We start from the raw sequence: 144179 nt of genomic DNA, 5'->3' as shown, positions 1-144179 counted from the left end.
TGCATCTCCTGTGGTTTATAGGGGGATGTACCTGAGGAGGGGGTGATTTGGGTGGGAGGGGATGAGTTAACCTGGGAGTGCAGAGAGAACAGTCTCTGTGGATACCAGGGAGTTGCGGAGGGAAATGGTCTGTGCAGACACCCATTCCTTCTGTCCAGAGATGCTGCCTGACACGCTGGGTTGCTCCAGCATTTTGTGTCTACCTTTGGTGTAAACCAACATCTAATGTTCCTTCCTGCACGTACAAATTCATTTTTCATTTCATTGCAAGATTGCGGATGGCAATAGCAAGGGTCGCATCAGTTTCTTGAATTAACCTTTCACATGATAAGGATAGAATCCTGATTATCAATCGACCTCGATGAGTCATTGCACTTTCCTTATCTGCTACTCCGTACCTGTAACACAATCTTCTGCACACATATTATTTACTCTTTTCTGTTGTGAGGACATCACAGAGCTGGCCGGTGGGGGGGGGGGGGGGGGGGAGAAGAACAACTCCAGGACTGTTTGGAGTCTGTAGACTGAGCAATGTTCAAGGACTCGGCAACGGACTTGAACGAATACGCCACAGTCGTTACAGACTTCATAAAGAAATGTGTGGAGGACTGCATCTCTGCAAAAACCTTCCGAGTGTTTCCCAATCAGAAATCTTGGATGAACTTTGAGATCCGCACTCTTCTAAAGTCCAGACACAGGGCATTCATGTCCGATGATACAGTGGCCTACATGAAGTCCAGATATGACCTTGGTAAGGCCATCAAAAAGGACAAAAGGGACTTTTGCTCCAAACTGGAGGATGAGAGATGTTCGGCAGTTGTGGCGGGGCCTGAATGCAATCACCTCCTACAAGGCGAAACCAGGAGGCAGCTCGAATGTTGGTGAAACATCACTCCCTGATGAGCACAATGCGTTTTACGCACGCTTTGACAGAGAGAATACTGATGTGCCTTCCCGATCCCCCATTCGCTGTAATGGCATTTCAGTCTCAGTCACAGAGGCCCATGTCAGGAAATCCTTCAGAGGGGTGAACCCCCGAAAAGCACCTGGTCCTGATGGTATACCCGGTCGTGTTCTAAAAACCTGTGCGGACCAACTGGCGGCAGTTTTTATGGACATTTTTAACCTCTCACTTCTGAGGTCTAAGGTCCCCACCTGCTTTAAAAGGGCATCAATTATACCAGTGCCCAAGAAGAGTAAGGTGACGTGCCTCAAGGACTATCGACCAGTGGCACTAACGCTGGTGGTGATGAAGTGCTTTGAGAGGCTGATCATGGAGCAAATCAACTCCTACCTCAACAAAAACCTGGACCCACTGCAGTTCGCTTACCGCCCAACAGATCAACGTTGGATGCGATCTCGCTGGCCTTCCACTCCGCACTGGACCACTTGGACAACAAAAAGTCATATGTCAGGCTGTTATTCATCGGCATTCAACACAATCATCCCCTCCAAACTGGTTACCAAACTCGCAGAACTGGGTCTCTGCGCATCCCTCTGCAACTGGATCCTCGACTTCCTCATCCACAGACCACAGTCTGTTCGTATTGGTGGAAATGTGTCAGCCTCGATAACAATCAGCACGGGAGCACCTCAAGGCTGCGTGCTCAGCCCCCTGCTGTACTCACTCTATACCCATGACTGCGTAGCCAACCACAGTGCGAACTCCATCATCAAGTTCGCTGACGACACCACTATTGTGGGGCGTATCACTGATGGGGATGAGTCAGAATATAGAAGGGAGATCGAGCAACTGTCCATATGGTGCCAGCGCAATAACCTGGACCTCAACACCAGCAAAACCAAGGAACTGATTGTGGACTTTGGAAGGAGTAGGAGGGGGACCCACAGCCCCATTTATATCAATGGGTCGATGGTTGAAAGGGTCAAGAACTTCAAATTCCTGGGCGTGCACATCTCTGAAGATCTTTCCTGGTCCGAGAACACTAACGCAATTATCAAAAAAGCTCATCAGCGCCTCTACTTCCTGAGAAGATTACGGAGAGTCGGTTTGTCAAGGAAGACTCTCTCTAACTTCTACAGGTGCACAGTCGAGAGCATGCTGACCGGTTGCATTGTGGCTTGGTTCGGCAATTTGAGCGCCGTGGAGAGGAAAAGACTACAAAAAGTAGTAAACACTGCCCAGTCCATCATCGGCTCTGACCTTCCTTCCATCGAGGGGATTTATCGCAGTCTCTGCCTCAAAAAGGCTGGCAGTATCATCAAAGACCCACACCATCCTGGCCACACACTCATCTCCCTGTTACCTTCAGGTAGATGGTACAGGAGCCTGAAGACTGCAACAACCAGGTTCAGGAATAGCTACTTCCCCACAGCCACCAGGCTATTAAACTTGGCTCGGACAAAACTCTGATTGTTAATAACCACTTTCTGCTATTTGCACTTTATCAGTTTATTTATTCATGTGTGTATATATTTATATCATGGTATATGGACACATTTATCTGTTTTGTAGTAAATGCCTACTATTTTCTGTGTGCTTAAGCAAAGCAATAATTTCATTGTCCTATACAGGGACACATGACAATAAACTCGCTTGAACTTGATGTACTCATGTATAGTATGATTTGCCTGGATAGCATGCAAAGCATGTATCTCAGTACATGACAATATAAACCAATATAATTCATTGGACTTCCCTAATTATCCTTGGGACGAGGATAATAAGTTGCTGAATTTCTGTCATTTGTATATTGAAGATGGTCCCACAGTACAAAGCATCTTCAGATGATATATGCTACAGGCACAGAGTGCCAATGGTGTAGAGAACAGATATTTAAGAAGGTAAATGAGATACTATTGAAATGGTTTGTTTTATTGAGTGGCTACAGCGTTTTTGGAGCCTCATTCTTCCAGAGAAATTAAAACCGATTCATTGTACCCATTGCGAGTAAAAAATGTTTGATCCACCTGCAATGCCAATTTACTTGCATTTATGGTCCAATTAAACTTCTAATTAATGGCAACCTCACAATAGAAACATAGATAATAGGTGCAGGAGTAGGCCATTTGGCCCTTCGAGCCAGCACCGAGATTCAATATGATCATTGCTGTTCTACCGAAATCAGTACCCCCGTTACGGCTTTTTCCCCATATCCCTTGATTCCCCTAGCCCTAAGAATTAAATCTAATTCTCTCTTCAAAACATCCAGTGAATTGGCCTCCAGTGCCTTCTGTGGCAGAGAATTCCACTGATTCACAACTCTCTGGGTGAAAAATAAATAAATTCCACATCGCAGTCCTAAATGTCCTACCCCTTATTCATAAACTGTGACGCCTGGTTCTGGACTCCCCCAACATCGGGAACATTTTTCCAGCATCTACCCTGTCCAATCCTCTAAGAATTTTATATTTTTCTATAAGATCCCCTCTCATTATTCTAAACAAGCCCCATCGACCCATTATTTTATCATATGTCAGTTCTGCCATCCCAGGAATTAACCTGCACTCCCTCAATAGTAACAATGTCATTCAAATTAGGAGACCAAAATTGGACTCAACACTCCAGGTGCAGTCTCACCAGGGCCCTGTACAACTATAGAAAGTCCTCCTTGCTCTCAAACTCAGATACTCTTGCAATGAAGGACAAAATGCCATTGGCTTTCTTCTTTTTCAGTGACTGATTCACAAGCACATCCAGGTCTCGTTGCACCTCCCCCTTTCCTAATCTGACACCATTCAGACAATAATCTGCCTTCCTGTTCTTGCCACCAAAGTGAATAACCTCACATTCATCCACATTATACTGCATCTGCCATGCGTCTGCCCACTCACCCATGTTTATGGTAATGGATACAATGATAACAAAAAACATTACAATTATAATGTAGGTTGGCTGGAGATACACACAGACTTTAATCTGCATGTAATAATGCTTCTGCCAACTTCTGAAGAGTCTTTCCTCTCTTCCTTTGACAACTTTGTTCATACGTTCTTCTCAGTACTCTGTACTCGACATGAAGGAAGCATTTAACTGAGTTAAACACTCCATCCTTGGTGCTTGGCTCAGTTAAATGCTCCCTTCACAATGAGTGCAGCCACTCTCACTTCTCTCTGGAGCTTAGTTCCATGACAGGTGTAGAGCAATGCTGAAATTATCACTGGGGCTCAGTGGTCCTGGCTAAAACTAGGCATTAGAAACCAGGTTAGGAGGAAGTGTTACATGTTACCACTTGACTGGTAAATAGACAGCAACTGGCAACTTTGCATTTCTCCTGATTTTCCACATTGTGCAATGGATTCCAGTGTTGTGACTGTATTGGAGCAACTCTGCCAGAGACAAAGCTGACTCCAGGTTACTGAACTTCAATACCATAACCAGAATATTGCAATGGCCCATTGGGTTTGTTACATCCAGTGCCTTCAGCTAGATCATTAAATGTGAAGTGAATTGAATTGACTGAAGACTGGCATAGGTATTGCGAAACTCAGATCAAGCAGAGCATCCACATGATTGCTTCAGGCTCATTTTTGCATTTGGATTTTGGCTCTCATACCTCCCAGGCAGAGGTATTCACAGGAGTTTCTCCTCCCATCAGCTCTTTATTGTTGTGATCATTGCAACCACAAAAGCTAAATATATACATGGGCCTAACGTTGGGATTTTTCATAGACTTATCATTCATAATGGCTTGCACATTGGCCTTAAAAAAAAAAAGCTTTTATACTGATATACCGAGTCCATATATGAAGTGTTAAATCTTTTGATGCTCATTTAATTTGGAACATTGGGCTATGAAAAATCCCAAATTCCTAGATCCCAAAATCCCATACTTCCCAGAATAGAGCTGATGGGAGGAAGAAATTCCATTAACAACACTTTCTTGAAAGTATGGGAGCCAAGAAAGCAAATGCAAAAAATAGTCTGAAGGAATCGTCAATGGACAGTTTGCCTCGTTCTAAGGTCACAGAAGTCAGTCTTTGACCAAATTCAATTCACTCACATTTCAGGATGTAGCTGAGGGAAGTGAATGTAACAAAGGCAATGGGCCATGAGTACAATCTGGTCCAGTGCTCAGACTTGCTGCCCACAATTTCCACCTGTTCATATTGTTTTCCAAGTTGTGTCAAGTCAGCGAAGCTGACCTCTGCACCTGAACAGTGTGGATGATGCACACAACTCATAGGCCATGGACTGGTGCAATATAAGGCTTTGCAGGTTCTCAACACTTGCAGGTTCTTCACATTTAAATGTCTATCAATATCAGAAAACTGTTCAAGAAGCATTAAATATAAAATTTTAAAACATCGTGCATGATTAACAAAAAATTCAAAATAATGCATACGATGTAAACCACATACTGACAATTATCTCGTTCCTTTGGTTTTGATGCCTCATTCAGTGAAGGTTATCAATGAGATTGGTTTTGGAGTTTACTAACATTAGCCCTCCTTTGTCTAATGCAAAGTAAACCTGGACTCTCACTTCAGCAAGTCACTAATTTGCCACGAGAGTCATTGGCGATTCCAACAAAACATGAGACAGATAGAAGAGCTGACTTCAGACATTCTGTCACTCTCCGAAATGTGCAGTGGGGTGAACCATAAGGTTGCAATGTTTAGCCCACAAGAGTTAAAACAGGAGTAAATACAAATATTCACGAAAACTCACAGACCTGAACATCATTGATCATGCCATACCTAGTCAAACAGGCATAATTATATGCAGAAATTCCGAATGGAATTAAACATTAAAATTAATTCTGCATTTTATAATTTTATAAGCACATTTTTTTAAGTGTTCATCGATATGTTAATGACCGAATTGTTAGTACAGCAATCATGAATTTATTATTATACTATGCCCGTCATTCACAACTTTGGGACCTGTCAAAGATTAAATGGATTTTGCAAGCTAGTTACTATTTACAACTAAATTGTACACCGTCCTCTTGGCTTGGTTGCTTCATGCAGGATGATGGCAAAGCATTCATTATTTATGAAGAATAAATACATTCTTTATGATTAAGCTTTATAAAGAAATCCCACAACCACAATCAATTATTCTTGCAGAGTAGATTATGTGCATCCACTCCTTACATGCTCGATTGAATGTCCTTTGAGGATATGGTGGTTGAATACAATGTGAATGACTTTCTTCTTGCTGCACTTGGAAGGATTACTTGAGCACAGCACAAAGTAAAATTAGACACATCCAACATGTAATTAAAATGGAAAATAATGTTTTGGTATTTATTGTATTTGGGTTGGACTTTAAGAATGGTGAAGTTTGAGTTGCTGATTAGATCACATTTGGAATACTGAGTAAGGTTCTCATCCCCTTACCTCAAAAAAGGATATTGTTAGCTTGGAGGCAATCCAAAGTAGTTGCACCAGGCTGTTTACAAGAGGAATAAATAGGGTGAATTCAGAGTATTTTACCCAGAGTAGGGGGAATCAGGAACCAGAGGTTTAAGGTGAGAAGGGAAAGATATGAGGAACCAGAGGGACAGCTTTTACACACAGAATGTGGTGTGCATATGGATGCCAGAGGAGATGTTAAGGCAGGTACTAAAACAACATTTAAGACATCTGGACAGGTACATGGTTAGGAAATCATGAGAGGGATATGGGCCAAACATGGACACATGGGACTCGCGTTGATGGGGCATATTGGTTGGCATGGACATCTTGAGCAAAAGTGCCCGTTTCTGTGATAGAACTCCATAATTCTATGATTCCTGGGATAAGAGAGCTGTCATAGAGTCATAGTCATAGAGTTATACAGTGTGGAAACAGGCCCTTCAGCCCAACTCACCCACACAGTCAACAATGTCCCAGCTCCACTAGTCCCACTCGCCTGCGCTTGATCCATAGCCTGTCCTATCCATGCACCTGTCTAATTGTTTCTTAAACGATGGCATAGTCCCAGCCTCAACTACCTCCTCCGGCAGCATGTTCCATACATCCACCACCCTTTGTGTTACTCCTCGGATTCCTATTAAATGTTTTCCCCTTCACATTGAACCTATGTCCTCTGGTCCTTGATTCACCTACTCTGGGTAAAAGACTGTGCATCTACTCAACCTATTCCTCTAATAATTTTGTATACCTCCATGACATCTTCCCTCATCCTCCTGCGCTCCATGGAATAGAGACCCAGCCTATTCAACCTCTCCCTATAGACTACACCCTCCAGTCCTGGCAACATCTTCGTAAATCTTTTCGGAACCCTTGACAATATCTTTCCTTTAACATGGTGCCCAGAACTGAACACAATATTGCAAATGTGGTATCACCAACATCTAGTACAACTGCAACATGACCTCCCAACTTCCATGCTCAATAATCTGACAGATGAAGGCTAAAGTGCCAAAAACCTTGTTGACCACCTTATGTACCTGCACTAGATCCTTCTGCTCTACAGCACCACATAGAGGCCTACCATTTACTTTGACGTCCCAAAATGCAACACCTCATACTTCACTGTATTAAATTCCATCAACCATTCCTCCACCCACCTGGCCAATCGATCAAGGTCCTGCTGCAATCTTTCACAACCATCTTCACTATCTGCAAAACCACTCACTTTTGTATCATCAGCAAAATGACTAATCTTGCCCTGTATGTTCTCAACCAAATCATTGACATAGATGAAAAACAGTAACAGGCCCAGCGCCAAACCCTGAGACAAACTACTAGTCGCAGGCCTAGAAGCAACCTTCCACCATCTGCTTCCTTCCATGACAATTTGCTATTCATTCAGGTAGTTCTCCTTGGATCCCATGTGATCTAACCTTCAAGGGCAGCCTACCATGCAGAACCTTGTCGAACAAATTATTGAATTCCATGTAGACAACATCTACATCTCTGCCCTCATCAACCTTTATGGTCCTGCCAAGAGTATCAAGACAGGCTTGAGGGTCCTGGTTGATCCATCCTGCTTCTGTTTTCTGGATTCAGTGAGAAAGATTACACATGCCTAAATAAGACCATTCAACCCATTTAAGCTTCACCCATTTAAAATCGAGTCATTTATTCAGGAAGCCACATAGTACTTCATTTAGAGCATAAATCAGGCATTTGGGGTCAATGGAAAACTTTGGTGATTGGCAGGATGGTAAATTATTTTGGTTCTATTCATTCCAAATTTGGCTCTATGGTCTGTGACAAGGCAATTAAAGACAAGCAAATACATAAAGTGGTGGAGTAACTCAGCGGGTCAGGCAGCATCTCTGGAGAAGATAGGTGGACAATGTTTAGAGCTGGGATCATTCTTCAGACTCTGGTGGAGGCCAGAAGAAGGGTTATGACACACAACATTGCCTATCAGGATTCTCCAGAGATGCTGCCTAACCCACTGAGTTACTCCACAACTTTGTGTCTTTTTTTTGTAGTTCCCTGTGTCTACAAATAAAGGCAAGTCTCCCTATTTCTGGGAGTGCCATTGCTACCTGGAATACTTGCACAATAACTATTTGGGCAAATGTAGTAAATCCACCAAATCGAGGATTCCTTTAAAATTAGCCAAACATATTAAGCAGATCAGGTGGCATCTGTGGAACAACAAGAACAGGCGATGTTTATGTTGAGGGACCCCGATTCGGACTGATGGACTCGAGGGGAGAAAGCTGGTAAAGAGAGATTGGGTGGGACCAAACCTGGCAAGTGAAAGGTGGATACAGATGAGGAGGCGTGATCAGCAGATGGATGGAGATATTGACAAAGTCTACAGGTGAAAAGGAGTCAAAAATGTGCCAGATAAGGAAACACAGATTGAAATATGAAGAGGGATATGGATGGAAGGTGAGCGGGAACATTTTGTTTTTTTAATACAGGGTGTTTGCCGGCAGCACAAGCATACAGTATATTTGCCGTTTTGCTTGGACAATTACAGAACTGCTTTGACAATGGCAGTGGGGTGGTGGTGGTCGTTGTGGTGGGGTGGGGAGAGTGTTCAATTGTGTTGGACAGGTTGAGAAAAATACGGCTATATAGATAATCGGGGCAAAATTGCGACATTCCCATCCGATTATCTCCTCTTTCTTGAGCAAACTCCAAGACCTCCCTCGGGCTGTGGTGCATGAGGGAAGCAATTAAAATTATAGAAAATATGCCCCAGAAACTACGTTCAAAGTGACAGTGACCTTGAGCTCTTGCAAACAAATGCAGTTTGGAGATCCATAATGCAGCGCCAAATAAATCAGTTTCTATTTCATTTGTGCTTGCATCGGATTTCATTCATTTTCACAGCATAGGCATCAATACATTAAACACATAGCAATTAATAGTTCCCGGTAATGGAAAAAAAATAACAGAAATTGATATGAATCCTTTGATTATTTCAACAATTTTCCCCAGCGTAAATTTCATATTCTGAGATGACATCATATTTGTTGGTTCATATTTTATATCATTTTGGTCTAGTTTGGTGGTTAATATTTAATGTGTTTTTTTTTAAATACATGACATTTTTACCTGATTTTATTATAAATGGTATATAATTATTTTGCTTCAGGTATTTTTTGGACATTTTGACGTAATCTTTTTACATAGATACTCTGGATTCAATTTAAGAAAATTCACCTTACTGTAGTTCAGCAAACTTTACAATGTTAAGGTATCCTAAAGTAAAATACGCCCCTTAAAACGCAATCATTTACTGAGGAAAAGCAATGGCCAACTTGCGCAGAGAGAAGTCCCAAAACCAGCAGAGTGTTACAAAAATTACCTGCTGTTCTGCCACTGGCCTTGTGCGCGACTTTGGTGCCTTTGAGGGGAGGGGGGGGGGATTAAAATACCATTTTCTCCTGCCTGTCAGAGGCGAACTTCCTCGGGCTGCCAGCTGCTGCAGAACAACCGACCAGACTACCATTCTCGGAAGTTTAAAAACAAAATCGCTGGACAATTTAATTGCAGGAGTAAAATAAAAAGCTACTTCTAACGCCCTCAACGCCTACAATGGGACGGATCTCAAGTAGGGGACAAAACATTATGCAAGTCGTCTATTTTACATATAAGCTTGCTTCTTAGGATGACTTTAATCCAAGTGTAATTGGCGAAAATGTGATTTTGGCCCCAATACGAACCGGCAGTGTTTTTCCTGCCGATATGGGGTTCAAATTCACCGCATCCGCAACGTTCCAATCGATTGTGTTCCACAAAAACCCACTCGCAAGATGATTTAAATACCCATTAATTTACGGGAATTAAACATTAAATTCCTTCCACTTGGCCTATAAATTCATGGCAATGAGATTTAAAAATCATGTTATATTGTGAATTCTTGTGTGAGTGTTATTTGGACACTTATGCTATTTAAAAATGTTAACCTTTTCTTAAGAAATGGATAGATGTTTAGATCTAGTAATTGAATTTTGTAATTAGCTACAATTAGGTAACTAACTAATTATATGCTTTAATTTCAGGTCATCCAAGTAAGATTGTTTCATATTCGTTTCAGAATGCTTCAACCTATAATAACTGAAAATTTCATTTAGTTCTCTAAATTTTTAAGAAAGTTATGGGCTTTTGACTGTCCTCGATCACAGCTTTTGAGTTAAGTCAATGGAAAAGCAATAGGGAAAAATATGCTAATTTACGAGTATGAAAATGGTCATAACTTTTTAAATACTGAAGATATGAAAGTAAATTAGGTGTGAAATTAAACTTCTTTTTATGCTTTATCTGATGGGATAAATTGCAGACTTGATTTTTAAAATCTCAAAATGTTGTAACGATGCTAATCTTTGTACTATTCACTGAAGTATAAAAATTGCCCTCAACATTTGCAGAACAAAACTGAGTCTTGAATGAAAATTACATTTGATAGACCACACCTCTGATGACATGTCATTCCTTGCATCCTATTCTGATCAGAAAATCCATTTGATATTTGCTGAGCTTTCTGGTGCGACTAATCAAGCAGTTTCAATAAAGGTTGTGAGTTGGGTTGTGGACTGGCTGGCACAAATGAAAATAATGTGCATGCCAGCCTGCAAATTTGTGGCTGTAGTATAAAACGATGATCTGATGCTCAACAGAGACCCAGTTTTGCATAATTTAAAAAGGTTTCTGCTGTACATTGGCCTATTTTTCAAATGCCTGGACAAGAAATGTTAGTTCATGCGATTGGTGGTGCAATGAGGCCGAAATGCAACACGATTTCTAAAGCTATTAGCGTCTCATTGACATCTGCTGAAGTGAGGGGAAAGTGTTCTCTCCATTTTTTTGTCGTGAAACTGCAGGGACTTTGCCAATTTTCACATAAAGCTGAAAAGTGCCATCATATCTGCTAATATTTGGGATAGTTTGTAACTTTTAAAACAAAAATCAGTTGTCACAATATGACAAGGGGTCCAGTTCATCACTGGCTAGATGTTTTATTGTGCCCGCATTTTCTACCCATTGAATAAATAACTAATGCTAGACCTGAAGCAAAAAGCATGCAGAGCCAATAAGCTGTAACTCATTCTATTTGGCTAATGTACCATTGAGGCTACTGGGAGGGTTGTGTATACATATTCTCCAGACGTGTGCCTTGATGAGACAATGCACTTGTCAGAGTATTGGACCATTCTCAGCAGTTTACCAAAAATAATGACCAGAAATCATACCTCAGGTTACACCATTTATTTGAACAAAATTACATTAGATCCTTGATTAACCATTCACAGCCCTAAGCACAATCTTACCTCAGCAGATACATTGATTAGTATAACTAATAATTTATTATATCCATGTAATGCAATGTTGCATTATTGTGACTGTGAAATTGTAGCAAGCAAAAAAGTTCATTGTTCCATTCCTGTTACATACGACAATGAAATACTCTTGACTCTTTTGAGGTTATGGAAGTGTAAAAAGCCACTTCAATTTCCCACAATTTTGCTTGACCACTGCTGACAGAGTGGATGTAGGTGTTGGGTTGTCAATTGGTGGTTTGTGCAATCATCACTGCCGGCTCAATCTTAAAATCCATGAAAAGATTCAAAATAGAAACAGGCCATTCAGCCCATTCAGTCTGTGGTGGCCATCAACCATCCATTTATCGTAATTCCTACCAGCGCCAATTAACCAGCCCACCAGCATTTCTTTAGAATGTAGGGGGAAAGTGGATGAAAGCCACACAGCCACAGGGAGAACATGCAAACACACCACAGACAGAACCTCAGTTCAGGTTTGAACCCAGGTCTGTGGTGCTTTGAGGCAGCAACTTTAACGGCTATGCCACATCCTGCTTGCTGGAGTTAGAAACTCTTTCTGCCTGTCCAAGATAGATGAAGAGTTCAGTAGTTCAGGGACACCAATCAAACAAGTTAGTGTGGCTAACATGTTCCCATCTGCAACACATCCCATTAGCAACACAGCCTTCAGTTCCGCATTGTCTCAACCGTGAGAACAAAGGAGTAATATTTGAGCCATTCTTTCCCCACCCCCCCCTCCCCCCCCACCCACCCCACCCCTCCCTATTGATGTCCCAGCCACCTTTAACTCTGCTAAGAATTCTGTCCCTCACTCACAGGGACAGATAATCCCAGACCCTGCCCCTATCTTACTCCAGTTGTTTGTGTCAGAATCTCATGTTTACACTAACAGTCCCGTTGTCTTCTGTGTAAATGCAGGCGTGTTCATCTATAACCAGTCTTTTGTAGTGGACCATGTGTGGATTTCCCTGTCTTGTTCAAATCATTTCACTGTTGCATAGCAGTTTCCCATTTTTGTGCAGCTCCACTATGGTTTATCTGCCCCCTTGCTGTTGTTCAAGCAATGGCAAGGCAGTTTTTAGTTGTATTCAGGCTGGCCTGAGAATCTGATTAAACACACTTTATTTTGAAAGTAAAAAAGGCATGTGACAAAAATACGTTTAAAAAATGTAGTATAAATTGCTCATTTTTAAGCTTCCCCCTAGTCCAGTTTCAGTAAAAACATTGAATCAAGCACATGAAACAACTACATTTTATTTTAACAAAAGCGCATTACAGTTCAACTAATGTACCTGCCCCACCGTAGGTTTGATCCTCGTATCTGCCTGTTCAAGCCCTCTAGGCCTCGCTCAGACAGAGAAGTTCACGCAGTCCCAAGAGCTCTCCCAGAAGATCGACGCTGGACCTCGTGGTAGCGAACATTTATATGTCCTGGGACCTCGAGGGGCCGAACCACTTGGGATGGTCTCTTACTAACCCAATTACAGATATAGATTAACCCCATACATAACAGACATTTCCCTAACCAAATAATACAACAGCTCAATACATTGTATTCAAACTGGACTTCATCGGGAAGCCAACTAAGAAACATTTACCCTGATCTGCCAGAAACCCAGATAAGTCTCAATACCTCATCCAATCAACACTCAGCAAAGCAGAACTCTGCAACATTATTTACAATTATTTACAAGGTGTATGTCTGGCTTGCAGCCATCCAATCCATTCTATGCATTTTGCACCTAATTAACAGGGTCTTCAGATGTTCCTATTCTTTGCTTGCAAATGGTATCTAAGCTCATGACACCACTCCGCAGCGTGTCCCAGCTCTGCAGAGAGTAATTCCAAATTGACCAAATCTCCCAGCAGCTCTGAAGCTTTTACCCCATTTTCAAGTCCTAGCCTCTACAATTTAGCCAGGATTAACTGTAGTAATGCTTGGTCATTCTTAAATTGAAAGAAAAGTATGCTAGAATTGTCTTTGACTATGTGTGAAATGCTATCAAAGATGACATTAAGAATAAAGTCACTTTACCTTTTCAAACTCTGTCCATGTTATGTCCATCACAGAAACATAAATGCAAATAGTTCAGCGAGCATTTGATCAACTTTTGTCCGCGGTGCCTCTTTAAAATTATTATTTCCACTTCATTGTATTTGGTCAAAGCCCTATTTTTAAACATATGAACCCTTTTAAAAAAAAGACACATTGCTGGAGTAACTCAGCAGGTCAGGTTGCATCTCTGGAGGACATGGATAGGTGACATTTCAGGTTGGGACCCTTCTTCAGACTGGAAATGTCACCAATCCTCCAGAGATACCACCTAACCTACTGCGTTACTCCAGCACTTTATTTCTTTTTTTGTAAACCACCATCAGCAGTTCCTGTGTCTATTCTTTTGAAAGGTATGCTTGTCACTATTGCAAACACTGCTTGCATTACCTGAGCAGTGCTCCAACTGTGCAATCCAGTTTTGTTGCAACTCATTACACAAACAAAGGTAAGTATTCTTATTCTTCTCTTGCTTCTTTAGCTCATTTTAATTTTACTTCTTGGCATGGTGGGCCTGTTTCTGCGCTGTATCTCTAAACTATAAAAGACTGTATATGTCATTAGATTTGGCCACAATTAGACTACCATGTACATTTTGACCACCGTGTGAAAGGCAGGTTATAACAGCTAGTCAGGGTGCAGTGGAGAGTTCAAAGCACCAACAATGTTAGATCTGAAGTGAAATTGGCTGTGTTGTGCTATTGACTTTGCAGTAAAGAAGATTGAAATGGAGAAATGTATCTGTTTCCTATGTATGATAAAGAAGAAGGATCTATTTCCCTCAGAGACAGGTCAATGTTCAGGATTGACAAATTTAAGGTGACAAATAAATGAGAGGAAACTAAGCAAACATCCCTTGGTCTCACAAGTGTTGAGGCATAAAAATTGCTGCCTAAAGGCTGTTGAAGGCTGAAACCTTAATCACATAAAAGACTATTTAAGTGACAACTTTAAATGCTATAATCTTGAAGGTTATCTATTTACATCACAGCATCAGGCACAGAAAAGATGGAAATTCAAAACAAACCTGGTATCTTGGCCAAGATTGACTGGCAATTAATTCTAAAAGGGTTGACGGTTGATATGCAATGGAAGACATTTAAAGACTGCATGGTTGAACTACAAAAATTGTTCATCCCAGTTTGGCAAAAGAATAAATCAGGGAAGTTAGTACATCCATGGATAACAAGAGAAATCAGGGATAGTATCAAAGCGAAGGATGATGCGTACAAATTAGCCAGAAAAAGCAGCATACCGGAGGACTGGGAGAAATTCAAAGACTAGCAGAGGAGGACAAAGGGCTTAATTAGGAAAGGAAAAATAGATTATGAAAGAAAACTGGCGGGGAACATAAAAACTGACTGCAAAAGTTTTTATAGATATGTGAAAAGAAAGAGATTAGTTAAAACAAATGTAGGTCCCTTGCAGTCAGAAACAGGTGAGTTGATCATGGGGAACAAGGATATGGCAGACCAATTGAATAACTACTTTGGTTCCGTCTTCACTAAGGAAGACATAAATAATTTGCCGGAAATAGCAGGGGACCGCGGGTCAAAGTTGGAGGAATTGAGTGAAATCCAGGTTAGCCGGGAAGTGGTGTTGGGTAAATTGAATGGATTAAAGGCCAATAAATCCCCAGGGCCAGATAGGCTGCATCCCAGAGTACTTAAGGAAGTAGCTCCAGAAATAGTGGATGCATTAGTAATAATCTTTCAAAACTCTTTAGATTCTGGAGTAGTTCCTGAAGATTGGCGTGTAGCAAACGTAACCCCACTTTTTAAGAAGGGAGGGAGAGAGAAAACGGGGTATTACAGACCAGTTAGTCTAACATCGATAGTGGGGAAACTGCTAGAGTCAGTTATTAAAGATGGGATAGCAGCACATTTGGAAAGTGGTGAAATCATTGGACAAAGTCAGCATGGATTTATGAAAGGTAAATCATGTCTGACGAATCTTATAGAATTTTTCGAGGATGTAACTAGTAGCGTGGATAGGGGAGAACCAGTGGATGTGGTGTATCTGGACTTCCCGAAGGCTTTCGACAAGGTCCCACATAAGAGATTAGTATACAAACTTAAAGCACAAGGCATTGGGGGTTCAGTATTGATGTGGATAGAGAACTGGCTGGCAAACAGAAAGCAAAGAGTAGGAGTAAACGGGTCCTTTTCACAATGGCAGGCAGTGACTAGTGGGGTACCGCAAGGCTCAGTGCTGGGACCCCAACTATTTACAATATATATTAATGATCTGGATGAGGGAATTGAAGGCAATATCTCCAAGTTTGCGGATGACACTAAGCTAGGGGGCAGTGTTAGCTGTGAGGAGGATGCTAGGAGACTGCAAGGTGACTTGGATAGGCTGGGTGAGTGGGCAAATGTTTGGCAGATGCAGTATAATGTGGATAAATGTGAGGTTATCCATTTTGGTGGCAAAAACGGGAAAGCAGACTATTATCTAAATGGTGGCCGATTGGGAAAGGGGGAGATGCAGCAAGACCTGGGTGTCATGGTACACCAGTCATTGAAGGTAGGCATGCAGGTGCAGCAGGCAGTCAAGAAAGCAAATGGTATGTTAGCTTTCATTGCAAAAGGATTTGAGTATAGGAGCAGGGAGGTTCTGCTGCAGTTGTACGGGGTCTTGGTGAGACCACACCTGGAGTATTGCGTACAGTTTTGGTCTCCAAATCTGAGGAAGGACATTATTGCCATAGAGGGAGTGCAGAGACGGTTCACCAGACTGATTCCTGGGATGTCAGGACTGTCTTATGAAGAAAGCTTGGATAGACTTGGTTTATACTCTCTAGAATTTAGAAGATTGAGGGGGGATCTTATAGAAACTTACAAAATTCTTAAGGGGTTGGACAGGCTAGATGCAGGAAGATTGTTCCCGATGTTGGGGAAGTCCAGGACAAGGGGTCACAGCTTAAGGATAAGGGGGAAATCCTTTAAAACCGAGATGAGAAGAACTTTTTTCACACAGAGAGTGGTGAATCTCTGGAACTCTCTGCCACAGAGGGTAGTTGAGGCCAGTTCATTGGCTATATTTAAGAGGGAGTTAGATGTGGCCCTTGTGGCTAAGGGGATCAGGGGGTATGGAGAGAAGGCAGGTACGGGATACTGAGTTGGATGATCAGCCATGATCATATTGAATGGCGGTGCAGGCTCGAAGGGCCGACTGGCCTACTCCTGCACCTAATTTCTATGTTCTATGTTTCTATGTCTTGCTTACATTGGAAAGATTTAAAAGGCTTCTGCAATAGCTTGGCCTACTTCACAAATGCTCAATAAAAATGGTGAGTGCATTTACCACACAAGTTCCATTTCAAATTACCTTTTAACAATCTGTGCAATGATATTTAATGCCAGTAAACGTCGCTGACATTTTCATTAACATAACCTATTTCAAAGCCCAACTGCTTTAATCGGCAATGAAGTATACTAAGTCGACATAAAGAACCCATGATAGTGACCATATCTTAATGATGTTCACAACAATAAATATTAGCCAGATCACAAGGGATAGCTCCCCTTCAAGGCAGTACCCTATCATCTTACATGCACCCAAGAGAGAGGGGTCTCAGTTTAGATGAATTGCTGTAATCTTGGTGGTTACACACTTTCACCATGATATCACGCAAGAAGAAAATGCACGTTCAATGTTCAAAATAACTTTAGCTCTATGTTTAAAGGTACCTTCCAAGAATAGAGACACAAAGAACTGCAGATGCTGGAACCTTGAGCAAAACACAAACTGCTGGTGGAATTTGGCAGGTCAGGCAACATTGGTGGTGGAATGGTCAGGTGCTGTTTCAGGCCAGGATCCTTCTTCAGTATGACCTAAAACATATTCTGTCCATTCCCTTAACAGGTGCTGCCTGGCTAACTTAGTTCCTCCAGCATTTTGTATTCTGCACAGAACCTACAAGAAAGTAGCTTGACCTTATTTCTACACCAAGGCATCAATTTTGATTTTTTGTGCTCAACTCTTGAGTGGGACTTCACAACTCTCTGACTCAATAGTGAGGGAGCTCCCTACTCAGTCTCCCAGACTTGAAGTGTGAACTCTTATTCCTTTATGTTTTTCATAGTCTATAGATAGTTTAAAATGTAAAAAAAAACCTAATGGGCCTGTCCCACGTAGGCAACTTTTTAGGAGACTGCAGGAGATTATGCAGTTGCCACATGGTCACCTTATGTTCGCGGGTGGTTGCCGAGGAGTCGCCTTCATGGTTGTGAGGAGTTCCCGCATTCTGAGAACTAGTCGAGGCCTCATTATGGTCGCTGTGAATTTTTCAACATTAAGCCGCCATGGAGAGTAGCGAGAATTCTCGAGCTGTAGGTGGGTTGCCAGGAGGTCGAAGGTTCTTGGAGGTTCTCGTAGGTTGTAGCCGGTGTTGACTGGTGAATTTAATTGGGGAATTTCATTAGTTTTCAGAACTAAGGACAACCAACCGGTAATGTTAAATGTGCGCCGAGCTTCATAGCCGTGTATCTCTGACTTCTTAAAAGTTGACTCCATTCCTTCTTCTCCCTTCTTCCCCCTTTCACCCCCAACCCCCCCTCTTTTAAAGGACTTACCGTACACTGTGCTTTAGCTGTCTTTTTACAGTGCCAACCTTCCTATTCATCGCGGTGTGTGTGTGTCTGTTTCACCTTGGCTTTGCACTGTGTGAATTTTTTAGACAGCGCTCCCGTTGCTTGCCCTGTCCCCTACATGCATAACGGGCTGGTGAAGGAAGCGATGTGTTTGTGTGTGTGTTCCACTCTGACAGTCGCCGTTCCAGTTGCCGGTTTTTCAGTGGCCGGCAGTCCGCTGAAAAATCGCCTAAGTGGGACAGGCCCATAAGTTTCCCTTCTGTACAATTTCTAAACTTAATTTCTATTATGAGTTAATGGAGTATTAATGTATAAAAGCAATAACTACATGAAAATTACAGGGACATATCAGAATAACATTTGAGGCACAGCTTAAAATGAAGTGCCATTTGTCAGCCAGTAATTTGTGTAAATTTTCCAATTCAGAACGATGTCTCCCTCGGCTTGCATCACTGGGGCTGACTCGATCATTAGTAACAGTATCCACAATAATGCCATTACTTTTCCAGCCAATTTGACTTTATTATATTTGAACAACTTGTTACTTTGAATTCTTTCTCCCCAAACCAGATATTTAAATTTTTGAACCTTTATTTGGAAGAAACTGCTTTAAAAGTTGTAGCTCAAAATATCTGCCGCAAATTGTTGCCAAGAACTCCCCAATAGAAATTAGATAAGAAATTATCCACAATTCGGCTAACCCATGCTGAGACTGACAATGTAATTTTCTACATTATTAATTAATGGATGAAACTTACCTGTAAAAAATTTCACACATAGATTTAATGGATAAATTTGACCAACTCATTGTGAAATTAATTGATCTAAAAGCTCCACCATAGAGTAATTGTCTGTGCACCAAATGTTAGAATAATTAAAAAAAACAATTATGTTATTCAGTTCAAAGGAGCTAGGCCTTCCATTTGCATACATAGAGCATTTGCAGTAACCTTAACCGAGGTAACACTTGTCTGATCTAACTTACATACTATGTTGGCCTATCACAATGAAACTGGTTTAAGTATTATTCACACCAGGCCCAAACTGGGACAATGTTAAGAAGTCACGATCCCCAAACCACCTCTAACCGATTTATTGCATGTATCCTCAAATCCCTCTAATTATAAATTCAATAACACCATCCAAGTTGGGACAGCACAGTGGCACAACTGGTAGAACTGCTGCCTCACAGCACTGGAGACCCAGATCCAGTCGTGTCCTCAGGTGCTGTCTGTATGGAGTTTGCACGTGGTCCCTGTGATCGTGTGGGTTATTTTGGGTGCACTGGTTTCCTCCCACATCCCAACGACAGATGGATTTGAAGGTTAATTGTCCTCTGTAAATTGCCCCTAGTGTGTAAAGAGTGGATGGTAAAGTGGGATAACATAGAACTAGCATGAACATGTGATTGATGGGCCAAAGGGTCTGTTTCCATGCTTTATCTCCACATTTAAAAACTAACAAAACAAATATTTTCATAAATGCCCCCACCCCTGGTATCAATTGACTTGGCCTGGATAGAGTGAACATGGAAAGGATGTTTCTACTAATGGGAGAGTCTAGTACCAGAGGGCACAGTCTCAGAATAAAAGGAAACACATTTAGAATGGAGATGAGGAGAAATTTATTTAATCAGATGGTGGTTAATCACTGGAATTCTTTGCCACAGATGGCAGTGGCCAAGACACTGGGTATTTTAAAATCAGAGATTGATAAATTCTTATTAATAAGCGTGTCAAACATTATGGGAGAAGGGAGGAGAATGGGGTTGAGAGGGAAAAAATAAATCAGCCATGATTGAACGGAGGAGTAGACTTGATGGGCCGAATAATCTAACTCTGCTCCTATGTCTTAAAGACGTATATAACTATCTACAAGTCCATCACAATTCATGATCATCACCACAGCCAGAAGCCTTGAACTCAATTGTCACTACTGTATCAAATACTTAACTAGGCCATGTAAGTAATAATCACATTGTGACATGATCATATGTGACATGATCACATTGAATAGTGGTGCTGGCGTGAAGGGCCGAATGGCCTACTCCTGCACCTATTGCCTCAAGTTTCATGATTCCACAGATATGCTGTATGAATTGAACTGGAAATCAAAAACTTTTATAATTGATATATTCCTTTAGTTAAATATTCACATTATATTTTGCATCTTTTTAAAATGCCAGCATGTTCGATAAGATGAATGACGCGATGCACCAGGCAGGTTGGTTCCAATATCAAGCAAATAAATGGCAGGAGAATGTGCTCCTGCTGGAAAGACTGCTGGATTAATTCCAACATGAATCTGGACAGTTGACTATTTTGTTTTCTTATCCCCCACTTCCTGAATTTTTTCAGCAACATTACTCTACTTTTATCACCAGAGGTTGCTGCAGCCTTTTTCATCAAGTCTGCTTACTCTGCTCTTCAAAAATACTGTTTCCTGAATTAATTGACTTTGTTTAACATACGATTAATGATTTGTTGTGAACCCAATATTCATCCTTCTCTGACCCGACTAATATGTAACAGAGTGACAGGTGTAGTGGACTGAAGGGTAGATGAGCACACATTTCAACCCCGGGACTCAAGAATCTAACTGAGAAGAATTCCTCCTGAGAAAAATAAGTTCAAAGTTTTCTGTAGAAAAAAAGAAATGCAGGTGCTCGGTTTACAAAAAAAAAACCACAAAGTACTATTGTAACTCAACAAGTTTGGCAGCATCTTTGGAGAACATGGATAGGTGTTGTTTCAGGTTGGAAGGGACCAGATCCAAAATGTCACCTATTCATGTTCTCAGGAGATGCTGCCTGACCTGCTGCGCATTGTGTCTCTTTTTTTATTTTTTTAAAGGAGTTTTCTGATTGGTTACTGGACAAAATATTCCCATTATCTTATCCTGTAAAATAAATATCTAGGGTACTTCTGAAAACATATTCAGCCCATTTGAGAAATTCATTGTATGTTTTGGATTGAGAACCTTCTTCAGACAGTAATGTATTTTGCAAAGTTAAACCATGGCAGGATATATACAGTGAATTGGAGCACAAGTACATTGTTCCATGGAAGTGGCAACACATTTAGACGGGGTGGTGAAGAAGGCATATGGCATGCTTGCTTTCATCTGGCTGGGCATTGAATAGAGTTAGAACATCATGTTACTGCTGTAAAAATATTTATATGCGAGACTGCACAAAGTATTTGTGCCATTCTGGTCACCATACTAGAGGAAGGATGTGATTAAGCTAGAAAGTGTGCAGAAAAGGCTTACAAGAAATTTGCTTGGACTAGAATGTGTGATTTGGGGAGAGTGAATAAGCTGGATCTGTTTTCCCTAGTTGAGGCATAACCTTACAAAGGTTTATAAAGTCATGAGGACATAGATGATGTGGATGGTCACAGGCCTTTTTATTAAGGGAAGAGAAGTTTTAAAAACCAGGAGGGAGTAATTTTACAGATGCTGATGGCCATTTGGAACTAGATGCCAGAATAACTAGTAGAAATGGATAAAATTACAATGTTCAAATGACATTTGAATAGGTAAAGGGATAGAAAAGGTTTAGAGAAATAAAGATCAAATACAGGCAAATGGGTTTAGTTCAGGAAGGCACCTTGGTCAGCACAGACACGCTGGATTGAAAGATCCATTTCCGTGCTGTGTAATGCTGACTCTGGTAGAGTTAAATATTTCACATATCTCATCCCTCTTCAATCATTAGTCAGCTTACCTCTATCATTGCAATTAAACTAAATACTTTGTTGAATATGTTTTCTGAAAAAACAATCAAACAATGTTCTCATGCTGATGGTATCTATCTATCTATATCTTCTATATTACTAAATCTCTGTACTTGACCGTTTTTGGCCTTCGGTGCTGCGATTTCCGAGAGAACACCGCCACCTACGGACGTCATTTTTGGCCACCTTGCTCAGAGCCCCCCTCCGCCGCATATGTGCCGAGGATTTTTCCCGTCGATGAAAATCACCCCCCTCTCAGCACTCCCCCCCTCTCTCCTCCCCCCCTCTCTCTCCCCCCCCCCTCCACCTCTCTCCTCCCCCTCCCTCTCTCTTCCTCCCCTCCCCCTCCCCACACACCCTCTCTCTCCCCTCCCCCACCCGCCCTCCCCTAAACCCCCTCCCATCTACACCCCCTACCCCCTCCCTCTCCCTGCTCCCCCCCACCTCTTCCCCCCCTCTCTCCTCCCCCCGTCCCCCTCCCCCCCCCCCCCAATGGGTCTGCACTTGGTCTAGTATAATTCTAAAATTCTCGTCTTGTTTGGACGTCTGTCTGTCGGCGTGCGTGCGATCTCAAGCAACTACGCCAAAACGGTACATAATAGCGCAAAAATGTTTGCACCACCTTACTCACCATTGACCAGTGGTTATTTGTATCAAGTTTTGTTCAGATCTATGTTATATTTCACAAGTTATCACATTTTTAAGTTTATTAAATCCACTGATAATCACTTCAACACTTCAATGCTGGCAGTTGCAGCTATAAAGTCACAATGGGATCTCACAGTCCTCCACCCGACATTTGTAACAATATTGCCATGATAGAACACTCAGTCATGGTCCTGGCAGCAAGTGATTGAACAGGAGGGGGAGGGGCCAGGTGAATTGGAGTTGGAATTGGAAGAGCTGGGGAGGCTGGGGAAGTGCAAATCCTCCCCTCCCTCCCCATCCCCTCCCCCACATCTCTCTCCCCATCCCCCTCTCTCACCCCCTACCATGCTCTCCTTTCCCTCCCAAATCTGTCCCGTTTTCCTCCTCCTCCTCCTCTTCCTCCCTCACCCCCCCCTCCCCCCCCTGTGTGTTTGGGGGTGGTTAATCTGATCTCACCCCCCCCCCCAAAACGCCCCCCACCTGTGTGTTTGCGGGGGTGGGGTTAATGCGAGTGTGATGCCGCAGGGAGAGTGGGGAGGGAGAGGGAGAGGAGTGGGAGGGCTTGAGAGAGTATGGGTAATGGGGGGGGGGGGGGGGGGGGGGGGGAGGGGATAGAGGAGGGACAGTGGGGGGGGGGGGGTGAAGTGGGAGAGTGGGAGGTAGGATGGGGGGAGGCGTGAAGTGGGGGAGCAGGGATATAGAGAGAGAGAGGAAGTAGGGAAGGGTGAGGGGTTATGGAGGGATGGAGGGATGGAGGGATGGAGGGATGGAGGGATGGAGGGATGGAGGGTAGGGGAAATGAGAGGGAGGGAGAGGTGAGGGAGGGAGAGGTGAGGGAGGGAGAGGTGAGGGAGAGGAGGAGGAGAGGGGAAAGATGAGGGTGAAGAGGAGGGGGTGGGAGTGCTGTGGATGAGGGGGAATGGAGGAGGATAGGGGTAGGAAGAGGGATGGCGAGGCACAGTTGGGTGAGGGTTGCCGTGACTCGAATCACAATGGGGACCTGGTGTCACAATGGGAACCTCTGAGCCGCCCATGCACAGTTGGGGGCTATGGGTGACTGGTGGAATATTGCATTGTGGGACGGGGCCCAACACGTCCGCACCAGGTCTAGTGATTTACTATTTGTTGTGCTGTCTGGTTTGGGTTGCAAAAGTACTAGTTTACCAACAGTTGACCACCAGGGGGAGTCAGAAGATAGTGAGGGGCTAAACAAGCACATGTGGTTTCATTGTTTTCTGTCCTTACTCCCAAGGTTATTGCAGATGCTCCACCTAGTTTTAAAATAGATTGGATAAAAATCTAATTGTTTTTATTGAGGGTTTTGTTTAGTTTAGTTTAGTTTAGTTTCGAGATACAGCATGGAAACAGGCCGTTCAGCCTACTGAGTCCACGCATACACTATTTCTATCCTACACATGAGGGACAATAAATCTATAAACCTGCACGCCTTCGGGATGTGGGAGGACGCAGGAAGACCCAGAGAAAACCCACGTGGTTGAAAAGAAAACATACAAACACTGCACTGATAGCACCCATAGTCAGAATCAAACCCAGTAGTTGGTGCTGTAAGGCAGCAACTCTACCATTGCACCACTGTGTGCCGCCCTTGTGCTAGGTTGATAGAAGTAAATACTGTTTTGCCAGAATATACCCCTGAAAAGTTTTACAAAACGACACAAAGTGCTGAAGTAACTCATTGGGTCAGGCAGCATTTCTGGAGAACATGGATAGGTGACATTTGGGGTCAGAGTCAAATGTCAGAGTCTGAAAAATGGCCCCAACCTGAAATGTCACCTATCCATGTTCTCCAGAGATGCTGCCTGACCCACTGAGTGACTCCAACACTTTGTGCTCTTTATATGAACCATCATCTACAGTTCCTTGTTTTTACACCTGAAAAAAAGATGCTATTCAACTATCACATTACAAAACTTATTACAGGTCGAACACCCAGGTCCTCATACACATTTATCTAATTTCCCCTCAGATACTGCATGAGCCGATGAGTTACCCCAGTACATTGTGTTTTATTTTTAAACTTTCTGTTCTTGGGTTTTCATCGTTTCATAATCGCATAAGGTTGATTGCAAGCCTAATAATATACTGTCTACTGATTCTGACCAAATAGCAGACACACAAAATAGACTATTTTTCTTTTATACTCAATAATTAATTGATTTGAGAGCTATCTTTTAAAGAAGACATTTTCATATCTTATTTATTTTAGAACCTATTCACCTCACCGAAGATAATAGATAAGTATTTGAACAAAAACATTGATATTCTAATGGTTGCTGGTTGGTGAACATTTTTAAAAAAAATAAATGAGGCACTTGATTGCTTCAAGTACTATTGGTTACTATTTCCTTATCACTTAATACTTTTCACCCTTATTGATTTAAACAAGTTAACAATTTAATTCAACAAGAGTGTTAAAGGCCTGTCCCACTTGGGCGACCTAATCCGCGAGTTCTGGTGAGTTTGCCCTCGACTCATACTCGCAGCATGGTCGACACGAGGTCGTAGGAGGTCTTCGTAACTCTCCTTCATGCTCGAGAGTGATCACCGCGTACTCAGCTAGGTCGCGGCGATATGTTAAAAAATGACTGCGAGTAAAAAAAGGTCGCCGTGGAAAAAATGGATACATTTTTAACTCGTAGGTTTAGTCGTAGTAGGTCGTAGTAGTTCGGCATTTTAGGCGTAGGTAATCGAGGGTAGTTGTCGGTAATCGAGGGTAGTTGTAGGTAGTCGAGGGTAGTCCTAGATAGTCTCCATCATAGTTGATGGGTGTTTGAAGGGAAGTCGAAGGAGGTCGTCTTCACTCTCCACTATTCTGTGTCCAATTTTTCCGAAGTTAGTCGTAGCTAGTCGTAGCTAGTCAAAGCTAGTTTTCAACATAGTCGAAGGATACATGTTCTGATATATTTGGAAGGTGAAAAAATGAAAAATGTCCATACTATTATTGGCAGGTATCCTTTTATCAGGGAGTGGCGCTTTAAAAGACTGATTTTGTCAAAGCCAAGATTGGGTTTTACATATCGCTACATATAGTGACATTTTCACATCAGAAAGAAGATTGTTATATAATTCCAACATCAATTAGGCCTGCTGTCTATTTCTTTCTCATACCCTTAACTCTGCAATTTTCTGGCAACATTAGCCTGCTTTTATTGCAAGTTGCTGCAGCTTCCTTCATTCGTTCTCTTTGCTGTGCTCTTTAAATAGACTGTTTCCTGAATAAATCGACTTTGTTTAATGCACAGTTAACTGCTTGCCATGAACCCAAACATTCAACCTTCTCCATTCCGACTAATAGCTGACACAGTAATGGCAACAAAGATGATCTTAAACAAATATTTGTGCAATATTGAAGAATGTACATACAATGGAATTGTACCGCTTTTGCACAAGATTCCAGAAGTTCTTTTGAGAATAATAATTTACAAAATAGCAGATTTCACTTCAAGTATATTCATTGGAAACTAAAAGGAACCAATAAATCTTGTGGCATAAACCCGTGGAGGAAGGTTAAAAACATGCAAGTTAATCAGGATATACACACTGATCATTTTTTTATGTGGAATTAAATTGCTAACATTATGGACAAGATTTTAAAGATGTGTTTAAACATCAGTGGTTAATCGAAAACCCCTGAAACCTATCACTTGGAGCATGTGACTCATGATTCTTACTCTTGCTCCACGTTTGCAGGCTCAATCTTTCTAAAAGTAAAAGCACACAGCCTGGACAAACATGGATGTAGTTGTACACATAGAACTGCTGCATTCCAGCATTTGAAGTCTGCATCTGTTATGGATACGGATATTCTTTTAACTTGCCATCATTGTATTATTCAGAAAATATATAATAAACTAGACTAAGTGGGACCCGTTGGGTCCCAGCATCACACAGGAGGGCTGGTCATCCAACGCAATATTCCACCTCTCCACCAATTCTAATATTGGTGGCCAGTTGGGGGGGTGGGGGCTTTCTGCAGCGCTAGTATGGGTGTTGTGGGCTGAAGGGAGTGGTTTCCAGAGGGCAAGCCACTAAAGACAGAGAGTCGTGACCTCTCCCTCCTCCATCTTGCAGAGACTGAGCCACACCCGCATTTCCGGGTTTTATAACCCCTCCCCCCCACCACCGGAAAAGGTGTGGCTTTCATGGAGTGATTGCCTTCTCAACATTTTTTAAAAAAACTAAAACAATTTTATTTTTTATTGATGTGAAAGATTCTCTGCACCTGCTCAGCGGAGGGGGACTGAGCAAGATGGCCAAAAATCACAGCCGTAAGTGGTAGTGTTTTATCTAAAATTAATACATAGTGCAAAAAGGAAGTAAGTGCATTTACAGTGGCGCCTTTTAACTTCAAGCCAAAGCACCCAAGACGCCATTTGCAGTAAGTAGTGCCTTTCAACTTCACGCCACCATATGCAGTAAGTAATGCCTTTTAACTTCAAGCCATTGCATCCAAGCCACCATTTGCAGTAAGTAGTGCCTTTCAACTTCGTCAAAGCTCCCAAGCCACCATTGGCAGTAAGTAGTGCCTTTCAAATTCAAGCCAAAGCAACCAAGCCGCCATTTGCAGTAATAGTGCCTTTCAACTTTAAGCCATTGCATCCAAGCCACCAGTTGCAGTAAGTAGTGCCTTTCACCTTCAAACCAAAGCTCCCAAGCCACCATTTGCAGTAAGTGGTGTCTTTCAACTTCAAGCCACACCCAAGCCACACCCAAGCCATCATTTGCAGGAAGTAGTGCCTTTCAACTTCAAAGCTCCCAAGCCACAATTTGCTCCCAACTTCATGCCACCATTTGCAATAAGTAGTGCCTTTCAACTTCAAGCCACACCCAAGCCACCATTTGCAGTAAGTAGTGCCTTTCAACTGCAAGCCAAAGCACCCAAGCCAACATTTGCAGTAAGTAGTGCCTTTCAACTTCATGCCACTATTTGCAGTAAGTAGTGCCTTTCAACTTCATGCCACTATTTGCAGTAAGTAGTGCCTTTCAACCTCAAGCCACACCCAAGCCATCATTTGTAGGAAGTAGTGCCTTTCAACTTCAAGTCAAAGCTCCCAAGCCACCATTTGCAGTAATAGTGCTTTTCAACTTCAAGTCAAAGCTTCCAAGCCACCATTTGCAGTAGGAAGTGCCTTTCAACGTCATGCCACCATTTGCAGTAAGTAGTGCCTTTCAATTTCAAGACACATCCAAGCCAAGCCGACCAGGGGAGGGGGGAGGGAGGGGGACAGGGCACTTTCTGGAACGCTAGTATGAACCATTTTAGAACCAATAGAGACATTTTTTTTGCAAGCTTTTAGAACCAATAGACACTTTTTTGCAAGCTTTAGAACCAATAGACATTTTTTTTGCAAGCTTTAGAAGCTATAGACATTTCTTTGCAAGCTTTAGAACCAATAGACACATTCTGCAAGCATTTTAGAACCACTAAGGGCACTTACATTAGAGTAGACATGTGTTCAGTGTTATTCACAGCTTAGAAAAATGTGACCCTCTGCCTTCCTCCATCTTGAAGAGACTGTGTGGCACACCACTTCCTGGTTTTATAGTTCCCTTCCCCCTGCCGCCAGCAGGGGCAGCAGAGAGAATGGGGAATTTTGTAAAAACATTAATATCTCTGTCATTTATAATCGACGGGAAAAATCCTCGGCACACATGCGGCGGAAGGGGGCTCTGCGCGAGGTGGCCAAAAATGATGGCCGTAGGTGGCGGCGTTCTCTCAGAAATCGCCGCACAGATGGCCAAAACCGGTCAAGAACAGACTTTTAGTAATATATAGATAGATGTTATTGTCTGAAAAAGAGTCTCGAACCGAAACGATCTGAAGAAGGGTCTCGACCTGAAATGTCACCCATTCCTTCTCTCCAGAGATGCTGCCTGTCCCGCTGAGTTACTCCAGCATTTTGTGTCTAACTTCGATTTAAACCATCATCTGCAGTTCTTTCCTACACATAATAAATGCTACAGTTGCTGATGGAAGCAATTTTTTTTTAAAAAGATGAAAAAGTATTTGTGCACAAATTGGTTATTGCATTTAATTTGTACATTTATCTCTCACAGGAAAAACTTTGACAACTGTTGAGAGAAGGAGACAAAACTATAGGCCAGTGACCAAACTGTAAACTAAATCTGAGGAATCATGACATATTTTGACAATCCAACTGTGCTGTCCAACTGAAGATTTCCACTGGTTGAGTTTTCAGATCAGGAAAAGGAATTGATCATGAGCACAGTTATCATATAATTACCTGTATAAACTAAACCAATTCATCTCCTAAACAAGTTTAAACAGTTGAGAATCAGGGAACTGAGTTGGAAGCTTATATTGGAAACTGGCTTCAGCAAACATAGAAACGTAGAAATTAGGTGCAGGAGTAGGCCATTCGGCCCTTCGAGCCTGCACCGCCATTCAATATGATCATGGCTGATCATCCAACTCAGTATCCCGTACCTGCCTTCTCTCCATACCCTCTGATCCCCTTGGCCACAAGGACCACATCTAACTCCCTCTTAAATATAGCCAAAGAACTGGCCTCAACTACCCTCTGTGGCAGAGAGTTCCAGAGATTCACCACTCTCTGTGTGAAAAAAGTTCTCCTTCGGTTTTAAAGGATTTCCCCCTTATCCTTAAGCTGTGACCCCTTGTCCTGGACTTCCCCAACATCGGGAACAATCTTCCTGCATCTAGCCTGTCCAACCCCTTAAGAATTTTGTAAGTTTCTATAAGATCCCCTCTCAATCTCCTAAATTCTAGAGAGTATAAACCAAGTCTATCCAGTCTACCAAAGTTTAAGTACTAGTGGAGAAAATATTTAGAAACTCCTATTTCTGGAAAGGCATCGTCTTAAAATTTCAATCATGCAGCACGTTTGATAAACATTAAGTCATTGATTTTGAAGGTAGCACGAGTTGTAAAATTCAATCAGAAACTAATAGTGCATATACTGTAGTATAAAATGAGAGATTCAATCAGTATTTTCTATGGATGTAATGCACCTACAGAATGAGAACAGGGAATAGCATGGGCAATATCCAATTACCAGTTTCCCTGTGAAATTGATTCATGGATATGTAATTAGCAAGCGTCAACAGAAAAGCAGATTTTAACAGCAGGAACGCGCCTGTTCCATGATCAGCAACACTGTATCTTCCATGTGCATACATGGTAAACTGACCATGAATAAAGAGCTGAAAGTGAATTCAAACTTTAGGTATCTGTCTGCAAGTGAGTGAAGGGGAACATTTTAAAAGTTTTTTAATGAATGTGTCACAGAAACAAAAGTGCATACGTTTAAATTGTGACGGAGAATGTATGTGTAATTTTAGAGTGTGAAGGTGCGCGAATTTTAACCGCACGTGGGGGTATGTGTGAGTTTAATTTGTGAGTTTGAGCATCTGTGCGTGTGAGAACTTAAATGTGTGCGTGAATCTGTATGTGCATTTGCGAGTTTACATTGTGAGCATGTGTGCGTGAGAGAGAGAATGTCTACCTGCAAATGGAATGACCGTGAGTGTGAGTGTGCATCAGATTGCTGGCAATATAAAGTGCATTAGCAAAAGTCAGTCTTACAGTCCTCTGTGCCTGTCCTGAGATGACTGAACTTTGCAGACCTCACTCTGATACTCATACAACTCATAGGTGCTGTTCTTGGCCTGGGGTCATTTTCATGACATATTGTGCTCACTTTGCTGATAAAGAGAGTGCTTGTTTGGTTGGGACCTTGTTCAAACATTTTACAGAGACCCTGAAGCAGTTAGCCTTTTATCCTCCGTTCCTAGAAATTATACCTTGGCTAGAGAGACGTATCCATTCTCACCTTGCCATTGAAGGGGCCAGGAGGGTCAGAATGGGATGCAGATTAGGATTTTAGGGGATCTCATTGAAACATATAAGATTGGTAAGGCTTGGCCATGCTAGAGGCAGGAAACATGTTCCCGATGTTTGGCGAGTCCAGAACCAGAGGCCACAGTTTAAGAATACGGAGTAAGCCATTTAGAACGGAGACGAGGAAACACTTTTTCTCACAGAGAGTGGTGAGTCTGTGCATCATTTGCGCGTCATTTGAGCGCCGCACCACAAGACCACCTGGGTATAAAGCGCGCATAGTTTTGAAACATGTTCACCAAAGTATCTTTGATTTTCACTGGGAAAATCCTTGCCACGGAGCTCGAAATAAGTACGAACAACATCGCAAATGGCTCCCAAAAGAAGCAGGGCCATCAAGAGCACTTGGCGCGCAACTGTCGTACTACTAGATGATTTTTGTAAGACAGTCACTACCGGCCTGTCGCGTAAATGGCGCGCAAATGACGCCCAAGTGGGACAGGCCCTTTAGATCTACCTACCTGATCCCCTGCTGGCTCAGCATTTCAACTCCCCCTCCCATTCCCAATCTGACCTTTCTGTCCTGGGCCTCCTCCTTTGGTGAGGCCCAGTGCAAATTGGAGAAACAGCACCTCATATTTCACTTGGATAGTTTACACCCAAGCGGTATGAACATTCAGTTCTCTAACTTCAGATAGCCGTTGTTTACTATCTCTGTACCCTTCCCCTTCCCAGTTCTTCCACTAGTTTTACTGTCTCCGACTACATTCGATCTTTGTCCTAAAGATCGAATGGGAGGAGGATAAGAATGATAGGGAAAAGGAAGCAGAGGTTCAGTCTTACAGTCTGATCATGGATGCTTTGCAAAGCAATCATAGAAACATAGAAACATAGAAAATAGGTGCAGGAGTAGGCCATTCGGCCCTTCGAGCCTGCACCGCCATTCAATATGATCATGGCTGATCAGCCAACTCAGTATCCTGTACCTGCCTTCTCTCCATACCCCCTGATCCCTTTAGCCACAAGGGCCACATCTAACTCCCTCTTAAATATAGCCAATGAACTGGCCTCAACTACCTTCTGTGGCAGAGAATTCCAGAGATTCACCACTCTCTGTGTGAAAAATGTTTGCCTCATCTCGGTCCTAAAAGATTTCCCCCTTATCCTTAAACTTTGACCCCTTGATCGGACTTCCCCAACATCGGGAACAATCTTCCTGCATCTAGCCTGTCCAACCCCTTAAGAATTTTGTAAGTTTCTATAAGATCTCCTCTCAATCTTCTAAATTCTAGTGAGTACAAACCGAGTCTATCCAGTCTTTCTTCATATGAAAGTCCTGACATCCCAGGAATCAGTCTGGTGAACCTTCTCTGTACTCCCTCTATGGCAAGAATGTCCTTCCTCAGATTAGGAGACCAAAACTGTACGCAATACTCCAGGTGTGATCTCACCAAGACCCTGTACAACTGCATTAGAACCTCCCTGCTCCTATACTCAAATCCTTTTGCTATGAATGCTAACATACCATTCGCCTTCTTCACTGCCTGCTGCACCTGCAAGCCTACTTTTAATGACTGGTGTGCCATGACACCCAGGTCTCGTTGTATCTCCCCCTTTCCTTATCGGCTACCATTCAGATAAAAGTCTACTTTCCTGTTTTTGCCACCAAAGTGAATAACCTCACATTTATCCACATTATACTGCATCTGCCATTGCATTTGCCCACTCACCCAGCCTATCCAAGTCACATTGCAGCCTCCTAACATCCTCCTCACAGCTAACACTGCCCCCCAGCTTTGTGTCATCCGCAAATTTGGAGATGTTGCATTCAATCTCCTCGTCCAAATCATTAATATATATCATAAATAGCTGGGGTCCCAGCACTGAGCCTTGCAGTACCCCACTAGTCACTGGCTGCCATTGTGAAAATAACCTGTTTACTCCTACTCTTTGCAATTTTACTGTTTTTTCTCCTAGATGTGAGCTCCAAAATGACATCCACTCACTGATGCACATCTGACTGGTTTTGCGTTTAACCTTTTATTTGTCCGTTTACAGTTTGTATTAGTTGCATAAACATTGCTTTATAATTATTGTTTCTTTATTTCCCTTGGTCCTTTCGCTTCTGAATGTTCTCATGCCTATTCTTTGAATGGATAGGTCTGTCCATTGTTTTTTATTCTTATTTGAACAGACAACAGTGAGTTGGTTGCTGGTAATGTGTCCTGTTCAATTGTCCTTTTCCAGTTGGTGCAGAGTGGATGATTGGTCAGCTATGGCAAGGTTCACAGTTTCAGTGTTTTAAGTTCTGTCGAGCGAAGATTGACACCAAAAGTCAGATTTGCCATATACCCAAATACTTGTGTTTCTTGCATTAGGCTTGATAGCCATGTGAGATCTCCATTAAAACCTAGAAAAGTTATAACCAAGAACAATCATGCCCCACCTGTTTTGGCATTTGTCCATTTCTAGTAAAGGTTGGGATTTCATAACCTGGAGTGTATACTTTAAAACATTTTTATTCCATTGCTACATTGAGGTTTCCTGAACTAATTCCAATGCCAACGCCACCATCACAGTGGAGATCAGCTTTCTCAAAAGTTCAAAGTTAGAGGAACTTATTCATTCTGAATTGACAGCTATTCACTGTCTCAAACAAACATGTTGTCGGGGTAACCCACAAAACCAAGCTACCAAAGAGAATTACATTTTAATTTTACATATAACCTTAAACAAGCTTCTCTCAATATTTAAAACAAATAAAGTCTTGCTCGAACCATTGCCAACTGCACGAGAATATGCTTGTTCAATATTGAAAATAGAAATGGGCATTTATTTCCAAAAGAATTACATTAAGTGTTTAGGTTTATTAAACTCATTACACTTTGTAATATCAATGCCTACTGTACTAATTTCCAACTAATGGCAGATTATCAGTGCTTTGAAACCCATATTTCTTAAAGCTGTGGCAGTAATGTGATTCATTCTAATTGGTAATGAAATCTTACAAGCTAGCTCTGGGGGAACATTAAACTGACAGATTTGCAGTAACAGCGTTTTATTATAGAAATGTCAACACCTCTTTCTGAAAACGGATGTCAACTGCACATATTCCGCTACCTACTTTTCTGTCCGTGTATAAATCATAGCTGTGATTTTATGTATTGTTTCAGCAGGTGAATAATCTGCCAATTGCAAATAATTAACATTTACTGTTGGCACTTCAGTTCTCTCTGTCATAATTAAACAGCACCTTCATTATTAACGTTTCTAAATAAAACAGTCACCAGTATTCTCCTTGTCAGGGCCTAGAGTTCAGGCCTGTAGGGTAAATACAGTTCAGTTTATCATTTCATCTGACCCGCAGTGCACAGTTTAATTATTCACAAGAGTCAAACCACTAAAACTGCCAGAAAACCATTAATGTATTAATTATTAAAATTCTCAATGCATGAATAACTCTGTTTTATCCTTTTATGCAACATTTGGACTGTTGAATTAAAAGAACAACCCATTATCGCAGAATTAAATGTGTCTTGTTCCACAAATAGATGATGGCAAGTTATTAGTTTAAATGTAATGTTATTGACATATTACTTTGTAAAACAAAAAGTGGTTTTGTCATTGTTGGCTTTCTGAGTTGAAATAGAACAAATGGATTAAAAGTTTGCAGATGATGAAGAATCTCAAACCAGGGAAACAAAGACACTTAAAAAAAAAAAGATTAAAATAATAAACTGAAGGCTGTGAAAATATTTGACCTTTCTATCTAGCCACGTGTGACTTTTCATTCATGTAATGTGATTTAAAATAGGCAGCATTTAATTATATTGCTTGCTCAATATCACACTGTATGTATTTAGGTACATGGGCAGAACTCTTAAGTTGCTACTCTTGCTATTTTGAAAACTGCCCACTAAACTGTGTGTGTATGTGTGTGTGTGCGCATGCATGTGTGTTGGTGTGTGTTGGTGTGTGTGAGTGTGTGCATGTGTGTGCGTGTTGGTGTTTTCCCCAAAATGTTTAAAAAGTTGAACCACATAAATCTGAATTGGAATGAAATCTACAAAACCTTCAAATGCCACAGCTCTGACTTACTGGAGATATACTACCTGACCCCATAAGGGTCTAACTCGCTCCAAAAATAATGTCATTCTTAATTCATTATTTTTCAATATTTTGCATTTGAATGTTAATTAAATATTAATAAGCTCACATGCTGATTTGGTAAATGTTTTCCATCAAAGCAAGCTAGTCTAGTTATTAAACCTAGACACCACAGGTGTGGTAGGCAATATCATGCAATATCCTTTAATCCTTCTCTATCAGGTCAGAAACTCATCTTTTTGAAAATCGTGATCAAACAGAAAAAAAACAGCAGTCATAAATTGAAATCTAAGTGTGAGGAGAAGTAATGATCAGTACTATTTAGGATCAGTGGTGCGTTTGGGCAGGATTCTACTCTCTGACACACAGTATGCTTTCCAGAACCACTGGTTACTTGGCATGCGGGACAGGCTCTCAACAGAAACCCATCTGTGACGATGAGAATCAATGCCAAAACAGCCACACCTTAAATAGCGGCAAGATTTGTTCATGAGATGGCAATGCCCTGAAGAAAGAAATTTACTTCAGAAAACCCCCAACAAAGATTGTACAAAAGGAAAGGTAATGGAGATCAAGTTGGCATGAGGGTAGGATACTTTTGAACTCTTTCCAATTGCAAATATATCGGAAAACACCCCTTTTGAGATGATTAAATGGAACAGTAGCAGGAGGGATTAACAGATAGAATAACATCTGGTAAGGTCTTACCCTAACCCGTGTGAAGGATTGATGCAATTATTAACATGCAAATTAGCTAGCACCTTCTGGTAAAGTGTAATGTCCCATAAACTACTGGGCCACAGGTGGTGCAGCACTCTTAATCTGGTAAATGCAATATTTAACCTCAGGAGATGTAAAAATCAACAGCATTTGCATGTTAATTTGCCATCAGGCATGCCGTAACAAGGTAAATAAATGAGTATCTGATCCTATTTAATATTGAAGTATGAGTTCATAACTGCATAACTTGCTTATACAAAAGGGAAAGCATTGTACTACACATTCCATTTGATAATAGCTCAATGCATTTTCTCTCCCCTTTTCTCAAAGGTCAATATTTGTTTCCCTCACATTTCATTTCTGATTTAATCCTGAATACACCCAATTTTTAAAAATATTTTAATTTCTCAAACCTAAACTTGAAATGTTCAAATCATGTTTAAAATGTTTTTTGGTGTTTAAATTTCCAGTAAGTTATAACGCCAATCATTTTGAAGCCAGAAAGAGCAAGAAAATGATTGCAGGCATCCATGGCCATTCATCCAATGGAATCTCACTCTTACTTAGAATTCAGAAAAGACTACCCTAATATGAGATAGGAATAAAATTCGCTCTCATCGAATTGATGGGGAAAATAGTAAAAGAATAGTCACAAAATATATTTTATTCCAACTTGCATTTCTTGATGTATGTGCAGCTTTGTGTTATATAAAATCTCAATAGGGACCATTTCCTAGGAATCTAACCCTCGTGCGTTATGCAGGGGTTGCCTGCAGTTAGTCAGAAGCAATTTCTTGATTTTCTCCAGGGGCTATTGCATTTTCCTCCCATTCGGATAAAACAATAACAGTAAGGATTTTGACGTTAGTTTAGAGATACAGCGTGGAAACGCCCTTCAGCCCACCTAGTCTGCGTTGACCAGCAATCACCCCGCACACTAGCACTATCTTACACACTAAGAACAATTTACAATATATAGAAGTCAATTAGCCTACAAACCTGTACATTTTTGGACTGCAGGAGTAAACTGGAGCACACGGAAAAAACCTACAGTCAAAGGGAGAACTCCACCGTAGTCAGGATCAAAACCAGGTCTTTGGCGCTATAAGGTAGCAACTCTACTGCCGAACCACTGTGCCACCCCAAAACAATATGTTTAAACCACTTGATCTATTGCTCAATATGCTCTGACTTGTTCAAGCAGGCAAGAAGTTAATTATGGAACTCTTGGGATGAATGGAAAGGTACCACCCAATCAAGCATTTGGCAACAATTATGTGCAATGTTTCAATAATTTGATCAGCCCCAATGGCACAGGTTTATTCTGCTAGTTCAAGTGTGAGGTAGACCAAACGTATGAGAAATGCAGTTAGTTATACTGTAAAAGCTACTGTATTTCCTTTCTTCCCTTCTCAATATCAGTGGAAGATAAAAGGCATGCAGGTTCCATTAATCCCAAATCATAAAAATATCTTTGTGTTCACATCCATTTCTTTTGGAGTGTGCAACTGACTTCAAAATCCAACATGTAATGTTGTTTAAAAAATGTACCTTCTGATCGAGTGTAAAGGCCTGATGCACAGGTTTGTTGATTGCCTACTGTTGGGTCAGATTCCAGATTATAGTGACAATTCAAAATTATACTTTCTATAGTACCAAGTTATCAGAGGCTTTGGTGACAAATTTTCAATCTTTCTTGGATATGGGAATGATACTGGATAACAGGGGAATTACCAGTGCCACAGCTTTCTTCAAAAGAAAGTGGATTAAACCTGGCATGAAAATCAGCATAACATCAGTGATGAAGAAATCATTCGAAGTCAATAGTCCATGACTAAATTAATTGTCGTGAGGGAAAAGGCAAGTTCAGAAACAGCCTGTTTGTATTGTAAATACAACTCTTGCATGATCGGAATTCCTGAAGGACGAATAATAGCTTAATTGAAAAGGGTCCCAACCCAAAACATCACCCATTCCTTCTCTCCAGAGATGCTGCCTGTCCCGCTAAGTTCCTCCAGCATTGTGTGTCTATAAAGGTTAATGGAGATGGTGTTGAAGACTATAAGATTGACATGACAAATGTAATTTGGGCAAAAGGTTAGAAACAGAGACTAGTGTTACGCTTGGGGTGAGCTATAGAGTGGTATCCTCAGAAGTTGGCATTTCATTTTGATACAATTTATTGGTCTGATCTGAGTACAAGAGACATATTTTGACTTTTTAACTTCCAGAGTAATAGTCATAAATGGCACACAGACTCTTGTCCAATTTGTCCATGTCAACCAAGTTGCCAAACCAAGCCACATATCCCAGAAACATGTCCAATCTATGTACCTCTTCAACAGTCTTTTAAAGTTCTGATCAGAGATTAAAAAAAAAGATTAAGAAGGGATTGAATAGAACACTTTAAAATCAAGGAAAAAATATTTTTTAAGCAGAAGTAACAATGAGAATTGCATGTATCTGGCGTAGCAGAGTCAAATGGAATATGGGAGATTCTGTTGGAGATGCTGGTACTCCAATGGCATCCACTACTCTTTACGAGAACAAAACAGTAGGTACATGGAAACAACCCCTTAACTACCCACAGGTTGCCCCTTAAGTTGCACACAATACTGGCTTAGAAATATATCTCCAGTGTCATTGTCACTCGATCTAATTCCCTGAAGTCTTTATCATATAGATTTGTGTAAATATCTTCACCTTAGTGGGTTTAATGGCAGGAGGCTCATAGTGGAAGGTTCTTTCTCAGACAGGAGACCTGTAACTAATGGTTGGTGCCAGGCATACTGTTGCTTTATCAACAATTTGAATGAGAAGATATGAGGCCTGGCTTAGAAACATAGAAAGAAGGTGCAGGAGTAGGCCATTCGGCCCTTCCAGCCAGCACCGCCATTCAATATGAGCATGGCTGATAATCCAGAATCAGTACCCTGTTCCTGCTTTTTCCCCATATCCCTTGATTCCGTTAGTCTTGTATGTTTGCAGAATACACAAAAAACATTTTATTATAGACAGTGAGGTGGTTATCAAGAATTACAGTGGGATGTTGATCAGCTGGACAAATGGACAAAGGAATGGCTAATGGAGTTTAATGCAAATAAGTGTGAGCTGCTCCACTGTGGGAAGTCAAACCAGGACAGTACGTTCACGATGAAAGGCAGGACCCTGGGGAATGCTGTGGAACTGAGGGGCCTTGGAGTAAAAGTATTTGTTCTGTGAAAGTGATATCATAGATATACATGATGATGAAAGAGGCTTTTGACATGCTGGCCATTTTTGCCAGAGCATTGAATGCAGAAGTTAGGATGTTAATGTTCCAGTTGCACAAGACTTTGATGAAGCAGCACCTGGGGTATTGTATTCTGTTTGGTTACGCTGCTGCAGGAAAGATGCCATTTAGCTGGAAAGAGTACAATAGGATTTAAGAGGATCTCGCCACAGCTATAGAGACTGACTTACATGGAGAGGTTGGGCAGTCTAACACTTTATTCCTTGGAGAATAGGGGCATGACTGAGGTGTGACCTAAGAGCGTGTATATAATTATGAGACACAGACAGGATGAAAGCACACAGTCTATTTCTGAGAATCAAGAACAAGAGGATACAGGTTTAAGGTAAGAGGAGAAAAATATTTATTTAGAACAGTCCATACACCACCTTAAATGTCCTTTTGGATATCTCAAGGGAAATTGGTTTGGGCAATCAATATTCAGCTTTTGGTAACTGAGGCAACGAGTGAAATGTCCTGAGTTTATTGTCAATATAATCTTGAAGCTTTCTCTGTTATTGATGTGTCAATGGTACAACAATTTCAGGTGAGGAGTAAATACACAATTAAATCCAAGCCAATTAAAGTTGCTGCCAGATTGCATTGCTATACCATTGGCTTTGTGAAAATGGGATTTTGCTGCCTGAATTGACATTCATTGCATGCAATGAAGTTGCGGTAATCATACAATAAATATACATTCATAAACAAAGTTATGAAAAGTCAAAGCTTAACTTCTGCCTCTTAACCAGTCATACAATGAGAATTAACTACTTGTAAAGCAGTCTTCTGGGCTTTCAGTTTTTGAACTTGTTTGGAAGATTTTAAAGAGGTCAATTTTTATGTTTTGTTTTAAAACCTTATTTTTTTCATTCTATAAACATTTCCTCTCTTTTTATCTCTCTTTTACTGATTTGAGATCAAATTTGCATTTTTTAAATTTTAACAGTCCACCAACTGTTTATTCCTTGGCTTTTAAACCTGATTAGTTAATGGAATAACCTAATGTTTGCTTTACTCATGAGTCCCATTAATTTGTACTGAACGATCAGCAGTAACCCCATTTAAAAGGATCCATCCTCTACATTGCGAGACCAGGAGGTTGTTTGAAGTGGTTGCCGTGTTAATGTTGAGTGCAGGTATCCATTTCTGCCTGGAATGCTCATATTTAACTGACAGGCTCTTGCTTTGACATTGGGCCTTCAGCTGCAACTTAATATTCAAATGTGTTAGAGAAACAATGAGATTACAGAGATGAATTGGTCCCTCAATCCTGCCAAGGCACGACGGTGACAGATATGTCCATTCATGTTACCTGTCAGATCTGGATTGGTGGGGAAGAGTCTGAATAATTTTACTCTGAATATGTGTGCCGTTTCAACATCACTTTACAAACATCTAAGACACTTTGTAATTGATACTACTCTTCACTCTTTCGGTATCATACATCCGTTTACAATAATGTAGCTGCAGAATTACAAACGCATGGAAAGTCCTTTGCTCAAGTCCCAGAGTTCGGTGACAAGTTTCAACTGGAGAATAATCGGCTGTTGCAGTGAAACAAAAGTTGTGATGAGATTCGATGGTGATGTAGGAGATCAGGACACATTTCAAAAGTGTAAGTGGATATAAGGGTCATGGAACAGATTCAAAATAATCTGATTCAAAATAATGAGCAGAGGGGAATGCCAGTAGAAACTTAAAATACAGAGTTGGTTATGAAATTGAACTTACCAATGGAAACAATCGGGGCTTTTAAAAAGTAATTTGATTTACACTAGTGGAAAAATAATTTGTAGGACATGGAAATAGGGCTGACGGAAAGCTCTACAAAGAATTTGACACAATGGTTACATTTCATTCCCCTGTGGCCTCAGAATCTTTGTGAGGTCTGGGATCAATGACCTGGGAAATATTTAAGTGTTTAAAGGACATATGCTGGTCATGTTTTATCACACAGAGAGGGTGGTAGGCTGGGGAAGTGGTGAGAGGAAGTGCAATAGTGGCATTTAAGAGCCTTTTAGATAGGCGCATGAATATGCAGAGAATGGAGGGATATGGATCACATGCAAGGATTAGTTTAATAGGCATCATGTTCGGCACATATGTCATGGGCTGGAAGGCCCATTCCTCAGCTGCATTGTTCAATGTTCACGTGTGTGCATGTGAGTGTTACATGCGAGTAACATGTGCCTGAGATTAGGCAGTTGGCAGGAGATTTGGTAAATGTGGGAATTTGGTTCAGTTCAAGTAGACAGTAGTGCAATAGATGGAAGAGGATTGGAAAAAAAGACTACTGGGATGTCCATCAAGTAATCAGAGAAAATGTTCTTGGTCTTCTTATTTTAAGTTGTAACGTATCAGCTGGTCTTACTCACTCTGGAGAAATATTTAGAGTCGATCATAAAATATCAAGATAATTTAAATTTTAGGAAACATAAAATTTTGACAGCTATTCAAAATCAAACAAATTAAAAATTATGGAATTGCCCAACTGTTCTTGACCCAGGGAAATGTATGTTTTATCACCGATGCAAAATGTTCTGGCTACACTTACCTCCACCCATTCGACTCCACTAACGTCACCAAAGCCAGTAATTGATTATGAATACAGCCAGCTGCTAATATTCTCACATAAGTTTAATTCTTGTGACCAAAGATAAGTTTTGCTCTACCGATTCCTTGCAGATGGTTGGTGGTAAGTTGGTGGGTGGAATGAAATTGCATTATTTGTCACTTCTTGAGTCACATTGGAAGTAAATTATGACACTAAAAGACACTTTAGCGTAAATTATGAGAGCCTATATTTAACTTGACTTGCTGTGCCTGATAATTTGACAGCATGCTATACTTCCTGTGCCAGAAAAATGCAGAATAGACAGTTGACAAAGTGAATTCTTGTGCAATGTTGATTTGATATCAACCCTGATAAATCTGACACTCTCAATGTCCTGCCCTTTCACAGACCCATGTGTAGGTATGTTACAAAACCTACCTGAATCGTCATTGGGAATCTGCCCTCAGCCATGTCCGCGTTTTGGCGCTGTTTGGAGGGGGCGGGTTTAAAACGCAATTTTTACTAGGCTGTTCTAATCGCAGATGTTCAGCCTAGTAAATCGTTAACGAAAAATCGCTGCAAGACCCGGTCGCAAAAAGTATTATTAGTTTTATAGGCCTCGATAATATAGTTATAATAGTTTTTAAATTACTCTCTGATTCCGCAACCTCTCACAGCCCCAGGGTTTTATAAAGCAAACAATTAAAGGTATGTACCATATTTTTACATTAAATGGGGCATATATATAACCCTGTAATTAAAGTTATCTATAGCGAGTAGTTCATTTTGGGCTTTTTATATCCCGCAGTATTTTTCTCGGCATTTGAGGGCACTAATCCAGCGCGATGTCAACGTTCTAAACCAGCACGTTCACAGAAGCCCACTAGAAAGTCGATTTAAATGGGCATTTATTTACAGCAATTGAACACTAAATTCCTTCCATTTGGCCTATAAATTAATGTAAATTAGATATAAAAAATCATGTTATATTGTGAATTATTTGTGAATAATCTTTGGACACTTAGGCTATTTAAAAATGTTAATCTTTCCTTAAGAAATGGGCTTTTGACTATCCAAGATCACAGCTTTTTTGTAATGTCCATTGAAAATCAATAGGGAACAAGATGCTAATTTCCGAGTATGAAAATGGCCATAACTTTTTTAATACTTGAGATACGAAAGTGAATTTGGTGTCAAATTAAACTTATTGTTATGCTTTATCTGATGGGATAAATTGCCGACTTGATTTTTAAAATCTCAAAATTTTGTAACATTGCTACCATGTGTTAAAGGAATCATCTGTTAAATTGGAATGTTGAGGGGATTGGGACGGAATTAAGTGTGCATTGGGCTAGTTGTGGAGAGTGTTAAACATTGGACAGCAGTGACTAACACAAAATTTCTGACAGGACCCTTCCGATGTCATGTGGACCACTGACAGAGAACCCTTGGCCAATGCAGTTACATCAATGAAGAATGACAATAGAGCTACAGAACAGGTCAGTGGGGTGAGGAGGAGGAGGAAGGGCAAAGAGCTCCCAAATGGGGGGCTTAGCAAAAAAACGTGGATGAAAAGCAAGTTTTAAGCTCAGTCCTTTTTCTGAGCACCTTCACAAAACCCCTACTTTCTCTACTTTCCCAAAAGTGTAAGGAAATTTGCATGTCTCAACTTACTAATTTCTATGGATTCAGATAGAAAGCCTCCTAAAGGGACCCATCACAAATTGGTTTTGCAACTGCGCTGTTCGGCAAATTGCAGAGAGTTGTGGACATGGTCCCGTCCATCATGCAAACCAGCCTCCACCCTCAGTGACGATCACATTATCTCAGTAAAGCAGCCAACATCATCAAAGACCATTTACAGCCCAGTCATTCCCTTTTCTCCCCTCTCTCTTCACGCTGAAGATATTGTACAGAAACTTGACAGCACTTACCACCAGATTTAAGAAGGGCTACTTCACTGTTTATATCAAACGCTAACAGATCTCTCATAAGCTTTTCCTATCTCCAGTTCCCTCCCCATTACTGTCCGGCTGAAGAAATATCCCAAGTCAAAACATCGCCCATCCTTTTTTCTCCAGAGATGCTGCCTGGCCTGTGATGTTACTGCAGACCTTTTTTGTGTTTATCTTCTCTCATAAGCTAAGGATGAGTTCCCGATATCTCAATCTACCTTGTACATTTTTATCTGCACTTTCTCTGTAAGTTTGTAACTGAGTGTTTGAAGGCACTAGGCCTGCACTCGCAGAGGGGGAATCATTGAAACTTACCGAATAGTGAAAGGCCTGAATGTGGAGAGGAAGTTTTCATTGCTGGGAAAGTCTAGGACTAGAGGCCCAAATAAAAACAATTACCTTTGGAAAGGAGATAAGAAAGAATTTATTTAGTTGGGTGGTGAATCTATGGAATTCATTACCACAGGCGGCTGTGGAGATATTTTTAGGGTGGAGATTGACAGATTTTGGATTAGTAAGGGTGGCAGGGGTTATGGGGCGAAGGTAGGAGAATGGGGTTGAGACTGCAGGGTAGATGATTGATTGGCAGAGTAGCCTTGATGAGCCAAATGACCTTATTCTGCTCGAACTTATGAACTAATGAACTGAAACACAATGCTTTGAACTCTGTTTCCTTTCTCTTTTTGTAATCATGTATGATTTTAATGCAATCATGTTGGAATGATTTACATGCTAAACAAAGTTTTTCACTGTACTTCAGTACATGTGACAATGATAACCGAATATCACAGCCAATCTATGACTTCCTGACACTCATACTCAATGCCCGTTGAAGGCAAGCATATCATATACCTAAGTTACCACTCTTCAATTATATTGCCACTATCAGGAAGTTATGGACTTGGACCACACGGTCCATCTGTAGATCAATGCTGCAGATCATCCTGCCATTAACTTGTATATTTCCCCTTAAATGTTCTGCCTAATTTAACTTAACCCCATTTGCCTGCACATGACCCTATCTCTCTTTCATGAATGTTGAGATATTTGTCTAAATGACTCTTAAATGTTGCTGTCATGTCTGCCTCTACCATCTCCCCTGTAACATGTTCCATCAGCCTGTAACCGTCTGTGTAAAAAGCAAATCTGTGCAAATCTCATAAACTTTCCCTCTGACATTGCATCTTGTGGAAAGAAGACTCTGACCCTATCTATGCTTCTCAATTTTATATACATCTATAAATGTTGAATACTATTTCAGGTCTCCGCTCAGCATCTGACAAAATAATCCAAATTTGTTCAATCTCTCCTCATAACCATTGAAATTGAGATTAAAATTTGAGATAAGGTTGGTTTATTATCAAACATCCCAATGAAATTCCTTGTTCGCTTGAAGCTCATAGAATAAATGGTGTACAGTAATGAGAGATTCACCAATAAATGAAACAATCATTGTAAAACAGCAGAATGGTGCAAAGATTGCAGAGTTATCTGAAGTAGTGTAACAAGCACTGAAGAACAGTAACTGAGTAACCAAAAGAGATAGCAAGACTACATGGCAGCTCAGCCAGGTAGTGGTTATTAAAGAGGTAGACAATAGACAATAGGTGCATTCTTAAACTGTGTCCCCAACATCGGGAACATGTTTCCTGACTCTAGCATGTCCAAACCCTTAATAATCTTATTTGTCTCATCTTTCTGAATTCCAGAGTATATAAGCGCAGCCGCTCCATTCTCTCAGCATAAGACAGTCCTGCCATCCCGAGAATTAACCTTGTGAACCTATGCTGAACTCCCTCAATAGCAAGAATGTCCTTCCTCAAATTCGGAGACCAAAACTGCACACAATACTCCAGGTGTGGTCTCACTAGGGCCCTGTCCAACTGCAGAAGGACCTCTTTGCTGCTATACTCAACTTCCCTTGTTACATAGAAACATTGAAATTAGGTGCAGGAGTAGGCCATTCGGCCATTCGGCCCTTCGAGCCTGCACCGCCATTCAATATGATCATGGCTGATCATTCAACTCAGTATCCCGTACCTGCCTTCTCTCCATACCCTCTGATCCCCTTAGACACAAGGGCCACATCTAACTCCCTCTTAAATATAGCCAATGAACTAGCCTCGACTACCCTCTGTGGCAGTGAGTTCCAGAGATTCACCACTCTCTGTGTGAAAAAAGTTCTTCACATCTCGGTTTTAAAGGATTTCCCCATTATCCTTAAGCTGTGACCCCTTGTCCTGGACTTCCCCAACATCGGGAGCAATCTTCCTGCATCTAGCCTGTCCAACCCCTTAAGAATTTTGTAAGTTTCTATAAGATCCCCTCTCAATCTCCTAAATTCTAGAGAGTATAAACCAAGTCTATCCAGTCTTTCTTCATAAGACAGTCCTGACATCCCAGGAATCAGCCTGGTGAACCTTCTCTGCACTCCCTCTATGGCAAGAATGTCCTTCCTCAGATTTGGAGACCAAAACTGTACGCAATACTCCAGGTGTGGTCTCACCAAGACCCTGTACAACTGCAGTAGAACCTCCCTGCTCCTATACTCAAAACCTTTTGCTATGAAAGCTAACATACCATTCGCTTTCTTCACTGCCTGCTGCACCTGCATGCCTACTTTCAATGACTGGTGTACCATGACACCCAGGTCTCGCTGCATCTCCCCTTTTCCTCGTCGGCCACCATTTAGATAATAGTCTGCTTTCCTGTTTTTGCCACAAAAATGGATAACCTCACATTTATCCACATTATACTGCATCTGCCAAACATTTGCCCACTCACCCAGCCTATCCAAGTCACCTTGCAGTCTCCTAGCATCCTCCTCACAGCTAACACTGCCCCCCAGCTTAGTGTCATCCGCAAACTTGGAGATATTGCCTTCAATTCCCTCATCCAGATCATTAATATATATTGTAAATAGCTGGGGTCCCAGCACTGAGCCTTGCGGTACCCCACTAGTCATTGCCTGCCATTGTGAAAAGGACCCGTTTACTCCTGCTCAGTTGATCGGGCGATTCGCTGCAGCCTCCAGATGTACCCGTTTACGAAGGCCAAAATGCCATTCACTTTCTTTACTGCCTGCTGTACCTGCATGTTTACTTTCATTCACAGATGAACAAGGACCCATAGATCCTGTTGTACTCCCCTTTTCCCAACTTGACACCATTTAAATTATAATCTTCCTTCCTATTTCTGCTACCAAAGTGGATAACCTCATATTTATCCACATTAAACTGCATCTGCCATGCATCAGCCCACTCATCCAATTGAGCAATGAAAATGTAGGAAAAAATAAAAATATATATGCAGGTGATCTTCCACATTTTCATCTCCGTTAAAATGGCTTAAACTGTAGGTCAAACTATACATCACATTGGAAGCCCCTCTCCATTGCTCTGAAATGCATATGTGGTTAGATCTTATCTGCCTGACCCATTGAGATACTCCAGCATTTTGTGCTTTGCTCAAGATTCCCCAATCTGCAGTTCCTTATATCCCTACTTCATATCTCTACTGTATATAGTTATTAGTGACAATCCTAAGGCAGCAGTGATCAGCCAACTCTGAGATATGTCAGGGATTAGCAATAGCTCCTTGAACAGCCCCAGGGCTTGGAAGTTGAAGAAGATTACGACTGCCCTATATGGGTCACGCTCACATGACACATGTGTGGTTACATTTACTGTCGCTGGATATGAATGGGGATGCAGAATGTAGATTAAATGTTGGTCTTTTAAATAAAATAATTACGATAAAACCTGGTGTGTTGTGAGAATATTAATGCACATTCTTAAGACAAGCACGGTTGAAGATCTTTGTTTATATGGCCTTCGTAGAGTCTGTCCTCACGTTCTCCATTATGGTCTAGTTTGGCTCAGAAACCAAGCATGACATCTGGAGGCTGCAGCGAATCGTCTGATCAACTGAGCAGGTTATTGGCTGCAACCTTCCCTCCATTGATGAAGTGTAGACTGCAAGGGCCAGTAAGCGAGCGGGTAAGATCATCTCTGACCCCTCTCACCCTGACCACAGACACATTTTGAATCACTTCCCTCTGGAAGGCAACTCCAGACAGTCAAAGCTGCCACAGCCAGACATAAAAACAGCTTTTTTCCATGAGTAATAGCTCTATTCAATAATCAAAAATTTGTAGCCTCTTTTTGCTCCAGTATTTTATTTAATTTGCATGTTTAATCAATAATGTTTTATGATTAACGTTTAATGTTTTATGTGTCATTCCTAACTGTCACTGTATGTCATGTTGTCACTTGCGGGTGGAGCACCAAGTCAAATTCCTTGTATGTGAATATACTTGGACAATAAACTTATTCAACACACATTCGACACATTAATAACATTCTGCTTGTGACGTTACTGTTGAATTCATTTTCGGAAAGTTACACAGCAGAAATTAATGTGGTCAGGAGATTGAAAATCCTTCCAATGAATTTCCCAACTTGCACTGAGGAACCCCAGAATTTGTGCAAAACTACACTGCTGCAGATTAACCCAAATTTCAACAAAAAGCCATATTTTTTTGGACAGGTGCAAATTAATTTCTCACCCAATGTGTCTAATTATCACTTTAGTGCCAAATCTCTAGATATCTGGATTAAATCCCTAGGCATGTTTCACTTCTGGTAATCAACAGTAAAGATCCTTATCCCTGTAGATCATTAATATTCACTCATACAGCAAAGCTTTCAGTCATATTCTTTAAAACATCTTTATGTTTTAAATTGTGCCTTCTAACCAAGTCTTTCTGAACTAAGTAGGTACTTAATATGTATAAAACTGGGTTAGCAAACTATATCCCCTCAAATAGCCTAAATATCTTCGGTTTCTAAAGCATTGTTTTTTTTTGCTTCTTTCCAGTAGCCTTCTGGCTCTTTCTCTGCTCATTCCCTTCATTTCCGAACTAGTCATTACATGACCCACCATGTTGCCGTTAATTGGAAAGTGATGATAATTACGCAGATTCATATAATTAAAGATTGTGATACCACATTTTTTGATCAATGGGAATCTGCTTCATGTAGAGAGAAGCAATGATGGGAACATGATTACCCCGAGAGCATGATTTTCTACTAAACAGTACATACTAAGGTCAAATGAGCCCTGGAGTCTACTGGGGTCCAGGGTTAGAATTGAGATTGCAAACAAGATAGCAGTGTGCTTGAAAGTGCACACAAGCAAGGAGTACAGGCAACTAGACAACAGTTGTTACATAATACTATTTTATGTTTATCAGTGACACCATTGGTACAGAAACTTATAGGAACTTTCAAAACCATGCTTGAAATATGAAAATATCAAGCACAAAACTTGTGATGAAGTTGAGGGATTGAGACAATCTACTGTTGGGCTGCTTAAACTTCTGTGTTGTAAGGTACAATTCCATTACGTTTGGTAGCTGCTGAAAAATGCTCAATAGTGCAACCCAATGATGTAATCAAAGTCATGATATTTGCTCGCCATTTACATATGTGCAACCAGTGTTAATTTGTGGCTGAGTACCTCCGGAAGGGGTTGATATTATGGATCACTACTGCGGTTATTGGTCGCCACAGCCCCCTGCACCTCTTCAACTTTTTAACCTTGATTCCTTCTATGCATGTTTAAGAAGGAACTGCAGATGCTGGAAAATTGAAGGTAGACTAAAGTGCTGGAGAAACTCAACGGGTACGGCAGCATCTATGGAACGAAGGAAATAGGCTACGTTTCGGGCCGAAACCCTTCTTCAGACTGATGTAGGGTGGGGGAGGCTCCTCCCCTTCGCAGCTCTCCCTCAGCTCTCTGGCTCCTCCTCTTCCTTTCTTCTTCCCACCTCCTCCACCCTCAATCAGTCTGAAGAAGGATTTTGGCCTGAAATGTTGCCTATTTTCTTCGCTCCATAGATGCTGCTACATCCGCTGAGTTTCTCCAGCACTTTTGTTTACCTTCCTTCTATCCATTCCTTGATAAAGATGTGCTCTCTGTCCACTTATAGAGGCATTCTCAAGATTTCACATCTAACTTTTGCAATTACAACTCTGGATGACCGGAGGATGGCAAATGTTATGCCACTATTTAAGGTGAGTTGTAAGAAAAAGCCTGGAAACTATAGACTAATGAGTCAAACATCTGTAGTATTTAAGTTACTTGAGAAGATTCTTAGGGATATGATGTAGACAGTGGCTAATTAGAGGTACTCAGCATTATTTTGTATCTATAAACTACCTAAAAGGTTGACGAGGGCAAGACCATAGACATTGTCTATATAGACTTCAACAAGGCCTCATGATAGATTGCTCTGGGAGGTTAGATCGCATGGGTTCCAGGGAGAGCTACCCCACTGGATACAGAATTAGCTTTATGGAAACAAGCAGACTATGGTAGTGGATGGGTATTTTTTCTAACTGGAGGCCTGTGACTAGTGGTCTACCTCAGAGATCAGTGCTGGGCCCATTGCTGTTTGTGGTTTATATCCATGATATGAATGAGAATGTACAAGGCATGATTAGTAAGTTTTGTAGCGTGATTGAAGGGTGATCTTATCGATATGTATACAATTATAAGGGGAATAGATAGGGTACCCTATTTTTCCCAGAGTAGGGGAATCACAAGCAAGGAAACATATGTTCAAGGTGAGAAAGAAAATATTTAATAGGATCTTGTGAGACAACTTTTCTACAAAGAGGGTGGAGGGTATATGAAATTAGCTGCCAGATGAGGTAGTTGAGATAGGTACAGTAACAACATTTAAAAGACATATGGACAGGTTCATGGATAGAAAAGGTTCAGAAGGATAGGGGACAAATGAGACTGACTTAAATAGGGCATTTTAGTCAGCATGGACAAGTTGGACAGAAGGATCTGTTTCCATGCTGTATGATTCCTCAACTCTATCCACCATAGCACTACCATTGCTGGTCTGCTCAAGTCAACACTTGCCTCCACCTTGAACAAACTAGTCTCCAATAAAACTACTAATCTTTCTCACTCTGGAATATGCCCCTCTTTTAGTCCTCTTCTTAAATCAGGTCCAAGGTACACAGAATTTGTGTCATAGGATTTGAGTATAGGAGCAGGGAGGCTCTACTGCAGTTGTACAGGGTCTTGGTGAGGCCACACCTGGAGTATTGCGTACAGTTTTGGTCTCCTAATCTGAGGAAAGACATTCTTGCCATAGAGGGAGTACAGAGAAGGTTCACCAGACTTATTCCTGGGATGTCAGGACTTTCATATGAAGAAAGATTGGATAGACTTGGCTTGTACTGACTAGAATTTAGAAGATTGAGGGGATCTTATAGAAACTTACAAAATTCTTAAGGGGTTGGACAGGCTAGATGCAGGAAGATTGTTCCCGATGTTGGGGAAGTCCAGAACAAGGGGTCACAGTTTAAGGATAAGGGGGAAATCTTTTAGGACCGAGATGAGAAAAACATTTTTCACACAGAGAGTGGTGAATCTCTGGAATTCACTGCCACAGAAGGTAGTTGAGGCCAGTTCATTTGCTATATTTAAAAGGGAGTTAGATGTGGCCCTTGTGGCTAAAGGGATCAGGGGGTATGGAGAGAAGGCAGGTACAGGATACTGAGTTGGATGATCAGCCATGATCTTATTGAATGGCGGTGCAGGCTCGAAGGGCCGAATGGCCTACTCCTGCACCTATTTTCTATGTTTCCATGTTTCTATACACATAGAGCTATACAATACAGTCCATGCTGCCCTTTATACCCGTCATCCATTTCCAGTAATCTCATTTATTTGCATTGAGTCTGTAGCCTTTTCTGTGTTGGTGATTCATATATGTGACAAAATGCTTCTTTAAAGTTGCAAGACTCTCCATCTCCACTACCTCCTCAAGCCGTATATTCCAGACTTCAACCGCTATGTGCGAATAAACAAATCCTCCTCACATCTTCTTTAAACTTCTTATTTCTCATCTTAAACAATGTCCCTTTCTCTTAAACACACACGGCATGAAAAAAATCTACCCTCTCAATCCCTCTCATAATTTAATATACACACAGTCTCCTCTGCTGTTGGGAAAGGAAACATTCTCCCCAAACAGGTCAATGTGGAATCAGCGGGCTGAAGGGCCTGTTTCCATGCTGTATCACTGCTTTAATCTAAACTGTGAAATTATTCGAAGAGAAAGGTTAGATTGCAACTAAGCATAAAGTTCTTAACTTTCAATAATGTTAATTTTTCATTTAAACTGGATAAAGTGACACAAAGATGTGCCACTGTAGGATTCAATTTCTTGACTAGATCACTGAACATTTCTTCTCACTCTGCAGCCTATCATACTAAATATTGCCCATTCTCTTTTCTGAACATCAATGGTTATAGCATCCACAGTTTTTGAAACGATATTTGAGAAGTATTCATTTAAACAATATCAATGCTTTCTTCCTCTATTCCTAGATTAGTTTTTTTTTGAAAACTGATAAGACTTACTCTTTTCTGGTAGGCAGTGATTTATGAAGTACACTTGGGATGGGAGCGCTTGTGTTGGTTTTATTTTTATATTAAAGCTGCTTGGTCAGCCACAGAGGAAAGGGAACATATGAAGGAACTGGGATTGCATTTTAAACACCAAAGACGTAGATGGAGATGCTTTGAATATCTCCAGGCTAGATACTTTCATGTTAGGAACATCAAAGCCATCCAATGCTTTGTGTTTGCTCTATCATTCAATATAATCATGTTGATCCTTTCTCTTAGTTCCATATTCTCGCTCTCTCACAATCCTTTGCATGCACTTTATGTCTATCAGTGTATCTCCATCTTAAATACATGTAGGGAGTGACCTCCACAGCAGCCCTCTGCAGTTGTGAATTCCACAGGCTCATCATGTTCTGAGTAATGACATTTCACATCTCAGGTCCCAAATGCTTATTTCCTCAGACAGTGACAACTCATTCTCGAAACAGCAGCCACAAGACATAACTTCCTTGCATCCAGCCTGTTGAGCCTTGTCAGGATTTTGTACATTTTTCTGATCTCTTTTGAATGCAGGTCAAATCAATTAATCTCTCTTCATCATATGACGGTTCAACTATCCCTGGAAACAGTCTAAAGATTGATCATTGGACTTCCTTTGTCATATGTACATATCTTTTTTTATGTGGAGAGACTAAAAATACACCTAAGGACCACATAGGCCCTAGAAATGTATTGATTCATCTTTGTTACTTTACTCATGCAATGGAAGTCATTTGACTGCTTAACTACTTGCTGCATCCAGCCTGTTTGATTTCAATGACTGGTGTACAAGGACACCTAAGTCTCCTTGTTCATCAATGCTTCCCAATTCAGCATTATTTAAATTATACAAAGGTCTTGTTTATCCCCCCTAACTAAAGTTGATTACTTGACATTTGTCCAAATTGTGGGAGAGTCTAGGACCAGAGGGCATGGGCTTAGAATAAAATAATATACCTTTAGAATGGAGATGAGGAGGGATTTCTTTAGCGGATGAAACTATGGAAATCATTGCCACAGCCAATTGCGGAGGCCAAGTCATTGGGTATTTTTAAAGTGGGTATTTTTAAAGTATTTTGGGGTATTTTAAAATTATATTTAAAGCTTGATGGGCTCTTGATTAGTGTGGGAGTGAAAGATTACGGGGAGAAGACAGGAGAATGGAGTTGAGAGAGAAAAATAGTTCAGGCATGATCGAATGGCGGACCAGACAATGGCTTAATTCTTTTCCTATGTCTTATGTTCCATGATCTTATGATTATATGCATCAATAGACAATAGACAATAGGTGCAGGATGTAGGCCATTCGGCCCTTCGAGCCAGCACCACCATTCAATGTGATCATGGCTCATAACCCCCAAACAATACCTCGTTCCTGCCTTCATCCCATATCCCCTGACTCCGCTATCTTTAAGAGCCCTATCTAGCTCTCTTGTGAAAGTGTTAATTCTGGCCAAATTGGAGAGGCCAGGGCACTAAAATTGAGTAAAGGCTTCTGGGCTGCTAGGCCATTTGGTCAGTTTAAATGTGCCTTCTGCAGAAATAGGATACGCTGCAGAATGGTGCCAGTTTGTCTAGAGCTTAGATAAGAGCTGCAGGAAGAGAATGAAAACATCTGCAGACCCTGACAATTCAGTGCAAATTGCATGGAATGGATGAGATGAATGCAAACCAGACTTACACATTGTATGTAATGTTGCAAAGCTTTACTTTGCTGGATGTTGATTGGATTAAGTGTTGTGCCTTTATGACTTTCTTGCATATCAAGGCACATGTTGCAATGTTTGTTTCCTTTGAGAAGCAACGTTGGAATACATTGTATTAGTCACTGTATCATTGGGTTTGGGAAATGTCTATCATTGAGTAATGAGCCTTGTCTGGGTTTCTTGTCTGGGTTTCTTGAATATCTGGGTAAATGTTGCTATGTTTGCTTCCTCTTAGAAGCACCGTTTGAATACATTGTATTAGTCACTGTATTATTGGGTTAGGGAAATGTCTATCATAAATGTCTATCATATACTGTGTTAATCTATATTTGTTATTGGACTGTAAAGAAACCATCCCTATGTGGTTCGGCCCCTCAAGATTCAGGGACTTTTATAAAAGGTCGCTCCCACGAGGTCCTGTGTCGATCTTCTGGGAGAACAGTAAGGACTGTATGACCTTCTGGGGTGTCTCTGCTTCAGCGAGGCTAAGAGGGCTTGATCAGGCAGATACGTGGATCAAACCGCCGTGGTTAGGTATAGTAGTTGAACAGTAATTGTGCTTTGTCAAAATATATTTTGGATGCGCAAGTGCATGACAGTAATTTTTGACTAAAACTAGACTGGGGGGAAGCTTATGCCAGTTTGTCTAGACCAGGTATCTCTAACCTGCTGCTGACCTTCTACCGCTCGTCCATCGAGAGCCTGCTGACATACTGCATTACAGCATGGTATGGCAGCTGCACCATGGCAGACAGGGAGAGGCTTCAGAGGGTAACCAGGACAGCGCAGAGGATCATTGGTTGCCCTCTCCCCTCCCTGATGGACATCTACACCTCCCGCTGCCTTAGCAGGGCAAAGAAGATCACCAAAGACAGCTCCCATCCTGCGTTTGGACTGTTCGACCTGCTGCCCTCTGGAAGGCGCTATAGGTGCATCAAATCCAGGACAAACAGACTCAGGAATAGCTGCTTCCCGAGAATTATATCTACCATAAATTCAAATCCACACATGCACTGACTACACCGCCCAACACGGACTTCCATCTGTATATATGTATATATGTATGTAGCGCCGTAGAATTTGTGCACCTATTCCCCCCCCCCCCCATCTCCCTTCTGTTTTGTTTTTCTGTTTCTTGTTTTTTGTGTAAAATTGTATGTATGCACTGAGTACGAGCAGCTTTCAGTTTCACTGTACATGTATAGTGACAATAAATGGCATATCTATCTAGAACAAGCTATTTACAAAAGTATCCAGAGAACCGGCTTCCACCACCCTCTGAAGCAGAGAATTCCACAGACTCACAACTCTCTGTGTGAAAAAGTGTTTCCTCATCTCTGTTCTAAATGGCTTACCGCTAATTCTTAAACTGTGGCCCCTGGTACTGGACTCCCCCAACATCGGGAACATGCCTCTAGCATGTCTAAACCCTTAATAATCTTATATGTTTCAATAAGATAACCTCTCATCCTTCTAAACTCCAGAGTATACAAGCCCAGCCACTCCATTCTCTCAGCATATGACTGTCCCGCCATCCCGGGAATTAACCTTGTAAACCTACGCTGCACTACCTCAATCAGCCACATGTTTTCCCAACTTGCTTCAATACATTTACCCATTTTGTACCCATCAAAAATATTTAGTTTGCCTCCTCCTTCCTTTAAGAAAGGAAAAAAATATTTTCAAACTAAGAAATATTTAGTTTGCCTCCACCTCCTTGGCTTCCTGCTCCTAAGCTGGTGGTGAAAACACATGACTGTGAAGTTGTATAACATGCAGCAGACCACCACAAATGTAGACAGCTACATTGTCAAACACAGGAAAGATCATCTGGTTGAGAACCAGCCTGAAGAACTGTTGATTTACCACACATAGTCTGCTCTATCTCACTTTCTGCAGTAACATCCTTTCATAAGTCCATGCTGTTCACATGTAATTTTATTACACATCATAATTATGAACCATGGCATTAAAGGATATTGTTTGGCCTGGCAACTCCTGTAATAATTTTGTTTATCATGGTGGCTTAAATCCAGTTGCCATTTGGACTGCGAGAATGTGTGAGAACTATCACTCCTGCAACTGTGTAGTGCTCAACGCTCACTGTAATATCTCAAGACGAGTAGGTCACAGAAATCAATATTAATGGGTAAGATTGTTGTTTAAAAAATGTGATTTACAGTCCGCATAACTAGAAATCATAAACATTTGAGTGTATGTGAGGGAAGGAAGGACTCCAAATGCATAACTGTGAGAGAAGAGTCAAGAATGTTTTATTGTCATTTGTCTCAAAAAATAATAATGAAATTCTTGCATGCAACAGCATAACCGATAAGTAAACATAGTACTATGTAAAAACCCTAATAACAATAAACAAGTTCATTATATACATATATATTTTAAAAAACCTGATAATAATGCAAAGACAAAATCAATGCCCCCAAGTCTATGTAGTTTGGAGCTTATTTGGAAATTATAATGTTTAATATTCTGATGGTTGTAGGGAAGAAGTGTCCTGAATCTGTACGTTACAGTTTTCAGGCTCCTGTACATTCTCATGATGGCAGGAGTGAAATGAGAGTTGGTCAGGGTGGTGTGGGTCTCTGAGGATGCTGGCCGCATTTTGAGGCAATGACTCATAGATCCCTTCGATGGTGGGGAGGTCAGCACCATTTTCGAGTCCTTGAACATTGCCCTGTCCACTGACTCCAAGCAGTCCCTCTGAGGCTATGTCCTCTAGTCCTAGACTCTCCCACTGGTGGAAACATCCTCTCCACCTGGTCCATTGCCAAACATTGAGCTTCATTCCATCAACAGATTAACCATTTAAATAGTACTGAGTACAGCTTGGAGCATCATGGGGGGGAGAGAAAGGGTAGGCTACCATATTGTCAGCTGTTGTTTTAAGATTACCCCAACCTCCCATTCTCTAATCATTTAAACACAGAATATGGAATTCTGGTCTTTTGTTATTTATTAAATCCTTTGTCAGGACTTCTCCACTGCCAGTTATTATTCAGTCACCAGTCCCTAATATACCAAGATAGCCAGAAGGTGTCACCAGTTCTTCACTCTGTCCATGAGAATACCAAATGGATGTTTCCATAGTGAAGTCATACCAGCTGTGATAAATCTCAGAATTGGCATTCAGCCCCTGCATAGTACCTACCATGTGCACAGTCTACTGAACTCTGCAAGATGAGAAAGTCTGTAATCCCCACAAAGCTGCAGTTTCTGTCAAAGTGGTGAATGTGGACATCTCTCTGATTGGATGTCAGCAACTCATGATAAAATGATAACAAATTGCAAAGTATTTCAATTTTTTCCTGAGCTGTCTTGCTACAGCATTCAGAACCATTGTCTCCTTGGTTCACATTTCATTGAGATGATCCAAACATTGTGTTGAATTGGGAAAGAAACATCATCATGTGCACGCCATGTGATGCCAAGTTCATGGTGAAGGTTAACTTAAGTCATAAGACACATCAATTTTTTTCTGCGCAATGAACAAACTTGAAAAGATTATATAGTGGCAAAAAATGTAAAGGTTCACATTGGACTTCACACCAAATGTCTTGCAATAGGTACTGTCTTACTGGATCATGAGTGTTAATAGGACTTAATTATTATCCAATCCTTCATGGCTCACCAATGATAAAAAAAGCTTTGCTGAAATAAAGGGTCTTTTACTCAAAAATAAATATTATATTTATCTCTTAATGCAGTACCAAGGGGAAGAGAGTGACTCTTCAGATTGAGCCTGTATATGAGCTGATTTCCCAAGTGACGTGTTGGGAGGGACTGCACTGTACCTGCAAACCAACTACTATCAAAGTTTAAGTAATGTACTTTATTCACCTCACTTTGCCAGTTTAGTTCGAGAAACCGTCTCTTTAAAAACAAAGATTTTGCACAAAATCGATGACGGTAGAATACATTTATTGAATCAGGCCTTCAGTTTTGTGTACACAGCAGTTAAGATCCAGCTCAGAAAAAAAATCAATTCCCATTCCTGACTTTAAATGCTGCACACGCAACTGAAGGGATGAATTAGAAAATGAACAGCTGGGTAAGTGAAAACAGAGGCTTCAGAACTGGTGTCCCCTCCCCACTACTTTTCATTTTGCCAAATGACAGCTGCACTAGTGGAAATTTAAGTCATAAATTGGGTGCAAATTTATTAATTTTAGATCAACTCTTAAGTTGTGTAAAGCCAAACTTATTTTGTTATGTTGTACAAGTTATCCACCGAGTGGCGCCATCAGTGATTGCAGCCGCGTCAACGGTCTGTCTGTCTTTTTGTCTTTTTTGTTATTTTTTAGTGTGTTTTAAAAAGTATGTGTTAATGTTCTGTGGTTTGTTTTATACATAATAAAAAGGAGGGATTGGGGGAAACTTTTATTCAATCTCTTACCTTGCCGGAGATGCGATTGTTTTCCGGATCGTATATCTCCGGTTGCTCTGCGGCCAAACATCATGGAACTGGCGGCCTTGCTTGAGACTGAATTTGAGCCCCACCATGGGGCCGTGGACTTACCATCGTAAGTCCATCACATGCTCACCAGCCTGCGATCCCTTGCCTGGGATCGACGCTCCAGCTGCGGCCTGCAGATTTCAACATCGAGGAGCTTGCAGTCTCGGGTAGAGACTGATGTCGGGAAGCTCCAAAGTCGCAAGAGGTTCGACCATCCCCGACCCGGGGTCCGATCGCCTGGTGCGGGGAAATGAGATTCCCCCCAATGTGGGAGCTTGATCGTTCCGACGCAGAGGGCTCGATGCCGGTTAAGGGAGCCAAGATCGTCCCGCCAACAGAAGGCTCGAGGCCTTCAAAAAAACAACTTCAGATGTTAGAAAACTGAAACAAAAGCAAATGCCGGAAAAACACTCAGCAGATCAGGTTGTATTTGTGGAAACAAAGGTTACAATTCTGGTTGAACATTCTTCATCAGAAATGCGAAAAAAAGAAAAAATGTCCATTGATGAAGATTCTTGGATTGGAAATGTTAATCTGTTTCCCTTTCCACAGATGCTTCCTGGCCTGCTGTCTGCTTCCAGCATTTTCTCTGTCATGCTTTACTCTTTCTATCTTCACTTGTCCTGACAAGTGGACCAAGGAATTGCAAATGGCATTCAATTAAATTAAGTGTGCGGTGCAGCATTTTGGAAAGTTAACAGAGTGTTGTAGAACAGATGGACCAAGCAGTATAAGTGACATAGGTCCCTGAAATTGCATCACCGGTAGACACAGTAATCTGCAGTGTTCATTACTTGACTTTTATCATCTGGACGTCCGCAGCAGAGACTGCGGAGGGTTGAGGTCCCGACCAGGAGGGAAAATGGAGGAGGGCTGGCCAAATTTTGTGTCTTCCACCACAGTGATGAATGCTGTGGTGAATGTTTGTGTTAAATTTTTATTGTGTTTTTGTGTGTTCTTTCTCATTGTACCACTGCTGGCAAATTCATTTCACTTGCACTTTATGTGCGTGACGAATAAAACTGATTGTATTGTATTGTATTGTATTGTATGAAGCTATCTAATTGACATGATTGTAGTGTTACATAACATAGCAGGCGGCAACCACAGAGAGAAGACTGGTCTTAACTCCACTAGCATTATGTGGTGGTCACTGCCATGTGAAATGGCAGATGATCCATCAATAAAGGCAGGTGTCTGCTCCCAACTCCACGTCACCATGTCAGTCTACATATACGGTTGCTACTTAAGAGCATCCACCATGTGGAAAAATCACAAAGCTAAATTGGGGATTTCATGCAACATCTGAAATTATGCTCACTCTACATAGCCACACTAAAAGGTTAATCAGCGCTCCAGCAGTTAGCACTGCTGTCTCACAAGTTGAAGGATCTGGGTTTTATATTTATTTCTAGTGATGCCTGGATTGGGTGTAGTAAAGAACTGCAGTTGCTGGTATATACCGAAGATAGAAATAAAGTGCTGGAGTAATTCAGCGGGTCAGACAGCATCTCTGGAGAAAAAGGATGGGTGATGTTTCAGGTCGGGACCCTTCTTCAGACTAAGGGTGTCTATCTAGGATTTTCAAGTTCTCTTCATAACACGTGGATTTTGTCTTAGTGTTCCAGTTTGTTGCCACAGCCCAAAGCCCTGTCGATAGTTTGATTAGCAACTATAAATTATCCCTTTCCATGCGCGAGCGGCAAAAAGAATCAAAGGGGAGTTGATGGGTATGTGTGAGAGAGAATAAATTACAATTTTTTAATGAAATAAGGAGCAGGGAAAATAGGATTAATGGAATCGCACACTGGACTGAAAGACTTCCTTCTGTGTTGTTGTAAGATCAGATAATCGCATGCAAGAAAATTGCATTCTTTCAGCACCAACATAATTGCACAAGTTCCCATGGGGACAATTTGACGCTATTAGTTCTCACCATCAATATCTAAATTCACACAAGAATTTTGTGTGATATCAGTTGGCATCCATGAGATTTAACTCATACCACTCATGCACATTGAGAATTTAGCAGAAAAGTAAAACAAACACAAACTCTGTTAAAAGCTGTGCAACATACTTGTCTAAATACACCTTTCTGAAAGAAAATCATCACAAAAGTGGATCAGTCCGACATGTTCTTCCCACAATATACATTTTAGTCGCATATTTGTAAGAGCAGTTTAAGAGTAATATGGACAAACTGCAGGCAGGTGGGACGAGCATAGAAGGAGCATCTGGGTTGGTACAGGCAGGTTGGGTCGAAGGGCCTGCTTCCATGCTGTCTGCCTCCAAAAGCATGCCTCCGGGAATGCTTTTGGTGTAGTTTAAGTCGGAAACCAAAATGGGAAGACAAAATTTTAAGGGTTATCATATTCTTGTGTAAATGAGACTCGTGAGGATCCTTCAATTTTCTGGTTTGCATTCACTGCCCGTGATCTGAACATCAGAGAAGTAACAAGTTTATTTTTTCCCCCAAGTTGCCAAGCCGGAGCTTCATGCAACTTGCTGTGCTCATTCTCCCGTAGTTGTGTGAATGATGATCTCCTCCTGCATTTAACTCAGCCCGGCTTACATCAGCATTGATCACCTCCTCGGGAACATGAAGGGCTTACAACAAGGCTGAAAATAGAAATTGCTCCAAGAGCAAAAGCTTGTCTGCAACTTAAAAAATGCTCAAAAAAGTTTACCAAGAGATTTATGAGATGGGGAAGAGAGGCAAAATTTGTAGCCAAAAAAATACAAATAAAGTGAAAGTAGTAATCCTTCATGGAAAGTCACATGCAGGTAGCAAGGTTCTGAAATCTGGTTATGACCATTTGAATGTAGATCTAAATGGGAGTTCAGGGTGTTCAATGGAAGTAATTAATGCAGCATCATTTTAAACGGGTGGTTGATGATCAGTATAGACTTGGTTAGCTGAAGGGCCTACCTCTGGTTCGATGACTGCAAATTGTATTTAAGATTTGCACGAGCACAGTGTTCTTTGCATGTTGCTCTATTTTCATTTTCTTTCTCCCAGAGTTCCAAAAGTTCCACAAAGAACAACCCAAACTTACAAGAGTATGATTTGATGAAAGCAGGTCCCCAAATTCCATGAACAACCATCAGATGGTTGATTTCTGCTCCTCCAGATGAACACTAAGCCTGGCAGGGAATGATAATGTCCTTAAATCTCCTGCTCAAGAACTACGGAATTTCTCACTGCATGCATGTTGAAAGAAGTATTATATTCTTCATTCTCCACACAGAAACATAGAAACATAGAAAATAGCTGCAGGAGTAGGCCATTCGGACTCTTCAAGCCTGCACCGCCATGCAATATGATCATAGCTGATCATCCAACTCGGTATCCTGTACCTGCCTTCTCTCCATACCCCCTGATCTCATAAGCCACAAGGGCCACATCAAACTCCCTCTTAAATATAGCCAATGAACTGGCCTCAACTACATTCTGTGGCAGAGAATTCCAGAGATTCACCACTCTCTGTGTGAAAAATGTTTTTCTCATCTCGGTCCTAAAAGATTTCCCCTTAAACTATGACCCCCTTGTTCTGGACTTCCCCAACATCGGAAACAATCTTCCTGCATCTAGTCTGTCCAACCCCTTAAGAATTTTGTAAGTTTCTATAAGATCACCCATCAATCTTCTAAATTCTAGCGATTACCATATAACCATATAACAATTACAGCACCGAAACAGGCCATCTCGGCCCTTCAAGTCCGTGCCGAACACTTATTTTCCCCTAGTCCCATCTACCTGCACTCAGACCATAACCCTCCATTCCTTTCCCATCCATATACCTATCCAATTTATTTTTAAATGACACAATCGAACCTGCCTCCACCACTTCCACTGGAAGCTCATTGCACACAGCTACCACTCTCTGAGTAAAGAAGTTCCCATTCATGTTACCCCTAAACTTCTGTCCCTTAATTCTCAAGTCATGTCCTCTTGTTTGAATCTTCCCTACTCTCAATGGGAAAAGCTTATCCACATCAACTCTATCTATCCCTCTCATCATTTTAATGACCTCTATCAAGTCCCCCCTTAACCGTCTGCGCTCCAGAGAATAAAGACCTAACTTGTTCAACCTTTCTCTGTATCTTAGTTGTTGAAACCCAGGCAACCTTCTCTGTACTGTACTATGGCAAGAATGTCCTTCCTCAGTTTCGGAGACCAAAACTGTCTGCCTGCCAGCCAGTTTTGCAATACTCCAGGTGTGGTCTCACCAAGACACTGTACAACTGCAGTAGAACCAGCCTGTTCCTATACCCAAATCCTTTTGCTATAAATGCTAACATACCATTCATTTTCTTCACTGCCTGCTGCACCTGCATCCCTACTTTCAATGACTGGTGTACCATGACACCCAGGTCTGGTTGCATCTCCCCTTTTCCTAATCGGCCAACATTTAGATAATAGTCTACTCTCCTGCCTTTGCCACCAAAGTGGATAACCTCACATTTATCCACATTGTACTGCATCTGCCATGCATTTTCCCACTCACCCAGCCTATCCAAGTCACCTTGCAGCCTCCTAGCATCCTCCTCACAGCAAACACTGCCCCCCAGCTTCGTGTCATCCGCAAACTTGGAAATGTTGCATTCTAATCCCTCGTCCAAATCATTAATATATATTGTAAATAGCTGAAGTCCCAGCACTGAGCCTTGTGGTATTCCACTGGTCACTGCCTGCCATTCTGAAAAGGACGCGTTTACTCCTACTCTTTGCTTCCTGTCTGCCAGCCAGTTCTCTATCCACATCAATACTGAACCCCCAATACTGTGTGCTATAAGTTTGTATACTAATCTCTTATGTGGAACCTTGTTGAAAGCCTTCTGAAAGTCCAGATATAACACATCCACTGGTTCTCCCTTATCCACTCTACTAGTTACATCCTCGAAAATGTCTATGAGATTTGGCAGACATGATTTACATTTCATAAATCCATGCTGACTTTGTCCAATGATTTCACCACTTTCCAAATGTGCTGCTATACCATCTTTAATAACTGACTCTAGCATTTTCCCCACTACCGATGTTAGACTAACTGGTCTGTAATTCCCCATTTTCTCTCTCCCTCCCTGTTTAAAAAGTGGGGTTACATTAGCTACCCACCAATCCTCAGGAACTACTCCAGAATCTAAAGAGTTTTGAAAAATTATCACTAATGCATCCACTATTTCTGGAGCTACTTCCTTAAGTACTCCGGGATGCAGCCCATCTGGGGATTTATTGGCCTTTAATCCATTCAATTTACCTAACACCACTTCCCAGCTAACCTGGATTTCACTCAGTTCCTCCGTCTCATTTGGCCCCCGGTCGGTCCCCTGCTATTTCCAGCAGGTTATTCAAGTCTTCCTTAGTGAAGACAGAACCAAAGTTGTTATTCAACTGGTCTGCCATGTCCTTGTTCCCCATGATCAATTTGCCTGTTTCTGACTGCAAGGGACCTACATTTCTTTTAACTAATCTTTTTCTCTTCACTAATCTCTAAAAGGTTTTGCAGTCAATTTTTATGTTCCCTGCCAGTTTTCTTTCATAATCTATTTTCCCGTTCCTAATTAATCCCTTTGTCCTCCTCTACTGGACTCTGAATTTCTCCCAGTCTGCTGGTAGGCTGCTTTTCTGGCTAATTTGTATGCTTCATCTTTTGTTTAGTTACTATCCCTGATTTCCCTTGTTATCTACAGATACACTACCTTACCTGATTTATTCTTTTGCCCAACTGAGATGAACAATTGTTGTAGTTCATCCATGCAGTCTTTAAATGCCGCCCATTGCATATCCACTGTCAACCCTTTAAGAATCAATTGCCATTCTATCTTGGCCAATTCACGTCTCATACCCTCAAATGTCATCATTTATTTATTTATCCACAAAGACTATTAAGTAAGGAAAATCTGGCATTTCGATGCTGCTTGGTTCCACAGAGCCAGACAGACACAACAAATACAAATGAATTAAAAGCTAGTGTGCATGAATATAATGCAAGTGAAGTCAATTTTCAATTCTGTTTTCCAGTTTAAATAAAGGTTCAATTTCACTGAATGCACATGACTCAACTTCCTGATACATTGAAGTCAATGTGACAGAATTTTTGAATTGATAATGTTTCAGAAACATTGCACAGGTAATGCATGTGATGGAGGAAGAGTATGTATTCCAGTTTCCCTAGATGTTTAGTGAAAAAGGCACAGTACATGGAACACTATAATAAGGCAGTCAAACTCATTCAGCTGTCATCATGCATGATGGATCTGCTCTTCATGAATAAACACCAACTTTCCAATAGAAACGTCTGTCTGTTTGACAACTAGACATCCACCTTTTTTTATGTATGTACATAATTGAGATGTCATTGCCTTGGAATTGGCTGTTACTCTTTTGGCACACCAACTGTTACTGCACCCTCTTGGATCTTGAACAAAAATATGTTGTCATGCAAAAATACATTGAAAGCAGGGCTCTCTCATCTTGTAGACAACAGTCAACAGTCAACAGTCAATTTAATTGTCATTTGGACCCCTTGAGGTCCAAACCAAATGCCGTTTCTGCAGCCATACATTACAAACAAATAGACCCCAGACACAACATAATTTACATTTTACATAAACATCCATCACATTGCTGTGATTGAAGGCCAAAAAAAACTTATCTCTCCACTGCACTCTCCCCCCCCCCCCCGATGTCAGAGTCAAAGTCAAAGCCCCCGGCTGGCGATGGCGATTGTCCCGCAGCCATTAAAGCCACGCCGGGTGGTGCGAGGTCGCATACCGGGTTCTTGATGTTGGAGCCCCCGGCGTGCGCTCGCAGAGTCCCGCGGCCATTCCAAGCCGCGCGGGGCGGTGATGTTAGGCCCCGCTCCAGGAGCTCTTCGACCCCGCAACTCGGGCGGGAGAAGTCGCCGTTGCAGGAGCCCTGAAAAGCGGTCTCCCTCCAGGGACCCGCGGGCTCCCGGTGCCGCCGTCCACAGACCCGCAGTAGTAGCCTCCGAATCTCCGGAGGTCGGGCCGCAGCAGCAGCAGCGCTCCACCACCGCTCCACCCGCTCCGGACTCGGCCAGCTCCGCGACGGTGACGGTGAGTCGTCGGCACCAGAGTCCCCGGTCTTCTCCTGTTGGAGGCCGCTCCTCGTTGCAGCCCCAACGACAACGGAGACCCGACAAGAAAAGGTCGGGTCTCCCGTGCAGGGAGAGATTTAAAAGTTGCCCCCTCCCTCCCACCCCCACACTTGCACAATAACAACAAAAACTAACAAAAAACTACTTTAGTTTTAGACAAAAAAATAATAAAAACGCGGACGGGCTGCAGAAAGGCGCTTTCAAGAGCCCAACGACAAATGTACACTAAAGCAAATCGTGCAATCATATCACTTGCCCGAACTTCATACTGGTCCATCTATTTTATCCCACTTTTTCAGAGATACAGCATGGTGGGCCTTTTGCCCAATGAATCCACCTGACCATCGAACCCTACATACTGGTTCTAATCCCACTTTCTCATGTTTTTGGGCAATTTGCAGAGGCCAATGAACCTACAAACCCACACGTTTTTTGCATGCAGGAAGAATCCAGAGGACCCGGAGGAACCCATGGAGTCACAAGGAGAACATGCAAACTCCACACGATGACACCCGATGTCAGCATCAAGCCTGGACCTCAAATGATTTGTGGCAGCAGCTCTACGAGCAATGCCACTGTGCCGCTAAGAGTAAACAAAAAATGTAAGGAAGGTGGAGGAAACTACAGAGGATAGGGATGAAAATGAAATAATGTGTATTGAAGAACACCCTATGGCAGTGTAGATGAAGGATCTAGACCTGAAATGTTGACTATCCATTTCTCTCCACTCTTGCTACCTGACCCATTGAGTTCTTCCAGCAGCTCTCTGGAAGATCTAATATTTTGCCCGAATAATATTTTTGTCTCAATCAACACTCATTGTATAATATCATTCAGTGCCAGACCAGTGACTATACTCCCGATACACTAATGACTCTGCAGCTAAATCTATAACTCATTTCTCCAGTGCCTGATCGTTGTTTGCAGTGGTGACTATAGTATATGCATTTTCCTGTAGATAATCAAGGTAATTTTTTCAATACTGGATTCCATAGTCTTTCTTCCTTTGGGTTGAGGATCAAAGCGTGAAAAATGTAGTGATTCAGGAAATTTCCTGAATACTGAATAGTCTTCCCTAATCTAAAGTGTAGTCCTGCTCTAATCTAGCTCATTATGAACCATGGACATTTTCTCTGCAACTGTAATACAACACTGCTGTAACACTGTATTCTGCACTCTGGTGTTTTTCTCTGCACTACCTGTGTATGAAAACAAACCAATATCAGCAATACTAAGGGGAACAGTGCATAAATCTGCAATTTTTTTACGGACACAGTTTCTCTGAGAATAACCCAGGTAAAACCTTGTGTGTGAAAATTGCAGCAAGATGGATCCAATCATTTTGAGTTTTTTTGTCATGCCCCAAGATTATGTAGCACAGCTCATTAATCAAAAGGGACTTTCGGGAAGAAATTGAACCCATTAGCATCGACCTGATGCAGGGAACAGATTCCTTGCTGGAGCAAGCATGGCTGAAGCAAACTCAATCTTGGGCCTCAAGCATAACTAAATTAGATCCCTATGGATGCTTACTGCTCATTTGTAGACTGCTTGTGAGCAATGATGGCTGCCTACTACAACCTGTTTGAGTCCCCGTGGAGCTAGATTTTGTCTTCATTACCATCAATCCAGTTGGTAATGTTTGGTGCTGCACATTTTCATAAAAGAGGCATGAAGTGTGCAGCCCCCGATTGGAGGGTTGGAAATATATATACGGGAAAACCATAGGAACACTCAAAATGAAAGAACTGGATTCTGGATGCATTTGTACATGCGACTTAACATTACTTGACACACAAAACCTTTAAGTATGGGCATCACCAGCAAGATTACAGTTATTGGACTTTTCATCAATGTTTTCTGCCAGCTTGACCAACTGCAGTCCATACAGTAAAGGTATTCTCACAACATTACGAGGTGGGAAGTTCCTGAGTCAAAAACCAATTAAGGTGAAGAAACGGCAAAAAAAATCCAAATTAGGTTGCTGTTCCTTGGAGGGAAAAACAATATGGCTGCTCTCTGTGGGGATTGGACGGTTGATATGAGATTGTGCTTTTCTATAGATAACATACAATACAGTACATACAATACATGATGGCTACCTATATTACCCAACATGCCTGAGAGGAAGGTTTCATCCTTTGAGGGTGATGACAGAGTTGCGGACAATCAAGCTGCTTTGTCTCAGATGATGCCAAGATTCTTGTTGGAACTATGCTGATCCATCTAAATGAGTATTCCATTACATCCTGACTCCCCAAAGTTATTATTGTTGCTTTAATGCACCAACAGAACATTTATTACCATCATCTTTTTCACATAAATGTTTAATAGTGGATAAAAATGAGCAAAAACAATGGGGTTAAAAGCTCTGCTTGTCTTTGAAATGTTGCCACAGGATCAGGGGAAGGGTTCGTTTAAAGACTTATCTGAATTTGATGGCCCCTCCCGCAAAATGAATGTTAACTTATCTTGAAGTCCATGGCATGAGACATGAAGCAAAAACCTTCTGACTCAATAGCAAGATGGCTACCAGCCAAGCAACAGCTTCCATTGCAGAACTGATCTGTGGAATGTTTTTGAACCACCACAATTTACTGCAGTTTGCTACCTGCAGCAATGTATTGTATTAAACATACGTGTGTCCTGCAAACTTTCCAGTGAATCAGGGAACAGTAACTAACAATTTAAAAGCAATTACGATCCGTACTTTTCCTGACATCTACCAAAGCGAGTTGAAGTTCGTGGGAACACATTTAGAAGAACGTTTTAAAAGAAGAGTGAAAAAGAATGTTGATTAGTGAAAAAAAAGCATGAAAATAACAAAGCAGAATTCTTAATAGGTTTGGTTATTCTTTATAAATGAAAATATATCCTGGAAACATGCAGTACACAATAAATCTTTTGCATGCCCAGATTAGGGCAGCCATGGTTGGCGCAACAGTAGAGTTGCTGCCTTACAGTGCTTGCAGCATCAGGGACCTGGGTTCAATCCCGATACGAGTGCTGTCTGTACGTCTAGAACTTCTAGAAAATCACCCCTCAGTCCCCTACACTTCAGTGAATAAAGTCCAAGGGACGACACAGGATTCTGGAATAGTCAGAAGGTCAGGTAGCATCTCAGGAGAACATTGAATATTGCCATTTCGACCTGAAGGGTCGCAACCTTACATGTCACCTATCTATGTTCTCCTGAGATGTTGCTGACCTACTGAGCTACTCCAGCACTCTGTGTCTTCTTTTGTAAACAAGCATCTGCAGTTCATTGTTTCTACAATAAAGTTTAAACTTTAAGTATGCACAACCTTTCCCGATGGTTAAAGGGCTATCTATCTATCACTATCTATGGTAGTGGAAATTACAGTTACGAAGAAAGGAAGATTTCTCAGTAGCCAAACATCACCCAGTGAAGAAAACAATAAATCCAATGTTCCAAGCTGTTTGCTCCAGCACAGCCTCAGATTTAAACAGATTAGGTAGTTTAAGAACAATTTCCTGGTATAACTGACCTTTAATAACCCACACAGGGCCAGCCTTGTACTTCCGGTGGCGCTGGTGCCAGCAGCCTCCACCTACAGCCCGGTATCTTTCTGTTTTTTTGTTTATTTAATTATGTTAAAGTGTATTTTTTTTGTGTTTTTGGTGTTTTTATGTGGGGGAAGAGGGCACGGTGCGGGGGATACCGTCCTTCAGCCACTTCCTGGTGAGGACGCGACTATTATTCGAGTCGCGTCCCCCCCCCCCCCCCCACAGCGGCCTACCTACCTGGATTGGCGCGGCCTTTCCTGCCGGGATCGACCGGAGCTCCAGCAGCGGCGGGACAGCGCTGAAACATCACGGGGCTGGTGATGCCTTACCGGGGGTCGCCGTTTGGAGCCCGGAGTGCTGGACCTGCTGCCGACATCATGGAGCTGCGGGTTGCAGAGCTCCCAACGCGGGCGGCGCTGACTACAACGCGGGGTCCTGCGACTCTGCCCAGCTCGACCTGCGGACTCGGGAGCTGCAGACTCCGGCAGCGGGAGGCGGCTGATCGGGAGGTCCGGGCCGCTGAGGAGGAGGATGCTCACCGTCGGGGTTCGGCGTCGGCGTTCCACCAGCCCGGCGTGAGGGCCTGAACATCGGGCCACCCGGGGCGGCGACTGCGGGTGCTCGGAAGGCCCCGACTACGGATGGACACGGAGGGGAGGCTGGCTGGACTATGGTGCCGTCCTCACCTGGGTGCCATTTATGTTATGTTGTGTTGTGGACTTTTTGTGTTTGTGCTTTTGTTAAATTTTTAATTCAACTTCAATTTTATTTTTTAATATGTTTTATTATTTATTTATTATTTATTTTTATTATTTTTCTTGTGATTTTTTTTAACGATACTGCTGTACGGGAAATTCATTTCGTTGTCTCAAAGTGAGGCAACGACAATAAAATTTGAATACAAGAATACAAACCGATTGGACTGATTGCTCCCAATTGGGCCAGGCACAGTGCCTGGCTTGGGACTGCAGATACAGGTTTATACCATAGAAAAACTGGAGTGACTCAGTGGGTCAGGCAGCATCTCTGGAGAAAAGGAACGTGACGTTTCGTGTCGGCACCGACGACGTAGTGCGGAGCACAGACATGGAACTAAGCCAGTTGATAGATCCCATCTTGCCATATCTTGTCCCTGCTCTTTTCACTTTTCTTGGAGTCAGTTCTCTGCACCATCTGAGCTGGAGTTTGCTTCTGTAGAAATGGAGTATCAGCAGGAATGAATGGGCAGTACAGTGGTGGCATAATGCCACACCTGGAGAGTTCTAGCATATCTTGTCTGCTTCTGTTCAATAGTGGCCTTCTCACAAATGGCATCTCTGTTCTCGGAGAACAGCAATCATCCGATATTCAGAGTCTCGCTGTTTACCCATGACCCCTCATTGTTCCTGGAGAAATCTGAGCTGCTCGTGGGTGGAAACCTTATGTCCACGGAGAGCAACAATCTGCTTATGAGTGGCCTCCTTCTGTTCAATGGGGACATCAAGTTGCTCCTGGTGGCCTATTGTTCACACTTCAGGCTTTCAAACTGCTTCCAGTTGTGAGAGTAGAGACATGCATGTAGAACGAGATGCGACTGCACACAGACAGAATGATTTTATGTAGCCTCTTCCTATGCTTCCATACTAGCTATAACTAGCAAAGAAGATGTTGTGTAATGGGATTGTTGCTGAGCCTTTACAGAGGAGAGGAGATCATGGTATCCTGGCACAACGCAAACTTCAGCGAGAGTTTTAAGATTGTTTTTCTTTCATATCTGCATTGGACAAGCCAGACCTTACATTGTGCTGATGAACTCCTCATGTGGCTGCATTAACCTCATCACGAATACTCCCCAACCATGACTTTCACCTGAGGTGTGTGGATGCATGGAGCCCAATTAAATAAGGCCCCACACCCAACATCATCAGACTGCTCCCCCCTGCAGCCTGGTGTATTTCCCCATGACAGGTATCACTCAAACCTAGTGCCTTTTAGGTTAAGCAAAACATTTCTGCAATGCACTCAAATTTTAAAAATGCACTTTGTGAAGCAGTTGTATATCACTAGTTCGAAATCCATTAGAGTAAAGTGTCCATTTTAAAAATCCACAGTTTATTAAACTTGTCAACATTTTGGAGAGGGTGTTGAGGACATTTGTTAGAATAGTGTCGAGGATGAGGGAGTTCACTGATCTGGAGTGCAGAGAAGCGGAGATTGTTCTCCCTTGCTCAGTCAAGGTTCAACAGAGGTGTTCAAAGTAATGAGAGGTTTCGATTGAGTGGAGAGGGACAGATTTTTACCACAAGCAGAAAGGTCAGTTGCCAGTAGACACAAATTTAAGATAATTGGGAAAAAGGTCATTCGGGTGATGATCAGATTGTTTTCTCAGCAAGTTCTTATGATCTTGAATGCTTTGCCAGAAGGGGTGATGCAAAAACATTCACTGGGAACTTTCTAAAGGGAATTACAAATTGCAGGGCTGGAGGGAAAGAGCAAAGAATTGGGACTAATTGACAAATCTTTCAGACAGCAGTCACAAGCAGAATGCTCAGATGGCTCCTTTCTGTGTTGTATGTTCAATAACTTTCTACCTCAAAACTTGTACAAACATAATTGTAGAGTATGATAGTTGCAGAGGAAACATGTTTTTTCTTAATATTAAACACAGCTACTGCTGCTTTTCAATAAAAGCTTCAAGTGTATTATTTTTAAACAGTTCATCTATGTAGACTAGGGCAGATTGAGTTATTAATGCTTTTAATAACCAATCCCTTGTGAAACAGGGTAAGGGGCGCAGCAAGTTGTCTGATTGTGACTGTTGATCGCTTCGGGAAAGATACAACATTCTCCACAGAATGGTGGAGAAGAATGGATGAATTATTAGTTAAATGGAAACAAGATGGAAAATGACGCAGATCAGAGATTCTAACAAATGGAAATGTTGAAGCAATGTAGAAACAAGGACATCAAGTAACTCAATGGGTCAGGCAGCATCTATGGAGAATATAGATAGGTGATGATTTGGGTCAGCTCATCTTCAGACTGATTGTGTGTGTGTGTGTGTGATGGGGGGGTGGGGTGCGGGAGGGGGGATTTTGGGTGGGCAGGACAAAGCATGACAGATTAAAAATTATTCAAGAAGGAACTGCAGATGCTGGAAAATCGAAGGTACACAAAAATGCTGGAGAAACTCAGCGGGTGCAGCAGCATCTATGGAGTGAAGGAAATAGGTGATGTTTCGGGCCAAAACCCTTCTTCAGACTGAAAATCTTCCGATTAAAAATTGTTATTTTTATAGCTGGATGGTTGGACCAAGGCCAGAGATTAAAACAGAAAATAATTGAAGATTTGTCAATTGTGAAGCTAAGGGAGGAATGTGGATGGAGGTCAAAAATGGTGTGTCCAGGTGGTGCACAGGGAAAGGGGAGGGGGAGAGAAAGGGGGCAGGGAGGTTGTTAAAGGTTGCCTAAAATTGGAGAAATAGTATATTGTAGCAATACTCAGTGTCGTAAGTTAAACAATTTTGATGGTGCACTTAAAGTTTCCTACTTAGCCAAAGTAGTGATTAAAGTTGAAAGTGTTCTGGTCACCTCTGCGAATAAGTTGAGAGCAGCACCTTGGTATAGCAAGTAGAGCCATTGCCTTGCAATACTAGGGACCCAGATTCAGTCCTGACTTTGTATGCCGTCTGTGTGAAGTTTGCATGTTCTGCTTGAAACTCTGCAGGTTTTCTCAAGTGCTCCAGTTTCCCAAGGATTGTGGTCCAACTGTTTAACTAACCTCACAGGTGGATTTAGTTTAGTTTTCATTTATAGATAACAGCACAGAAACAGGCCTTTCAGCCCACTGAGTCGACCAGCAATCCCTGCACACTAACACTATCCTACACACACTAGGATACACATACACACAAGTTACAATTTTACCAAGCCAATTAGCCTGAAAACCTGTCTGTCTTTGGAGTGTTGGAGGAAACTGGAGTTCACAGAGAAAACCCAAGTAGGTCCCAGCGAGAACATCAAAATCTGTACAGACAGCACCCATAGACAGGATCAAACCCAGGTCAATGGCATTGTAAGGCAGCAACTCTGTGCTGCGCCAGTTCCGCACTATGAGTGATGGATTGTGAGAAAGCTGATGGGGTCGTTAAAAGAATTACAAAAAAATTGATTCCTGTAAATAGATGGATGATGTTCAACTCAGAGGGCTGAAGGAGGTTTTTCCATGCTGTGTTTCTAGGTGGAAGAGTAGAAACAAGGAACTGCAGATGCTGGTTTACAAAAACAGACCCTTCGGCCCATCAAGTCTACACTGACCATCGATCATCCGTTCACACTAGTTCTAAGTTATCCCACTTTCGTCTCAACATTGTACACCGTAGGGGCAAATTTCAAGAGGCCACTTAACTTACAAACCTGTACATTTATTATGATGTGGGAGGAAACCGGAGGTGCTGGAGGAAACCTACATGGTTACAAGGTGAATGTCCACACTCCACGCTGACAGCACGCAAGGTCAGGATAAAGCCCAGGTCTCTAGCACTGCGAGGCACCAGCTCTACCAGATGTGCCTACCGTGCCAGATAATTAAAATATTCTCCACCATGATAGGCCAACAAAATTAAGTGTCAACCCTGCTCCCTCTCCGTAGACACTTTCCCACACACCAATCACCCGACACACTGTTCTCCACCATGAGGATTTGCTAGTCCTCCTGCATGGCGGAAAGGCTGTTGACACAAAAGTGTTGAATTAAATGCTAAGCCTAAAAAGGACTTGCTGAGGATGCTAAAGAGGTCAGATGCCTGTAGACCATAACAGATGTTTTCAAAGAACAAAGGTTTAAGGTGAGAGGGGAAAAGTAACAGGAATCTGAAGGGTAACTTATTTTACACAAAAGGTGATGGGTACATGGAACAAGCTGCCAGAAGAGGTAATTGAGGCAGGTATTATCGCAAAGTTTAAATAACATTTCGAAAGGTACTTTAGGATAGATTTAGAGGGATATGGACCAAATGCAGGCAAGTGGAACTAGTGTACATGGGTCATGTTGGTCAGTGTGAGCAAGTTGGGTCAATGGGCCTGTTTCCACGCTGTGTGACTGCTATGCCTTTAGTTCAGAACTATAGAATGGATATTTGGAAATGTGAAAACCTAGAAGATGCATTTTCCTCTTATTTGATGTGATAATTGTGCAACTTCTCCGTGGGTTGTCACCTTATCGTGGTGGAGAAGCTTGTGTGGACCTGAGATCCTGAGAGCGATGCCGCCTGGAGCTATGTTCCACCCATGGCGGTAAGGTCGAGCGGGAGGTCTCTGACAAAGAGGAATCCAGCCAAGACCTCAATGATGGAACAGGCAGAGGACGAAGGCTAACTTTAGTGGAGCGTCACAGCGGCTGGGAAGGCGGATGAAAGCTGTAGCAGAAAAGGGTCTCCGGTCATCTTGGACTCCATGCCACTGGATCCCGACCCAGATCTGTCAAGGACTGCGGGGTGGAGCATCACAGCGGCTGGGAAGGCGGATGAAAGCTGTAGCAGAAAAGGGTCTCCGGTCATCTTGGACTCCATGCGCACCAGTCTCCCCACATTAAACTAAGTCACAGGCATCCTCCATATAGGGACTAGCGCCCTGGAGACACTCATGGTCAGCCATGACCGAATTGTGCAAAAACCAAATCTTCGTCCGCCAAAATAAAATCACACAACTGGGGCATCCATGTCTTAAGAAATCATTACTGTGGTTCCCCTTTTGAAGAAGTGATGAAAGGATAAAATAGTGGGGTGGGTTAATGGCAATCAGTCTCCAGGCAGAGGTTTTCCCTTGTATGTGGCATGGACAAGTGCATCTCTTGCCACGTGTACCTGACACCAGTTGGCACTGGGTTCACAGATCAAGGAATCTGTAAACTGAACAATTCTGTGCACAGAGCTACCAGTAATGATTTTTTTTTTAATGCAGCGCAATGCCAGAGGGTGGGATATATAGGGACAAAAATGATGTTCACAGGGAATAAATATTTTCAATCACATATGATTTATTACTTTCAGCACAATGTTTTCCTGGAGATACAAATGGAAGGTCACATGCTCCACCAATCTTGCACAATTGCTATCAATAAACAATAAATGTGTGCTTTGCTCAAGACTGATGTCAACACTGGTGGGAAATTAGACCGTAAAATTACTCATGAGTTCAAGTGAATCACAACAGGGAGTTGCCGGTGCAATTTCCTAATGGATTGGACCTGCAAAAATGGGTCCATACGTTTCAAAAGTGATGAAAATTTTTTTTTTTGTGTGTGTTACATATAGCACATTTGTAACTGTTTATTTTCTACAAGAAATTCCATGCTGAGAAGATAAAATGCCTTCCACCAATAGACTGCAGAGGGGAGGCTGTTAAGGAGAAGCTGGCATGTCAGCATTGCACATCATCTGTTGAAGACTAATGGTTCAGTAAATATTTCAGGGCGAGGAGAATATAGCTGTTGAGTTTAAATTATTGAAATAACAGATTTTTATTTCAATGCTACAACTTCCATGGCACAAACATAGCTCATCGCACAGCGGACATCAACTTTTCTGGTAGTGTAAAGAAAAAACCTGTATAACTTTGTGTTGCTGGATTTTTCCAATTCAATCATTGGAATATAGAGTTAATGCAAGGTCACTATTTATTGCCATTGAGAAGGTGGTGAATAAGTTTCTTGAACTATGGTAATTTGTATGGTTCAAGTTCAAGTTCAAGTGAGTTTAGTGTCATGTGTCCCTGATAGGGCAATGAAATTCTTGCTTTGCTTCAGCACACAGAACATGGTAGGCATTTACTACAAAACAGATCAATGTGCCATCATATAAATATATACACACATGAATAAATAAACTGAAATAAAGTGCAAATAACAGATAATGGGTTATTAATAATCAGAGTTTTGTCGGAGCCAGGTTTAATAGCCTGATGGCTGTGGGGAAGTAACTATTCCTGAACCTGGTTATTGCAGTCTTCAGGCTCCTGTACCTTCTACCTGAAGGTAGCAGGGAGATGAGTGTGTGGCCAGGATGGTGTGGGTCTTTGATGATACCGCCAGCCTTTTTGAGGCAGCGACTGCGATAAATCCCCTCGATGGAAAGAAGGTCAAGAGCCGATGATGGTGAAGGTATTAACACAGTGTCGTTTTTATGTTGACACAAGGGACAGTGTCAATTGCGGCCTCTCCTATAACATATCATTGTCTTTTTTTGGGATCAGTTGGACTCTAAAAGCTTTACGATCTCATAAAACATATCAAAAGCAATGACTTGAGATCACATTTTTAAACTACCAGCAATTGTGCACATTTGATTTGAAAAATCTCCGAGTGCTGGCCCCACAATAAACGCATCTTGCTGAGCTGTCCTGTTGCAAGACCCGTGAATTCTGATGAATGAAACCGCAGACATACATTTGAAAAATAACTTTTGACAAAGCCCTGCTTGAAACAATAGTTTCATAATTTGCTGCAGAATGAGTTGTTTCGGTTTCTATGTAAATTGCCTTTCGTAACAGAGCCACCTGGAGTGTCTATAAAGTGTTTCATGGAAAGAGGTATCTAATGACAGATATTGCAATGTAATCACTGAGGACTAAAATTAAACCGAACATTGCATTGTGTTATTTTTCCATTCAAACTATGAGGTTTCTTGCTCCAAGGGTCGGGAGTTTCAACAAGTTAGTGAACTTCAACGAGTTAGTTTATTTTGTCTCAACAAATGAATGAGCGCTAAATTTTGGAATAGGGTGTTGCCAAAAAAATTAAGGAGAATTAATGTTCCGCATGGGAGACTGGTGACTTAAATTAGAGCACATGGTATTGGGGGTAGGGTGTTGACATGGATAGAAAATTGGTTGGTAGACCAGAAGCAAAGAGTAGGAGTGAATGGGTCCTTTTCAGAATGGCAGGCAGTGGCGAGTGGAGTGCCGCAATGCTCGGTGTTGGGGCTGCAACTGTTTACCATATATATTAATGATTTGGAAGAGGGAATTAGGAGCAACACTAGCAAGTTTGTAGATGAAACAAAGCTGGGTGGCAGTTTGAACTGTGAAGAGGATGTTAGGAGCTTGCAGGGTGACCTGGACAGGTTGAGTGAGTGGGCAGATGCGAGGCCAATGCAGTATAATATAGATAAATGTGAGGTTATCCACTTTGGCGGCAAAAACAAGGGGGCAGGTTATTATCTCAATGGGGTTAGGTTAGGTAAGGGGGAGGTGCAGCAAGACCTGGGCATCCTTGTACCCCAGTCACTGAAGGTTGGCTTACGGGTACAGCAGGCAGTGAAGAAAGCTAATGGAATGTTGGCCTTCATAACAAGAGGATTTCAGTATAGGACTAAAGAGGTTCTTCTGCAGTTATATAGGGCTCTGGTGAGACCACATCTGGAGTATTGTGTACAGTTTTGGTTCCCTAATTTGAGGAAGGACATCCTTTTGATTGAGGCAGTGCAGCGTAGGTTCACGAGATTGATCCCTGGGATGGCGGAACTGTCATATGAGGAAAGATTGAAAAGACTAGGCTTGTATTCACTGGAGTTTAGAAGGATGAGGGGCAATCTTATAGAAACATATACAATTATAAAAGGACTGGACAAGCTAGATGCAGGAAAAATATTCCCAATGTGGGGCAAATCCAGAACCAGGGGTCACAGTCTTAGAATAAAGGGGAGGTCATTTAAGGCTGAGGTGAGAAAAACTTTTTCACACAAAGAGAGGGGTGAATTTATGGAATTCCCTGCCACAGAGGGCAGTGGAGGCCAAGTCACTGGATGGATTTAAGAGAGAGTTAGATAGAGCTCTAGGGGATAGTGGAGTCAGGGGATATGGGGAGAAGGCAGGCACTGGTTATTGATAGGGGACGATCAGCCATGATCACAATGAATGGCGGTGCTGGCTCGAAGGGCCGAATGGCCTCCTCCTGCACCTATTTTCTAAGTTTCTATGTTTCTCTTACTTTACCAAACTTAGCAATCAACATTCAAGTGCAAAGCATTCGGAAAGTATTGCAGTTTGAAGATATTCAAATACTCTATTGAACTTCTTTAGCTGCAGGATAGACAGGTTGCATTATAGCCTGGTTTAATAATTCATATGCTCAAAAATGATGGATGATGCAGAAAGTGGTGGACATTGTCTAGCCCATTATGGAAACTGATCTACCCGCCATCGAACAGATTTACAGTATAGGACGCATTGCCTCAAGAAGGTAGCTAAGATCATCAAAGGTCCACTCGATCCTGGTCACACTTGCTGCTACCATTTGAAAGACGGTATAGGATCCTGAGAACCATTATCTCCAGCATCAAGAACCACATTCTCATTAACCAATAGGTTTTCGAACTTCTCTGCATGCCCTTACCTACCTCAGCACCCGACTACGATGGATTTTGCACTATAACGTTGTACTATGCACTTTGGATTGCACTATCAAGGTCTGGTTCACCTTCAATAGCAGATACGTTTTTGCATCTTTATTTGTTGTATTGTTGCATTTGATGTGTATGTAAAGCTGCAGCAAGAATGTAATTATTCTGGTCCCAGTGCATATGACAATTACATATTTTGGATCTCATGCTGATCAACATGCCAACACCTTTTGTCTGCATGGCATCTTTGATAAAATTGTCAAGGCAGCACAGAGTAAAGGGTTAAGATGTAAAATGGTGATGCTCAAATATAACTACATGACAATTCCAAGCGTTTTGGCCTTTAAAGAAGGGGAACACAAATATGTCAGTAGGAAGATCTGGGCTAAGAAATTGCCATGTTTTACATTGTTTTCCCATGTTATCAAATACACAATTAGATCATTTGTGTGTCCATGGTACATTTTGAGATATTCAGTTAGAGAGCACCATATCAATGGTGGTTTGAACACAGATGTTTCTCGCTTGTGTTGTAACCTTAGATCCATGTACTACATGATAGTACATACAGGTTTTTATATCATAGGATTCTACTGCACATACAAAGATTGCGAGCACTGTAGATCTCAAACACTGCAACTTTTTAAAACTGAGAGCTGGTAATAAGAGGCCACCCTCTACCTGGGCCACTGCCAGGAAATCTGAGACATGCATCCTCCTCAATGTAGGTTCCTATTTCATCAACTCCTCTGGTGAGATCATCCTATCACGATCTCATCTTTGCTGGTGCGCTCATTACCTGTTCTCTCCTTGACCATCAGTTATCTACCCTTATCTTTATATCAAACATACATTTGCTGAATTAATCACAATAATATTGGATCTGTTGCACATCACTTCAGCAACTAAACATATATTTATAGACCTATGATTTATAATAAATACAATACGATTACAGCAATGGACAAAAATGAATAGCTATTATACTAAGTCAACTTTACATGCATTCCTCCCTTCTTTAAAGCAACGCAATAAACATTCACAATGAAGCTTCACCAGTCGTGTATCTAGTTATACGTGTTCCTCGAAGAGTTGAACAGAAATTATTTGCAAGATCACATAATAATCACATCTTACCAAATGAGGAAAGAACTTGAAAGGTCACAACCAGATCTCTCTTCAAGGCTTTTCTGAAAAATACAAAATAATTGCAAATATTATTAAAATACATCAGCCTAGATAACTAGAAAATTACTCAAGTAATAAATGAAGTTGAGAAGTGATGATTTCTAATTCCACTCTATACTAAACACTTTCTGAGACTATCTGATGTTATTTTTCAACTATTGAAAGGACCACATTTACAAAAGCATATCAGTTCTATTTACACTTTGAAATGTTAAATGAAAGCTTTGCATTTTCACTAAAACTCACCACAACTTGTAATTTCCATTGAATTGAAATAGCTCTGACTGATATGAACCAACTCATTAACTGCCAAAGTACCACATTGCATTCATATCGTTTCCCCTACAGCAGGTTCTTTATTTTAAATTATAGATAAATCGGGTCCCAACCCAAAAGTCCATTTTGCTCCATGGATTCGTCTTGACTAGCTGATTTTCTCCAGTGGTTCTTTTTGCAAGCAATTTAAAACATCGGTCCTTTCTCCAACTTTAGACTAGGAAACAGTTAGGACGATAGGGTCTGGAATTCTTCAGAACTTATGGTTCTGTTTAATCTGAAAATCACATGGTCATGGAATATTCAATCTACTTGAGGAATCATTCCTTTTGTTAAAACATGTCATTTATTTTATTCTTTCACATGTTTCCAATAATCTTTCTTATCAGCACTTATTTTAAGAAAGAAAATCTTTAATGCCAAGTTGAATTAACATAGGTTGAACACAACATTAAGAGTTTGCAGAATGACCAATGAGGATGAAACCATGAACCGCAAGATGCAAGTGCCCAATCAACATTTACATCAGACAAAACTGCCCATTTATTCCAGTTTGTATGATTGAAGGTAAACAGAACAACTGGTTTTAGGTTGTTTCATTAGTTTCAGTGCTCAAATCAACTTAAAAAAGTGAATAAAAAATAATAATATTCAAATGACTTTTAAAACAACTCAGTTTGTTACAGTTATCTCATATCTGGCGTTCACTCTAATGATTTTACTTTCACACTTTTGGATTGAAAAAATTAAGGCAGTTTCTTGTCAAGTATGACATTTGCAAAAAATATTATAATACTGCACACATGTCAGCCGTGACACCTGATAAGTATTTTTTTTTAATTTTCCATTTTATTAGGTAGGTATACTGCGATTCAAAGGTCATACAGTTTTAAATTACAGAAGGAATTATATTAGTCAGGAAATAACGTGTAATTTTATCCCGATGAATGATAACAATATTTCATTAAGTTACAAGCACCTTAACTTCTGTTGCATGGTTAAAAGAGGTGTCTAACTGTCCAGAGGATCTCTCTGAATGCATGAAATAGTACTGCAAAAGCCTCAAAATGAGGAAAAAATGTTCAACATAGAGCAATTTAAATCACCATATCAATTCATATGTTTGAGTGATTTCAAATGACCCACAAAATTCTGTTTGCCACACACACTTTTCAGTTGTTGAACTGGTCCCAAAATGTCCTCACTGAGCCCATATCAGTGAGGACATTACCCACATTAACTTATGCACAGCCATCATCCACTGTAAGCATGCTGAACAAGCCAGTTACAATATTAATTGTTATGCAGTGAAGCACTTCCCAAAATACAACAAAATATTTCCCGAAATACAACATCTGCATTAAATGCCATTAACTACTCCTTAGCCAATCACGTGGTCTCAGCTGACAATTTTACTGACTAATGGAAACATCGTGTTACACGCAATTCTTGAAAGCTTTTTGTGATGCAGGGAGTGTCCACACTTGTAAATAACACTATTTCTGATCAGAGCAAGATGATCAGGGGACAATTTCTATGGACAGACTTTCTATGTTCCGGTGGCAGTCTGGCCACAAGATTACCAGATAAGAGAGTTTCACCCGATGGCAGTCGTGCTGCAGGAGGTCCACAGGACAGGGTTCCATTCCTGACAACTGGTCATAACCTAATCTGTTTGTAAGTCGGAAATCAACAATAGCAATGTGTGGGGGGAAAGGATCACCAAAATTGTTGTGATGGGGTAGCGATCAGGCACGGGAAGAGTGGCCGCAACCCAGCGTGACTGACTCAGTGACTGATCGAGTGAGTCTGCTCAGGGATCCCAGCTCAGACAGAGGGGATGGAGAGAGAATACACACGGAAATACCCTGCCCCACCTGACAGAAGATGCAGTAGTCATCAAATACATCCCTATTTATCCCACCGGTCTCCCAAATGCTTGTTCAGGGTGTCCATAATTTAGGGGCTTGTAAACTGGGAGGAACCTGTATCTACAACAGAAACCTGCACCAGGCACTGAAACAATACAATGGCTATTGGGTGATAAGGGCATTTATAAACTTGGTGTATGTTGTGTTTATTTTTTAATTGTATATTTGTTTATTATTTATTTATTAATTGATCGAATGGTTAGCTGATTGTTGTGACTATTATTAGAGATAATATGTACTCTATTATCATCAAACAAACAAAGAATTTCATGCACGCTGGTGTAAATGATGATAAACTAAACTGAATCTGCTCACGTAGATTGAAAGTAAATATTGGAAAACAAAATCTGGAGAAATCTATTCAAACACTGTGCACAGACATACTCGTTTCGAGTGACCACCGATGATGAATGATACTTGCACTGATCTGTATACAAAATTAATTTACCTTGGTACATGTGACAAATAAAGTACGATACCAAGTACTATGATACACCCTGTGACAGAATACACAGAATTGCAAATGATCTATACAAGAAACAAGGGCCCAGATACATTTTCCAGGGTATGAAACAGTTTTTGACTGAACAAGACTGTGAGTGCCAATATCAGCCATGCATGAGTGAAAGATGGTGAAAATACTGCAGCTCAGTCAAGATTGCTTCCACTGAGAATTTAAAAAAGTGACAACCACAAATATCTTCTTTAGCACGACCCAGGGAAAGCCAATACATTTGACCCAGCCACTAAAACACGATAAACATTAAATAAATGTGTAGTATTTGAACGAGGCAGTTAAAAAATCAAGCAGGGTTAGACAATAAACATTAAGTGTCAGTGAGGTGAAGCAGCGGAACGCCTGATGTTTGAGGTCAATATTTCCGACAAGTCATAAAATGACTCGGGCAGATCCAATGAAGTATAGAGTCAAAAGGGTGGGAGGATAACATTTATTTTCTTGGGCCCAATCAGCAATTCCAGAACAAATTCTATTTTGTGAGACATTATTTCCCATGAGATCTCACTTGGCAAAAAGCAACATTTGCCTTGAACCAACAGAAAGAATAGCATTAGGTCTAGCTTTGATATATTTTTGAACAGTGCAATAGTAAGATTAGTAACATATTTACAAATGGGTATGCCATAAAAGCATTTTGAATAAACATATTAAAACACCATCTTTGAGTGGTATGGCTTTAAATAATTTAAACATTTACTTTAAAAGTAGAAACACAATAATTGCCAGCTATAATGTTGTAAAATGAATGTCAGAAAATAGCTAATAATGTATCCTTTTAAAGCATCCTCCATGAGGAGCAAATTGAAACAATTTGCAGAAACTTCCAATGGGACAAAATTGCATTCAATGTATGGCCTGTGAAATTCTCTGCCACAGAAGGCAATGGAGGCCAATTCACTGGATGTATTCATGAGAGAGTTAGATATAGCTCTCAGAGCTAACGGAATCAAGGGATATGAGGAGAAAGCATGAACGGGGTACTGATTTTGGATGATCAGCCATGATCATATTCAATGGCGGTGCTGGCTCAAGGGACCGAATAGCCTACTCCTGCACCTATTTTCTATATTTCTATGGCTTGTGAGTGGTGTCACCTTCTTTATCTTAGTTTGCAGAAAGCTAAGTTGTGAGTGATTCGATTTGCAATTAAAATTCCAGTTATGACAATTTTGAACAAAGTGCACTAAAGTACATAGCAAAACTGTTTGAAATATCTGATTGATTAGGCAGGATCTATGCGAGTGATCTGAACAAAGGCCCAAATGCAAAATCACCCAGTAATGTTTCACAGAGACATGACTCATCCCCAGCTCCTCAGACTCAGCCATCCAATCTGAATGTTTCTCCATCCAACGTATGCATTGTACACTGGCATCTGGGAAAGGGAGAGGCGGGGCTGTCAGTCTCATGGTCAAATCTTCATGGTGCTCAAACGTGGCAGTTTTGTCTAACTCCTGCTCTCCACATCGGGAACATCTGGCGGTGAAGTGCCGCCCCTTCTACCTCCCGAGGGAATTCGCCTCCATCATCCTACATCCCACCCCAGGCAGACGTCTGTCTAGCATTGGAGGAGCTGCACGCCGTGGTCAACAAGCACCAGACAGCGCACCCTGAAGCCTTTACCACCAAAGCCGGGGACTTCAACAAAACCAACCTGAAAAAATCACTCCCAAACTACCACCAGCATGTCACCTGCAGCACCAGAGGATTAAACACTTTTGACCACAGCAAACGATCATCAAGAATGCCTATCGCTCTATCCCTCGTCCTCACTTCAGGAAATCCATGCATTCAGCAGTTTTGCTTCTTCCTGCATACAGGCAGCGACTGTAGAGCGCATCCCTAGAGATGAGGACTGCACAGAGCTGGCCTGGGGAGGCAGAGGAACAACTACAGGACTGCTTGCAGTTAGTAGACTGGGCAATGTTCAAGACTTGACAATGGACCTGAATGAATATGCTACAATCGTTGTGTACTTCATAAGGAAATGTCTGGAGGATTGTGTTCCTACAAAAACCTTCCGAGTGCTTCCTAACCAGATGCCTTGGATGAAGCAGGAGATCTGCATTCTTCTGAAGATCAGATCCCGGGCATTCGGGCCTGGTGACACAGAGGTCCATAAGAAGTCCAGATACGACCTTGACAAGGCCATCAAAAAGCCCAAAAGGAACTTCCGCTTGAAGCTTGAGGATGGGGCAGATGTTTGTCCACTGTGGCAGGGCTTTAATGCCAACATCTCCTACAAGGCAAAACCAGAAGGCAGTTCAAGCGACAGCGAAGCATCACTACCTGACGAGCACGATGCGTTCTATGCACGTTTAGATAGGGAGAACACTGATGTGCCTTCCTGAGCCCCCATAAGCCCTGATGGTATTACCATCACAGTCACAGAGGCCGACATCAGAAGATCCTTCAGGGGGGTGAATCCTCGGAATTGGACCTGATGGTATACCCGGTCGAGCTCTCAAAACCTGTGCAGACCAACTAGCCAGAGTTTTTGCGGACATTTTCAACCTCTCATTACTGAGGTCTGAGGTTCCGACCTGCTTTTAGAGGGCATCAATAATAATGGTGCCCAAGAAAAGTAAGGTGACGTGCCTCAATGACTATCGACCAGCGGCACTAACGTCTGTGTTAATGAAGTGCTTTGAGAGGTTGGTTATGGTGCATATTAACTCCTACCTCAACAAGAACCTCGATCCATTGTTTGCCTACCGTCACAACAGGCCAACAGAGGATGCAATCTCACTGGCTCTCCACTCTGCACTGGACCACTCGAACAACAAAAATTGTATGAATTGGGGAATTTACTATCATTTCAACAACTACAACTGAAATATAATTTGAAAAATAACCAATATTTTAAATATCTTCAAATTTGTGATTATCTGAAAAAACACACAAAAGACTATCATAATATGCCTTCCGACTTATTGGATGAAGCAATGAAGACCAAGGCGGAATCAGCTAATTTAATATCGTACCTATATAATATCATTTTAAACATAGAAATACCCGCAACAGATGGAATTAGAAAAGATTGGGAACAAGAATTAGCTATAAAAATCTCAAAAGAGACCTGGGATAATCATTTACTACAGGTGCATAAATGTTCGATCAACGTACGACATACGCTCATCCAATTTAAAACATTACATAGATTATATTATTCAAAAACTAAATTAAATAAAATCTTCCCTAATGTTTCACCAATCTGTGATAAATGCCTGTGTCAAGAAGCTACCATAGCGCACTCATTTGTTTTTTGTACAAAAATCCAAAAATTCTGGTATGAAATATTTGATATTTTTTCAAAATTGATCAAAATAAAACTGGTACCAAAACCAGAATGGATTATCTTCGGAATATCGGAAGGTAACCCTGAATTAAACGTGTTTCAGAAGAATTTATTTAATTACGGGCTAATAATGGGAAAAAAGCTTATACTTAAATTCTGGAAAAATGCGCCGACACCAACAATAAAAATGTGGATATCAAATATGTTTGAAACATTACATCTGGAAGAGATGAGATTCCTCCTAGCAGGTAAAGCAGACCAATTCCAAAAGACGTGGTCTATGTTTCTGGACCTATTACAAGTATGAGGTGCAATAGTAATTTTAAAAAAAACAGATATATAAATAAGTGGTATCAGGATCTGGTAACGGGAGGTAAAACAACAAAAACAGACTTGGTTGGTAGTCCCCTTTCTGCGGAGTTTAATGTTATAATAGAGCGATTGTTTCTATTTTCTATTTCTTTCTTTTCTAGGGTGTATTTTCTCACTTTACTTCCTTCTCTAACTTCTTTCCTAAGGGGCTTTCTTTTCCCAACACTCTTGCACTTCACGATTCTCTTGCACTTTCTTTACTTTCCTTACTTCTACCTTTTTCTTAAAGCTCAAAAAAAATGAAGCGGTACAAAAAATGTATTAAGATATATGTGTTGTGTAGGATTGTAATTTACCGTACTTCTAATAAAAATAAAATAAAAAAAAAAAAAAAAAAAGCATTTACATCAGGCTGTTGTTTAAATACAGCTCGCCGTTCAATTCCATCATCCCCTCCAAGAGAGGGACTATGCGCTGTCCATGGGCAACCTGGGGAATTTCCGGGCTCGCTGGGCACTACGGGGGGTTGAATGCATCCTTGACAAGGATTGGAACATTGTTGTGTAGTTGTTTATTTAGTATATTTGTTCATCTTGTATTATGGTGGTGGGTTCTGTTTTGCTGGTTACCAAGCTCTCGGAACTGGGTCTCTGCGCATCCCTCTGCAATTGGATCCTCGACTTCCTCATCCACAGTCTGTTCGAATTGGCAAAAATACTTCTTCCTCATTAACCATCAGTACAGGAACACTTCAAGGCTGCATGCTCAGCTCCCTGCTCTACTCACTGTAGACGCATGACTGTGTAGCCAGACAGCGCAAACTCCATTGACAAGTTTGCCGATGACACCACCGTTGTTGGACGAATTACAGATGGTGATGAGTCAGAGTATAGAAGTGAGATCGACCGATTGACCAAATGGTGGCAGCACAACAACTCTCTGTTCTCTGTCTCTTCCTTCGGGGGAATGCGACTTTTTCGTGTCGTATCCCCCTTCTCTGCCTCCGTCTGCGGTGAGGCCTAATGGCGGAGCTGGCGACCTCCAGCCTGCGACTGACCCCGAGGCTCCAGAGGTAGAGCCAGCCAGGACTCACCAACGAGAGGCTGGCCGTCTTCGGGGCTGAGGCAGCGGTGGCCCGACTTGCTGGTGCGGCGTTCTGGCTTTCAGCGGCGGCCTGGAGCTGATGCAGCGGGGCTCGGAGCTGAGACTGCGGGACCCGGAGCTGGGTAGCGGCCCGGAGCTGAGACTGAGGAACCCGGAGCTGGGGCAGCAGCCCGAAGTGGAGACTGCGGGACCCGGAGCGGAGACTGCGGGACCCGGAGCTGGGGCGGCGGCCTGGAGTGGAGACTGCGGGACCCGGAGATGGGGCAGCGGCCTGGAGCGGAGACCACGGGACCTGGAGCTGGGGCGGCGGCCTGGAGCTGGGGCGGCTGCCCGGAGCTGTTGCTGTGGCGGGCTGTCTCAGAGCGGAGACGGCGTTCCGGCTTTCGGCGGTGTCGACATCACCACGGAGGTCCGCTGGACTGGAGGGCGGCATCTCCGGCCTGGATCGATCGCCTCAGCGCAGAGGGAGAAGAAGGAGGGAAGAGACGGAGACTAAGACTTTGCCTCCATCACACTGAGGATGTGCTTGGTGAACTCACTGTAGTGGATCTTTAATTTGTGTTTATTGTATGTTTTGGTTTTATTGGTTCTGTGTATCACTGCAGGCAACATAATTTCGTTCAGACCAAAAGGTCTGAATGACAATAAAGGAATCTAATCTAATCTAATCAATATCAGGAAAACCAATGAACTGTTTGTGGACCTTGGAAGAGGAAGAATGAGGACCCACAATCCTGTTTATATCAACAGATGGAGAGAGTCAAAAACCTCAAATTCCTTGCGTGTATATTTCCGAAGATCTTTCCTGGACCCAGCACACTGATGCAATTATAAATAAAGCATATTAACTCCTCTATTTCATGAGAAGATTAAGGAGATTTGGCCACACATTCATTTCACCCCTGCCATCGGGAAGAAGATACAGGAGCCTGAAAACTGTAACGTCCATGTTCAGGAACTGCTTCTTCCCAACAGCCATCATGCTTTTAAACGCTACAACCTCAAATAAGCTCTGAACTACAATACAATATTATTATTAATATTATTATTATTATTATTACACTACTATTGTTTATTTTTTGAATATGTGTGTATGTGTATTTACAGTGTGTATATATGTGTGTGTGTGTACTTGTGACTGTGTGTTTATAGACACTGAACTTTTTTTTTCTCTCTCGTTTATCATTGTTTAAAGTGTACTACTAGACTAAGTGGGACCCGTTGGGTCCCAGCATCACACAGGAGGGCTGGTCATCCAACGCAATATTCCACCTCTCCACCAATTCTAATATTGGTGGCCAGTTGGGGGTGGGGGGGGGGGGGGCTTTCTGGAGCGCTGGTACGAGTGTTGTGGGCTGAAGGGACTGGTTTCCAGAGGGCTAGTATGCACATTGTGCGCCAAATGGATTCTTGGGCTGGCGTCTCAGTCAATCACGCCTGTTGTGCTGGCAACTCATTCACTCACTGCTGGTGGGCTGGTAGTTGACTCACGGCTAATCCTTGAAATCCTATTTCAAACAGGGTATAAGGCCACCAAATTCAAGTGCAGTTTCTTACCACTTCTAGCAGGGTGCAAGGCCACCAAATTCAAGTGCAGTTTCATACCATTTGAAGTAGAGTGCAAATCCACTAAAGACAGCGATTTGTGACCTCTCCCTCCTCCCTTGCAGAGACTAAGCCACACCCACATTTCTGGATTTTACAAATTCAAGCCACACCCAAGCCACACCCAAGCCATCATTTGCAGGAAGTAGTGCCTTTCAACTTCAAAGCCTCCAAGCCACAATTTGCAGTAAGTAGTCTTTCAACTTCATGCCACCATTTGCAGTAAGATGTGCCTTTCAACTTCAAGCCAAAGCACCCAAGCCACCATCTGCAGGAAGTAGTGCCTTTCAACTTCAAACCAATGCACTCACACCCCCATTTGCAGTAATAGTGCCTTTCAACTTTAAGCAAAAGCTCCCATGCCACCATTTACAGTAAGTAGTGCCTTTCAACTTCATGCCACCATTTGCAGTAAGTAGTGCCTTTCAACTTCAAGCCAATGCACCCACGCCCCCATTTGCAGTAAGTAATGCATTTTAACTTCAAACCATTGCACCCAAGCCACCATCTGCAATAAGTAGTGCCTTTCAACTTCCAGCCACACCCAAGCTTTAGAACCAATAGAACCAATAGAGACACTTTTGCAAGCTTTAGAACCAATAGACATTTTTTGCAAGCTTTAGAACCAATAGAATTTTTTTTGCAAGCTTTAGAACCAATAGACATTTTTTTGCAAGCTTTAGAACCAATAGACATTTTTCTGCAAGCTTTAGAACCAATAGACACATTCTGCAAGCATTTAGAACCAAACAAAAGAGACACTTTTTGCAAACATTTTAGAGCCAATAGACATTTTTTGCAAACATTTTAGAACCAACAGACACATCCTGGTTTTATAGTCCCTCCCCCCCTGCCGCCAGCGGGGGCAGCAGAGAGAATGGGGAATTATTTAAAAAAATTAATATCTCTGTCATTTTTAATCGACAGGAAAAATCCTCAGCACACATGCGGCGGAGGGGGGCTCTGAGCAAGGTGGCCAAAAATGACGACCGTAGGTGGCGGCGTTCTCTCGGAAATCACAGCACAGATGGCCAAAACCGGTTAAGAACAGACTTTTAGTAATATCGATGTTTACATATTCTGTTGCAGTAAGTAAGAATTTCAATGTTCTATCTGGGTCATATAACAATAAAACTCTCTTTTCTCTCTAATGTTAGAACACAATAACAACCAGGCAGGCGTACACAGTTCCTTACAGTCACACTGGGACAATAATTTACCAGAAGTAATGAGGTTAGAAATTGCTACAAAATTGTGCTTGTAGGAATGAAAGTCCTTGATCTTTCACTGGTAATGTGACGACTACACATTGCATAAACTATCATGCATAATTTATGATAAATCACAAACGCCAATTTGATTCTGATCTAAATAAACCACCACCAATTTGAGATGCTACTCAATTTTAAAAAATTGTCTACGATTATATTTCTCTGTGTTTACAAATCTTCAAAATATTAGATCAAATTGCATCAAACTCTAAATCAGACGACAAACTTTCTTGTTTAAAAACAACGAACTGGAGATGCTGATTTACAACAAAAAAAGAGACACATAGTGCTGGAGTTACTCTGCTTGCCAGGCGAATAGGTCGTGTTTCAGGTTCGTTTTACAGATTGATTGTGGTGGGAGAGTGGGTGGTACCAAATGTCTTCTGTCCTTGCTCTCCACAGATACTGCCTAACCTGCTCAGCTACCCCAGCAGATTTTGTCACAGCCTTTCTTACTTTCTTGTTTGACTCAGTAACATTGCTTATCGGACACGTCCATTCTTTTCATTTGTAAGCTAAATTTGGATCAAGAAATGTTATGACTAAGCGCATGATTTTTATACATGTAAGATTTTAACAAATGTAACCCATAAAGACGATGCAGTTTTGTGTGTAGAGTGTGCACACTCAGAGGATGTGGGACAAATATTAGTTATCCGGTAATGTACATTTGTCATCGCTGTTTTCATTGTAGCTTGTATTTATACAACCACAAAATAGTGTGAGCTATGTGGGGAAGCAGGCCAAGACAGAGATAGCAACTTTGAAGGTACACCAAAGAGAAATCTCATTAATGTGTTTTATTTCTGTGCATTATCTCTCTACATCTTCGTCTATATCTTTCGTTTCCCTTATCCCTAACCAGTCAGAAGAAGGGTATTGACCTGAGATGCTGCCTGTCCCACTGATTTACTCCAGGTTTTTGTGTCCATCTTTGGTTTAAACCAGCATCTGCAGTTGCTTCCTGCACAAACCTCATTAATCACATATTTTCTGGAGATTTTATTGCAACAGACATCAAAGTGGATTTCTGAACTGCAACATTTGAATAATTTCTGGTTTTAACTAAGATGAAGCATGTCATAATTATCAGTAGATCCTTGGTATGCCAATCTTCTCTCTGTATCAATAAGCTTGAAGTGGGGCATGGTGCTTTAAAGATGTGTCAAACTGCAAGTCCACACACATGTAATGAACTTGGCAGTGTTAACTGTGCAAGAAACTTGGTGATGTGATATCTCATGCACACACAACCTTGCTTATCATGCAACAATAATATTTCTATTAGAGAAACAAAACAGGATTGCAACACCCATCAAAGCAGTGCATTAGCTTGTGGTTTCAAACAAGAATGTATTCATAAGCTTTGATGTTATTACATGTGATGTATTTTGTTTTCTGTACAAGGCATTGGTAAATTTGAAAAAATCTTTTGAGAAGAATGACAATAAAGCTCCAACCATCCACAAACCAACAATTCAGAAATGTTGATGGTTTGGCATCTAATTTACCAGGTAATGTTTGCCACGTGCCTTTTCAATCGCTGGAGCCCCAATTCCTTCTCACTCACCTACTCCTGATTCCTGTTCACACATTCCATTCACCCGTTACCCAATTCCTGTACTTCTTTTCTGCTGTCCAGGTCCCCAATTACCACGTTCCATTTAAACTTACATGATTAGCTGAAAAATGTATTATTATAATTCCTAACTTTAAAAAAAGAGTGAGTTAAAAGTGGTTTGGGTTCTTGATGGGAAGATCATCCAATAATCTGCTACTTTGCTGCCACCATAATCTTGAACATGGTAGATTATCAAAGTTTTTACATAGAATAATACAGCACAGGAAAAGGACATTCAGCCTACAATATATGTGCTGAACATAATGCCAAGATAAGCTTGTACGTAAACTAAATCCCTCCATATTCATGTGCCTATCTAAAAGCCTCTTAAAACGCCACTGTACAGAACTTCAGTGATAAAAACAGTATAGAAATTGAGTTGCGAGGCACATGTTTTTTTGTTGGTCTCAACATTATTCAGTGTTGAAGATTAGTTTAGGGTGAAATTGTGTGAAACAACGAACTGAACCAGGCAATTTCAGGTATTATTCACATGATCATGGTTGACTTTTTCCTTGCCACTTCACACTCCAAGCTCCACACCACAACAATCATGCAACAGCCTCAGTAAAATAAGGAGCACATCATGTTAGTTTGTTGATTTCTTTTTTTAAGGACATTGCCGACATTGAAAGTTCTGAGTGGCACTCCATTAAATATAATCATGGCTGATCAACACTGGTCTCTATGAGTGAATGAAACACTTGAATGAATGAGTACCTGCCTCAATGACTTAATGGTTTGCTACACCATCTGTCTTGCTGGTATGAGTGGTACTTCACTCAGACATCCTCCATATATAATTTCTGAGAAGATCCGCACTCTGCGGGCATGAACTGTGATGTGCAGACCGCCTGGTTGGTCTGCCAGGTTTCCTTGTGCACACTACTTTCCTTCTTATATGAGTCTTGTTAACCGGGATGTTCATGTCCCTTTAAGTGATTGGTAATGGCATTGGTTCATGTTGTCTTGTGTAACAGGTCCGAGCGAAAATCATAGTTAAGGTGCTATCCAGTTAAATATTACTGTACATAAGGACAATCAAGCCATATACACGCATGGCAGATAGTACAAAGATCAAAAAGACCATAGTGCAGAATATAGTGTTACAGTGTTTTAGTAATATAGTTACAGAGAAAGGACAGATGAAACAACAAGTTTAAGGGTCATAATGAGGCAGATTGGGCGATCGGCTCTGAGCTTAGCTCTTAAAGATAAAACTTAGGGTTATGAGAGGTTTGTTTAGTTGTCTGATGCCAGCGGGTAAGAAGGTGTTTCGAACACCGTGGAGTTGGCGGCCTCTTGTTTGTGACTTCTAGAACTTCTAGACGGTGGAGCCTGCGGACTTTAACATCTTGGAGCAGGCGATCCCTTTGCTAGGGGTCGGCCTTTGGTGCTCCAACCTGAGGGAGCTGTGGACTTTAATATCGTGAAGCTCGCGGTCCCTGATTAGTGACCGACTTCGGAAACTACAAGCCGCAGGAGTTCGACCGCCCCGAAGCGGGAGCTTAGACTGCCCTGACGTGGGAGCTCAATCGCCGGCTACAGCTAGTTCGACGACTCCAACTACGGGAGGAAAGGATGAAAGAAGATAAGATGTATTACCTTCCATCACAGTGGGGAATGTGGAGGAGCCACTGTGGTGGATGTTTATGTCAAATTTTTATGTAGTTGTGTGTCTTGTTGCTTTTTTGTATGACTGCATGGCAAACCAAATTTCCCGTATATTGCAAAACATACTTGGCTAATAAACTACGATTATGATTATGATTGCGAATATGGCGGCATGTGATTTCATGTTTTTAAGTCTTCTGCCTAGTGGGAAAAGTGAGAAGAAGGAATGACCAGGGTGTACTTCAATGTGAAGTATACATGGAGTCAATGAGGTGGAGGCCAGTTTGGGTGCTGGCCAGGGTTAGATTGTGATGGATTGCGGGAGGTACCTTCCTCTCCTCTGTAGCTTCTGTGCATTAATGGCAGCTGAAGTGTGTTTTTCTGCCATCCGACTGATGCCCTTCTCAGCTTGCTGCAGAAAATGTGATATTCCACAAAACTGGATGATCCAACCAGGAATTGAGCTGATTCAGCTTTTAGCATTTATTTTCAATGGAAATCACACAAATGTTGAGCTGACTGCAGATTGGCGCTAAATGCCACCACGTTCAAGGGTTTCCAAGAAAAGGTGCAATCTAACTGCTAAGCAAAACCATTTTATACAAATGAGTATTTTGAAAATAGTCAATCAGAAAGTAGCAGTCCACTTAATATTCATTTCGGGATTCTTATGCTTAACTCAGCAATGTTCTTATGAAGGGCAAGTTGATTTTAATGATATGTTGCATTGCATTGCACTTATCCTTCATACAGTAATATTGGTGAATGAAGTATTGGACATTATTTCAAAATTAATTAAATAGGAATGTCAATACCTTTCCAGCAGGACATGAGCATGTGAGAATTTGTACCATGATTTCAATGTTTCATGATAACAATTTCCAATGATAAATACCAACTTAACATTAGCTGCAAAATAGCATCTTTCCAGAAACATAGTATCATAGAGAGTGAATCCCATTGTTAATATTGACTAAATTAGAGTTATTATAAAGTGGAGGATCTTTTCATCTGTAAGGCCTGCTTGATCTTTTTCTGTGGAAAGCTACCAAAGAGACCATATTAACTCCTTTGCCCAGCACTTGATCCACAATTACTGTAACCTAAAGAATGAATGATTTCCAATCCAATACATTTATCTGGAAATTGTATAATTCAGTGGCCTTTGCTTAGAATTGAATGTAATGGTTGTAACTTTGGTATTGAAACACATAGGTCAACAATGAAGGAAAACTAAGCAAGTTATGCTGACCTCAAAAGTTGTCAATAAGCAATACTGATTGGCAAATTTTACTTTTTAACTGCATATTACAAAATCTGCCACATCACAGCAAATGAGTTGAAAAGGGAAATGCTCAACCTGGATCGCCAAAACAGAACTTCTCATCGATCAATCCTGATGTTGGCTGGCGCTTGGAAGTAACAACAACACCTTCTTCAATTTTAAAGACAGAAAACAATGTTTCATTCCCTACTCCACTTAAACCTATTGATTCTCTCAGAATCATTTGACATCCTGGGACATCTTCAGTCAATGAGAATTAATTAGTCACAAGTGCTTGTTTAATTAGAGGGAAAAGAGGCTCATATTAGTAAGATGTTTTTGGCTGATATATAAAAACAAACATAAGAAATTACTAATGTATGGAGAATACATCCAAACAGAGTAACAATTGAAAAAAAAAACCAAGGGATTCTTTAAGGAACAACCAAACAATTGAAAAAAAAAACAAGGGATTCTTTCTTTAAGGAACAACCAATCATTTGAATTAGAAATGCTGTAGGTCTCTTTCCATGAATGCTGTGTGAAAAAAGTTCTCCTCATCTCGGTTTTAAAGGATTTCCCCCTTATCCTTATTCCATGAATGCATCATGTTTAATGGCTTTCCTCATCCACAATCACCCCACAATATTGTATTGTATTGACCCAGGTAAGTAAGTCTCCGACTTGCACATGTTCACTGCAGAAGGTCAGGATGCGGTGTTGGCACACCTGCAACTCTGCCTTATGGAAGCGAGGAGGGAGCTGAGAGTGAGGTGGACCATCGAGAACGAGGTGGACCATCGAGAGTGTGGTGGACCATCGAGAGTGTGGTGGACCATCGAGAACGAGACGGGCTGTCGAGAGCGAATGGGACCGCAGAGAGCATCAACAATAAGGTGGATCGCCAAATGCGTAAGGGACCTGCACCAACGTGAGTGGGGTGGGGACCTGCGTCGCCAGGAGCTTTTGGGGTGGGGGGGTGCCGAGAGTGAAGGGAGGACACAGAGAGGGACAGCCGAGAACGAAGGGGGGAACTGGCAGAGGTGCATGAACGATGGGGGTACCGTGGGGGAGGCTGCCTGCTGCCATGTGCAGTGACCGGCCTGGCTCGCTTCTGCGAGCAGAGGATAAAACTGTTGGAGGAACTTTTTGTAACTTTGTTGGCTCCAGAAACGTGGCGACTCTTAGGTACTACCTAATTGAGGTCTGCTGTATGATTTTACCGGGTTAAATGCAAAACAAAGCATTTCATTGTACATGTGACATTAAAGTATCATTGAAGTATCATTGAATCATTGAACTGAATTATCACTGGAACATGGGAAGTGAAGTGGTGGAAGCTGAGGGCACTGAAATTCCCAAATATTCCCAAAAACCCCTCCCCTGCATATAGTTCAAGATTATGTGCCATTTAACTGAAATACTGTAAAATATAAAAACATGACAGAAAATCAGGGACAGCTGCAAATTGCACAAAACCTGATATTTTCCTCTTTTCTGATGGAGTAGGGAATATTATGGACATAGACAGTCGCATCCTATGAATCATTTGGTCTGTGTGGTCACTCATGCTGAAGTGATTCTGGCCGGTGCTTGTAAGGCCTGAAGAAGGGTCTCGACCCTAAACGTCACCCATTCCTTCTCTCCAGATATGCTGCCTGTCCCGCTGAGTTACTCCAGCTTTTTGTGTCAAGTTCAAGTGAGTTTATTGTCATGTGTCCCCGTATAGGACAATGAAATTCTTGCTTTGCTTAAGCACACAGAAAATAGTAGGCATTTACTACAAAACAGATAAATGTGTCCATATATCATGATATAAATATATACACACATGAATAAATATACTGAAGTGCAAATAGCAGAAAGTGGTTATTAATAATCATAGTTTTGTCCAAGCTAGGTTTAAAGCCTGATGGCTGTGGGGAAGTAGCTATTCCTGAACCTGGTTATTGCAGTCTTCAGGCTCCTGTACCTTCTACCTGAAGGTAACAGGGAGAGATGAGTGTGTGGCCAGGATGGTGTGGGTCTTTGATGATACTGCCAGCCTTTTTGAGGCAGCGACTGCGATAAATCCACTCGATGGAAGGAAGGTCAGAGCCGATGATGGACTGGGCAGTGTTTATTACTTTTTGTAGTCTTTTCCTCTCCAGGGCGCTCAAATTGCCGAACCAAGCCACGATGCAACCGGTCAGCATGCTCTCTACTGTGCACCTGTAGAAGTTAGAGAGAGTCTTCCTTGACAAACCGACTCTCCATAATCTTCTCAGCCATGATCATATTGAATGGCGGTGCAGGCTCGAAGGGCCGAATGGCCTACTCCTGCACCTAATTTCTATGTTTCTATGTTTCTCAGGGAGTAGAGGCGCTGATGAGCTTTTTTGATAATTGCATTAGTGTTCTCGGACCAGGAAAGATCTTCAGAGATGTGCACACCCAGGAATTTGAAGTTCTTGACCCTTTCAACCATCGACCCGTTGATATAAATGGGGCTGTGGGTCCCCCTCCTACTCCTTCCAAAGTCCACAATCAGTTCCTTGGTTTTGCTGGTGTTGAGGGCCAGATTATTGCGCTGGCACCATATGGACAGTTGCTCGATCTCCCTTCTATACTCTGACTCATCCCAATTAGTGATACGCCCCACAATAGTGCTGTCGTCAGTGAACTTGATGATGGAGTTCGCACTGTGATTGGCTACGCAGTCATGGGTATAGAGTGAGTACAGCAGGGGGCTGAGCACGCAGCCTTGAGGTGCTCCCATGCTGATTGTTATCGAGGCTGACACATTTCCACCAATACGAACAGACTGTGGTCTGTGGATGAGGAAGTCGAGGATCCAGTTGCAGAGGGATGCGCAGAGACCCAGTTCTGCGAGTTTGGTAACCAGTTTGGAGGGGATGATTGTGTTGAATGCCGAGCTGTAATCGATGAATAACAGCCTGACATATGAGTATTTGTTGTCCAAGTGGTCCAGCGCGGAGTGGAGGGCCAGCGAGATCGCATCCACCGTTGATCTGTTGTGGCGGTAAGCAAACTGCAGTGGGTCCAGGTTTTTGTTGAGGTAGGAGGATTTGCTCCATGATCAGCCTCTCAAAGCACTTCATCATCACCGGCGTTAGTGCCACTGGTCGACAGTCATTGAGGCACGTCACCTTACTCTTCTTGGGCACCGGTATAATTGATGCCCTTTTAAAGCAGGTGTGGGATCTCAGACCTCAGAAGTGAGAGGTTGAAAATGTCCGTAAAAACTCCCGCCAGTTGGTCCGCACAGGCTTTTAGTACACGACCGGGTATACCATCAGGTCCAGGTGCTTTTCGTGGGTTCCCCCTCTGAAGGGTTTCCTGACGTCAGCCTCTGTGACTGAGACTGAAATGCCATCATAGTGAATGGGGGATTGGGAAGGCACATCAGTATTCTCCCTGTCAAAGCGTGTGTAAAACGCATTGAGCTCATCAGGGAGTGATGTTTCACCAACATTTGAGCTGCCTCCTGGTTTCACCTTGTAGGAGGTGATTGCATTCCGGCTCCGCCACAGATGCCGAACATCTGTCTTATCCTCCAGTTTGGAGCAGAAGTCCCTTTTGGCCTTTTTGATGGCCTTACCAAGGTCGTATCTGGACTTCCTGTAGGCCACTGTATCATCGGACATGAATGCCCTGTGTCTGGACTTTAGAAGAGTGCGGATCTCAAAGTTCATCCATGTATCCAAGTCTATCCAAGTCTATCTTAGTATCATTCAAAATGGTCATACCCTATTAGTCATTGCCCAGAAAACTGTAGATGCTGAAATCCTGAGTAAATTACAAAGTTCTGGATTAACACAGTGGGTCAGGCAGCATCTGTGGAGGAATTGGAATGGCAACATTTTAGGTCTCCTTTGCCTCTCCCGCATTTATCACATACACCATCCATCTGCCAATCAATGTCCCTTGTACCTGCATCCACCTATATTTCCCATAAAGTTGAGCTATTAATAAACAAGGCCTCCCAGAATACATTAGTTAGGTGAGATAATTAGACATTTTATTAAGAATTTTACTTCAGAGTCACGTGAGTGACTACGTGAAGACCCCATCCAGCATGCATGTGCGGCATGAGCGTTCACGCAGTGCAACAGCGACGAACGGGATTATGGGCACACCCGCTACAGGCTTGAAAGAACGGACCGTCAGGTAAGTACTTACTCTGAGGTTCGAAATTACAAAACTTTGCTCTTCTTTGTGCACACCAGATTAAGAAAGCTGGAAAGAGCAAAGCAATACAAAGGAAAAAAACGCCCCCGTTCGACTCCAGAGACAGGAGCATTCCATCAGTGGGGGGGGGAGAGAGGCGGCACCTTGACCGCACATGTTGCGGTCCACAATCACGGATACCGAGCCGAGCCCAGTACCGCTAGCGCTGCCAGAGCAGCGGACTGGAAGCAAATCAAGAATCAGACCAGCCGGTAATCCCTGACAACTCCGACAAGGAAACTCGCCGCCCGAGAACTGCAGAGGGAGCCGCCTGAGCAAAGTTGGCGACCAACCGCAGCGGGCTGGAGACAGGCACACGGAAGACGGACAGGCCGGTTCACTCAGCAGAGCCGGCACTGCAGACTACCGTCCGAGAGCGAGAAGGTGACTGTTTTCAAGCCTTAGGAAAAAGGCCATGGAGCAAAAACTCCCGCGAGACTTGCTCTGGGAGCTGAGGTAAGCTCGCCAAGGGAGCACAAACATTCCCGCTCCAGTGCACTAACAGCACTGGCCATCGCATATCCCTCAACAGAGGGGATCATTGGCAACCAGGGCTGGGCTGGTCAAGAAGAGGGGTCACTGGCTGAACAACATCGGGAGTGTGCTTGAGGTACAGGACCAGGAAGAGCTGCTGGGTGTGAGACACCGCTACGTGGCAAAACCACAAGCGAGACGGCCGTTACAGCATAAACTGGTGGCCAGCTTACTACCTGTCCTCTCCATGATAGGTAGTCATTGAGGCGTTGGACTTTATCACGCCTCCCCAAAATTGAATTTGCTCATAGTGCCTACCATTACTGGGGGTACATTGAGCAGGGCATTTAAACCCCAAAACTTAAAATTGCAATACTGATAGCCCTGACATCGGCTATCACTTCACATGCTCATTCCAGAGACAAGGTAGACTTGGCAAAACACCCTGACTATACTGTACAACACAGTATGGGATTGACAACCTCTGGAAGGAAGTCATAAAACCTGCCCTCAACCTCAAAAATTCACAGGACTGTGAGAACGCCGACCTCAGAACCACATTCCGACCACAGATCCTTCTATCTGGCAAAATTACCAAATCAAGTCTAAAAACTGGACGAAGAATCCAAGATATTCGGCCTCATGAGGGCAGGTCCTGGAATGAGCAAACCACACAAAAACCATACAGCCGTACCTCTATGCATCCACCAGTAGGCATCTACTTCATGGTACTGGTGAAAGCTCGGGGCCCGCATGCCATCCCCACAAGTCTTTCGGGACAAGGCCCAGAGTGGGCCCCATGGAAAATGTGCCATCTCCCAACAACACCACCCCGACAGACAAGGAACCAGAAACCGAAGGATGAACACCACCAAAACAACAGTGGAGGTAGGTGGGTCTGGTCCCCACCATCACATAAAGGTGAGGGATTCTGTTAACAGGGGGAAGGAAATTACACCAGTTAGTGGAAGCATGAAGAACTATCACACTTGGTAGTTATATACCAAAAAGTATTCAAGGATAAATTGAATTTAAGGAAACTTGCCACCTGTTCAGCATGCATCCCAAAGGGGGTTTACCCTCTCATTAAAAAAGGGAACATGAGGGACAAGCTGAACTGGAGAAGTTCCATACAAAGGGGTCATAAAGAAGTCTAAATATGAACCTTTGGAATTTGTGTTAAATTTACTAAAACCAAATAAAATGGTGAATGTCGCACCATCATTGACTTCACCACATTGAATACTTTCGTCAGGTATACACACATTAATGGGAAACGTTTGCAACTGCCAAACAATTGATACCTAAGGATACTTCATGGTAGGCATCAAATAAAAAGATGCATACTATTCAGTACCCATACATAAAGATCATCGAAGGTACCCAAAAGGTTACCTGGATGGGGTAACCATGGCAGCACAAATTATAGATTAATGGGCTAATAATGACACTTAAGGAAACATGTTGTCATGGCATGTCTCGATAATATTTAACAATAGACAAAACCATGGATTTAGCTAATTCAGCAGCATTAGCTACTAAAAACAAATTAAATGGTAACAACCAACCAACCATTCGACAAAGTGGCAAGAGTAATTGGGAACAGTAGCAGCATTATCAGCTACTTAACTTGGAACTCTGCATTAGAGCAAAGGTGCTAGCGGTTAAACAACATACAGGTCACTTTGACTGATCCATGAAATTGCCTATTTTAGACCTATAATGATGGAAAGAGAACATTTGGCGTAGTTCCAGTTCCATCATTTGGCAATAACCCATATCCAGAACAGGTGGCAGATGGACTAATCTAGAGTCATCACTACCACAGACACTGCACATAAAATCTAGTTGGAAATGTTGAGTGCGTTCTATGGGTTAAAAGCATATTGTTCAAAAATGCACCATTTTTGCATGTTCGTTTACAATTTGACATATCTGAATGGTGGCCTATACTAACCACATGGGCAGGATAAAATCGATATCTTATGACAATTTGATCAATACAATCTGGTAATGGTGTGTCGACAAACACATTTGGCTATCAGCAACTTACCTACCAGGTAAGCTAAATACTGTAGAAGACATGTTAAACCCCAAAGTATTTGGTGAAATTACAAAGCAATATGGAACACTAGATATCGATTTCTTTGCATCCCGACTGAATCACCACGTACCGATATATGTCGCTTGGGAGCCAAACCTTGAGGCAGCGGCGATGGATACATTTCCAGTGAACTGGGGGGGGAACTAATCTCTTCGTTTTTCCCCCTTTTCTGCCTCATCAGTTAAGTACTACGCAAAATACAGATGAACTTTACTTCAAACCTTTGGTAGTCCCGACTGGCCTACACAGCCATGGTTCCCAGTGGTCCTTGACAGGGTCATTGAAACCCATGACTATTCCCAGCGGACCAGTTTCACTGATCCGCCCTGTATCAGGAGAAAGTCACCCATGCCATGACATAACAAGCTTACTGGGTTGCAGATTCCAAAAATACCTTTTGATGAACCTGATATTGTCAAATAGGACCATGGACACGATGACAGCATCTCACTGACTTCCATATCTCTCCAGTATAAGAAAGTGGGAACATACTGCTCAAGAACAGAAACAACCTATTAATCAACCACCATATCTATGTATCGGAGTTCCTGGCCAACCTTCACCACGATGAAGGTCTGAACTATAGCACTAACTAATTTGCTAGAAATGCACTGTCAGTCTATCTAAGACAGACACCAAGGGAAACAGGCCATAGGGTCTCATCCACTGGTGGCCAAATTAAAGAGAGGTACCTTCTATTCAAAACCGTAGACCTAGATATATAAAGATCTGGGATGTCAGTGTTGTCCTGACTTACCTAGGGATGGCCACCAGCCAGATCCTTACACTGAAGACAGCTACCCTGTATACGGCCATGCTGATGACTTAGTCTCAGCATAGGCTCCAGGCCTTTATCCACTCAGACTGGACAACATGGTTGTAACATCAGACCAAATAACATTCATCATTCAGGAGCTGGCAAAAGAGTAGACCAGGAACCTCAGGACTCATTATGGAATTCTGGGCGTACCCACCTGACCATCGTTATGTGTTATGACTCGCCTTCTACAATATCAACACAACCTAAAGTTCCCGAGGGAGACGACAAGCGATGGGTCAGCCACAAAAAAGCCACTGGGTCAGGGTACCGAGCCAAACCATCTCTAGATGGCTCAAACAGGTATTGGGAGCTGCTGGAGTGGATACCGATATTACACATCTCACTCCACCAGAGCAACTTCCACGTCGGCGGCTAAACAGTATGGATGTGCCATTGGACCTGCCCTGATAACAGCAGGCTGGTCCATGGAAATAACTTTTTTAAATTCTGCAACAAGCCATTATAAAACCTGTTTCAATTGCAGAGAGAATTTTAGACGCTGCAAAAAATATATAATTTAAGCCCGGGGGAGCATTAATTTCTTTGTTATTATTGTCAAATAATACCATTGTTGTTTTACAAACACATTCATGGTTGATTACGATAACATACATTCCTCCCTTGGATGACTTTGGCAGCGAGTGAAGTTACACGGTTTGAAATCACAGAGCTTTAAAATCTTCACGTATTCACTCACGTGACTCCGAAGTAAAATAGTAAGATTAAACGAGAACTTACCCATTCGAAGTTTGATCTGTATTTTATGAGGAGTTACGATGAGGGATTATGTGCCCTCCACTCCTACCCTCAAATATAGAGATCAACTGGTAACTTAGTTCTCCTTATCTTTACTATGTTTATTTCAATTACTGTGTTGTTTTCTGTAATTCCACACCGCTGCTTTGAAGTATGCCGCACATGCGTGCTAGACTGGGTCTTCATGTAATCCCTCATCGTAACTCCTCATAAAATACAGATCAAACTTCAAACTGGTATGTTCTCATTTAATCTTACTATTTTTTACAACTGCTGAAAAGTACCAACAGTAGCATTTGCTCTGCCCTCACTATAATCAGTCTATTAAAGAGACCTGACCAAAAACATCACCTTATCCATACATTTAGAGATGCTAACTGACCCATTGAGTTACTCCAGCACTTTGTGTTTTAACTAAATTTAGATTCGCAGGCTCACTTTCATCCATCCATTCAATGATATATTTATCTGACCCTACTACCAATGCCAAATTGGCCTATGGTTCCCTAACTAATGAAGCAACAATATCCACACCAGGCCCTTTCACTTGTGAGGCACTGATTCCCCACCTCATTCTGATCCCAATTTTCTCTCTATCCTTGATTCATCCGTATAATGCAATAAATTCTAAACTTTGCCTGGGCTTTCATCAATTTCCTTCACATTATTTGCAATACTGGGACAGACCAGATTCAATTTCAGATTCAATTTTAACTGGGACAGACACAGGGAAGGTCATTCCCGTTGTTGAGTGTAAACAATATCGAGGGCTTCAAGCACTATTGAATTAGCGAGAGTTCACAAAACAAATTGGCCTATTACAAAAAATCCAGGTCCTTATTTGTTCATTCAAACTACAATCAATGTGTGATCTGAGCTTTTGAGGTTGCTGGATAATGACAGCAAATCAGATGTTTGCTAGGCAAAAAGGAGAGACACATATTCACTAACGGTGTCACACATTCACAGTAAGATTAGCTTTGTGAAGCGTGAAGTGATGTATCTTCTTGCAAAAGAGATTCTTCTTATTGTTGAAGAACAATTGACCAAAAATAATCCGTGTCACATTCTGTTTGTAAAATGTAAACCTTCGCAATTATTTTTTCACACACCCACCCACCCACGTGCACAAATCCATGAGCAAACATAGCCAAGTTTAGAGGGTATGGAAATCTGTTGTTATTATTGCCTCTTGGGCGGCTTGTTTTACAGTTTATTAGTTCATTATTTTTTTCTTTGAAGATCACTGACTGCTTCTTCAAAGGGGATTTTCCAGAGATGAAGTTGAGCATTACATGACAGGGCTCCGCAGTTTGGAGCTGATAGGCAGCAATTTTGAGAATAGCTGGAGGAGAAAGGCAAGTTTAGTTTGTAACATTACATCTCCATCTGGACTTTTATCTCAGATGACTAGTTGAGAACGATAGTCAGCTGTGTTGAAAGGAGGAAAATCCAATTTAAAAAGGGAACAGAAAATAAGGGTAGAGGTAGAGGTTTTCTTCTGTGACCTGATAAAATATCAAAATGTGCTATTGAGGCTCAGGACCTTTGGCTGAAATAAATTTGGTAAGGGGAGAAGCTGGGGAGGGGTGGGGAGAGGTTAAGTACTAAACTTCAGAGCAAGATCAAAGTTACACTGAAACTGTGATGTGATTATAGCCTGAAACTAAACAGAAAATGAAGTTACAGTTAAATCAAAGTCTGTGGTGTTATATAGAATTCATGGAGAGATTCAATCATATCCCAGAGCTTTAGACCTCAACGAGAGACAACCGCTTTGTGTTTCAACCTCATCATGATGAATGCCTTGAGCAATGAGATAAATCGCCCTCCAGAATATTCTGAAGCAGAGCCACCCGACAGTACGGGTTGGCGCAAACGATCACATGAAAATATATAATCCTGCTGTTAATCTTATGAAAATATGCGCAAGGTCAGACGTGTGCCCACCGGCCGGGAATAAATATTATTTGTGTGTGTGTGTGTCTGTGTGTGTGTGTGTGTGTGGTGTGTGTGTGTGTGTGGTGTGTGTGTGTGTGTGTGTGTGTGTTAGCGCATTTCCTTTGATTTACCATCATTCATTTCAAGGGATAGAAATGACGGGTGAGACCTCGTGCACATATTTCACATCACGGCGGCTCTTGGCATAGTTTAATTAAATTCCCCCTGATGTCTTCAAATTTTCAGCTGTGATCGGGTCATGGTCAGCATCAAATGATTACGGTAAAGATTTTCCATAAATATAACACTCCAAATAGTCAATTGTACTTTTTGCTAATAATAGGTAGCAGATCAATGGGAAGATGTTACAGGAATGTATGAGGGACACTGTTTCAATGCCTATCTCCCATCTCCAAGTTCAATAGATCCACAGATAGCTGGAAGTCTTAAAAGCAGAAAAGGTGTACAATTTTAAACATGTTAAATGCTTTACAGACTTAACCCATCATGAAAAGGGAACCACTGAGGCAAATGGTGAATGGCCTCACACACTTTTCATCTTCATCAAACCTTGGATATCCTTGTCCTTGTCCTCTACAGTGATGCAGCTCTCATAATCTTCAGGGCTTCACTGTGGTGATCAGTCTGCCCGATACAGTCGGAATCACTGTGAAAAGCAGTGGATTGACTGTCAATACCTGTAATCCATTCTGAAAAAGGTTCTGATCCAAAACATCACCTATTCCTTTTCTCCAGAGATGCTGCCTGACCCGTTGAGTTACTGCAGCATTTTGTGTCCATCTGCCTGATATAGCAGTTCATTTTAGGTCTCAGATAATTAAAAATAAGGCTTCACCAAGAATCTTGCTGACAGATTTCTGAATCTTGTGCCTCTGACATTCCAAAACAGCAGATTTTTTATATTTTTTTAAACATAGATTGCATGCAGTGTAAGTAAATTCAGAAAATACATTAATGTTATTTAAGGTAGATTAATTCCTATTCCATCACTCCATAGATGCTGCCTCACCCACTGAGTTTCTCCAGCATTTTTATCTACCTTCGATTTTTCCAGTATCTGCAGTTCCTTCTTACACATAACTCAATGTTATTTAAAATAAAGTTCACTTAGGTGCAGACTTGGATTGTTTTCCCTGGAATGATGGAGATCGTGAGGAGACCTGATGGAAGTGTATAAAATTAGGTGAGGCATCAGTGTCAGATAGAAACTTTTCCTCAGTATGAAAAAAATAAATTTGAGATGGCATAGCTTTGGGGTGAATGTGGCAAAGTTTAAAGGAGATATGCAGGACAAGTTTTTTTCTACACAGGAGGTGATGAGTGCCTGGTATGCATTGTCGGGGGGTGGTGATTGAGGCACATACGGTGAGTGACATTCAAGAAATCATCGGACAGGCATGGAGATATGGATTTGGTGCAGGCAGATGAGAGTTTGTGTTGACATCATGGTCAGCACTGACATTGTGGGCCGAAGTGCCTGTTCTTATGTTATACTCTTCTAGATTATATGTTCCATGAGTAATGAGAACAACTCTAAACTACCTGAAACATGAGGATTTTATTCTGCTCTCTCTCCCAATGCTCAGCAGCAAATTATACCGAATGGCAGAAAAAATAATGTTAATTGAGGTTCTGTCACGTTTGTTGAAACATCACAGCCACATTTGGTGAGAAACAGCTACGACAGAGGAAAATAACAGCTATATCTGTTTAAAAATTGCTTTGCTAATTGGAAGTCCAGTAGAAGCTGCTGAAAGAGCTGATGAAATATTTCATCAAGATAAAATCCAATAACATGCAAAACAGCTGTGCCAATTTGATTTTATTTTGAGATCATTTTCTGTTGAACTTAGTGATAAAAATTCTAGTATCTGGCATCAGATGCAGAGATCCAAATTAAAACAAAACTCGCAAATTAATTAGAAATTAATTTCCCTAAAGTCAAACTCCAAAAGTGAATAGTGAAAATTAGAGAAAGTATCAGTTTGTGCTGAAGGCAGGCATACTTCCAAACTGTGAAAACACGTCGGATTTCTACAAATTATAAAATAAAATATAAGGTGACTTATTTCTGTGATCACAGTCTTCAGGCTGCAATACTGAATGATAAGTGTATACATAATAAAATAACAACATTTTTCAAAAGGAAAAGGATTAATTATGAGGTGGAAAATATTCTTGATTCAGCTGAGGAGACTAAGATGAATCCCAATTCAAAACTGGATTATATCCACTAACATCTTTACCTTAATTATTTTCAAAATACATTCTTGAATTTGATAAAAACAGAGTTCTAAACATTAACTAATAAGTGATTAGCCAGGTATTTTTTTAAATAATGACTGTTAAGGATTCTTGGATCAGTAAGAATTAGTCTAAAGTGGGGTAAAAAAAAAGAGTCCTATATTGCTGAGTGCATTGTTTTTGTTTAATAAAGTCCCCAAGGACTTAATAGAATACATTACTCATGCTGGCTGTCACACCAAGCTGAATGTGTCATCATCTGCTGAGGCACAGTCCTTTGCAGTGTAGTTTTCAATTTTTTTTTGTCAGAAAAAAACTGAGGTAAATGTGCATTTGCAGCAATAATTGTGGCAGCAATTATATCATTCTCCATCGATTGTGCCATTTCATTCCTCACTGCAGAAGAATGCTGGGAATTACTCATCAAAAATATCCTGAATGATCACAATATGTATTTGGAAGGATTCCAAATTGTCATCAATTTAAAAGTTCTTACTGAAATGAGAAGCTTGAAGTAATCAAATCTACCTTTGTGATATTGGAGCTGATCACCTGCTGAGATATGTCAGTGACAGGGCTATTTTCGAGCAAATACCATCGCACAACATTCCTCTCCAGAGAAAGTCACCCACAGGAAGTAATTATTGCACATCACTTTCATTGGAAAACCTCTCTGGCATTGTTTATTTCACGTGAATTCCAACTGAAATGCTACTTTTCACAATTTTACAATTTGGATTTACTCACAAAGACAGGGGAAAAGCTATTCAGTATTTCATGAATCACAAAACCCCGATATCGACACTCAATGTGATGCATTGGCACACACACGTGCTCTTGACTGCCCTCTCCAACAGTGCAAACCCACTCTCCCTCAAAATCACCCAGACCTGCAAGTCCACTTCATTCTTTGCTGCATTTAATTTTTCAGCAAAATGCTTATTTTTCCTTTCGGGCATTAAAGGATGCAAGTTTCTCCACTGGATCTTTCTGTTCCCTTCACTTTCCATTGACCATTCTCTCCACCACCCAAGTCTTACCCCTTGCTATGTTTTTACCAACCATTCTGATCTTCCCATTTCAAAATATCAAAACACACGATCAATATAATTGAATGCATGATGGTCAGCACTGACTTGAAGGTCAATGGGTTTTCATGCTGTATCATTCTTTGGCTCAGATCTTCTGTAATTAACAACCTCTCAGCAAGCACCACAATTATTTGCAGTATTCTGTCCCCCTTGGTCTTCATTAGCATTCTCTTCATTTTCTTCTCATCCTCCGCATTTAAAACATGCTTCTCCCGATTACGTAATAGCTCATTGGCCCAAAACATTTTTGGTTTCCACATAAATGCTTCCTGAGCTGTGAGTATCTCCAGTAATTTATGATTTATTTGAGATTTCCTGCATCAGTTGTGTTTTTATTACTTGAAGAATCTTCATTGCATCCAATTGGGGAGTGTGAACTTCCACAGGATTACCAGTTTTCCGGTTGGGAAATCTAACACACTGGATACATGCTGGATTAACCTCAGGCAATACACGGCATCAGGGCAGCACTGTGGCATCACTGGTAGAGCTGGTTTGATCCTGACCTCGGGTGCTCTCTGTCTGTACCTCAGTGAATGCTATTACCAGACATTAAATTTAGCAGCATCTAGGATAGATGTTGAACCTATTGGTGATGCCTCACCAGCTGTGTAACCTGTTTTGACAGTACAGCTGGTCACTGGTCCTGCGAGGCCTTTCTGATCTGTGAGCTAAAGTCTCAGCAGATGACTGAGTCACGATTAAATAATTAAACTTCAGGAATGCGGTCAAGAGACATCAAAAGTCTTGTGCAAGGAAAGGCAACTTTGCTTGCTTCACCATTTCAATTTTTAATTAGGCTATTATTAACACAATCTTGCATGTCATCTATAACTCAGCTATTTCAAACAAAATGCTATGCTTTCAGCATTAACAAATTTAAGGTCCATATTAACCATTGTTGCCCTGTTAAACACCAGGCGGATCCTCGACTCTGAAACCCGGAATAAGAATCTGATTCAAGACTCTAAGATCTGATACAAAGAACAGCACAGCCCAAGAACTGAATCGTTGGCCCACAATATCTATGCTGAGCAGGATACCAAGACCAACTCTAATGAAGAGGTTGTTTTACCATTTATTTTCTTCTTCGTATTCCTCCTATCTGAACCAACAGAAAACAGACCCATTGGTCTCTCAATGGGATCATGTGCACTGTGTGTCTGCTTTATCTTCAACTAAAGCTTCCAAAGAAAGTTCAATCATTCAACAGTTCAACAGTTACATATTGTGGCATTTGAGATGTTCCCATTGAGCTGTCTCATGAGGTGTACAATATTATTGGGCTAATATTATTTTAAATTTAATTTTTGAACTATTTTTGTTTGTTTATTAGGTTATTCATTGAGCCCTCAAAACTGCATTTAGTTGTGCAAAGACTTACTAAGATCCATCAAATAAATCCATCGGCTTTGCAAACAATGCTGTAGACTACAGAAGGAAACTGTAATTTCTGCATCATATAAATGCCTTCTCAAATTTTAAGCCTCCCATGTCAAATAACTCCATCTTAATTATTTCATCCATCAGTACCCACAACAATCAATCTTACATAACCTGCTCTCAGACATTATTTGACTTTGCACTCTATGCTGGTGTTTTAAGATTGACCACAGAGTCAACAATTAGTTATTTTATGTTCAAATGTATTGGCATTGTGTACATCTTCAGTCTTTTTATGTTTTGCTACTTTTGTCTGTTCTGCATCCTCTCGTGGGACCTCAATAACCTCCTTTTCTCGTCGGAACATCTGAAGCTCACCATTCAGAGAAAATAGCCATATCTTCTCCTACGTCTCTCATTCACCAACACATCAAAGATATCCACTGCCAGACATGATCGGCACTGTCTCCAGAAAACGTTGTTCTAGTTTCCTTTCCACTGCTGTTATCTCGCTATTTCTCTCTTTGCAATATTTCAAACTTGCCATTCCTACCATGCCTGTAAGTTATTTTTCATTTTTGTTCACTAAGGCAAATAACAAGGTCAAACTGCTCAGCAAACATATTTTATTGATGGCAAACAAAGTTACTGCATTGATTTATGCAACAGAACATACAGATGTTAACCATTTGGTTTTCAAAAGTATATTCACACTAAATATGCACTACGCGAATTCTTCTGGAAATATATTCTAGAATGTATAAAGTTTATTGCACACTGGAGGATAAATGGATAATCAGAAAATCCTGAAACGTCTCAATAAATTATCTGTGGCAAAAGAAAGAGGGTGAATATATTGTATCAATGATCTTCAGAACTGGAATATGTTTCAGATTTTAAGCAACTGTAGATAAGTACTGCAAATCTATTCAAAACAAGCTCTGTGTCATTGCCTTGCTTGATAATATCTTCTTCTGTCCTTGCTTCTCAACCAAGAAATAATGTTGTGCCATTATCTGAAAATCAAGCTATTTTTTCCCCAGATTGAAATTTATCTGCAATTTGGAGATTCAAGTTTCACAAATAATATTTCTGGGTCTTCAAGACATAGTGCACTCCTATTAAAGATAAGCAATATGCTACCAATGATTCATCTTCAAAAAGGCATGTTTTCAAATCATTCAGGATGTACGTTGCACAGGGATCTTTTTGAAGAACGAACTCTGCAAAAAAAATTCCCAACCTCTAATCTCCATGTACACCATACTATATATAATCAAAAATTTACCAGCATGCCAATATGTCATCTTCTAACATAGCAATCAACAGTAACTTATCAGGTAAGATGCCTGTTGATTTCTGGACTGCTTTTGCAGTTTCAGGAAGGGTGCAAAGTAAAGCAATGAGGATCACTGTCATTTCTAACATCACATTTATTGATTTTTCTTCACTGTACAGATCTGGTTGCTAATTGTCCTACATTGATAGAAACACCTCTCAAGGGAGATCACAGGTGTCAGCCATGTTTAATTGAAAAGTTTTGCTCAAGAATAGTTGTTAACTCAAATCTACCCCCATCATTTCTAAAAATGATGCAAAGCACGAATGAAAATATTTTTGAAGTACTCCAAGTAATAACAAATAATAAAATGGGCACTACTTTACCAAGAGTAAAAGGGTGTTTTATTCATTATAACAAAATCATGATGGTTGTGTAGACATATTAATTTTAGCGGCATAGATATTTATTTGCCTGAGATAGACACAAAATCCTGGAGTAACTCACTATTTCAGGCAGCATTTACGGAGAAAAGTAACAGGTGACATTTTGGGCTGGAACCATTCTTCAGACTTTTTAGTCTGAAGAAGGGTTCCAACCCAAAACGTCACCTATGGCTTTTCTGCAGAGATACTGTCCAACCCGCTGAGTTACTCAGCATTTTGTGTTTATAGTCGGTATAAACAGGCATCTGCAGTTCCTTCCTACGCTATTTGTTTGCCCTAGTTTTGTATCCCTTTTACTCCACTTAGATTTACTCTCAAGAAATTGTTACTCTTTTTTTCTGAGGACAAAATCAATGTTCAAAATGGGGCCACTGCTTCAGGTAAAATCCTTTCTCCATTTATCATGATGATACAAATGCCAGAGGCTGTGTAGTTACACGGAGCCTTAGGGATGCTGAAGTTTTAGAAATCCTTTGGGGTTTTAATATATGCAGAGCAAGAGATACGTGAACATTTGTGAAGCCGAGCAGCTGAATATCAGAAGAAAAGTAATAGTTAGGGTCCTTGATTATTTCAAGGCAGTATTCAACCAGGTGGACACAAAGGACAACCAGCAAAGTAGAGATGAATGGGAAATGGTTCTACGCCAGAACAAACCTATTGGAAATGGAGTTTGTGAATGGTTATCATGGACCAATCATCAAGTTCTCATTATGTTACTACAGGTTGTGTTCACTCAACCGCTTCATCATTGACCTTTGCAATGTCTAATAGTTAATGAAACTATATTCAAAACTCCTTAAATAATGAACCAGGAGCTTTATAACACCTGGGCTTGAATTGAGAAAGAAACTCAGCTGTCTTAATTTGGCCTTGCACATCACCACATGGCTCATGCATTCTATTGTCCACATCTCAAAGACCATCAAAGACCATTCCATTTAAATGTTTAACCTGCAGATCATAACAGTCTATAACTGAACAGAAGCTGGATGCTAAGTGATGACTGATACAGGACCTGATCTTACTAAACCTCTCTACGAGGTTGAAGCAAAAGTTGGATGGATATCATTTGGCTGGATATCTGCAGCTGAAGCTACTAAGCTATTCTTAAAATTTATGCCGCCATCTACAATGTACTTGTTGATTCACCATGGACTTGTTGATTCACCTTCTCCATCTTGGAGTACCCTTGTTGCCATACAGGATAAACAGAGACATTAGGCAAATATATGCCCTTCTAATAAAGTTCCATCATCTGGTTGTTGGACACAAATATTTCGGAATGATTGTAGGGTTACCATTGGTGATGGGTTTTCTTCTGTGTGAAAGTTTATACGGTTCACTCACCGTCCTAAGATGACCAAGCCTACTGATAAACATGTTGTTGCAAAATGATTTCTCCTGGTGAGATTAATTCTACCATACTGTCTCACAGAAGAATACTGTCTCACACCTTTTTTGGACTGCACTCAGTAGCAGAAAGCAAAGGAGGCATTTACAGGAACATTTTGGTTTGGTGGTACAAGAACAGCAGAAACGCATTTCATTCCGTCTCCCATTGTGGAATTGGTATTCAAATGTACAGTCAAAGCATTGTTGAAGATCTGACTTGACATGATCAGAAACTAGACTGGACAGCAGAATGTTGATCCTTGCAGAAATGCAACGTCGATGGCGCAGCCATCTGCAACACCTCCTAAACTCTTCTAAACCCTACTAAACATTGTCAGGAATGTAACCACAGTGTGCATCTGGAAGTGACATTATGGCACTTTGGGTTCCCACCGAGCACAGATCTTTCTCCAAGTGAGAAAAGAGGAGCGCCAAGAATGTGCACAACTGCAGCTGGACAAATCATTTCAAGTCCACAAGTAGGACCATTGTAATTAGTCGATGGAGCTGGCTGGTGTGAATGCAACAAACCAACAGGCAAATCCTTTTTTACTTGTAGTTGATAACATGTTTGGATGGAATACTTGTTGGCTCTTTCAAAAGAGCATGCTTTTGTCAATAGTAGCACTGCTTTCTTTCAGGTAAGGTCGTGTCTTTAAGGTCGTGCCTTTCAAACAAGAGGACATGACTTCAAAATTAAGGGACAGAAGTTTAGGGGTAATACGAGGGGGGACTTCTTTACTCAGAGAGTGGTAGCGGTGTGGAATGAGCTTCCAGTGGAAGTGGTGGAGGCAGGTTCATTAGTATCATTTAAAAATAAATTGGATAGGCATATGGATGAGAAGGGAATGGAGGGTTATGGTATGAGTGCAGGCAGGTGGGACTAAGGGGGAAAAAAAAATTGTTCAGCACGGACTTGTAGGGCCGAGATGGCCTGTTTCCGTGCTGTAATTGTTATATGGTTATATGGTTATATGGTCTTTTGAAATTAGATCATGTGTTTTTCAGATTAACCGGTTCTTTCTCAAAGGGAGCCTTTATATTCAAACATTAATAAACCAAATATACGCCTTGGTTAATTTTAAATGGGAAAATTGATGCATTATGTTTAGAAACTGAGGAAATACACTGATTTGAGACAATCAGTAACTACATCCTTAACCTAATCTGATTTTCCAAAGTCTAACTATATGATAGATTTGTGTCCTTACAGGTTATCACATTTCCAAAGTACTTCATTAGTTATAAAGTTAATTTGGCCTAACTGGAGATTCTCTTTAGAACCTAAAATCACTATCACTAAGTGCAATTATCACATGCTCACTAACATAAGAATAACCTTATTCTTGATATGTGAAAAGAAAGAGATTAGTAGATATGTGAAAAGAAAGAGATTAGTTAAAACAAATGTAGGTCCCTTGCAGTCAGAAACAGGTGAGTTGATCATGGGGAACAAGGATATGGCGGACGAATTGAATAACTACTTTGGTTCCGTCTTCACTAAGGAAGACATAAATAATTTGCCGGAAATAGCAGGGGACCGGGGGTCAAAGGAGTTGGAGGAATTGAGTGAAATCCAGGTTAGCCGGGAAGTGGTGTTGGGTAAATTGAATGGATTAAAGGCCGATAAATCCCCAGGGCCAGATAGGCTGCATCCAAGAGTACTTAAGGAAGTAGCCCCAGAAATAGTGGAAGCATTAGTAATAATCTTTCAAAACTCTTTAGATTCTGGAGTAGTTCCTGAAGATTGGCGGGTAGCAAACGTAACCCCACTTTTTAAGAAGGGAGGGAGAGAGAAAATGGGGAATTACAGATCAGTTAATCTAACATCGGTAGTGGGGAAACTGCTAGAGTCAGTTATTAAAGATGGGATAGCAGCACATTTGGAAAGTGGTGAAATCATTGGACAAAGTCAGCATGGATTTACGAAAGGTAAATCATGTCTGACGAATCTTATAGAATTGTTCAAGGATGTAACTAGTAGCGTGGATAGGGGAGAACCAGTGGATGTGGTGTATCTGGACTTCCAGAAGGCTTTCGACAAGGTCCCACATAAGAGATTAGTATACAAACTTAAAGCACAAGGCATTGGGGGTTCAGTATTGATGTGGATAGAGAACTGGCTGGCAAACAGGAAGCAAAGAGTAGGAGTAAACGGGTCCTTTTCACAATGGCAAGCAGTGACTAGTGGGGTGCCGCAAGGCTCAGTGCTGGGACCCCAGCTATTTACAATATATATTAATGATTTGGATGAGGGAATTGAAGGCAATATCTCCAAGTTTGCGGATAACACTAAGCTGGGGGGCAGTGTTAGCTGTGAGGAGGATGCTAGGAGACTGCAAGGTGACTTGGATAGGCTGGGTGAGTGGGTAAATGTTTGGCAGATGCAGTATAATGTGGATAAATGTGAGGTTATCCATTTTGGTGGCAAAAACGGGAAAGCAGACTATTATCTAAATGGTGGCCGATTGGGAAAGGGGGAGATGCAGCGAGATCTGGGTGTCATGGTACACCAGTCATTGAAGGTAGGCATGCAGGTGCAGCAGGCTGTAAAGAAAGCGAATGGTATGTTAGCTTTCATTGCAAAAGGATTTGAGTATAGGAGCAGGGAGGTTCTACTGCAGTTGTACAGGGTCTTGGTGAGACCACACCTGGAGTATTGCGTACAGTTTTGGTCTCCAAATCTGAGGAAGGACATTATTGCCATAGAGGGAGTGCAGAGATGGTTCACCAGACTGATTCCTGGGATGTCAGGACTGTCTTATGAAGAAAGACTGGATAGACTTGGTTTATACTCTCTAGAATTTAGGAGATTGAGAGGGGATCTTATAGAAACTTACAAAATTCTTAAGGGGTTGGACAGGCTAGATGCAGGAAGATTGTTCCCGATGTTAGGGAAGTCCAGGACAAGGGGTCACAGCTTAAGGATAAGGGGGAAATCCTTTAAAACCGAGATGAGAAGAACTTTTTTTCACACAGAGAGTGGTGAATCACTGGAACTCTCTGCCACAGAGGATAGTTGAGGCCAGTTTATTGGCTATATTTAAGAGGGAGTTAGATGTGGCCCTTGTGGCTAAGGGGATCAGGAGGTATGGAGAGAAGGCAGGTACGGGATACTGAGTTGGATGATCAGCCATGATCATATTGAATGGCGGTGCAGGCTCGAAGGGCCGAATGGCCTACTCCTGCACCTAATTTCTATGTTTCTATGTTTCTAACATTATTGGTAGATGATTGTTTATTCTATAACCTTTGAAATTATTGAATCTGACAGCTTGCAGTCAGCAACCATATGTAGTCCATCCGTCAGCTATTTCTATTTCTCACTTCACACCAGTAAAGCAGATTTTTACAAACTTGTCACCACATTTGTTTAAGATGGCAGATAAAATAAAGTAAACCAATCCTTTCAGGTCACATAACTGTCTATCCACCATAAGCTAAGATACTGTATAATTGACTGTGCTGTAACAATCTACATAATAGTATGGATTACCCCCAAGCTACCCTGAAAAGTTGTGGTTCATTGTGGAGATCTGTTCATATCAGGATTTACACAGTAAAATTACAGAAACATTTTTTTTTCTGACTAAAAACAATCAATATATGAAGCGCAGGATCATACTGTAAAGAATTCTATACTTAGGTAAGGATTGTTCAATAGTGGACAAAAAAACCCCCCGGAAATGCTGGAGTTACTAACAGATCACGGTATATACAGGGGGTTTGAGACAAAGAGTCAGTGTTTTAGGTTAAGTACCCGTCAACCTTCTGACATCTGTAGCTTTTATGATATTTTTCTTTCAATCGTGACTCATCATATCATGTTCATAAGTGATAGGAACAGATTTAGGCCAGTCAGCCCATTGTCTACTCCATCATTCAATCATGGCTGATCTATCTCTCTCTTTCAACCATAATCTCTTGCCTTCTCCCATAACCCCTGACACCCATAATAATCAACAATCTATCTGTTTCTTCCTTAAACATATCCATTGACTTGGCTTCCACAGCCACCTTATGACTAAAGAAGTTTCTCCTCGTCTCCTTTCTAAAGAAACACTCTTTTATTCTGAGGCTATGACCTCTGGTCCTAGCCACTGGTGGAAAAATCCTCTCCCCATCTAATCTATTCAAGTCTTTCAATATTCGATAAGTTTCAATGAGATTACCCCTCAAACTTCTAAACTCCAGTGAGTAGAAGCCCAGAGCCGTCAAATGCTGATGATATGTTAACCCACTCATTCCTGGGATCATTCTTGTAAACCTCCTCTGGACCCTCTCCAGCGCCAGCGCACCCTGCCTCAGATGTCTTTCTCAGATATGGAGACATAAAAATTACCCAAGGAACTTTGGCCTGGGTCTTGCCAGCGTAAATGTTAGAGTGGACTGGGATATCCTTGTATTTGTCATTCAAGATGAAAATTATAGTTTGATTGAAAATTCTACACCAGCAACAGTGCTCTTTCATTTTGAACATCCAGTTTTTATACGTGGTATATTGCCTCTCAAATCCAATGACGGGAATCAGGACCTCAATGACTTGAATGAGAATTGTAGGACTGTGCCCATCAGCAAAGAGGAAGATAAAAAAAACATTTTAATTTTTTGCTGATGGTTTTAATGATTAATTAATTCAAATATTCCTTGCAACTTTTCCAGCAGTGGTGCTGGAGGCGCTATGCCAGCTGTCAAAGTTTCAGGGGCATTTTCAGCATTTAAGCATTATTCTGGTTTCATCTTTGCTGCAGATTTATATCATTTCTTTTTCCTCTTTTTGTCAATCCTGTTTGATTATGCAGTGCACATGTCCGCATTATTTTAATTGTATATGTCCATGAATCCACAAGGCTTTTTGGATCTCCATTGTTTCCATGTTTACACAAGACAGAACACACTTTCTTACAAAGTGTTGGAATAACTTAGTGATTCAGGCAGCATCTCTGGAGAAAAGGAATGGGTGATATTTTGGGTTGAGACCGTTCTTTAGATTCCTGAAGAAGGGTTTTAACCTGAAATGTCACCCATTCTTTATGTCCAGAGATGCTGCCTGGCCCGTTGAGTTACTCCAGCACTTTGTGTCTATCATTGGCATAAACCAGCATCTGCAATTCTGCTTCTACTCCTAACCAAGTCAATGCTTTTCCAGGAGGTTCTAGCACATCTAATAGTTTCTTGGAGAGCTTCCGCAAATGTCTCTGCCTGTCCAAATAGATCATCTCCACAAATGTTCCTTCACCCAAACAAACCATCCAGAATCAAGCCAATTTTGACAGATTGTACTTTGGCACCTACAATACCCACTACCAGCTGCTGAAAACCAGTTAACCTGCCTGTGTTAATTTTAGCAACTTTGCATTCAAGTTAATACAAGCCATGTTTGGATAACTGGCCTGCTTGTGTTATCGTAAGGGGTTGGGGAAAGTAACAAATTCAACATGCCTTACACTCATTTAAAACATTCATCTCTTTTTTTGGAAATATACTTGGTTAAATAATATAAGTTTTTATATCACTTGCAATTTTCTTTATGTTTTTCCTCTCACTTTTCATAGCTTCTTCCATTCAAGTTCCATTGTTTTCATGTTTCTTTTTCTTCTGCTTCACCTCTCCAGGTCACAGGATATGTGTTCATCTTTGCTATACTCAATACTTTTTCCTTTAGTCTTATGCTGTGTCTTGTCCCTTTACTTGTCCTTTAGTTACTTGTTAGCAAGTAGGTCCCCTGCCTCTTTGACGTGTTGGGTGCATAGAATGAGCTGCCAGAGGATGTCATTGAGCCAAGTACTACAGTATTTAACAGACATTTGCACAGGTTTGTGGATAGGAAAGATTTAGAGGAATAAGAGCTAAATACGGGTAGGTGGAACTAGCATTGATGGGGCATCTTGGTCAGCATGGATGTTAGGCTGATGGGCCTGTTGCGGTGCTGTATGACTATACCTCTAAATGTCATTTGGTCAACAATGCATTAGCGCTTTATAGGACACTGTGACTGATTTTACTCTGTTTTATCCATGAACAAGTCCATGACTGATGAGAATCATTGAATTTAAGTAATTCTTACACGTCTCAGATTTTAGTTCCTATTTAAATGTCTCCCTTTCAATACCACAGTGAATTTAATCATGTGATGATTAATATTAGATAATCTAATCATGTGATGATGAGTATTAGATATGTGTCTTTGCTGCATTACAGTATGAACTAAATTCAGCTTATTACATTAATACGATGAGTCTAACTGTTGGATCTTCAACTTACATCTGCAGTAAACAATCCTAATGATCAAAGAAATTTACTTGCCATGATCTAGATGACTTATCTTAATCTATATGCCATTTAATTACCAGATATACCAATGTTATTAAAGGCAGAAACAAGTGACTACTATACTGGAATCTGGAGCAAAAAGCAAACCGCTGGAGGAACTCTGCGGATTGAACAGCATCTGGGGGGGTGGGGGGGGGGGGGGGGGGGGGTAAGGAATGGTCTGTGTTTCAGGTCAAGACCCTGATTCTCGACTCTCTGTCCCAATGTGAGGGTCTCAAAAGAAGTGTCAACAACCCCTCACAGATGCTGCTCATTATTGAATGAATTCCTGAGACTTGTAAATCGTAAACTACTGATCTCAAAAGCTCTTCGCTGAATCTGTAAAGTTCAAACTAAATTTGATTCCATTATCACCTTTCAGAAAGTAAATGGTTTTTTTCTGTCTATTTGGTGAAAACCTCAGATCTCAAGATGATTTTATTTATTTTAAAACAATTTCTCTTGTCACCACTAGTCTGTGCTACTGTATTGAAAATCTGGACATCTTTCAGCAACTGCTCGTAACAACAAACCTATTATTGAAACATCTGCAGTTCCTTTTAAACCTATTACTGAATCAGCTTTAAGTTGATCCAAATCTTACTTTGCCATAATTGCAAATTTTGGCAATTCATTTTTTTTTAATCAAAAATGAAATAAATCTATGGAATCAGTAATCATTCACTTGATTTCTGCTCAGCGTAAAACATTTCTCTGTCTGGCTCAAAACAGGCTTTGAATTTGGGAGAGGTTTGCTTTCATGGCAGTCCAAACGTTTTCATTCTCGAGAACATAAGCCACTTCAAGTAGAGTCAGTGGAGTTAACCTTGCCCTGTGCACAATGAAAGAAAAGTTATGAGGATGGTGTCAAACCTACTCCAAAGGGACTTAATTACAATATACTCGCATTATTTTCCTGCCTAATGATCAGATTCATCACTTAGATTTAAGATTCCACAAGTAATTTCTGAACACTTTTTGATACTCAATATGCAAGAGATCAAAGAGATAAAAGCATAGCACATTGGGACTATTTTTTTCTAAATGACAGGCGCATTTTAGTTACCGCTGTTCCTCGATTCCTGGGTTTTTCAATTGATCTTCCTGATTTACCAATACCCCATTACATTTCCCAGGAGGCTGCATGCATCCTATCTACATTTATTTTGTGTGTCAGTTAAAATTACTTCTCTCCCGCCCTTCTACTATCTACTGCCAGCTCAGCTTTCCTTACTTTCTAGCATCTGCAATTTGGTTATTTTTTTTGTCAAATTTACAGAATTCTTGGAGAGATGGGAACACAGAGATCACCAATATCCAAAATAAACCTTTGAATGGAAATCAGAGAGGAGGTCAGTTTAGCAATTTCAACAAGGATCTTGCTTTTGTACAAATATCTAACTGAATTTATCTATAATCCTCTGTCTAAACAGTGTTGGCATCACAAGGAAATCGGGTTTATCACAACAAATGTTCTTCCAAAATCAGGAAAATGTCATTTTGTTTGGTCCTGCCCCACAGTAAAACTTTGATAATCTGGCTTACTCGTGACATGGGAGGAGTGGGTTTAGAGGTTTTCTGGATAATCGAAGGGTGATTTTATGATTAACTAGACCAAGTAGTCTAGTCACATGGGAGGCCTGGTCCCCCAACACAACCCATTTCCCCTATGCAATATTCCACCACTCACCGATAACCATATAACCATATAACCATATAACAATTACAGCACGGAAACAGGCCATCTCGGCCCTACAAGTCCGTGCCGAACAACTTTTTTCCCTTAGTCCCACCTGCCTGCACTCATACCATAACCCTCCATTCTCTTCTCATCTATATGCCTATCCAATTTATTTTTAAATGATACCAACGAACCTGCCGCCACCACTTCCACTGGAAGCTCATTCCACACCGCTACCACTCTCTGAGTAAAGAAGTTCCCCCTCATGTTACCCCTAAACTTCTGTCCCTTAATTCTGAAGTCATGTCCTCTTGTTTGAATCTTCCCTATTCTCAAAGGGAAAAGCTTGTCCACATCAACTCTGTCTATCCCTCTCATCATTTTAAAGACCTCTATCAAGTCCCCCCTTAACCTTCAGCGCTCCAGAGAATAAAGCCCTAACTTATTCAACCTTTCTCTGTAACTTAGATGTTGAAACCCAGGCAACATTCTAGTAAATCTCCGCTGTACTCTCTATTTTGATGATAACCGCCATGGCTGCTAATTTTGCCTTATTCACCCTCCCTTGTTTTAAACTTTAAACAAAATTCAGTATACGGTGACTTCAAGATAAATCCATTTGCACCTGCTAGAGCTAGCAGAGCTCAGTGTACTTGGATAGCAACAATGTTGCAAGCAGCACAACAATCCCATTGTGATGTCACAGCTGTATGCACAGGGAGTATTTTTTTTCTCAAATTGGGGTTTTATGAATCTAAAAATGACAATAACATGTAAAATTTAACATCAATCTGAACAAGTAAAGTAAAGTAAAGTAAAGTAAAGTAAACTGTATTATCAATTCAAATAATGCAACAAGTAGTTACACAGAGGATTGAAATTGCGTTTCCCCATACTCCAAATGTGCAAGTAATATTTATAACACAGACAGACTATATACCAATAAAAATAGACAGGACATATACATTTTATAAAATATTCACAGTGTGCCAGAGTGTAGTAAAATTTTGAGGTATGTTATTAAGGTGTAATAATAAAAGGTGCAATATAGAAAAGTGCAAATGGCATACTGCAGACATTGAATTAAAGTTATTTTGACAGTCAATTGGTCTTAATTTGTGTAATGACCATGGAATTTTCTTGAGTGTGTTGAGTAGTCTGATGGCCTGAGGGTAAAAGCTGTTTTTGAATCTGGTGGTTTTGCTCCGCATGCTGCGGTAGTGCTTGCCGGATGGTAGGAGGGTGAACAGTTTGTGTGCTGGGTGGGTGGTGTCTTTGATGATATTGGTTGCTCTCTTGCGACAGCGAGATGGGTATAAGTCCTGGATTGCTGGTTGGGGTGATCTGGTGATCTTCTCTGCTGTCCTCACCACTCTCTGTAGGGCCTTCTGGTCAGCAGCAGAGCAACTGCCATACCAGACTGAGAGACTGCTGGTAAGAATGCTCTCAATGGCACCCCTGTAAAAGGTGGTGAGGGCAGAAGGGGGGAGGTCGGCTCTCCTCATCCATCGAAGGAAGTGGAGGCGTTTCTTGACTAGGGAGATGGTGTTGGTGGACCATGTCTGATCATCTGTGATATGCACTCCCAGGAACTTGGTGCTTTTCACAGACTCCACTGCACTGTCATTGATGGTGAGTGGGATGTGTGCTGTTTGTTTCTTCCTGAAGTCCGCAGTTATTTATTTTGTTTTATTGACATTGAGTTGAAGGTTATTGATGTCACACCAGTTGATGAATTGTTGTACCTCCTCTCTGTAGGCTGAGTCGTCATCATGGCTGATGAGACCCACCACTATTGTGTCATCTGCGAACTTGATGATGTGGTTCGAATTATGTTTGGCACAACAGTCATGTGTCATCAGCGTGAACAACAGAGGGCTCAGCACACATCCCTGTGGGACCCCGGTGTTCATGATGGTGGTCTCTGATGAGTTTTTGCCAACTCTTACTGTCTGTGGTCTGTCGGTGAGGAAGTCCAGTAACCAGTTGCATAGTGGGGTGTTGACGCCTATTTCGCCGAGTTTATTCACCAGGTGTTGGGGGATGACTGTGTTGAAGGCGGAGCTGAAGTCGATGAACAGCATCTGCACGTCACTGTTATTGTTTTCCAGATGAGCCAGGCTTAGGTGGAGTGCTGTTGCTATGGCATTATCAGTGGAACGGCTGGGACGGTATGCAAACTGGAATGGGTCAAGTGTAGAGGGGAGACTGGATGTTATGTGGGCCTTCACCAACCTTTCAAAGCACTTCATCATGATGGACGTGAGTGCTATGGGCCGGTAGTCATTCGGTGTTGAGGCTGGGGATTTCTTGGGTAACGGTATGATGGTGGTGGCTTTGAAGCATACTGGTATGATGGCTTGGCTCAGAGAGGTGTTGTAGATGTCAGTGAGAACATCTGTGAGTTGGTTAGCACAGTCTCTGAGCACACGCCCCGGTATGTTGTCAGGACCTGCAGCTTTTCTAGTGTTCACCTTGAGTAGGGTCCTCCGCACATCAGCTGGGTCCAGGTGAAGTGTTTCATGGTCTGTGCACGGAGAGGCTTTTGTTGGTGTGATGGTGTTGTCCTCCTCAAGAAGGTGTTAAGTGTGTTGAGGAAGTCTGTGTTGTCCTCGAACGGTGGGGGTGTTGGCCTGTAGCCGGTGACAGACTGGATGCCTTGCCACAGGCGCTTGGGGTCCACAACAAAACAACCACATGACAATTGTGATTAAGGTGGTGCAAATAAAATTAGCATTATCGTGTACTGTTTTGGCGTAGCTCCAGAATCACGTGGGCAAACAGGGATGATAGATAGATAGATAGATAGATAGATAGATAGATAGATAGATAGATAGAAATAGATAGAGACAGAGGGACAAACAGAACAAACAAACAAGATGATATACACACACACACACATATATATACACACACACACACACACACACACACACACACACACACACACACACACACACACACACACACACACACACACACACACACACACACACACACACACACACACACACACACACATATATCTATATTACTAAAAGTCTGTTCTTGACCGGTTTTGGCCATCTGTACTGCGATTTCCGAGAGAACGCCGCCATCTACGGCATTTTTTTTTGGCCACCTTGCTCAGAGCCCCACCTCCGCCGCATGTGTGCTGAGGATTTTTCCCGTCGATTAAAATTGACAGAGATATTAATGTTTTTACAAAATTCCCCACTCTCTCTGCTGCACCCGCTGGCGGCGGGGGGGGGGGGGGGGGGGGGGGGGGGGGTCACGGGGGGGGGGGGGACTATAAAACCAGGAAGTGGTGTGCCACACAGTCTCTTCAAGATGGAGGAAGGCAGAGGGTCATGTTTCTCTGAGCTGTGAATAACACTGAACACATGTCTACTCAAATGCAAGTGCCCTTAGTGGTTCTAAAATGCTTGCAGAATGTGTCTTTTGGTTCTTCAATGCTTGCCGAATGTGTCTATTGGTTCTAAAGCTTGCAAAAAAAATGTCTATTGATTATAAAGCTTTCAAAAATGTCTATTGGTTCTAAACCTTGCAAAAAGTGTCTATTGGTTCTAAAGCTTGCAAAAAAATGTCTCTATAGGTTCTAAATCTGGCAAAAAAATATGTCTATTGGTTCTAAGTCTGGCAAAAATATGCCTATTGCTTCTAAAGCTTGCAAAAATATGTCTATAGGTTCTAAAGCTGGCATATAAATGTCCATTGGTTCTAAAGCTGGCATGAATATGTCTATTGGTTCTAAAGCTGGCAAAAAATGTCTATTGGTTCTAAAGCTTGCAAAATGTGTCTCTTGGGTGTGGCTTGAAGTTGAAAGGCACTACTTACTGCAGATGGTGGCTTGGGTGTAATGGTTTGAAGTTAAAATGCATTACTTACTGCAAATGGGGGCGTGGGTGCATTGGCTTGAAGTTGAAAGGCACTACTTACTGCAAATGGTGGATTGGTTGCTTTGGCTTGAAGTTAAAACACATCTGTCACTGCTAATGATGGCTTGGGTGTGGCCTGGGTGTGGTTTGAAGTTGAAAGCCACTACTTACTGCAAATGGTGGTGTGGGTGCATTGGCTTGAAGTTGAAAGGCACTACTTACTGCAAATGGTGGCTTGGGTGCTTCGGCTTGAAGTTAAAAGGCACTACTGTAAATGCACTTACTTCCTGTTTGCACTGTATATTGATTTTAGATTAAACGCTACCATTTACGGCAGTGATTTTTTGCCATCTTACTCAGTCCCCCTCCGCTGAGCAGATGCAGAGAATTCTTCCCATCAATGAAAAATAAAAGTGTTATTAGATTTTAAAAAAAATGTTGAGAATCTCTCTCCTGTTAATCACTCCATGAAAGCCACACCTTTTTCCGATGGGTGGGTGGGGGGGGGGGGGGTTGTAAAACCCGGAAATGTGGGTGTGGCTCAGTCTCTGCTAGATGGAGGAGGGAGAGGTCACGACTCGCTGTCTTTAGTGGCTTTCCACTCTACTTCAAATGGTATGAAACTGCACTTGAATTTGGAGGCCTTAAACCCTGCTTGAAATAGAATTTCAAGGATTAGCCATGAGTCAACTACCAGCCCACCAGCCGTGAGTGAATGAGTTGCCAGCACAACAGGCTTGATTGACTGAGACGCCAGCCCAAGAATCTATTTGGCGCACAATGTGCATACTAGCCCTCTGGAAACCAGTCCCTTCAGCCCACAACACCCATACTAGCACTCCCCCCCCCCCCCCCCCCCCCCCCCCCCAACTGGCCACTAATATTATAATTGGTGGAGTGGTGGAATAATGCTTTGGATGACCAGCCCTCCTGTGTGATGCTGGGACCCCAACCCCCACTTAGTCTATATATATATATATATATATATATATATATGTGTGTGTGTGTGTGTGTGTGTGTGTGTGTGTGTGTGTGTGTGTGTGTGTGTATATATATATATATATATATATATATATATATATATATATATATATATATATATATATATATATATATATATATATATATATATATATATATATATATATATATATATATATATATATATGTAGTATATATATATATATATATATATATATATATATATATATATATATATATATATATATATATATATATATATATATATATATATATATATATATATATATATATATATATATATATATATATATATATTATATATATATATATGTATACATATATATATATGTATATATATATATATATATATATATATATATATATATATAGAGAGAAAGAGAGAGATTATTGAGGATTGCTATTGAAGTACATTCTGTCCAATGATAAGTTACTCTGATAGGAATTTGAACACAAATTCTATTATTTAAGATAGCTGATATAAAAATTCAAAAATCTACACAACCTTGCATTAATGTTTTCATTAATATAAAATGGTTGCAATAATAATAATATGTCACTTGCAATGCCCCACAGAGTGCCCCGTAGCTAATAGGACATATAGGTGGAATAGGTTTGATGAAAGAAATGAGCTTCATGGAGATTTTCCATGATTGGAGAGAGATGAAGAAGCAAAAAGGGATAGCGATGCAGGTGAACGTGTGGCTATTAGTAGGGGTAATGAAAGGCCATATGAAAGATAGCCAGAGGAACACGGTCGAATTACATTGTACGTAGGTGAGAGAGATTGGCAAGGTGTGATCTTTAAATGAATTAAGAAATGTTTAAATGGATTCCTGTCTTCAAGAAAAGGCATCTATTTACATAACACCTTTCATAATCTTAGTATGTTATGAAGTGCTTGATGGCAGTTAAGGGCCTGTCCCACTTTACGCAACATCATTTATGTGTCACGGTGCACGAGCTGCCAGGGGTGATGGTGGAAGCAGATACAATAAGGATATTAAAGTGACTTTTAGTGAGTCACATGGATATGCATGGAATAGAAGGATATGTATCAAGCGCAGGCGAGAAGATTAAATTAACGTGACTTTTTGTTCAACATATCGATCCTGCTCCACCATTTGATCATGGCTGATCTACTTTTCCCTCTCAACCCCATTCCCTACCTTCTCCTTGTTAACTTTAGCACCCTTATTAATCAAGACCTAATCCAATCAGTCTCCCCTTTAAAAATACCCAAATGATTTGGCCTCCACCACTATTTATGGCAATGAATTCACCACCCTCTGGCTAAATAAATTCCTCCTCATCTGCATTCTAAAGGTGTGTCCTTTTATTCTGAGGCCGTACACTTTGGTCCAAGACTCTCCCACTACTGGAACATAGTCTCCACATTCATTCTTTCTAGGCCTTTCATTATTTGAATTGTTGCTGTATCGTTTTATTTTTTCTGTTCTATGAGAGGCTTGTTTTCATGCTGTACCTCTCTAAGATAATCAGATGAGTTTGGACTGAGGTTGAAATAATGGCATGCACACCTTGATTCAAAATAAATAAGTGAGTCTGGAGAAGAAATAAGGATTGCTGAGGATTAAGGAAATTAGGAAAGCAGAAGATGGGCTGTGACAAAGGTGATACGATCAAAGTGATAGTGGGTGGACATTGATGTGGAGCGTTTGAAGTCATTTCCTTGGCTCGGGAACGTAAAATAAATCAAGGTTGCATGCAACCTGTTTAGGTCCCTACGAGCGATCAAGGTAGTCGGATAAAATCTGTGAAAAGAGAAAGAAATGTCTCTGTGGTGCATGCCCCACAAAATTAATAAACAACATTTGACTTTCAGCAGGGAGGAAAAATGTAATACCATTGCACATAAATTAAGGCAGTAGTAGCCACTTAATACTGAGTATGAGTTTACGTAGCTGTGTATTAAACACTGTCCAGGTACCCTTCAGCACAAAAGTATCTGTTCACAATATTCCTCAAAGTGTTAGCTGCTTATATGACATGGGACGAAACAGGACACCTTGGACTTTAATAATCCTGTGGGTTATCTCCTTAATCAATGAGAATTCAGGGTTGATAAATAAAAGCAGGAAGAACAATGAAGGAGAGTAAACTAAACAAAATTATTTCAGTTGCAGTTCACATGTGGGAAAGTAAATACACAGATCCAATGAAGGATTTATTTAAAAAATAAAAAAATAATAAAATGTATATTTGATATTGTTAATATTTGTTCCAATATTTTAAATCCTGAAATATTTAAAACATATTTAAAGCAGTTATTCGTCAGTTTTAGACTGATGGTTTATCGATAGATTTTTGTGTTGCTAAAAACCCCAAATAGATAGATGTGGACCAGACAATTGATCAAGCAAGATGACTGCATTTGCAGCTTCCTTTGAACAAATGTGCAATTATATAATTTGGTGGGTGGAAAGGAAAACAGAATTTAAAAAAGATTATAGAGTAATTGATGGGAGGGGATTTGGGTGTCTTTCTAAACAAATCAGCATAGGAAATTAGCTTGCAACCGTAGCATGCAATTATGAAGCCAGATAACATGTTGCCATTTATTGCAAAAAGGTTGGTTGCATGAATAAAGCCAACTTTCTGCAATCATACAGTATCAGCGAGCCCAAAACATAGTTCAGTGTGAACATTTATGATCTTCGTGTTTCTCCATAGGAGGTGTAACAAATAATCTTGGGCAGAGAATGCTATAATTATGGGAAGATTGAGTAGAATGAGTGTAATAGAAATTAAGAAGAATGGTTGCAAGTTTTGACGTTAGGTGACAAGGGGGCTTTCCACTGTTTGTTAAGTCAGGAACAAGCTGTCCCAGCCTCAGGCTCAGTAGCTGGCCGTTCAAGAATGCAATGATAAGAAATCTGTTCACAGAATGTCTTTTGAATTCACTGTGCCCGTGGATCTTGTCATTGAGCAGCTACAAGTCTGTGATTGATAAGATTTCTAGAAACCTGAGGGTATATAGACATTAGATGAAACTTAAAGGCACTGAAAGTGGTGTAAACAGTGTTTTGGATAGATGATATCCAAACTATAAGAACTAAACTATAAGCAAAGGTGAATAGAAAGATAATGTTGAATGGTGATTTGCTGAAGTTATTAACATTACATAAAACCTGGTACATAGAAAGAATATTTGATTGGTAGGGAAGAACAAACCCAGAGCACAACCACACAAGACAGTCACATAAAAATCAAATAGAGAATTCCCCAGTACCTTACTTCTTCTGGTGAGAATGTGGAAGTCAATAACAAAGGCAATAATTGAGGGAGAAAATATTGAACTATTTCCAAGGAAGAGAAAAGAGAATTATGCTGATAAGGTTTGATGAAGAAAAACAAGATGAAGCTTGAGTGGAGTACAACATGGACTGCTCAAAGAGCTCATGTTTGTGCTGTACATTCCAGTAAATCTTCAGCAGAGTCAATGAATACTACAATGCAAATATAGCAAATGCACACTATCCATGCATATTAATGATTTTGTTTTTCCTCCCAACAAAGCATGCATCATGAAGCAAACCAATGATAAAGCAATTTAGAATATTTTCATTAAAATGCAACTCTTTGCTTGAAATTACACACATATGAAAGTAAGGTCCTGAAACTCACTGATACTTCAAAGGCAATCATTCAAAGGTTGACTGTCGCGTGTATGGGATTTCACTAAAGAATGGACATAAGGATCTAATATAACCATGAAACACTAATGGGAATGGGATCACAGATGTCTCAAACACTAACACTAATTATTTAATAATAATTTAAATTATAAACAAAAGAACATTTTGTTTGACCATCGTACAAATGCGAAATTAAGAATGAGGGTTAGCACTGGAGAACACAATGAGTTAAACGCAATGAGTTTGCTGGTAAATGTGGTGAGCTTTCCAGAGAACAACAAGGGCAATTCTCATATTTTGTGAATTTTGGTACAAATAGATCTAAACATTGATGGAGGAGCAGGGTGATTTAGAAAGAGAATGGGTACCAGTCTAGGAGGCTTTCTTAATTCTGAATGGTATCATACTCCTTGATTTATTCTTAACCTTAGAGTGCGTGAAATGGAGAAATTGGCTGAGTATGGCCCATTGTCCGCAACCTTTGTTCAGAATCCCCATTATCCTGCATCTATCTCACAACAAAAGACAACACATAACACAAGTCGATCGGAATATGATGTTTTCCAACCTGTAGGCGGACTCTGGCTGATAGATCCATCACTCTGTACTCTACTCTGGGACCCCATGTGCCATTCAATGGCAGAGCATGGATGCATATTGTTTCTCCTGGAGTTACATCGGGAAACCTATTCACAAATCCTGAGACATCTGTGATCCCATTCCCATGGACATTCAAAAATTAGAACGTTATAAAGCTTGGCAAGTTTAACAGCTGCCAAAAAGTAGACTGTGACTTTGCTGTCAGTCAAAGGTACTCTCAAATGTTTCACCAGCAGGGCGTGTTCCACCCCATCAATGTGATTCAGATTATATCATGTGACCCCTAGCATCCTGCAAGATCTCTGCAAATGAGTTAAAAATGTTCTAGTCCAGCTAGATTGGAATTGTGTTTTCATGTGAGATAGATGCAGGATAATGGGGATTCTGAGCAAAGGGTGGAGACAAGGGGCCACGCTCAGCCAGTTTCTTCATTTCAGGATTTCCGAGATCAAGAAACATGATACCATTCACAATGATAAGGCCACCTTGATTGGTACCTATTCTTTTTCCAAATTGCCCAGTTCCTCCATCAATATTTAAATCTCATTACACAGGATCCCACCCACCCCCTGCACAAGTCTTTCCAACTTCTGCCATCAGGCCGCCGATATAAAGTCCCCCTATCCAAGAAAAATATCCACAAAAACTCATTTATACCCATTGCCATAAACAGCTTAAATAAAAAATGAATAATGGACAAATTAACCCTGACGCATTGTCACTTTACAAGTATCCACAATTTTAATCTTGTCTATTTTTATAGTTTTTAATCTTTATATTTGCTTTTAAGATCGATACACACTGTGTGTGCTCGCAGAAATCTGTGTTGTATGACTGCTTATCAGTACATTGTCCTGTCTGTATGTTGAGCCACGTCAAAGAAGATTTTCTGTTACGACAGACAATAACGTTTTCTGAATCTGAATCTGAATCTGAAATTTATTTGCATCAAAATTCACATAATACTGGAATTTCCCTTGTGTACCATGCCTGTAGTTACAACAGCTCTTCCACAACACACAAGACTTGTTCGACATCAGCTCTCAATCCTTTGAACGCTTGCCACTTTTTTTCATGAGCTACCTGCACAAGGGAAAACGGCGATGTGCGTGTTTCTCTCCAAGTCACTCAACATCCTGACATGGAAAGATATCATCATCTGATCTACAATGTAGGAAGGAACTGCAGATGCTGATTTAAATCGAAGAGAGACACAAAATGCTGGAGTAACTCAGCGGGACAGGCAACATCTCTGTAGAGAAGGAATGGGTGATGTTTTGGGTCGAGAAGAAGAGCCTCGACCCGAAATGTCACCCATTCCCTCTCTCCAGAGATGCTGCCTGTCCCGCTAAGTTACTCCAGCATTTTGTGTCTACCCACAATTTATCAATCTGATTTCTAAAACTTTCAAGCAATCTTGCTTGGCCGACATTTTTACAAAATCATTTTTACAAGGAGGCTGCCTGTCCTGCTGAGCAACTCTAGCATGTTGTGTCTATCATCTGATCAACTGGTGCGTTAAAATCCTGTTGTAAGCCAATATCAAGACATTTGCACTAGATGTTCTTCAGCATTTACAATAGCATATTAAACATGTGGGGCATGAGAGTTTTGTACAAGGATAATGTAATGTAATGAGTAAGAAGAATAGCTTAACATGGGTATAATTTCATATCAGAAGCTAATAATGCACTGTCTTGGTAAAACAGCAAAAGACCCAAGGCAAAGTGCATATTAGAATAGGCTACACACACTCACTGTGAATAAATATCAAACCATGTGTTCAATAATTGGATTGGTAATACGAATTGGTACCTTAATTGGTAAATGACAATTCACTGAACCTCACAATCTTTGAACCTTTGGAAATCATTGGACTTCTGGGCGGGGGAGGTGGAAGTGGAAGTGGTAGAAATATTGAGATGGTCAGTTATCATTAGACAGGTGGGGAGGGGGGTCGTCGAATGAGGGATGAGAGATATGGGTCTGTCCCACAGGCGATTTTTCAGGCGACTGCCGGCGACTGTCAAGTTGCCAGCAGACGCGTAAAATACCGGCAACTGGAACAGCGACTGTCAGAGTGGAACACACACACACACACACACACATCACTTCCTTCACCAGCCTGTTACGGAGGCGGGGGACAAGGAAAGCAGGGGGAGCGCTGTCTGAGTGAAATTCACACGGTTCAAAGCCAATGTGATACAGACACACACCACAATGAACAGGAAGGTTGGTGCTGTAATTAAGATGGCGAAAGCACAGTGTACGGTAAGTCCTTTAAAAGAGGGGAGAGGGGAGGAAAGGGGTGGGAGAAGGGGGGAGTAGGGGGGGTGTAGTGGAGGAGAAGGGGGGGGGAGGGGGAAGGGAGGGAGAAGGAGTGGAGACAATTTTTAAGAAGCCAGAGATACACAGTTGTGAAACACGGCGGACATTTAACGTTACCGGTTGGTTATCCTTGGTTCTGAAAACTACTGCTTAAGTTTATTTTCCCAATGAGCCAATAAAATTCACCGGTCAGCACTGGCTACAACCTATGAGAACCTTCGACCTCCTGGTGACCCACCTACGGGACGAGAATTCTCGCTACTCTCCATGGCGTTTTCATTCTGGTCGCCGCTAATTTTTCAACATGTTGAAAAATTCACGGCGACCATAATGAGGCCGCAACTTTTGCCCAGAATGTGGGAACTCATCACGACCATGAAGGTGACTCCCCGGCAACCACCCGCGAACATGTGGCAACCATGTGGCGACTGCATAGTCACCTGCAGTTGCCTAAAAAGTCGCCTAAGTCGGACAAGCCCATAAGGGTGAAGTTGAGGAACCTGAGAGAGTCAGGCTTTGGGATGGAATGGCAACATGAAAGGTCAGTTTCTTGTGAGCATTTGATAACACATGAGGTCTGGGGAAGGCGGCAAGGATGAGATCATATATAGGAAAGTCATGGGGAATGTCCAGTGTGCCAGAAAAACAGACATTACATCGGGAGCCTGATAACATCAGCAACAGGAAAAGTGGGATGGGGCAAATGCTGTTAAAATAAGTGACTAACTGTGGTGAATCAGGTAAGACTGGTTCACCTAAAACATCAAAGTTACCCTCAACTCCCCAATTAACCATGAATGTCCTATGCAAAGCAGACCTTGCACTTTATCTCTGGAAACTTAATGCTATAAATCTATTGTCTACTCGTTAACAAAGCTTTCTATTGTATCTTGGTACATGTGACTATAATAGCCAATACCAATCTACATATTCTTGGCGGTGAGTGCCACAGAGAACTCTGGCAATGGGGTGGGTGGCTTGACAGTATTGCAGCTCAATAGCCTGTGAGTAATTCGAAGAAATGCAAGACTTGAGGGATGTGGCAGAGTGAATTGCAAAGCCAATCTGAGTTGTCAAAAGTCTATTACACATAGTTCAGTTTAGTTTCACTTATTGGCACGTGCACTGAGGTACAGTAAAAAGTGTTATTGCCTGCTAACCTGTCAGTGGAAAGACAATATATGATTACAATCAAGCCATTGACAGTGTACATGATAACGGAATAATGTTTAGTGCAAGATAAAGCCAGTAAAGCCTGACTAAAGATAGTCCAAGGGTCACCAATAAGATAGATGGTTCACATTGCAAGCAAGTTTCAGGTAAATTCAAATGTGCCGTGCAACAAGAGTCTATTTAAAACCCAGCATCTCTTCTTCCTTACAGACCTTCTTCCCTGACATTGAGCTGGATAACCTATTAGAGTTATTGATAAAGCACAGAGAACCTGTACTTTAAATCAGCAATAAAAGCAGCAGTAAACTAGAATGAAGTTTAAATCATGTAAACAAGTTTGTGCAATTGTATTAGAGACACCCTAACCCATTCCCATCCCTTACCCAACTGCAGCATCCCCCACCTCCCTCCTGCCCCCCTCTTTCCTCCCCCCCCCCCCTTTCCTACGCTCCCTCTCTCTCCTCTCCCCACCCCACCTCCTCTTCCACACATTCCATTCTGGACTTGTATTCCCCCAGGATTTATGGTAAACATGAGACAAACATCGACCATTAAAAAACACATTTGAAAAAACCCACTTCAAAACTGTTGCAATGAACTGTTGCACCTCGCCCAAGCTGAGGAGTGTGTATTAACTGTTATACAATCCAGTATTATTCATAACACTGCATGACATGGACCCAAGACCTTCATTTAACCACATAAATGCTAACTAATCCTATTTACCAGCACATGGTCCATAGTCTTCTATGTTTTATTGAATCAAGTATTCATTAGATATCCTTGAATGGTGTTGAAGAACCTACCTCCTCCACTCAGTCAGGCTGCATATTCCACACTCCAAACACCCTTTGGGTGGAAAAGTTATTTTTCAAGTAACCTATACACACTTGACCTCTTCCTCCATTCGCTTAACCTACGCTCTCCCATTTTAGGTTTCATACTATTCCCAATCTTTGCCTTTCATATTTTTGTATCCCTCTTTCCCTCTATCTACTAAGCCCCATCTATTCCAAGGAAACCAAATCCAGACTATCCAACCTCTCCTGATAATTGAAACACTCATCTTGATAAGTCTCCTTTGCACCCTCTCCAATGCAACCATGCCCATCCTATTCTATTTGTGTTGTGGCTCTTTTTTGGTTTCACTTAAAGTCTTACATGTTACAAACCCTTTTATTTTGCACAGAATTGAAGAAATTACAATGAACAGGACTTTGAATTGTCAAATACATTGTATAAGATATCAGGTGAATAGCAGACAGGAAACACTGCCAGAGAGAGAATTATTGCTTTCAGAGTGAAGGGTTCTGCATTGATCGAGCTCTGCCAGAAGATAGCCTGTTTTTTCAGTTATTCAATTTTCCTGAAGAAATAGAGATATGTAGTACTTTGTACAGGAAATTACAACATGAAGATTGCCTATAACGTTTTACTTTGGTAGGAATAGCACACAAAATCACATTAAAAGCTAATAACTTTGTGGTCTTTTAACACCAAGGTAAGTGACGGAGGTTATCAGAATTATGAATTAGCAAAAGTGCAATTCATTGCTCTTGACCTGCATAACCACCGCATCAATCAGAATGGGTTTTATTTTTCCATCAAAACTCTGTGAAAGTGTTTCTTATCCATGCCACTCAGACCCACAGACTTTGTTTCTTGAAAAGAGGCTTGAAATGTGTAAGCATAATTGCACAGAACTGAGTAAAACCACACTACCTTATCAAATAAATTAATTTTGGTGGTACGCCAATACATTTTTTCTCACTTAATACACGATAAGTGTGAGTAGTTGTGTAGATATGCATCTCCCCTAGACACTGCTGCCATTTGTATACCTTGGACAACTTCACAGGAAGAAAGTATGCCAATGTGATGGGCCCAAGAGGATACATGCCCATGCACAGTCAGGAGGTGAATGCCTCTTGGTCGAATTCCTGTGAATCTGCTGTGCCAATGCAAAGTCGGGAAGCAGAGACTTATGGAAACTTCATCATCAATACTGTTGGACTACTGAATCATAGACTGTTGTCATTTCACCCTGCTTGTAAAGATCATGTAATGGAATACTTTATGGAAAGAGTTGGTTATCATGGAATGATAAAAGGGGGGAATGTAGATATGCAGGGGTTTGGGTACTTTGGAAATGGCAGGCTTCTGTGAAAAAGGCCAAGCCTTGCTGAGGTGACAAAGGGACATCAGGTGCAAGAGGCCCATGTAATTAAATGTTGCCATCAAGTCTGGATTTCTGAAGAAGCTCCCAACTGTTTTTGTTCCTATGAAGCTCTAGGTTCCATCAAGTCTTGGTTTCTGTTAATCAGACACTAACTCCAGGTCTGTGACTGGGTAAAGGATTTTGTGTTCATACATAGTATGTGTTTTAAGTGTTTTTTTTTGTATACATAGTTTGTAAGTAAGCAGAGTAAGTGCCACTTAATGTGATCTCATATCTGTACGAAGTGATTAGCATGTAGGGATGGCCCTCCCATTGCATTTTCACATCTTTAGTGCCCCGCCTCCATTTTGGGGTATCAAAAAATGTGTAGGTAAGTCGTTTGTGCATGCCTGTTGTCTCTTTCTTCTGTTCTGTTTACATGAGGCTGGTGTGAGCTCGAGTGAGTAGATCCGAGTCTGACCCCGCTGTACCATTTACAAATAAAGAAGAGTTTGGAATCCAGTCTTCATTTCAGTGATTGACTGAACCAGACTAAGGGGATAGTATTACTTCCGGAAATCAACATTTGCATGAGTTCCATTCATGAACTAAAATTAACCTCCAGTGATTCATGCTGGCACATGTTAAATGGAAGGTACCATTGAATCTCACTCATCCTGGACGCCTGTGTTACTTGGAAACATTGCCAAAAGTAGATGGCATGTTCGTTGTCACGCAGCTCGATGAAACTGACATCAAAACCCTTGTGGATGTGATGGATGACTGGAGAGAGACCCTGTGTGCTAAAGGTCCCAGGAAGCCATTGAATGCTGAAATTAAACAACAAGAGGTGGCAACCAGGAATAAAAGTGCCAAAGATATGGACCCATGTCTTTGATACCAGTGTACAAAAGGTTTCATGATCTCATAGGACTTGGGCGAGTTAGAAGAATCAGCAAGACAAAAAATCTCACTGCACTCACATAATTATCACTAATTTATGCATACACTTCCAGAATTTAACCGTGGCAAATACATGCATGCACCGCAACATTCAATTGTCCCTTCTCTTTTGCAGGGCTAACCTCTTTGCAATTGAAAAGGGAGAGCTGCACGGCAGAAGGAGCGTGGAAGAGAGAGCAGCACGTTGCAGTAGGGGCAGTGGGGAGGTGACACTCTTCCGCAGCAGAGGCAATGAGGAAGGCGTGCAATGCTGAGGGAGGGGCAGTGAGGATGGAGTTGAGCACTTCAGAAGGGGTGGTGAGGAGGCCGTGGTAAGGGAACACTGAGCCGAGAGAGGGACGGTGCTCACTGTACATATTTGTGATGAGCGTTAATGAATTCTGCGGTCTGCAAGGTCTGTGTCCATGCTGTATAATTCTGTGCTCCATGGGAACATTATACGTGTGGGCGCAAAGAAAGATCCATAAAATATGTGTTTTTACTTCCACATAGGTCACTGGACAACTCACCCCTCACTATAATGCTCTGGCCCACTGTTTGTTACTTTGTACATGCATTTATGCCCTAAAAAACAGACAATTGGGAGTTGAATTAAAACAGTAGAATCCTTACAATTCTTCTTATGTGTAAGTAGGTCAGGGGAAGACAAGCATAAAAAGAGCTGCTTTTTACAAGACACCGAGCTAAGAAATGAGTAATGCATGTTCTTAAATTAACCTACTGGGAACATAGTCACTTCCTTTGTTTTTCTTGGATTGGGACTGAGAGTGTAGCATTGAACAATTGTTGAAAATATTGAATTGAAGCACCTATTTGTTAATTCTAGGACGGCTCCAAGCAGAAAAAAAAGTTAATGAAAAACAACCTCATAATTTAAGTAAATTATCATTCACAATCATCTTTCCCTTATCAGGATTAATCCTTTAAATCCTACTAATGGAGCATATAAACAAGCACTTATACCGTACTATTGATCCTTTAGATTTATATAGTAGCACAGGACTGATATTTGTTTTACTGTTCTCACACAAGCCTGATACTGACCCTGCTTGAGATCGACAAATCTATACAGGAACTTACAGCCATTAAAGCTTTACATCAAAACTAAGAGATAAAACCTGGTAAAAGACAATATCAAAAAGAAATGTGCAGGAACAGCCAAAGTTAGAATAATCAATGCAATTAATGCAACCTGCAAATTCTGAGAGATGCCCATCAGCAATTATATCTTGTCTATATTACGTCATCAAGTATTCTAAATTCAGAAAAGATATACCACGATATATTGCACACATTCAATTACTGAATCGTAGATCAGAATAACCAATGTACAAAGTGAAAATATTTCTCAATGATGATCTGTGCCTATTATGTGTAATTGACTTCTGAACACATATATATATATAGGAAAATATCTTGTTTCAGTAATTACCCATTTTTTATTAAATTGTTCAAAGAACAGATTAAAAATTCAGAATATACGTTCCCAGACTGAATACCACATTTTTATTGTTAGAATTAAAAACATAGAACATGGAATTGGCCCTTCAGCCCAGATTGTCTGTGCTGAAAATGATAGCATATAGAATTAATCCCTCCTGCCAGCATGTGATCCATATCCCTCCAGTTCCTGTATAATCATGTTCTTATCTAAAAGCCTCTCAAATGCCAGTACCTTGTCTGCTTTCACCACCACGGCATATTTCAGGCACCTACCATTATCTGTGTGCAAATAAAACTGTCCTGCATCACATCTCATTTAAACTTTTCCCAGCTAACCTTGAAGCAATGCCCTCTGGTATTTGACATTTCCACCTTGAGAAAATAGTTCTGATTGTCTACATTATCTGTGTCATTCATAATTTTGTAAACTTCCAAGGGTCTCCCTCAGCCTCTGACACTCCATGAAATACAAATACAAGTTTGTCCAACAGCAACCTGGCAAATCTCTGTAATGCACTCCAAAGTCTCCATTTCTATCTTATAATGGGGTGTCCAGAAATGCACACAATCTGGCTCGGCTGAAGTTTTATAAAGCTGCAACATGACTTCCTGACTCTGAAAGCATACCATACGCCTTCTTTACCGCTCCGTCTCCTTGTGTTGCCATCTTATGTTGGTAGCGTTTGGAAATACAAGATTCTCCCTTCTAGGGTAACTACTGATCACCTTCAATGAATAGAAACTCCTAAATAATTAAATCCTTTACGAACAACAACATATTAAGAAATAATACTTTTGCTTAAAACCACATTGCTGATTGTTTTGAAATGTTGGCCTGCATTTTGCAGAGTTTTGGCAGCCCTGGATCATCCCAAATATTAGCTGCATTGGTGATGCTTGACATTGGACTCGCCATGGTCCAACAGCAAAAGAAAAGCAAACTAATCTAGCAGAGGATCTGCCATCTCATTCACTACAATGTGCAATGTCTGCTGTTGAGGAGGATAAGGTTAAATTACAGTTTTTTAAATTGTAATTATTTTTTTTTAATTAGTTCAGTGTTGTTGTTTCAGTTGAATGCATGTCATAATTTTAAGGTGTTTATTTCATATTTTAATAATTTTTAGATGATTCAGAAACCCGGTCATTTGGAAATATTAAGCTTAGTTGAAAGAAAGCAAAGAAGTAGATCACCTGTTAAAGGCTTACAAAGGAGTTTCATGGAAGAGCCATGTCAATTAAGAATAATAAGACAGAGAGAATACTGAATGGCAAGTCTATATCAGAGTTGACTGCGATTTAACAAAAAATATAAATGACAATATCTGTTTGTCATTTAAGGTTAAAAAAGGAAAAACATTTAGGCAGACTAAAGATCCAGTTAGTTGACAGAATGCACCTTAGGTTTAGATTTAGATGATCTTTGGTCCAGACTGGATTTACCTATTTTTATTAAATCTCTTTTATTGCGGTGTTCAATCACGATATTATGCAGATTATGCATTTTTTTAAAAGCTTAGCTCTTTGGCGTAAAGAAACCAAGTGGGCAGATATCACAGATGCTTGCAGAAAATGTGAAATGCTGAGCATTACAATTTTAAATGATTTCCAGTTTTGCATTTTAAAAGAATTTATGCAATGAACATTCTATTAATTTTTGCATGGCTCATTAAGATGCTGCAAGAATTTATTTTTGGCAACGGTATTCTATTAACAAAGCAAACTAAAGCTGTAATTTCCTGTCACTGGACTCTAGGGAGAATAATATAAGGAACCATCTTAGATTTGTTTATTGCTAGGCTGATTGTGTATTTTGAAATATTTTTGGTTATAGATTACTGCAATGGAAGCAGTGTTTTTTTTTGTGTGATGGTATGCGCTGATACAGCATGTAGTCACATCTGAAAAGTGAAAGTGATGTACAACAGCCAATTGTGTCACATGTGTACCGGCACCAATTTGACTACAAAAAAACACAATGAATGGAAACGTTTTTTAAAGTGAAATGATTCCAACTTCTGCAAATTAAGAAGAATAACTTAAATGTATTCAGAAGTGGAAGTCGGACAAAATGAATGCGGATGTACATTGTCCATCCCTCATTGTTCCTGACCTAAGGAGGTCATTAGATTTAATGTTCGAAGCACCCACAATGGAAGCCGGCCCTAAACCTCTAATCCCTGGATGCTCGACCCCTAACGTAACCATTGTGTGATTGTAACCGTTATTGCAAAAGTTACTTCAACATTTTACAAGTTTACTCTGGATACACAACAACCATTTGTGAGATAGTAATGAACAAAAAAAACATTTTTACAATAATCATGGAAGTAAAAGCTTATTAAAAAAATATCATATGCAGAGTTCAAGTGGAAAATGCTGCAAAGTTGAAGCATTAGTTTTAAACAGGGAGTTTTGTAATCATTCGTAAAATAAGAAAATTATAGACTTTTAATGGTAAATTGGAGAGAGGGATGAAAAAGATGGGTCTGTGGAGACACAGAACACAGATTGATTATTCAATAGCCTAATTCTGTGTTGTAATTTAATTTCCTTATTGAAATGTTTAGTGGAAACTCAATTCGACAAGTTTCCTCTGATAAGTCTTTGCCTCAAATCATTAATCAGCAATTCAACGCCTGAAAAGTCATATGATACAGAAGGAGGCGATTTTGACCATCGAGTCGAGCCAGCTCTCGAGTAATTTCTTTTCCTGTAACCTATTTTTCTTGCATGTCAAAATCATCAATAATAATTAAGTTACAGCATGCCACTTAACCCATTGACCTGTGCATATTTGGGATGTGGGAGGAAACCTAAGGAATATAGGAGAGTTGGATCACAGCCTGGTTTGGCAACTTGATTACCCAGGAATGAAGGAGGTTACAACAAATAATGGATACTGCTGGCTACTGACCTCCGCACCATTGAAGGGATCTATAGGTGGTGCTGCCTCAAAAAGGACACTGCCTCAGTGTCATCAAGGACCTACACCATCCTGGCCACACACTCATTCCATTCCTGCCAAGGTATGGGAAACAGTGACCTTTCGGTTCACAAATAGCTTCTTTGCTACAACCATCAAACTTCTGAACACTGCAAACACCAACTAAATACAAACTATGAATAGCCTTGGTTGCACAAGGGAATTTAGGCTTTTGTTTTGTTTTGCACAGATATTGTATTTTTATTGAACTTATTTTTGTTTTGCACAGATATTGTATTTTTATTGAACTTATTTTGGGTTTGTTTCGTAAGTTATCTATTGGGGATGGCGTTTACAGTAGCTGCAAGTAAGAATTTCACTGTTCCGTTTCGGTACATTGACAACTAAACACTTTTGACTCTATCCCTTGAGAAAATCTCATATCTGCATATGTTGGCAAATCTGATATTAAAAGTACCAGAAACACATTCAGAAAGGCCACCAAGTTGAAATGTTAACCCTGGTTTTCTCCTCACATAATGTTGCCTGACCTGCTGAGTGTTCCCAGCTCTCTGCTGTTTGGCTTGTAGACCCACCTGAGACACAGAAGATAAAAGAGAAAAAACACAGACTTCATGTAATGCAATGTAATGTAATTCTCTCCCAGATGGTACTTCTTGAATGGGCATCAGAAGCAACTGTTTTGGCAATTGCCAAATACACACAATGCTTCAGAATTTGTAGACCTTGGAATTTCTTCAAATGTCATAATCATTGAATATTCGGATGAACTGAAGCCAAGGAACATGCAGCAGAGACTGTGCCAATGATCAAACTTGCTAATTACATTGATAATGACAAACATGCAGGGTCAGAAAATGCTTGATAACATTTTATAAAAATGACAAACAAAGACCAGAAAAGAATCAGCATAGCTTCAAATTCCCATTCAATTGTGCTGGGAGTTTCAGCCCCATTACACAGATTTAGCATCTGCTACCCTACCTTTGGCAGTCACGCCATTTTGGTTTCTGGAACATGTTTACTTTGAACTCTATGAATCCCCTTGTTGAATGCCTGCCAATACTTTGAAAGTGTTTTACCTTGAAGTTGATGTTTCCATGTTGATTAAATCACTTCTCAACTTAGTAAAGTTGGCCATCCAACAATATGGAATCTTTACTCCCTCTACTTTCCATAAATATGGGAAATGTAACAAAATTGTGGTCACTAACATATGCTCTCCCCATCGTTATTCCTTCCATGTGCTCAGGTTCTTTCCCAAGAAACAGAATCCCAAATTGCTTCACACTTGAAGGACCTGCTAAACTCATTCTCCTGAATGCAAATGAGGAATTCTCTGCCCTAAATACCTTCATTTATATTGTACCCCAGATAGTTTACAATTACAATATGGATGTAATCAAGTAAATGGGATTATTGTAGATAGCAAGTAATCAAGTCACCGGGATTAATACAAGTTGGGCAAGTAGGTTGTTTGGATGAGGTGGGTCAAAGTGCCTATTCCTGTGCTGTATGACTCTATAAATAATTTGCTCAGGTCATTGAAACCCCTCAATTTTACTGACTCAGTGGTTTTGCACAGGCCATACATTTACCACAACGTTGGCCTCTCAGCTACCTTAGACTTTTCAGAGATCACCAGTTCACTTCAAACCTGTACCCTCCTCATTTGATACCCCTTCTGTCCTACTATCCCTATTCCATATATGTGACCATTATATTGTCAAGCACAACACATCCAACATCATCATCCTTTTTATAGCCCTCTCATAGCTCATGGATTGGCACTGAAGTGGAAAGTATACATTATTTTGTTGTGATCAATTTACATCATTAAATTTATCAAATGAACAAATAATTACAAAGCAATATTAAAACTGTTTAAGTATGCTGTACAATTGAGCAAGTGTTTGCTGATTTGGGTGGGGAAATAACCATTTTTCAAAGTATTTATTATTTAATTTGGCTTTATTGAGAAACTGACTAGACAGAAAGGCAATAACTAGTTGGTCCAATAAAGCTTGTTCGAGTTTAGTTTCAGTTATGCTATTTGTAAGAGAACGGTGGGTACTTGGAATATGCTGCCAGAGGTGATGGTGGAGGCAGATATGACAGTGGCATTTAAGTGGCTTTTAGAAAGGAGCATGGTTATGCAGGGAATGGAGGAATATGGATCATGTGCAGGCATGGGAGATTAGTTTAATTTTGCATCATGTTCAGCATGAGCATTGTGGGCTAAAGGGCTTGTGCCTGTGCTCTGCTGTTCTATGTTCAATATCATCGATGTAAACTGGTTAATTGGTCACAGCATCTTAACTAATTACATTTAATTGAGTGTAGAAAGTAGCTTGAGGTCCTATTCCTTGCCAGTCATAAATGTTACAATTTTTTCACACCACATAATTTGTAATTTGCAATGCTCACATCCATTATCAAAAATAATAGAAATAATCTTTGTCTCTGACAAAGTATCACAGCAAGTTCCTGGATTCACTGTGTAACATACAATCGTTTTCTCCTCTTCTTTGATCTGAAAATGTCATGCAATTGCTTAATAACTAAAATGCATTCCCTCGATTAAGCTGCAAAAACAATTTCAAAATGGAACAGTAAAGTACCAAATCTGGAGTATGGTGTACAATTTTGGTCGCCAAATTATAGGAAGGATGTCAACAAAATAGAGAGAGTACAGAGGAGATTTACTAGAATGTTGCCTGGGTTTCAACAACTAAGTTACAGAGATAGGTTGAATAAGTTAGGTCTTTATTCTCTGGAGCGCAGAAGGTTAAGGGGGGACCTGATAGAGGTCTTTAAAATGATGAGAGGGATAGACAGAGTTGATGTGGACAAGCTTTTCCCTTTGAGAATAGGGAAGATTCAAACAAGAGGACATGACTTCAGAATTAAGGGACAGAAGTTTAGGGGTAATATGAGGGGGAACTTCTTTACGCAGAGAGTGGTGGCGGTGTGGAATGAGCTCCCAGTGGAAGTGGTGGAGGCAGGTTCATTGGTATCATTTAAAAATAAATTGGATAGGCATATGGATGAGAAGGGAATGGAGGGTTATGGTACGATTGCAGGCAGGTGGGACTAAGGGGAAAAAAATTTGTTCGGCATGGACTTGTAGGGCCGAGATGGCCTGTTTCCGTGCTGTAATTGTTATATGGTTATATGGTTATATGGTTATTGTGAGATTCACACCTCACAGAGCTACCGACAACTGCGTATGATTTCACATGACCACAAATAATGTGATCATAAATTAAATTACAAAATAGATTTGTTTTCATGCCTTAGTTACAGGTGTATTGAACATTTCTTGATATTTTGCTCTGACTTGGGCAATGTCTGATGAACTGTGCCGAATTTTGTACAATTCAGATAAATCTCCCTGCCAAAGATTTACCTGCAATATTGATAGTGCCTATGGTTTGCTTTTTTCAGGAATGTAAACTTTAACATAATAGATGCACACAGGAAAAACAACATGGATAGTGAAATGGAAGGTCAGCAAAAGCATCAACACTCATCACATTTGTGGTTTCCATTGTAATAGGTGCAGGAATAGGCCATTCGGCCCTTCGAGCCTGCGCCGCCATTCAATATAATCATGGCTGATCATCCATTATATTTCACCATGCCTTGCTAATTGTCCAAGAAATGTGTATTGAACTACAGATTGCAGAGATCACTCATGTTCCTTTACACGATGGATTATAGAGGGAAGAGTTGTTCATGATCTGAAAAGTATTGTCATCCTGAAATCTTCAAATTAAATAGAATCATGCATATTGAATCAAAATTGCCACAAGCAATAATTGTGAACATTTTAAATTAACATCAGATATGGTGGGTTTTGAAAATGTTATCTATTATCTTGAATCATGAGATTTGTAGGCCTGCAAGTGTTCATAAAACTGCTGACAAAACAGAAGACATGCCAATGTCCTCATCGACATTCATCCCACAGCTTGCAACTTCAAAATAAATGATTAACTGACCACCAATC

General features: G+C 41.1%; 1 long non-coding RNA gene across 3 annotated transcripts; it reads left to right on the top strand.

Moving 5' to 3' along the window:
• The first annotated feature begins 37988 nt into the window (after positions 1 to 37988).
• LOC129695555 (uncharacterized) lies at positions 37989 to 91347 on the top strand. 3 transcript variants are annotated; one of them, XR_008723188.1, is made up of 4 exons: positions 37989 to 38986; positions 42607 to 42696; positions 47024 to 47150; positions 88997 to 91347. It is a non-coding gene; the product is annotated as an uncharacterized LOC129695555 (long non-coding RNA). The 3 variants fall into 3 exon arrangements; XR_008723190.1 differs by lacking the exon at positions 37989 to 38986 and adding an exon at positions 39014 to 40258; XR_008723189.1 differs by lacking the exon at positions 47024 to 47150.
• Positions 91348 to 144179: the final 52832 nt, after the last annotated feature.

This window comes from Leucoraja erinacea, chromosome 3 (genome assembly GCF_028641065.1).
Source record: "Leucoraja erinacea ecotype New England chromosome 3, Leri_hhj_1, whole genome shotgun sequence".
Classification (NCBI taxonomy): Eukaryota; Metazoa; Chordata; class Chondrichthyes; order Rajiformes; family Rajidae; genus Leucoraja; species Leucoraja erinaceus.
Note: the sequence above shows the minus strand (reverse complement) of the source record. Positions and strands in the feature narration are given on the sequence as shown.